The following is a 121,887-nucleotide window of genomic DNA, read 5'->3' as shown; positions in this document are numbered from 1 at the left end:
TGTGGAGGCAATCGCATTGCAAAAAAGGAAGGAGACCATTGGACAAAATGGCAGAGTGTACCAGTACAGTATTGGAAGACTCCGATTTGGAAGAGAATACTCTAGAACATGATTTGGAAGAGAACTCTCAAGAACAGCTGGATTGGGTTGATGATAGCTCATATGAAACTTGGTTCAATGGGATAGTTGTGTATGGTTGAAGTATGTTTTGTATGTGAATTGGTTTTAACTATAGTTGATGTTTTTTGCTTAAAAACTATGTTTTGTATGTGAATTGGTTTGATCAGTGCATATTTTGGTTGGAATTTATGCATCTTTTTATATGTTTTTTATTTTTTAATAAATATTTGTTATGAAAAAAATACTTGTGCTAATGATAAAAAGTTGATATAATTCTCTGTTTATTTTCTATGTATCAAACAAGAGAAATGATTCTCAGCTATATTTCTCTACTGAAATCTCTGTACTACCAAACAGAACAGTCAATTCTCATTCGCCAGACCAATTCCCTTTCTCTGCAATTCCATTTCTCTATTCCATTTCTCTACAATTCCATTCTCTGTACCAAACACCCCCTAAGGGGTGTTTAGATTCCTTATTCTTGCTTCCTTATAACTTATTAAAAAGTTAAAAATGTGTTAGAGATTGCTTAATGTGTGAGTAGAAAAGTTTCATAACTCACAAGGTTGTGACTTATGACTTATGAGTAAGTCAAAAGGAGATAAAAATAAAGAATCCCGAACACCCCCTAAATTGTTCTTATAATTTACACAAGTATTTGTGTTAGTCAAATTTAAACTTTTATATTAAAATAGTTTGTGTGGTCTCAGGGCGAGCATGCATTGAGTCCCTCAAAAGTAAAAGGACTCGATTGAGTCCTTATGGTTTTGAGCGAAGCAGTTTTAGCCTCTACATCTGCTAACGATATTAGTTTGAGGGGTAGTATCGACTTTTTTACCCATATATCGAACTTGTTTATCAGTTTGCATCCTTCATTCACCGCCCACCACCACTTTGCGTCCATAACTATAACAAACCATAAAATGTAAGTAAAGAAATAAGTGAAGGAAATTCCATCCCACATTGGTGGAGAAAAGAAATGGAGAAGGAACCACCATAGTATAAATAGGTTTGTAAACTCTTGTCTCACATCGCTAGATTAACAAACGGAGCTCTTTATAAGAAAGGAAATTTCTATGTTAATGTTCTTATAAGACATATCACACCCAGTGGACCTAGCGTAGAGTGCGAATCACCCGAACGCGCATGCGCACGCACACGGGCTCGGGCGAAGTGCGATGGGCGCAATGTGGCGCTTTTATGGCGCACTTTGCACTTCGCACGCTCGCATCGCCTTAGTATTTTTGTTGGGAATTAAGAAAAATAAAATAAAATAAAATCCTTCTATTGCGATACGTGACGGCTTTAGATTACCCATCGCGTACCGCGACGTGGGGGTTACGCAGACGAGACACGTGGTCCACCATTCTTCCATTTGAGTTTGACTGATAACATCATCAGAGAGCAGTGCATTATTTGGGTCCTGGGATGGCATATTCGGGTTGCTGGAGCTTCCTGCACCTATATCATTGAATATGGGTTGAAAGTTTCACATTCATCTAGGCATCTGCCTAGTCGCTCCTCCATTGGTATTGTTGACATGGGTGGTGGTAAAGTTGGTGGTGTTTCTATTGGTTGTGGTTGAGTTGGCTGTTCGGGTTGTGGTTGAGTTGGTTGTTCAAGTTGTGGTTGAGTTGTTTGTTTGATTGTGGTTTTTCCTTTCTTATTTCTTCTCAATCCTCGTTGCCAGTCTTTGAGCCTTCTTCTTCTTTTAGGCTTTGGTTTTTCTACAGGTAGGGCTTAAAAGATCATGGGTTCAGGTTGTTGTTGACTAGCTTCTCCTTCTTCTATATCTGTGGAGTTAACGGATATGTGTTCAAAAGCATCAACTAGCTCACTCATGTTGTTAATCAAAAATTACAAAACAACGAATTCCAAAAGAAAATAGTATTTATTTTCACGTGTGGTTAAAATCTTATTTTTATGGTTAACACATAGGTTAATGCATGTATTTCCTAACATTAATGTCTAAGATTAGGTATTATTAAAATACACATATTGCTTAAACTAGTGGCTCTGATACCACTTCAGATGTCATAGCCCCCGACCCCTATACCCCGGGAGGGGAGCCGTGAACACTGATTGGTGGTATCGGTGTTTATTAAATTATTTTGCAGCGGAAAATTTCATCAGAACCGTAGTTAGGAAAAATTATCAGAGTTATATAAACACCATGATTATTATTATGATAAACCGGGAATTTAAGCCCTTTTGATACAAACATAAGTTTTATAGGGTTAACCCCTAATTTACAAACACGTTTCTTTATTCTTGTGACAAGCCACTTATTTAAGCTGGAAGCCCGCAGGCATCATTCATTTGTCTCTAACAAATCACCTGAAACATGTTTAAAATATTTGATCAGCAAGAAGTACTGGTGAGTACATTCATTTGTAAATGACACATTTTACAGTTACAGCATTAAGATGTTTTTACATCTGCCTGCTTACAAATTACTGAAAGGTACTTGTCACTCGACCGTATCTATGATTGTGGTCATATTACTTATTGGCTAACACTTGTCCAATAAGTAACGTATAATAGCCCAGTAGGCAAGCCTTGTATACATAACCCCACGATACCAGTAGTAACCATCCCGTAAGTCTACAGATACTTAATCAATGTAATGTATTTAAAATACTTTAAAAATATATTTGAAAACATTTAGACCATCTGCCATGAGTTTATTAGGTTTTGAAATTATCATGACAGTGTCGGAAAAACAGTTGTCTCACGTAAATGTGAGTGGTACAAAAACTCGAATGTCTCACCTTGCAAGTTTACAATTAAAGAACACCTCCTGATATTAAGCACCTAGGATAAACACAATGTAGTATAACTAGATTAGTATAAAACCAATAATCATAACGATAATCACGAGATTAGAAACTTTACACGATGGCACAATGTCATACCTTAACAGGTAGAGCTTTTGGATTCGTGTATATTAGTTTCTTTCGATCGGATAGGATATCACTACGACAACTCGGTATTATACCCTTAATTAATATTAATATAGGCGTGTGAAAATAGAAAGAAAGAAAGATTTTGAGTGAAGAATGAAGTTTCGGACCCATCGCGGTACGCGATGGCCATAAATAGAAAGTCGTCACGTACCGCGAAGCATCTTGATTGGCAATATCAAACAATGATGAATAACCCATATGCACTATTCCAGGCGGAAACCGCAAACTACCCCACCATGACAACGGAAATGACGGCTGAGCTCCGCCATTACGGGGAAGAATTAATTGATACTGGGAATAGAATAAGAAATATGGGGGAGAACTTAACCTGGAAGTACTACGACCGAGAACCATACATATAACCTATATATATATAATATTTATATGTTAATTATCGTAATTTCTTTGGTGTAAAAAACAAAAAAAAGTGTATGTATGTAAGAAAGATGTGTAGTGACGCATATATATATATATAGTGTATAGATGTAAAATATAGTGATGCATATATATATATAAAGAGTAAACGTCGCAAAGATCAACGATTTTGACATATTGTCACACCCTCACTTAGGGCCTAGGCGTGTGATCAATAGTTGGTACCTGTTTTGAAAATATATCAAAGTTTTAGCGGAAGTCTTTAGTTTATAATAAAACTAGGTTATTTACCCGTGTAGCACACAGGTTGAAATAACTAAATTTATTTAAATAATAGCACAATGTCAAAACAAAAAAATTATGTTCAACAGATACAAAGAGATATTATACGGTAGAATGAATTATACATTACACAATATGAAATAAAATGTTGTTAAAAATTTATAAATATTTCTTTGTAGACAATATTTGTAGTTTTATTTGTAACTTTACTTTATATATCAAAACTTAATACTTTCACATTGTTTATGCTTTTAACTCTAGTTAATGGAACGCATAACTGGCCACGAGTTAAAATAAATTGTCCCTCAAAAAACAAACTATCTATAGTAACTGACTTTAGCTCTTATTAATCTTTATTGTAAAACAAAAATAAAGTGAAAATTTCATTCTTTGAAATTAATCATTTTATCTAAATGTGTACGATTTTTCTTTTTAAGAATAAAAATGTGAGTTTCAATATTACTTTCGGATATGATTTCCGCATCTATAACATGGTTATCTTATTGTATTTTAACATGTATTTAGTTTCATTGCATAACCATTCAAGCAACATCAGCTCAACGTCTTTCAGAACTAACATATTACTAGACAACTTTAGATTATGAGGCGATTTAAAACATCAGAAAACTAATATTTTCTTGTAATGAATCATTTTATGTCTGATAGATACCATATGAATAATGGTAATATTTTTCTTCTTCGGAACACATGGATAGCAAACGTTTGCTAATTTCTTAAACGACCTCATTTTTTGGTGCAAGTATAACTCGTTCACTAAAGAAATCTAAAATTTTGATATCTTTAATAATAGAAGGATATACAAAGTCAATTTATCATCCGATTAACAGTGTGTTAATGTCTAACATTTGTATTCCTTAGGTAAGAAGTTGTCTTATTTACCTGAAAAATCTAAACATGTAGTCTAGTGTTTACATCTTTGTGGATTTTTAAGATGATGAACTTAATATAAATGATGAGTTTACTAAATAGTCAACTAAAAAAATTGTAAATTTGTTTTTAAAACCAACCCGTGGACCGGAACTCATTCTAATTATAAACTGTTTTGACCTGAACCATGTTTGATACTTCAAATGATTAAAGAAACCCGCTCGTTTAAATTAACATAAACAGTAAGAATACATAAATAGTGATTTTGTATTTTAAGGGTTAGAAAGAAAAAAACTTGTAATTTAGTAAATATCATATATATTTTAATAAGTTAAAGTTTATTGAAATTTTAATTTTAAATTAATCTTTCCTCTTCATCCAATAATATCATTTCTTATAAAACCTCAATATCAATTAACTAATATAATATATTTAAAACCTTAATTTTTGGAATCATTATTCAAAATAAACGTGAAAATTGGTTACTTACAAAAAAAATATTAATAAATAATACAATATATTTATATAAAATGAAAAAAAAATATTTATGCCGGTATTAATTTTTTTAAATCGGAATAGAATTATTAAAAAGAGAAAATGAATGATTAAAAAGAAAAAAGTTAAAATACGAAATTATAATAAGAAAGATAAATATATTTAATATGAGAGAGAGGAGAGAAAATTTTGTAACAATCACCATGGTGATAACATGTGTGAATTAGAAAGCTTTGTATATTATATAGTATAGATACTAATTTATATTTTGAAACATTAGTTTATTTGTAAAATATAACAAAATTTTTGATTTAATATAAAGCTTCTCGAATAATAAATATTCAAGAGTTTGATTTTCAAACCTTTGTTTTATTTATAAAACTTTGTTTAAATATTGTTTGTAATATTTTAATAATTTAAAATATTGAGCCATCTCTACCTTGCGAGTATCTATCTCCATAAGTTGGCTATAATTCCATGCTACTTGTGCTAACTTTATTTCCTGTAATATTTGGGGGGGAAATACGTCAGTGATATGCTGGTGAATCGTTAACTCTAAAAACATTTTATAAATCTTTCTTTGACTGACAAGATAGTTTTCAAATAGACCCCAAGAATTTCTACAATTCTTATTTCTAGCTCATGTTTCATTTAATTCACGTAGCGTCGACTTGAATTTAGTCATCTTTTAGACTTTGTCTACATGGACCTTTCCTTTATTTTCTAGCTATTACTCTCTTACTTCCAGATGTACTTGGAAGAATTATCTTGAGAGTTTGTGCAATCTTTTCTTGACACAATTATTTAAAAGATACATTACAATTTTTGAGGAAATTTAAATATATCTCTTATTTATGTTTTTACAAGGTTGCACGACTTTTATTACAATTGCATTATTTACAACTACTAAGATTCTTATTTCTTCCATCGAATAATCAGCTTCTTGATCTTGTCGTTTTTCTTAACATTTTCTCCTTTCTTCTTTTCTTTTTATATTTCTTCAGCATCCTGTCACACCCTCACTTAGGGCCTAGGCGTGTGACCAATAGTTGGTACCTGCTTTGAAAATATATCAGAGTTTTAGAGGAAGTCTTTAGTTTATAATAAAATATTAATTTATATTTTGAAACATTAGTTTATTTGTAAAATATAAAAAAATTTTTGATTTAATATAAAGCTTCTCGAATAATAAATATTCAAGAGTTTGATTTTCAAACCTTTGTTTTATTTATAAAACTTTGTTTAAATATTGTTTGCAATATTTTAATAATTTAAAATATTGTTTGCAATATTTTAATAATTTAAAATATTGAGCCATCTCAACCTTGAGAGTATCTATCTCCATGAGTTGGCTATAATTCCATGCTACCTGTGCTGACTTTATTTCCTGTAATATTTGGGGGGGGGGGGGGGGAAATACGTCAGTGATATGCTGGTGAATCGTTGACTCTAAAAACATTTTATAAATCTTTCTTTGACTGACAAGTTAGTTTTCATGAAACAATCTCAGCAGAAACGTCTGTTATTTCTGGGATTGTGCCACTGCCATACACACACAATTACGGTTCTCCTGGAGTTGATACCCTTTGGAGAACTTTTATTATGACCTCTAGTCTGCGGCCACTTAGCCTTGACTGATAGACTAGATTGATTATGTTTGGATCCAGACACATGTGTACTCGGTCTGAGTTGTTTTTATTTTCTATCTTGTATTTTAATTGGGATCACGTAATCCCATAAATCTTTATTTGACTGTATTTGTTTAAGATAAACAACCCGTTTATCTTGACTGAAAAAGGTTTAACGTATTCACCTGTGACTGTCTGTTGTGAATGATGTGGTGATCTCGTTTGAAAACCTTTGTGAATGAATGAATGATTGACCTATAATAAAATAGGTTTATATAAATACCCGGATCGTCTCTTAATCCGGCTACAGACCTTTAGTCTGGTTTTGATAGCTTAAACCTTGATTGATCATTTGTTTGTATAAAATACTTTGGACATGAATCCTTTCTCTTTATTTGCTAATCATGTGCCATGTTTCTTCTTCAAGAAGAAATGCCTATGATATGTTTCTTTTTCAAGAAGAAACGTCATTTATCTAAAACCTCTGTATGTTAAGTCTTATGTTTATTAAAAATAAAGAAACACTATCTTAACTATAACCTTTGTTCATAAACTTTTACTTTTCATTAAACATTTTAACTATATCCTTCATATGTAAAAGCTTAAGTTTCTTAATCATAAAGAAACTATATTGTTAATATAATCTTTGTTGATACTATTTTGTATTTCTTATTTATAAAAAAAAATTATTTAATTGTTATACTTTGATCAAGGTCTAGGTTATACCCACGACTAGGGTTTAAGCCTTTATTATTTTATTAATATTTTATTCGGACAGAACTCTTACCTTGTTCGGTTTATTATTATCTAGATTCTCGGGCAGCACTTCGACGCTTGCACATATAATGAGAATCTTGATCAACAACTCCTCGACACACAAATCGAGGCAACGTTCGGGGGTCGTCGGGTCATGCACGTACTTCGAGGCGGGACGTCGGGTCGTCTCGGGTGGCACGGTTTACGAGGTCGTCTCTCGTTACGCGGTCGGCACACAAAACGAGGTGCGCCGGTCGTCGGGATTGTCAGTACGAACTTCGAGGTGACGACGGTATATGGTGCGGATTACGATTGTCGGGTCGGTGGCACGGAAATCGAGGTAGAGAGAGAAAGTATTTCTAGAGAGAGAGTGGGTGGTGTGAATGAAATGAGCCATGAAGGCTCCTATTTATAGCTGAAACCCGGTCCCATCGCGGTACGCGATGGAACCTTTCTTTTTGGTTATCGCGTACCGCGATGACACGCTTTACTCAGAGAGTGCCACATGTCGCCACGTGGCGGACACGTGTCATCGTCTTAAGCACCCTCTGCCACGTGTTGCCACGTGGCAGACACGTGTCATTTTCTAAGACATGTTCAGCCACGTGTTGACACGTGGTCTGCCACGTGTCGCGACGTCTGACATGTGTAACCTCCGGGTGACACGTGTTGATGAGTCATCAAGGACCATCGCGTATCGCGATGGCCTCTTTGGCTATGCCCATCGCGTATCGCGATGGGTCAATAAATCAGAAATTTATTTTTAAACCCCTTTAGTTTTACTAACATGTCATTTTTGGATTGAAATTTTTTTTGGGATGTTACACATAGTTTGTGCCTATGTGTTATTTATGCTTATGTGTTATTAATATCTTACTTACCTTATTATTTGATTACGATATTAATAATTTCTTTCTTAAATGTAATTCAGATGTCGAATGAGCACAATCGTGAAAATGAGCACAACCGCGAAAATGAGCGCAGTCACGTAAATGAGCACAATCCCGGAAACGAGCATAATCATGAAATTCGTAATCAAGAAAATTGTTTGAATATGAATGCTATTGAAAATATGATAGCTCTGAAAATCACTAAAGCAATTCCTTTAATTGCTGATGCTATTAGGCAACCCGTTTTCGTAATTAGGCATAAAACCGAGAGTAATAAACGCAAGTCTAACAATGAGGCTAGTCATAGCGTGAATGGAGGAAATAGCAACCCACAACCCAAAAAGCCAAAAGTTCACGGTTGTAGTTACAATGATTTCTTAACCTGTAAACCAACCGAATTTTCTGGAAATGAATGACCCATTTCAGCACTACGCTGGTTAGAAAAGACAGAAGCTATAATAAGAATCAGTAAATGTGCTGAAGAAGATAAAATAATATATGTTTTTTACCTCTTCATTAATGAAACAATGGAATGGTGGAACACGATTCTCCAATCAAAAGGAAGTCACATAGTCTATACTATGACATGGGAAGAATTTAAAGAGATAGTAGAAAGGAAATTTTGTCCTCCTCATGAAAGAGAAAAGATTGTTACTATGTTCTTAAACCACTAGATGGAGGGTGTGAAGTGTCGTGAGTATACGACAAAATTCTTCGAATATGTAAGAATGGTACTGGCTTTGGCTTCGTCAGATCAGTACTAATTTCTCGTTATATTTGGGGATTAGTAAGTGAAATCCGTGATATGGTAAAGTCAGCTAGACCTCAGACTATTGAAGAAACAGTCGAGCTAGCGAATACCATGACAGAAGGATTAGTCCGAACTCAGGAAGAAAATAAAAAGAAAGATTTAGCCCAAAAGATTTCCCAAGAATTTCGAAAGAAAGGAACAGGGCAATCTTATGCTCATCCTTTCTGTAGAACTTGCAGAAAAAGGCATTCAGGGAGATGCGCTTTTAAGAAAACCAAGTATTGCAATTATTGCAAAATGGCTGGACATACGGATGAAGAATGTAGAAGAAAGTAAAGTCGTGTTTTCTACAACTGCGGAGAACCTGGCCACATCCGTCCAGAATGTCCAAAGCTGACAAAGGTACCTGACAACAAAGCAAAGAACACAGATGAACCTAAGAAGAATGCACGAGCCTTTCAGCTTACTGCACAAGAAGCAGCAATGATTCCGGACGTCATTGTGGGTTCCTTATCAATAACGTTTACGCTAAAGTATTGTTTGATTCCAGAGCAAACCAAAGTTTTATAAACTCGAAGTTTTGCCAAGCCTTAAATCAACCATTAACCAAACTCCATCAAGTCTGCACAGTAAAAATGGCCGATGGAAATTCCATTCATATTCATGAAGTACTTCAAGAAGAAAATATAAACTTACTAGGCCACCAGTTTAAAGCAAATTTACTCCCAATGAATCTGGCTGGATTCGATGTTATATTAGGAATGAACTGGTTAGCAGCCAATCATGCTCGAATCCTCTGTAATACGAATTCTGTTGAAACTTGCTCACCAACAGGAGAAATTATTACAATCCAAGGAGATAAGATGCTCAAGCCTAGAAAGTTTATATCAATAATGAAAGCGGCAAACTATCTAAAGAAACAAGGCGTAGTATATATGATTTCTTTAATCATTAGCGCCAAAGGAAAAGAGCTAAAAGAAATTCAGGTAGTATCGGAATATCCTGATGTCTTTCCAGAAGATTTACCTGGACAACCACCTGATCGTGAAGTTGAATTTAGAATTCATATAATACCAAGAGTAGCGCCAGTTGCTAAAGCACCATATCGATTAGCGCCAACAGAAATGTTAGAATTAAAGAAGCAACTAGATGAATTGCTAGAAAAAGGTTTTATACGACCTAGCTCATCACCCTGGGGAGCACCTGTACTGTTTGTCAAAAAGAAAGATGGGTCGATGTTAAACATCTTCATACACTTTTGACACTATTGAGAAAAGAGAAGCTTTATGCTAAATTCTCAAAGTGTGAATTTTGGTTACAAGAAGTACAGTTTCTAGGACACTTGATTAACCATGAAGGTATTCACGTGGACCCTTCCAAAATAGAAGCTATTACTAATTGGGAAATTCCTAAAACTCCTACAGAAATTCGAAGTTTCTTGGGATTAGCAGGATATTATAAACGCTTCATTCAAATTTTTTCCCAAATAGCAGTTCCGTTAACCAAGTTAACGTGTAGGAATGTCAAGTTTGAATGGGGACCTAAGCAAGAAGAAGCTTTTATAACTTTGAAGCAAAAGTTAACAAATGCCCCAATACTTGCACTACCAGAAGGAACTAAAGATTTCACAGTTTGTTGTGATGCTTCTAAATCAGGACTGGGATGCGTACTAATGCAACGCAATAAAGTTATTGCTTACGCATCTAGACAATTAAAGAAGCATGAAGAGAATTACACAACACGTGACTTAGAATTGGGAGCAATAATTTTTGCCCTAAAGATCTGGAGACACTATCTATTTGGTAGTAAGTTTACTGTATTCACAGATCATAAAAGTTTAAAATATATCTTTGGGCAAAAGGAGCTTAACATGAGGCAAAGACGCTGGATGGAAATTCTTAGCGACTATGATTGTGAAATCTTATACCGTGAAGGTAAGACAAATATAGTAGCCGATGCATTAAGCAGAAAAGAGCATGAGAAACCTAAAAGAGTGCGAGTTCTAAGGTTAGAACTTTAAATCAATTTAATTGATGAAGTAAAGAATGCTCAGAAACAAGCAATAGAAGAAAATAATATTGCTGATGAGAAAATAAATGGTACCATTGATCTACTTGTCAAAGGAAATGATAAAATTCTCCGAATGGGGAACAGGATCTGGATACCAGTTATAGGAGGATTACGAGAAAAGATTCTCGAAGAATCCCATAAGTCCAAATACACAATGCATCCTGAAAGAGATAAAATGTATCAAGATTTGAAGAAAATCTATTGGTGGATAGGAATGAAAAAGGACATAACTAGTTATGTTTCAAAATGCATAACTTGTTCACAAGTTAAAGCAGAACATCAAAAGCCATCAGGATTACTTCAACAATTAGAAATGCCAGAATGGAAATGAGAATTAATAACAATGGATTTTGTTACCAAATTACTTACCACAAGAAGAGGTAATGACACAATCTGGGTGATTGTGGACAGATTAACAAAATCAGCTCATTTTATACCAATGAAGGAAACTTTCAAAATGGAACAATTAGCTAAGATGTATGTGGACAAAGTTGTCTCATTACATGGAGTTCCATTATCCATTGTATCGGATCGGGATAGCCGTTTTACTTCTCATTTTTGGAAAAGTTTCCAAATAGCTATGGGAACAAAATTAAACTTGAGCACAGCATACCATCCACAGACTGATGGTCAAAGTAAAAGGACCATACAAACATTGGAAGACATGCTAAGAGCATGTGTAATAGATTTTAGTGGAAATTGGGATGACCATTTATCACTAATGGAATTCTCCTATAATAACAGTTATCATAAAAGTATTAATGCTGCCACATTTGAAGCCCTTTATGGACGAAGGTGTAGAACACCAGTATGTTGGGCAGAAATAGGAGGAAAACAATTATCAGGTCCTGAAATCATACAAGAAAGTACTGATAAGATAAATCAAGTTAAGGAAAGATTAAAGACCGCGTGAGATCGTCAAAAAAGTTATGCGGATCATCGACGCAAACCATTGGAATTTCAAGTTGGAGACAAAGTGCTACTGAAAGTATCTCCATGGAAAGGAGTAATCCGATTCAGTAAGAGAGGAAAGTTAAGTCCAAGGTTTGTTGGACCATTTCAAATTCTCAAACGAATTGGACCAGTAGCCTATCAGCTAGAATTACCAGAGGAAATGTCAGGTATACATGATGTATTTCATGTAAGTAACTTAAGAAAATGTTTAGCTGATAAAACACTAGAAGTACCCCTTCAAGATATAAAGGTAAATGAAAAGTTGAAATTCAATGAGAAACCTTTGCAAATTGAAGATAGAAAGATCAAGAATCTCAAGCATAAAAAAATAGTTCTGGTCAAAGTGAAGTGGGATTCAAAATGTGGACCAGAATATACTTGGGAATTGGAATCCGAAATGAAACGGAAGTACCCACACTTATTCCAACTAAATCTCGAGGACTATAACAAACCATAAAATGTAAGTAAAGAAATAAGTGAAGGAAATTCCATCCCACATTGGTGGAGGAAAGAAATGAAGAAGGAACCACCATAGTATAAACAGGTTTGCAAACTCTTGTCCCACATCGCTAGATTAACAAACTAGTGAGCTCTTTATAAGAAAGAAAATTTCCATGTTAATGTTCTTATAAGACATATCACACCCAGTGGTCCTAGCGGAGGGTGCGAAGCACCCGAACGCGCACGGGCACGGGCTCGGGCTCGGGCGAAGTGTGATAGCCACGTGGCGTGCCACGTAGCAGGCCTAGGCCTGACTCAGCGAAGCTATAAGATGCTTTGCGGTACGCGACGGCTTTCTATTTATGGCCATCGTGTACCGCAATGGGGTCCGAAACTTACTATAAATAGAAAGGCAACAGGACTTCATTCTCCGCTCAAAATATTTCTTTCTCTCTATTTTCACACGCATATATTAATATTAATTAAGGGTATAATACCGAGTTGTCGTAGCGATATCCTATCCGATCGAAAGAAACTTATATACACGAATCCAAAAGCTCTACCTGTTAAGGTATGACATTGTGCCATCGTGTAAAGTTTCTAATCTCGTGATTATCGTTATGATTATTGGTTTTACACTAATCTAGTTATACTACATTGTGTTTATCCTAGGTGCTTAATATCAGGAGGTGTTCTTTAATTGTAAACTTGCAAGGTGAGACATTCGAGTTTTTGTACCACTCACATTTACGTGAGACAACTGTTTTTCCGACACTGTCATGATAATTTCAAAACCTAATAAACTCATGGCAGATGGTCTAAATGTTTTCAAATATATTTTTAAAGTATTTTAAATACATTACAGTGATTAAGTATCTGTAGACTTACGGGATGGTTACTACTGGTATTGTGGGGTTTTGTATACAAGGCTTGCCTACTGGGCTATTATACGTTACTTATTGGACAAATGTTAGCCAATAAGTAATATGACCACAATCATAGATACGGTCGAGTGACAAGTACCTTTCGGTAATTTGTAAGCAGGCAGATGTAAAAACATCTTAATGCTGTAACTGTAAAATGTGTCATTTACAAATGAATGTACTCACCAGTATTTCTTGCTGATCAAATATTTTAAACATGTTTCAGGTGACTTGTTAGAGACAAAGGAATGATGCCTGCGGGCTTCCAGCTTAAATAAGTGGCTTGTCACCAGAATAAAGAAACGTGTTTTGTAAATTAGGGTTTAACCCTATAAAACTTATGTTTGTATCAAAAGGGATTAAATTCCCGGTTTATCATAATAATAATCATGATGTTTATATAACTCTGATCATTTTCCTAACTACGGTTCTGATGAAATTTTCCGCTGCAAAATAATTTAATAAACACCGATACCACCAATTAATGTTCACGGCTCCCCTCCCGGGGTATATGGGTCGGGGGCTGTGACAATAACCTTTCTTCCTTATCACTCACTGCGCCGCCGCATTTTCGTCTTCTTTAACCTCCTCATTCGTTATCCGATTTAGACCAGCTCAAAACTATTCATCTATCTCATAATTAAGGCACCCTCAATTTCAATACTCCACTTTCCCTATATCATAATCATTTTTGGATTATTTTTAAATTAATGTATTATGTGAAAGTTCCATTGAGTTTTTGGGGTCTTCACCGGACAATATTAAGCTATCTTATGTTTAATTTTAGATGGTCATGATGATTGATGATAACTTTGGATGTCCAATTCCATTAGGTTTTTTTATAAACTCGACTCGAATTTGGGAACTTTTTGGGGTGAATTACTTGGAGGGAGTTTGAAAAATGTAACTTGTTAGAACACCTTTGTCTGGATGAGAATTTTGTCACTAGGATGTATTGTTTAGATTGCCGAATTTGCTATGGTTGTCTCTTCAAGATAATACGTTAATCTAAACCCACCTTTGCAATTCATTTGGGTGTGTAAAATCTTAAAAATTGAACTAAATTCATGACACCGTCGATCATATTTGTCTTCCTCGGGTTCAAAACACCGTCATTTCCCGCCATATTGTAAGGTAAAGTTTTTTCACACATACAAGTGTGGTTGTATGCGTGGTGATGGAGATGGAGATGGAATAGGCGGCGGTGATGGCGCTAGAGATGGAGGTGGAGGTGATAGAGAGGGGGAGACGTAGAATGTAATTCGTGAAAACCATAGGAACGCAACAAGAACGTGATAAAAGGGCATAATAAACATTTAAATTTTTTATTGGACGAACATGATGACGGAGAAACTCAAACCGCTCCGCCTGAAAACCAAATGGAGTCAATCTAATCATTTTACATTTAAGAAACTCAACGTACGCTCGTCCTGAAATCACATAGACACAAAGAAAAATTTCTCTAAACTTCTTTTTAAACGACCAACGAATCTCCCAAATGAAATACTGACTCAAAATACACTCGTCTTTCGATCTACAAAAAATCTTCACCTAAACCCAACGTCCGTAAACACTCGCTCGAAAACCAATTAAAACCGTTTATTTTTATTGACTTGAAAAACAAATCACTTGAAATCATTAATCTTGTAAAAACTTTCCATCCTTACCACCGACTACCACCACCGCTTCACCACCAAACATTACATTAAACCTCTCCAATCACCAAAACCCCTTCACAAAACCACCACCAGACCTAACGTAGGGTTTATCTTTATATCTTTATATTTATCCCCAATCTTCCAATTTCAATCCAATAACCTAACCTAGGGTTTCAATTCATTCCAATGTCCAAGCGTAAGTTCGGATTCGAAGGCTTCAACATCAACAAACAATCCACCTACACCTTCAACCAGCCTCAACAACCCCAACGCCTCTACGTCCCACCATCATCCTCCTCTCGCTCCCACGACCACTTCGAAGACACCGACCTCGACAACATCGAATACGACGATGTCGTAGATGCCGAAAACACCACCGCTGGAGCCGGAACAGACGATGGCGAAATCGACCCGCTGGACGCCTTCATGGAAGGCATTCATCAGGAGGTGAGGGCCCCACCGCCTCCGAAACCGAAGGCGGAGGAGAAGTATAGGGATGATGAGGAGGATGATCCCATGGAGAGTTATTTGAGGGCGAAGAAGGATGTTGCGTTGACGTTGGCGTCTGATGCGCTGCACGCTGGGTATAATTCGGATGAGGAGGTGTATGCGGCTGCTAAGGCGGTGGACGCTGGGTTGTTGGAGTATGATTCGGATGATAATCCGATTGTTGTTGATAAGAGGAAGATTGAGCCGATTGCCGCGTTGGATCATGGTTCGATTGATTACGAACCGTTTAATAAAGATTTTTATGAAGATAAGTCATCCATTTCAGGTATTAGATGCTTACAGTGATAATTATGAGAGTCAAGTAGTGTAATTATATATACAACCTAGTATATATACAGGCTGCAACATAGTATATATGCAGCATAGTGTAATTACATTATGTTAATTACACTACTTGATTCTCACACGTTAATGTAATTTGTATTTGATCCAAGCCCGATGTTTATAACTTTATATTAGGGGTGGCAGATGTGACCCATTGGGTTGAATGAGATGTATTAAAATGTATACAATGGGTCAGAAATCAGAATGGGTCAAACTGAAAAAAGAAAATGATTGAAACGGGTCAAAATGGGTTGACATTTCTCGAGTTTTTTTTATGGATCAAGAAAAATGGAGGAAACTTTTTAATAATTTTTGCTTTTTTAGTTTTTGATTTATATTTTGAGTTATGATTTTTTAATTATTTTTTTTGAATTTTTTTAATGAGGGGTTTTTGAAATCTCAACCCATTTCAAAAACCCCTCATTAAAAAATTCAAAAAAAATAATTAAAAAATCATAACTCGAAATATAACTAAAAAAGTAAAAATACTAAAAAGTTTTCTCCGTTTTTCTTGTTTCATAAAAAAAACTCGAGAAATGTCAACCCGTTTTGACCCGTTTCAATCATTTTCTTTTTTTAGGTTGACCCATTATATACATTTTAATACAACCCATCCAACCCATGGGTCACAAGTGCCACCCCTACTTTATATTGTTTATATTAGTTTCAATATAACCATTGTTTATTATTATGTTTTATACCAGGTATGAGTGAGCAAGAGGTTGCGGAGTATCGAAATAGTTTGGCGATTCGTGTTGCAGGCTTTGATGTTCCAAGGCCGATAAAGACATTTGCAGAAGCTGGATTCTCTGTAGAGTTAATGAAAGCGATTGTGAAACAAGCTTATGAAAAGCCTACTTCTATACAATGTCAGTCTTTGCCGATTGTGTTGTCTGGGAGGGATATTATTGGCATCGCGAAAACTGGTTCGGGTAAGACGGCTGCGTTTGTTCTTCCGATGGTAGTTCATATTATGGATCAACCGGAGTTGGCTAAAGAGGAGGGGCCGATAGGAGTAGTTTGTGCACCTACTAGAGAATTAGCGCACCAAATATATTTAGAGGCGAAGAAATTTGCAAAAGTGTATGGTATTCGTGTGTCTGCGGTTTATGGTGGGATGTCGAAACTTGAGCAGTTTAAAGAATTGAAGTCGGGGTGTGAGATTGTTATTGCTACACCTGGGAGGTTAATAGACATGTTGAAGATGAAGGCGTTGAATATGTTAAGAGCTACTTATTTGGTTCTTGATGAGGCTGATAGAATGTTTGATCTTGGATTTGAACCGCAGATAAGATCAATTGTAGGTCAAATTCGGCCCGATCGCCAAACATTGCTTTTTTCAGCGACGATGCCTAGAAAAATTGAGAAGCTTGCAAGGGAAATACTTACTGATCCCGTGAGAGTTACCGTTGGTGAGATTGGGATGGCTAATGAGGATATTTCTCAAGAAGTTCAAGTACTTGTTTCTGATTCCGAGAAGTTGAATTGGCTGCTTGAAAAGCTTCCAGAACTTATTGATAATGGCGATGTGTTGGTTTTCGGGTCAAAGAAGGCAACGGTTGATGAGATAGAAAGTCAGTTATTGCAAAAAGGGTTTAAAGTTGCTGCGCTTCATGGTGATAAAGATCAGGCGTCTCGTATGGAGACATTGCAGAAGTTTAAAAGTGGGATATACCATGTTCTTGTTGCAACTGATGTTGCTGCGCGTGGTCTTGACATTAAATCGATTAAGTCAGTGGTTAATTTTGATATTGCTAGAGATATGGACATGCATGTGCATAGAATTGGGAGAACAGGTCGGGCTGGTGATAAAGATGGGACTGCTTACACTCTTATCACACATAAAGAGGCCCGTTTTGCTGGAGAGTTGGTCAACAGTTTGATTGCAGCTGGTCAAAATGTGTCGATGGAACTTATGGACCTTGCTATGAAGGTATTTTTTTTTCTTGTTATTGATTTTGTTTTCTTAAGTATACTTGCTTATGTCATATGTGCTTAGGAGATCTATTATCCTTTAATGCAATTACCGCTTTTAGAAAATAAAAAGATGTTGACTGTCTAAACCTAGCAATTACCATCTTTTGAAACAAGGAGAAAATTTATAGATTTTTTTTCACAAATTGTAATCAGGCATTTTTTGTTTGTTCACATGCACATATTGTACAATGTATTATCATACAAAGAACTATTTATGTGTTTTTCCTTTATTCTTGAATATGATTTGGATATGTATTACATATCATAACAGTGACATTACTTGTTCATCCTGAAAATTCATATTCATCGCCGGTAATGTTTTTTACTTTAAATTTTCAGGATGGAAGGTTTAGATCCAAGAGAGACGCTAGAAAAGGAGGTATTTTTTCTTGATATTTTTTTATGCTCTGACTTTTTACCATATTCCCAGACTGTATTTGCGTGCATAACTGTATATATTTACTAAGTTATTTAAGCTTATTCTTGAAGTGAGCTTTTTGCTGTTTTGGTCATTCCCACCATTTTGATCTCTTTCATATTTGTGCAGGTGGGAAAAGGGCTAAAGGAAGGGGAGGTGGCAATCGAGGTGTGCGTGGTGTGGACTTTGGCTTGGGGATAGGATACAATTCAGAACCCAAAGCTGCCTCATCAAGTGGTCGTAGTTCAGCTGTTAATTCACTTAGATCGGGAGTTATGGCTCAGTTCAAAAGCAGCTTTGTTGCAGCTTCGTCAAATTCTCAAAATCAAGGTTTGCTCAACAGTAACAAGAAAATGGTTTTACCTGGTTTTGTTTCGGGTGGTTCCATAGGTGGAGATGTACGTCCTCCCTCTACGACCACCAGTTCTCCAAGTTTGACTCACATGCCAGCTGGCAATGCCTCTAGTCAGAACACAGGACATAGAAGCCATGGGAGTTCTGATAGGTGATTTTCTTGATTCTAACTATCAGTTTAGCTAATATTTTTGGGGTTGCATTAGATAGGTGGGTTGGGCAATGGGTCAAAATGGGTCGGGTCAAGTCCACGCTCCAGAATTTTTGGGCATACTTTATTTTTCTTACAATAAAAATACTGACCGATTATGAGTGAACGTGTCAAAATTGCTACTTGTGGAGTATATTTTACACTGAGGCTTATAGCTGTTCCATTAACCGCTTGCATTTTATGCAGATCAAAAGATCGTCCCAGAGAAAGGAGGCGGCCTTCTGGATGGGACCGATGAACCATGAGTGGCCTGAAAGGCTTTGTATGCTACGCAAAATCTTATTTGCTGACTCATGTTATTTTTTTGTTTACAAATGTTTGATTTCACATATGTAGTTACAACTTTAAGTTTATATTCATCTGACAGTGGAGTTTGCCATATTTATGACAGGATTAGTTATGAGTAACAGTTTGTTAGTTGTCAAAATACTTTAGAATAGTATGAATTCACTTTTTTTTAGTATCACCACATTGATTTTGACAGATAAAATTAATACTTTATCCATGTTTTCTAACTTTGAGTTTGTCATTTATCAAGTAGAACCATTTTAGATCTATACTGAAACCTGTTATCATATTTGTGTTGAATCTGTGTTTATGACGTCTTTGTATCCGAATGCGTTTAACAAAGTTGCCTGTTACAAATATCAATCTTTTATGCCTTTGGGCACTTCATTTCAAGTGTGTTGGTCGCTGCTGTTCTGCGACGGGTGGCATTGGGACATATCTCCAGACAAGGTTCCTTTAAAGTGCTATCCTCTTGTGGTGGAGAAACACCAAATTTGAACTGCATGTTGTCCCCTTTTTAGTATTAACCCCAAAACAAGTTAACGAGCTAACTGACACGCGCTAGAGTTCTTTACCTGACAGCTATAATCATTAAAATTCGGCTCCATAAGAAGAGGAACTCCCATGTGATCCATAAAGAACTCCTGCAAACCGAATCTAGTTATAGTAAAGTAACCAATATACCGAATATCAGTTTAATATAAATTGAATCTGAAAACTAAATACTGACCTGAGTAGGAAGTTTACATGTATTCACACATATCCCAACACATTTACTCTCCTCTAGATACTTGCATCTTTCAACAAACACCTAAATCAAGAACCACACGCAACCCAAAGGGGTCGATCAAGATGACATGTGCAAATAGTAGTCGTCGCTGATGGAATATCAAAAAGAGCAAATTATTACCCCGCTTGGTAACGATGATCCATCGGGAAGGTCAACGTTGTTGACTGTGCAAGTACCCATGAGCCATTGACAAGATAATGCAGTCACCCTTGCTTCCAGAGAACACAAGCTCACAAGATTAGTACGAAGGATCATTAAAAATACCAACAAAGAAACATCTATCATAACATAATGTTATCAATTTAACCAAAGCCTAAGCCTACAATAGTCCTGTCACTTTTATCCACAACCCAAGAAACTGTTAACCCGAACCCAAAAGTAGTCGTATCCATGAAACCCAACCCGAATTCACGCTACGCGAACTTGAACCATACTAATTCGGTTCGTTTACTGGTTAAACGTTTCTGGATTTTGGGTCAATCTGAAAACCCGTTCTGATAGCGATAAACCGAACTGGTAAAACACATGTTTAATAGATTAATCCGTTGCCATATACAGGTCGGTGGAATTAACGGGTCAATAAATATCGTAAGAGTCGTTGACGGTTCATTCTATTAGTTTTCTAGGTCAAATACGGGAAAGCTGATTAACCCAACCTGATAAAACGAAAGTTGTCATGTCCATGAAACCCAACCCGAATTCATGTCCGTACTAACTTGGTTCGGTTACTGGTTACACGTTTCTGGGTTTTGGGTCACCCAAAATCCCCGTTCCATGTCCAGCAATTAAATGCAGTGTATACCCTAAGAGTCATTGCCAGTTCATTCTATTAGTTTTCTAGGTCAAATACTCGAAAGCCAATTAACCCAACCCAATAAAACCTGAAAAACCCATGGAGATTAGGGTTGGGTTTCAGTTCTGGATATAAAATTCTCAAACCCGAGAAACCCGAAATATCAACCCGAAGAACTCCCTTAGCCTACAAGATATAGATCTAAGCCTTTAACCTCATGAGTCATGAAGGTCCCATTTTACACATCAAATCCTTGATAGGAAATAATCAGAGTCACGTCTTCAGTAGTAAAAAAGCTTAAATTGTCAAAGAGACAGTGACTGGGTATGCATTTGTTGTTTGAAGTTATGATACTTTATTGCTATTGGATATACATTGTTCATCAAGTTTTGGTCAGTAAAAGATTCACATTCAGTTTGACCTTCAAACTTGAAAACTTATAAATCAAATAATTAATAATCACTTTCAGTCTTTCAGAATTTAATCCCAAGCACCTCCTTTTATTCAATATATGTTTGTAAAGATGGAGAATAATAAAAATAATAATAAATACAATTATTAAGATGTAAGAGCTCACCTACCATCACAGCAGCAAGTTTTCCTCGAGCAACAGGAGCAATGAGGATCTTGTAGAGCTCTAACAACATCGGAGGAAACAACGATCTTAATATGCGAACCTAACATTGATGTAAACAGTGTTTATTGACGCGGATTAGATTAGTTATATGGCAGGATTATGAATTAAGTACAGATAAATAGAATATACCGCTGCGTCTTTGGTTTCAGAGTTGGTTCTGGCAAGCATAAGACGATTCGCTACATCTATCAATCCATCATAATCCGGCTTTTCCGAATCCCATCCCACTTCCTGCAATCCAATTCTGCAACACACAATCACATCATTTCGTCCCGTCATAATCAGGTATCCATGAATGTAATTTTAAACGACTTAGTTTTGCCATTCAAAAAAGGGCTAGCGACGCAGCTTGTTGCCAATGTACGAACATTAGTTATATTACCAAGCGAGTAGTGTTTACATCAAAATTAAAGACAAACTGACAACAAGCTGCGTCACTATGTAATATAACTAATGTTGTTACTTATTATGTAACTTTACCTGCGCCATCTTATTGCGAAATAACTTGAGGAAAACATGATCAAGCACGCCCGGGGTGTACTCGACACGCGAGACGGGGTCTATTGTCTTCTGTATCTGTAGAAGAGAACAGTTTGTTAGAATTCATAAGCTATAAACATAAACATAAACATAAAAATAAACATAAACAGTAAACCCTAATTGTAGTGTAAAGGTAAAAGACAGACTGTGTCTCGTGATTGAGCAGATAGTTGGAATAACAGGCGATGATTATTTGTGGTGTGGAGTTTTGATTTTTGAGAAATGGAATACAAGGGGAGTGGAAGCAGAGTAGCCATGCCTGGTAGTGGTTTCCGAGAGAATCTAGATATTTTGTTACAACAAACTCAGTATTTATATCACACTATTTATGAACTTGTAATTTTATAGCAAATGACTAAGGTTGTGTTTGTTTTTGATTAAAACATCTGCAGGAGGGGTGATGTCTGCAGGCGCGCAGACATCACCCATGAAGACTGTTTGTTTTTTTTGTAAGATAAGATCTGAAATCAGCTTCTTTTATCTTAAAAAAGAAGCTAAAAATTATTGCTTCACACATCTTCACCCTACCTGCTCTCCTGCTGCCTCCTCTCCAACCATCCAAAAACAACAATAAGCATCCCATAAACTCCGGCCAGATATGATTCACGTCCGTCATCGCCTCCGGCAACTTCATCGTCGCAAAAATCCTCATCACCCCACCGGAAAACTCAGCACTAGCCTCCGGCACTTCAAACGCAATCTTCCCTTCAACAATTGACGAGTAGGAGCTAATATTATACGTCTTCACCGTCATCGATCCGTTGGAACCCTTGAACGCGATAAACGATTGAGCCCCCGCCATTCCGGTCCCGATGGGATTAATCGCCCATGCCACCCATCCATTTCGAATCCGGTGTACAACGGTGAGGAAAACGGGAGAAAGAGTAGGGTCGCCGGAAATACGCCGTTTGAGACGCCGGACACGTCGCCGTCACGGTTGGAGACGGAGGAGACGTCTTCTGGCGACGACGAAGACGTTTGTGGCGGTGGTGATTCGAATAGTAACAATGGAGTTTCTTCTACATCGTCTTCTGGAACTCCTTGTACTTCCCTTTCTTGGTGATATTAATGAATTAATAAATAATTTATTAATTAATGTGTTTGTATTTTCAGTTTATGCAGACAGTGTTAACTTATAAAAACAAACAGTCTTATTTTTCAGCTTACAGAGCTTCAGACCACATCTTCAGCTGCAGACATAAAAACAGATGAAATCAGCTTACAGACAGTTTATGTCTGCAAAAACAAACAGCACCTAAGCCATGTATACACTACCAACAACTTTGTGTTAGTTGTAACTATTTATGTATCAATATAGATATATACTCATATAGTCATGTAAACTAATGAGAAATATATATAAACAAGAAAAACTTAATGTAAAAAAGTTTAATTTAGTGATACTAGACTATTAATATGTTTATAATTTGATTATAGTCATTTTTTTATAAGTTTCCCTAAACATCTTGATTTTTTTTATATTTTACATTATGTATATATCTAAATAATTGATAGTGTCATCCGGTTTTTAATCCGAGCCAATCGGTTCAACCGGTCCTACCAGTGAACCAGTAGCACGTCTGTAAGGCCCCGTTACCGGTAGCCCTACTTTCGTGTTGGATTTACTCATAAACGCAGTTCTAAATATCAGAGTTAATTAAAACATTCGCGGAATATAAAAGCTTTCATAAAACATTTCATAATAAAACACGTCTTGTCTTAAAACATCATTTTGTCTTTCAAAATAAACGAAACATTAAACTTAAACGTCTTGAGTCTTCCGATGCCAGCCTCTTATTCAGTGCCACGTGTCTCCTCAAGCGAGCTGCCTCATCCTACTCACCTGCGTGCATACTAAAAGTCAGCTACGCTGAGTGAGTTCTAGTTAATCATACACTATGCAATACACATAAACTTATATTCTTTCATTCATACTTTCATGTTTTCATACTTTCTTTTGTATTAACTTACTTTCATATCTTACGTTATAAAGAGCATTACGCCCTACATTCCTCGAGTATTATTAGGGCTCGGTACCCTCCTTCCTCGAGTATTATTAGGGCTCGGTACCCTCCTTCCTCGAGTATTATTAGGGCTCGGTACCCTCCTTCCTCGAGTATTATTAGGGCTCGGTACCCTCTTTCCTCGAGTATTATTAGGGCTCGGTTCCCTCTTTCCTCGAATATTAGTAGGGTTCGATTCCCTCTTCGTTACCGTTCATCCATCCTTTCCTGCTTTTATTAACTTTATCACATTCATACACATAAACATACATATCATACTTACCTTATACTTAGCGTTACAACCTGACAGTACGTGCAATATCCGAAGATCGTTCACGTACCGTCAAGCCATCATTCATACATTTCACATTATTCACATAAGGCATACACTTATCTCTTAGGATAAGCGTATTAACAAACATATTGAGTATGCACACAGCCCCGAAAACATGACACATAATTGGGGCTAGAAACTCACCTGAATCCTGTTACGCTCTCCGTAAATCGTTATTCCCTTCTTGAGCTGAGCTCGGCTGACTGTATAAGTTACACGTATCAATACTCGCCTGATTTAATCTGATGGCCTAGTATTAGCTTACTTTTACTTATCGTTTTTAATTTATTTTCTAATCGAACTTGACTTTAGGCGAAGTTAAACCTTAGGCGAACTTAGCTTTAGGCGAAGTTAAACCTTAGGCGAACTTAGCTTTGCAGGCGAAGTTGTCATCAGGCGAACTTAGCTTTGCAGGCGAAGTTCATCAGGCGAACTTAGCTTTGCAGGCGAAGTTGTCATCAGGCGAACTTAGCTTTGCAGGCGAAGTTCATCAGGCGAACTTAGCTTGCAGGCGAAGTTGTCCAGCTGCAGGTACTGTTCGTCCTTAAATCCCTTAATCATCTTCGTTTCTTAACCAAATAACTCGATTTAGGTATCCACGGAATCGTCTGACCAGCGCCTACAAACCCCAACCATCAAATCGACCTAACATCGATGTTTAAAGGGTGCGATTTAGGCATATAGGTTACGGGTTCTTTTATCAATCGATTAACCCATCAAATCATATCCATTTTCAGTAAGTTTAGCTTTGTTGGATTCGTTTTTACCATACAAACACAGATCTATCATTTCTATACTAATCCAAACCTAAACGAACAAGTTCTCGATATAAACGTACCGTAAATGAGTCGAACTACGAACACGAGCTGGTCTTGTTGCTTTGGTTCATCACAACGATCTAGCACCAACGAGCTCGGGTCCTCGCCGTTGGATCTTGGTTCGGGTTGTGTGTGTAGTGTGTAGAGATTAGGATGGATAAATGGATGGAATGGAAATGATTGGGGTTTAAGGGGGTATTTATACTCCCTTAAGCCCATGGACCGAAGACCCATATTTCCTTTTGGTCCATATCTAATCCCATCTAATTATCCTACTAAGTCTTCATATTTTGCTATTATTATTATCGTTCCACTAACTCGTTTATTTCACCCGACAAAATAATATAATAAATATTACTTTAGAAATTTCGGGATGTTACAACGTCCGATTCGATGTCCGATCCGGGTATGAAAACATTGATTTTTAGGGAGAAATTAATACCTTAGGGGTTTCTCTTTACCTTATTTTGGTCACACACCATTATCTTTCTCTCTTTTCATATATTCGTATATTGTTACCTATACATGTTTTAGTATTACTAGTTTTACTATGTGCCCTTTTATTTTCTCTCACACATATGCTCCTTTGAGTTGAGGGTCTCCCTGGAAGTCACCTCTCTATCCCATTGGATGGAGGTATGGTGTACCTACATCCCACCCTCCTCATACCCTACTTATAGCTATGCTATTGGTGAGATTCTATCGGGTATGATTGATTGATTAATTGATTGATATGAAAAAATGTATTACATCTATACTTGTATATATACTGTGTGTGTATATTTTATTTATATCACAAAATGATTTTTTTAAAATGAACTTAATTAAAAAATGCATGTGTAAAAACGTACCCGAGAACGCTTTTTTTATTGAAACTTTCATTGTAGATATCATATATGTATACTTGAAAGAATTCAGGAAGAATACTTCTCATACAATAGTCATACAATAGTAGTTCTGACCACTCAGTCTAAATACTAACGTTAAATTTATTGATGTATTTATTAATTTACAACCCATAAATGGAAAGGAGAACATTTAATTATAACGGCGGATAGGGCTGTAAACGAACCGAACGGACACGAACAAGGTCTTGTTCGTATTCGTTCGTTAAGGAAATAATGTGTTCACGAACGGTTCACGAACACTTACCGAACACGATCTTATGTTCGTGTTCGTTCATTAAGAAAATTAATGTGTTCACGAACACAAACGAACACAAATAAAATCAGCAGAGCCTGGAGATTAAGACCAATGTATTCATTAATATGAATAATGAAAGCATGTAAACGAACTGAATGAATATGAACAAGGGCATGTTCGTGCTTTTTCATTTAATTTTAAACGAACACGAACACTTAATCGAACCGAACCGGCACGAACAAGGTCTTGTTCGTGTTCGTTCGTTAAGAAAATAATGTGTTCACGAACACTTACCGAACGCGATCTTATGTTTGTGTTCGTTCATTAAGGAAATTAATGTGTTCACGAACGCAAACGAACACAAATAAAATCAGCAGAGCCTAGAGATTAAGACCAATGTATTCATTAATGTGAATAATGAAAACATGTAAACGAACTGAATGAATACGAACAAGGGCATGTTCGTGCCTTTTCATTTAACTTTAAATGAACACGAACACTTAATCGAACCGAACGGACACGAATAAGGTCTTGTTCATGTTCGTTCGTTAAGAAAATAATGTGTTCACGAACGGTTCACGAACACTTACCGAACGCGATCTTATGTTTGTGTTCGTTCATTAAGGAAATTAATGTGTTCACGAACACAAATGAACACAAATAAAATCAGCAGAGCCTAGAGATTAAGACCAATGTATTCATTAATGTGAATAATGAAAACATGTAAACGAATTGAATGAATACAAACAAGGGCATGTTCGTGCCTTTTAATTTAACTTTAAACGAACACGAACACGAACACTTAATCGAACAAATATTTATGTTCATGTTCGTTTATATAAAAAATGAACATTTGTGTTCGTTTGTTTAAAATATAAACGAATATAATTGAAAAGATAAATGAACATATATGAACACAAACAAACATAAATAGAAACATTTAAATGAACACAAATTAATAAATATAAAACTTTAAGTATATGACTCATCCAAATAATATTTAATTATTTTTATTAATACATAAACAAACATAAATAAACAGACAGAAACGAACATAAATAAATGAACATAAACGAACGTTCATGAACATAAATGAACAAACAGAATTTGTGTTCATGTTCGTTCGTTTAATTAAACGAACACGAAATTTTTGTTCATGTTCGTTGGTTTATTAAATAAAAGAACATAAACGAACTTCCCGCCGAACAATTCACGAACAATTCACTGAACGTTCGGCTCGTTTACAGGCCTAACGACGGATGTTCTTCAAGAACTATGTTTTTCTGAGCTAACCATGAAAAATATTTTGATATGTTTAACAACATAAAAAATAACATGTTAACCCATTAAATTTTGTGAATTTTTGTTTCATTTGAGCATAGTTTTGCATGACATGTTTTTCATACAACGTTTTGATCACCATTGAAAGAAAAGTTAATTATTCGAATTTGATACAAGTTATAAACATTGATAGGCATGGGGTGGCATGTCGTAAGTGTTCACTAGGGATGAGCTTTTTTTCCTAAATACTCGTACCTGTATCTGTTTAGTATCCGTACTTGTACCCGTACTCGTATATGTCTTTTGGGTACGGGTATGGGTACACAAATTTACTGATTATAGGTACGGGTACTTTCGGGTATAGGTACGGGTAATAGTACCCGTTTAGAATATGTAGGGGTTTTTATTTGGTTTCCAACACTTATGACTTAGCTTTCAAGCAGGATTTTCAAAATATAATATATATTAGTTGAATAAGTTCATTCTCAATTTATATGTGTATATTCATATATTGTGTATTGGTATATGTTTATTTCATTAAAACGTATACGTGTAATTGTGTATATAATTAAATAACATTTATTAACTTTCTTTCATGTTTTTCTATAGAAATTGAGGAAGCAATAAACTAAGAAAAGGAAAAGGGAATGGATTTTATATTATCGCTAATTTGTTTCATGTTTAGTTTTGGTATTATGTTTTGGTTGCGGTATTACGGTTTTGATATTGTAGATAATTGATTGTCGGTATCGTATCGTTACCGATACCTAGTTTAGTGAAGATTTTTTTTAAAAAAGAACAAAGAGGTACCAAAGCGAATACCGTACCCAAAGTACCTGTACCCGTACCATATAATTCGGGTACGGGTATGGGTACCAAGATTTACTGATTTTAGGTACAGGTACTTTCGGGTACAGGTACGGGTATAGGTACGGGTACAGTCCCGATCTCATCCCTACTGTTCACTATCTATTCTTAAATTTTAATAGTCGAGGGAAAAATAACCAATTTACCAAATCCCGAACCTTTTGATAATTTTGAAAAATGTCCTTGAAAATTAATTTGAAACCAAAATCATGTTTAAAATTATAACTTTCATATGTTTGACATTTCAAGTCAACACTTTGAACCCGTAACAAATTTGACGATAAATCTATTTGCATTTTCAGACTTTTAAAAATACATAGATTTCTCATTTTTAACCAAAAACAAATTTTGACTCAAATGTAGTTAACTTGTATCAAACAATTTATTTACCAATTTTTGTTTGTAAAAACCAAAATTTAAGTTCCACAAAATCCGAAACAATCATTGATAAAAAAATAAATAAATTAAGTATGATAAACTTTGTTATATATGAAAGTGATTGGTATATATTTACCAAATTAACCGAAAAAATAAATTGATAGATTTAAATCATATATTTATAATTTTTAAATTTATATGACAATGCACAATAATACTCCGTAATAGATAAATGGATTGATTTTTAAAAAATGAATCAACTTTTCAGCATAGATTTATGATTTAATAATTTAAAAAATTACCTTGTAAAATGAAAGCATGTTCGAGTTTTGTTTTTCTTTATAATCTTTAACAATATAAATAGTAAAATATGTTAATGATAACATCGTAAATTATATATTTTTTCAATGTTTAACAAACATAGTTTGTTATTAATTTTTGGATTTCACCAATTATTTTGGAATATATAGTAAAATAATATGTTAATATTTATTTTTATAAAATTATAAAAATGTATAAATATAATATAAATAAAATGTACAAAGAAAGTGAATATGAACATGTATTAAAGTCAATTAAGATCTTAGTTTTGGAGGGAAAAAAGTTGTGAAGTTTAACCATAAACTGACATGCATCACAATTATTTTACTTTATTAGAATAAGTAGATTAATAAAATTTATAATTGCATATAGGCATCATTGGTAAAACCTTACGCCTTATTCTTGAGTTTTTAACCAATGAAAGAAAAGGAATGAAAGGGAAGGATAAGAAAGGGAAGGGAATGAAATGAATTTTTTTTTAATTAGGTGTGTTCTTGAGTTGAAAGAAAATTAGAGGAAAGGAAATGATAACTATGTTAAAAAATAGTTATTCTGAATAATCATCCCATTTTTGGGAGGATAACTTATTGGGAAAATACATTAATTTAATCATTCATAACTCCTCCTACTCCTTTCCTTTTCATGCTAAAAAAAACTTAAGAACACCCATTTTTTAACTATTCTTACTTTTCATTTCCTTTCCCTCCTTAAAAAAAACTCAAGAACAGGGCGTCAGTGTCCAAAAAAAATATATTCATCAAATTAACATATAAAAAAATAAATTATTTAAAACGACGTTTGTTTGGTCGGTAAACTCGAGAGGTGATAAAATCCAAGCGTCGTTGATCCCGAGCATTGAGGCGGCAATTGGACACGAATTCGATTGGTATCGGCTACATTTGTTACGGTACCGAAGCTAAAAAAAAGGGAGAAATATAAAATTGAGTGGACTAGTGGGGTGCTGTTGGTTGGTAAGCTCTAATGTTGGTAAAATCGAGTGTTGTCGGTCACAGGCGTTGAGTCTATAAGAATTCGGCCGGTTTTCGTCACGTTTGTTATGATATCGGAGTTAAAACAAAAGAAAAAAAGAAACTATCATCCGATCAGCTTCCACTTTGTTACTTAATTAAGATACCAGAACGGAAAAATAATAAAAAAAATAAAATGTTATGGACAAGTAAGGCGTCGTAAAGTAACCTAATAACGATTTATCGACACTAAACAGTTAGATGTAATTTTATTAGATAAAGATAATTAGTTAACCAATAAAATAACGATGAAACTTTCACCTGCTAACTTGGTGACACTAAAAAATGACTTATGTAATTAATTAGATGTAATTTTCGTTAAAGTGGACGAATAGATGACCACGTGATTGTTTATTTTTACAATAATTCACCGAGTAAAATTTTTGTCGATAATTATGTAAAATAATAAACATTTTTGCTGGCGTCAACACATCTTGATACTAGAAGTCCACATTAACTTTTGTAAGTCAACAAATTTATTTAAATGGAAAGGCTAGAAAAATTGAATAATTATAATTAAATATAAAAGTGAAACTTTCATCATTAATAATTAATACTCTATCCGTCCCATTATAAGTGTCTTATTTTGATTTTTCAAATATTTCTTGTTTAACTTTGACCGACAATATTTTTGTTTGTGTTATATAATACTTGATGTAAAATATACGAATGGATTGAGTTTTAAATGTATTTTAAAATTGATATAATTTTAATCAAGTATTAAATAACACGAACAAAAATATTTACGGTCAAGGTTGCAAAAGATTGCTTTGAAAAATCAAACTTGGACACTTATAATGGGACGAATGAAGTAAAATATATGCATTCTGTTGACGTCAACCGTCTAAACACATAAAATTCACATTATCTTTTTACAAGGGTATGTGTATGAGGTGACAAAATGAACGACAAATTAGGTTTGGGGGGGAGACAACACCGACCTGGGGTGATAAGGGGGACGACAAATGGTGGGGCGATGAGAAGTTGTCGTCGGGTGTGGGTTTGATTTTAAAATTAATATATTAATATGTGTGTGATATATATACATATATATATATGTATATATATATATTGAGCTACAACACCATTACACCCGTAAAACAAAAACCCTACCTTTGCTGACTAGGCGTCACATGACACAAAACGTCCCCTTTTGTAGCCCATCCAAAGCTTACAAGGGTAGTTTCGTCATCGTAAAAGCATATACCTAAATGCGAAATTTTAGTGAATGTCAAAACGTTGAGGGTTTTTGATGACTGAGGGGCTGTTTGGTAGCCTCTTAAAACTATTAGACTAAAACCGTATATTTAAATAAACTACATAAACAAAAATCACAGTTTACTTATATAATTTAAAAATCATGATATAAAACAGCATTTTAATCAATCTAATAATTATAATAATAATAATAAAGTAATATTGTACATTCCAAAGCAACCAACTGAGATCGTAATGGTCCAAAGGCCACTCCAGATTAACTAAACCCTCACTATACACCCACACTCCATTCCTTACGGTGCGATGGTCTCCGACTCCAATAATTCAGCTGATGATGATTCCTCTAAATCCGGTGTTAGTCTTCTATCTTATCTAATCTATTCTAACCCTATCTGCTTCCTCAATATTACGGATTCTAATTCATCATTCGTAACTCCAACGCACACTTCAATTGACTCAACTTTACATTCCATGATTCCAATCATTTGTTCGTTTAATTTACGCCTATCCGCTATGTATGTTGATGATAGTTCAGCTGCTGCTGCAGATCGTTTACGAGTGTGATCAGTTTTCTCACGCGTTTTTAATAATATTATTATTTATTATGTGTTATTGTAGAATTAGGTATTTATATAGCTTTGTTCGTTCTGTTTGAAGCTTCTAATTGAATGCACCGGTGAATGTTAGGTTATTTTGAATTGTGACTATATTATAAGGTACTGTTTGAATTATAATTATTATTGCTTTGCTTTTTGTTTACAGCTTTATGTCCTTGTCCTGTGTGTTATATTATATTATCTATAAGAATGCGAACATGCAAGCTGTCGAGCTGATATAGCTGTTAGGTTAACCGATCACGAATCTTATGTGTTTAGATCTTGTGGTTTTGAAGCATAGTTTTAGCATCTTATATTTCTGTTTTTAAATAGATCTATATGACTGTTATTGCATCTGTGCTACCGTGATTGTTTTCTGCGTTATATTGGTTTTTAAGAAAAAAGTTAATTAGTTAGGTTTAGGTTTTGAAATTTGAGTTACGGAAGGGAGGGATTGTGACGCATTATGTGCTTGATACGGTATTCGTTACCGAAAAAAGGTTAACTACTATGGAAATATGGATCACTCGATGGAGTCTTGAAGGGAATAGATATTTTTGCATCACTTCATATGTGTTTAAATGCAAGGAGAAAGTTTCAACTCAATATATCATAATTTTGCACATTTTTATGGCTTTCTGTTTGAGTTATTGGAAACGGTAGATAATAACAAGTTGTTAATCCGGTGATACTTTTTGTTGTTGTGATTTCTTTTTGTTTAAAATGACAGAATTTAAAGAGAGAGCAGGCCTCTGGTGATTTAGAATTATTAACAACTAAGATAAATCAGCTGAAGAAGCAGATTCAAGAAGAAAGGGTTCCCTTGATTAAAGTGAGTCGATTCCTGTTACAATCTACTCTGTATTGTGTAGTTATTGTTTGTTTTTATCATCTTCATGGCTCCCATGAAGGTCTGTACTAACTATCTACTAACAATCAAGTGCGTCAACATTTTATTTAAGTAAAAACTTCACAGATGCTAGTTACATTTCTGTATATAATGCGTAATAAATAGTTATGACCGCAATAATCTCAGAATTTAGATGAACTTTTTTGTCATAGTTTGTTACATGTGTAAGTTTGAGTCAGCTGAAAGCTAAAGCCCGTGGCGAAGCTTGGATTGAGGCACCGGGGGGGGGGGGGGGGGGGAGCTCAAAGTGTATACAAAGTTTCACAAACGAGGGGGGGGGGGCTCAAATTTTCGGCCGAAAAAGGCTAAACTTACACTCCGTATAAATTTTTTTGGCCGAAAACGGGTAACTTTACACTACTACGCACAAAAACACCGGGGGGGGGGGGGGGGGCTCGGCCCTCAATGAAGCTTCGCCAATGGCTAAAGCTTGCTGTATTTTTATCTCAAAGTATTAACTAGTTATATTTTGACAGAATGCCTTTTTTGCTTTCATATTTGTTACATATAAGTATTTTTCACTTAACCGACTACAAAGGTACAAATGGTAACCGTTCAGTACATGGAAACTTTGCCTTTTGCACATTTTTTCCTTCTTGTTCTAGTATGTACAAACTTTCCCCTGGTGCTGGAACTGGGACTTGCATAAGTAATTGCTACAGACCAGAATTATTTTTTGGCATAACACCTGGTTGATGATTAAGACTTAAAACACTGGGAATATCAGTGATATATCGGTCAAATATCAGTCAACATCGCTGATATTATCGATACCGATATTCTGATTGGTATTTTACCAAGAGACCGATAACTGATATATCAATGATATATCAGCGATATCGACTGCATAGTAACAGTGAAGCATTTAATATAACTTAAATGAAAACAAGTGTGCACATTAGTGGTGATATAATAAACACATAAGGTAGGAATATACAGATGAAATAGATTACCAGTGTTCCCTTTAAAAATAATTAATTTGCTTTATATTGAAACAATCTAGGTTATATACTTGGAAATATCTCCAAATAACATGCAACACTACCAACGTACCCTTTACCATTAATTAATACATGACACTGGATTACACATATTTAAACCATTCTAACTGGATTTACTCTGGTTCTGGAGAGAATATCAGTTTTCTTATCTGTGGTTATTGGTCAAGTTACTTATAGTTTGCCAATTATGATTTACGTAAAAAGGAATGAATTGGTAATAATATGAGAATAACGTTAGTACTTCTGGCTCTCAAAATTATTTTCATTGTTACTTTGTACAGGAAAAAGTTGAAAGGAACAGTGAGAAACTAGAAAAAGATGTCTCTCAACTTCTGTCATTATCAATGCATAGAGTTAAAGATTCATCTAGTGGAAACAGTGGTATGGGTGAAATGCTGTCTTCCAGAATTAAAAATCCTCTCTGCATCCTTACTGGGCCGAACCAAATTTCAGGCGATGATAACAACAGCAGTCAAGAAGCAGCTATTTCAGTAAGCGCCAAGCTTCCAGCTGCTGATAAAATACCACCTTATACTACCTGGATCTTTTTAGCCAGGTTTGTTTTTAACCTGCACTTTCGTTTTATATATTACCCCTTTATTGTTCTGGAGAAGTCTGTTAGAGACTTAGGCATACCTTCTCCTTGGTATGCTATACAATATGATTAACAAGGAATTGATCCGCTCTCATAAAATCCCCAATCAAGCCAAAATTGAAGATACATTTTCAAAAATGTTGAACTGTAAGAAAAACTAGTTGCATCAAGTGTCTAGGAAGGTCCCTTTAGGCTGTGACAATTGTGTTTCTAAAATAATGGTAAGATGCTCTTAATCATAGCCAAAGATAGTTTTAGCAGAAATGTTAGATATCAGGTGAGGATACTCTGATTTTTGTTATCCCCGTATACAATACAATGAATGCATAGTCGGCTGAGATAAAGTTTGTAGCATGTGCTTGCCAATAACAAAACTGATAAACCATGAGTGTTAAGGGGGTGTTTGGGATTCCTTATTTTCATCAACTTATAACTTATAAACTTTTTAAAAAGTTAATAAGGGGTATAAGGTGTTTGGCAAACCATAAGGCCTTATGGATTTTAACTTTTGGACAAGGCAAAATAAAGGGGTTTTGAAAAGTTAGGAATGTGTAACTTATTAACTTAATGGATTTGAATTACCTATTACACCCCTCTAACCCTCAAAAACCATTACACTCCTTTTAAAAAAGGGTGACCTTTTTAGTCATTTTGGTTTCCCCCAACACATAAGCTAATCCAAACATTTTTTGAAAATTTCTTTTTAAAATTCATAAGTTTATAAGTTCTTTTAGCAAAAAGTCCTTTTTCACTTAAATAAGCAATCCCAAACACACCCTAAATCCGTAATAAGACAAAATGGGAATACCAACAATTAACTGGATGTCTAGGACTCTTTCAAGTGAGAACCTAAAAGGCCCGTGTAGCAGTATTCTCAATTATTAATGAGTTCACAGGTTCAACTATAAGTTGCATTATATGTGATTTTTTTTGTATGGACGACAGAAATCAGAGAATGGCTGATGATCAATCAATTGTTGGGAGGCGACGTATTTATTATGATCAAAATGGAAGTGAAGCTCTGATCTGTAGTGACAGTGAGGAAGAGCTTACTGAACCAGAAGAAGAAAAACATGAATTTTCTGAGACAGAAAAACGCATAATAAGGTTAGTTTAGATAATATACTACCCTTGGATGGTGGAGAAAAAAAGCAACCACGCTTACCTTTTATGATGAATTGGTTAAACCAAGAAAAAGAAAAAGAAAACCATCTTTGCTTTGGGAATTATGTCACTTCAGTTTGAAAATTGCTTTTTAAAAATGGGGAACTCCGCCAACTAATATGGGTCATAACGGAATGGGAAAGTCTGAAGTAAATCTGACTATCTTTTGTTGTTCACAGTACATTGAGCATTAAAATGTACATTTGCTACTGATCTGAAAATATATCATTACCTGTTAAATCTTGCAGGATGGTTTCTCAGGATTATGAGCCTAGTGACGAAGTAATTAAAATCTTGGCACAATATGTTGGGGGAAATACTTCAGAAATCTATGTACCTCAGTTGCTCTTATATCTTTCATTTAAGAACCATTTTTTTATATGAAGTCCTGCTTTATACTAGTTTTCTATTTACCTAATTTTTTTTTGTGTCTGTTGTTAATGTGACGCAGGATGCATATATCATGCTGAAAACAGAAAATGAAGAAAACATAAAACAAAATCTATCTGCTTCTGCAGATCCTGAGCATGACTGGACCATACCTCTGGACAAAAGCCTTAGTGCTTCATTAGATTCTCTTGATAATCTTTTTTGTCGACGGTGTTTGGTACATTTATTTACTTGTTTTCACATTTGATAACTTTTTGTAGAGGGTCATTTATATGTTTATTTCTTTATATTGTTTATCAGGTATTTGATTGCCGCCTTCATGGTTACTCTCAAACTGTTATTACTCCTGTAAGGATTTGTGCTTTTTGAACACTGCGATTTCTTATTCAAGTTACTTCACCCATATTAATGTACTTCTGTTTGCATCTTAAACAGACTGAAAGACAACAGTACCCTGTTGAGTCTCAAGAAAATGTGAAACCTTGCAATGATCATTGTTACCTTAAGGTATCACTTACTGGATCCTTTCTATAAATCTACAGCCATTGACAAAAATAGTTGATCGTTAACTGTTGACATTTAGAATGCAGAGATATATATAATTTTTAACTGCTCCGGTAGTAATTCTTGGTTTTTATGTAACACAAGTGGAAAAGTGGTGGATGTCATTCTGTTCGTAAATCATAAATTGATAGTTATTTATGCAAGTCACTTTTGTTTGTTTGCTTTCTATAAGAGAGATTTATTTTTTCAGTTTCAAACTGTGAAGAAGCATTTGGATCATCTAGCTGTCTCAAGTGAGACACACAATAGACCCTCAGATGAAATCCTGCATAAGATCCCGATTGGTGATGATTCAGGTGATTATTACACTAAAGCCCTACTCTACAAGTTTGATGCAAGTAGTTTTTCCTTTTATTCATTTATTTGTTTTTTGTCAAGTTAGTCTGTTTGTTCTGTATATATGAACTTGCATGTGTTCATGTGATGGTAAATCTGTCATGGCAATCCAGGAAAGCGCAAGGTATCCGAAGAAACAACCACAATGTTAGAGGAACCAAAACATGATGTTGATAGCCAACAAGAATCTTCTTTGAAAAAACAGAAAACATTGTCAATACCTGATACAATTTTCATGACAATTGAAGACACTCAAGTTTCAGATGACAGATTAAATGACCAAAAAATGGACCACCAAATGACCACCAATGACGAAGCAACTAGTTCTTCTCAATGTGTTTCACCAGATGTGAGTAAACACAGCGGTACAGGCGTAAATTTGTTAAAGCATGAATCAACTCCAGCAGCTACAGAAATTATCAGTCCTCCAGTAGATTGTAAATGGAAACCACTTGAGAAAGAACTATATGTTAAGGGATTAGAAATTTTTGGGAAAAACAGGTATGGGGTCCTTCTAATCAACACTATCTGTGTTTACTTTTTAAATTATTATAATTGTTATTATTATTATCATCATATGGTTGAAACCTTCGACATGAATAACCAAACTATTCTTTTTTATTTGGCTTACTGTATCATCTATGATTTGCAGCTGTCTCATAGCAAGAAACTTACTTTCTGGACTGAAAACTTGCATAGAAGTAGCCAATTATATGTGTGATAATGGACAAGCAACATCTCAGAGATCATATACTGCATGCTCTATGCCAGATGGAAATGATAGAGCTGATGCGGATCCTAAGGTTTGGTTAAATGATTTTCTATAGTGTGCTATTAGAGAATCCAAAACCGAGTATGTTTTACCAGTAGAGGTTTTCTATATGTTTGTTTTAAATAAATCTGAACTACAGTGGAAAGCTTTTGTGATTTTACAAATGATAGTGGGCACATCTGCATTTGGTTTAGTTCTAGACACCAGATACGCATATGGGCCTGGGCCAATAAGTCTTAGGGTTGACCAAGCCCAAAAAGTCTGGTTCTTTTAGGCCCACTTTGGCCTGAATTTTTGCAATCAGTCCTAATAAAGGTGGCAATTTCGACTCATTAATGATTCAATTAGGTTGTTTTCTTTTTTTTCTATCTCTAGTTGGTAAATGGGTCGAACAGGTTGAAAGTCGCCAAATATTTTATAGATACAACCTCCTAAGTCTATTTTTTAGAGATTCAGATTATGATTGTTATATAATGCTTTTGTAGTAACTAATGCATAAACTGTTTATTGAAAAATCGTCATAATTGTTCTGATGGTCAACTTGGCCCATCACGTTTTGAGCCATTACCCGAGACACCTATCTTGCCTCTATAAGACCTAACATTATTGAAAATCCCGGTTATGCCCATCGTCTAGATGTCCAGTCCCTTAAGCCCATCATACAGATAGTTTTCCATGTAACAGTATAATACACACACATATGTATGGTAAACCTTTGAGATGTTTGTTTGCTAGATAGTTATTATATTTAGATTTATTAATCGTTGTTGAGATTTTTTGCCATTTAGTTATTATAATAAGATTGTTTAATCCTTTTCTAGGAGCAAGACACTGCAACAAGGTCACGAGTGTTTCGAAGGAAGGGTAGAGCAAAAAAACATAGATATTCTTGGAAGTCTGCTGGTCACCCATCAATGTGGAGACGAATTGTTGATGAGAAAAACCAATCTTGCAAACAATATATTCCATGTACATGCAAATCTATGTGTGGAAAAGAATGCCCCTGTTTGGATAATGCTACTTGCTGCGAGAAATATTGTGGGTATGTTGTTAACTACTAAACTAACATTTAGCTAATATGTTGGAATAGATCTTAGTATACGCTTATGAATCAGCTTCATGTTGTTTCTTCGCATTTTGTAAATAACTTAATATAATGTTTTTTAGGTGCTCAAAAAGCTGTAAGAATAGGTTTAGGGGATGCCACTGTGCAAAGAGCCAATGCAGAAGCCGACAGTGCCCTTGTTTTGCTGCTGGGCGTGAATGTGATCCAGATGTTTGCAGGAATTGCTGGATGAGGTAATACAACTCTCATATTTCTTTGTTACCAGTTGCGTAATATTATTTTCTGCTATGAATATTGGAAAATTGTTTCTTGACTGTCGATACTATAGATGCGTTATTTTTTCTTTAGGGGCAATGTTGTCTTTACGCTTCTAGAAGTTCGAAATTTCTTATTCACCATTTCAAGTGTCATTATTTTCTTTTTCCTTTAGAAACATTAGAACACTCATATTTATTGATTTCATAGTATATTACTTATAACAACTTGTTTCTCTGTATAAACGAATAAAACATTACACTTGGTGATGATCAGCAAGTCAGCAACAGTAACATTGTTTTCCTGTTCGTTTACTCAGTAAAACAGGCTGTTATAACTTATAAAGATCTTATTTAACTGTATAGAATGGAATAACACCAAAAATTTAGTGTCTTGAGAGGGTAAATGTGATATTATGAAAGTTGGAAGTGTAGATCTGAAATCTGCTAATGGTTTATTCTTGAAATCCAAAATTATCATGCCATATGGGCTATAGACTGAAGTGTGCACATGTTGCAGTTGTGGTGATGGTTCATCAGGAGAGCCCCCAAGAAAAGGTGAAGGCCATTGTGGTAACATGAGGCTCCTTTTGAGGCAGCAGCAAAGGGTGAGCAGTATCAACTATCAACAACTGTGTGTGTTATATAATTTTCAAATATATATTATATATTTTTATATGGAAGAAATCTGATATATTCTTAACTTACGGTCTTCAGATTCTTCTGGCTAAATCTAATGTTGCTGGTTGGGGAGCATTTCTCAAGGTAGGTGTCAATCAAGTTGACCTTTTCTGTGGTTCTTTGATTGGTTCTTTCGGCATGACTGAAATTATTATGATTATTACTACTTTATATATTATTAATTTATTATTACTGTTGATATTAATTTGCTTGTTTGTTTGTTTATTTGTTTTTGTCATTAGAACTCTGTCAACAAAAATGATTATCTTGGAGAGTACACTGGTGAATTGATCTCACATCGAGAGGCAGATAAGCGAGGGAAAATATACGATCGTGCCAACTCATCTTTTCTTTTTGATTTGAATGATCAGGCAAGGAGTTTCATAGCTTATGAAATCTATAACTATTTGTTTTGTACACAATTCTTTGTTATTTCATTATCATATCTGCACTTGCAGTAAGAGTTTTACTATTAATCAAAATCCTGATGCTATTCTATACGGTAAGCATTTAGAATCTTAGAGTAGCTTCCTTGTTTGCAGTATGTGCTAGATGCTTACCGCAAAGGAGATAAACTGAAATTTGCCAACCACTCATCAAATCCCAACTGTTACGCAAAGGTATTCTCTTTCGGGCCAATTGCATAAAGAGTACAAGCTTTGGTTTAATTTATATTTTAGGAAAGTCGGGCGACACAGAATACTGGAATAGAATCAAACATTACATTATTTTCTTGATTTTAGCAATCGACTTACCTTTCATTACTGATTTTGACCACCGATTTGCTATGCAATACTGATTGTAGAATGACTGGCATGCTCAGCCGGTAGCATATCATTTTCTTTGCATATTTTCAAAATTTTTGACGTGGCATTTTATTTGTCATTTTAATGTATATTTATATGCCACGTGGCATCAGCTGCGGCATCTTATGTTATTGAATATGATTTCTTTTTAAAAAATCAAATTGTAAAACTGTAAGCACTTTTATATGTTTACACTAGCATTTTATGCATATGTGGCATATGATGTGACGGCTGGCAAGACATCAAACTTGATTGGCAGGAGGCTGGTTGCCAGAATCAGTAATAAGTTGCAAGTTTGTTTCTAATTTGCATCTACTTTTAAGTTGGTTGCAAAAACCGGGAAACGTGTAATGTTCTATAATATTTCATGCAGCCTTTTAGGTAACCAACTTCTTTACAGGTAATGATGGTGGCTGGTGATCACCGGGTTGGTATTTTCGCCAAAGAACGAATTGAGGCTGGTGAAGAACTCTTCTATGATTACCGTTATGGACCTGATCAAGCTCCTATATGGGCTAGGAAACCTGATGGGTCTAACCGAGACGACCTTATAGTCCCTCAAGGTCGAGCCAAGAAGCACTAAGTTATTTCCGGTTTGGCATATAAGCGCGTATGTGTTATATATGCATGTGCTGATAAGGACTATAAGTTATATATATAGAATATATGATATAGTTATAATATGTGAAGCATTCCTGGCCTCTCATTAGTATATAGTTACTAGAAATAAGAGATTTGGCACTGGCAATGCTGTTATGGTGAAGTGTGTGATGATGTATTTATTACCGTTTAGTCAAATAATGTTTAAGGTATGTTCTGATATTTTGACCCAAAAAAAAATGGGTAAAAGTATGCTGTTATACATCTTAATGGAAATTTATTAAGTATATTGCTAGTTATTGTAAATTTTAAGAGAACTACAAAAATAGTCTATTTTTTGTTTTATTGTTCTTGGCTTCTTGCTATATGGTTATGTACAACTTCACACATATAGTGGTGCTTTACTCGCATATCATTTAGTACGTGAAGAAGAATAGTCATTTTCAGGGATAGGTGGATTTAATAGCCAATACGCCATTCACGCATCTTTGAAGTTCTCATGTCAGAGATGAGAAGTTTTTTTTATGTGATTAAAACACATGGATATTTCGCTACACACGTAAGTTAAGCCTAGCGGTATGAAGGTGTGTGAAAATTTGTTCATCCCACCTAGTCAAGGGTTCTTTTCTCATGGCGCACAAAGATTTAACTTTCGTGGTATGTTTAGATGGTGTGCGAGTTAGCCGGTCTGTAAAAAGTTACTTCTTTAACCTTTGTGCATTTCATAATTTCATTGTATATGTTTGAAGTTCAAGATATAAACCAAAAAAACAATAAAAGCTTAAGAGGTATACACATATCATCACATATAAATGATACTGAATCCGATTCGTGTATTTTTGAAATAACCTTGTCTCCCTATATTAAGAAATACACGAGTAATACTTAGTATGCGAATCAAAGTAATGTAACTCAGACTGTTTTGTGATTTTCTCAACTTTAAAAGTGTTGTAGTTCTAGGTAAATAGCTCAACCTTCGACGTTCCGTGAATAATCGTAGATTATTATACAACATAAATTCGTATACAACTAAAACCCGAACGCAAGTGGATCTAAGAAAAGGCAGCCTCAACGAGAACATGTTTCTTCTTCGGGTAGCCCATACCGAGTGCATGGTTAATATACACCTTCCCATCTTTCACCAAGGCTGCAGTCGCAATCCTATGTGTAAGCACACCTGACCTTCCAACAACCGAAGCGGTTAACCAATCATCACTACTCTCAACCAACTTCACACCATTGGCTCCAGCCACCACTAGTTTAGTAGGTGATAATAGTTCCAAACCATCTGCAATCCTTAGTTTACCCTCAAGATTGACCAATGTGACTTTATTGCCATTGTTGATTTCGACTTTGAAGAGGTTTCCAGTTAACGTGTGGCACACGATCAAGTAGCCGTTTGGATGGTAGACGATCCCGTTGAGGGTAACTATGTCGTTGTACCATTCTTTAGCGTGAAATAGAGGACTCTTTATCACTGATAAAAGTTGACCGTCGAGTCCAACTTTCCATATTTGAGTACCTTTCGCGTCTGTTATGTATGCATTCCCTTCTGAGTCAACGGTTACGTCGTCTGCGAAGCTTTTTGCACCACCTGCAAATACATATACAATTACATTTGTCAAAAAGAAAACAGTAAAATAGACTCAAAATTTTCAAAAGTAAACAAGATTAGTTCATAAAAGGCTTTTTTTTTAGTTAGTTAATGAGATTGCTGAAAAGTCAAAATACAAATAAGTCAAAGTAAGCAGTCTTCTATGTCAACTGGCCTTGGAAGGAAAATAATTTTTTAGATTGGTAAGTGAGTAGGAAGACCTAACTGAAACAGAAAAAAAATAAAAAAATCATATTATTATATTTTTACATATTATTATTATTAATATTATTATTATTATTATTATTATTATTATTTCCTTTTTGTAAGCAACTACTTCTAACCTACTTTCAACATGTAAAGATGTCCACCAACTTATTTTGTTAAAACATAACAATTTAATGTAGCATTTATATATCACTATATCAGACCAGGCCTGCCTATATATTCTTTACAACTCTGTCAAGTAGCATTTAATGCAATTTTTTACTATATTAGAAAATAAGTCACCAATATTACACAAGTCACTGTATTCTCAAAATGGAGGTGTAACCTTATAATTACTATTTTAGCCCTGTCCAGAAATGGTATAAAATAACTAAAGACGTGTTCAATATAAAATCAACTTAAACCAGAAAACTACGAGAACCGTATAATATTGTTGCATATAATGTTTAATAGATGACAAATACAAACTTAAACTGTATAAAATTACTAATCCATCAATTTTTAGTTTCCTTGAGTAATAAAACAATATAAAATAACAAAAATGTATATGAATATCCTAACAAGTAATTTGTAACAAACTAACTGTATACCATACCTACTGGATACCTAACAATATATCCTTCCCTACCAGAAATTGTCTATTTGTGGTGGTTTGTTGAAGAGGGGTAGGTTTCAATCAACATCAGTTACCTCATTAGATATTCATGCTCACACAAGATAAGGGTGTTGCGGGTATATGAAGATTTATGGAGGTACAAAGAATGAAATTGTCACGTCATTATTAAGAAGTTTACGAAGATTTATAAAGATTTAACTAGGGTGAATGGAGATTATGGAGAATCAATTTTTTGTATTCAATGTAAAATATCAAATTTGGACCAATCACATCACACAAATTATTGCGTCGGAATTCGGTACCAATTTGGTACGCACTTTTGAGGTTTCGGAATCGGTACAGTACCAGTATTTTACTGATATTTTGCCTTTGTATACCATACCGAGCATTTTCGGCACAGATTCCCATTTCAGCGATTTTGGGATTTGTACTTCTGATACGGGTACAGTCTGATGCCTAGCTCATCCCTAACTACATGGTCTCACACTCTTTTAATCCCTTTAGATTCTTGAAACCGAAATGGTATGGAGAATTGATTTGATTTGAAAATTTGATAGGGGTGGTACAGGATTCGTTACCGAGGAACCCAAATTAACCACCCGAGAGTAGTGGGCAAAAGAACCGGTTAACTGAACCGATCCAAAAATCAAACCGAAACCGAACCGGTCTGAAATCGATTATGTAGAAACCAGTTTGAAACTGATTGAAACCATAGGTTCAGAACCGGTTTGTAATTTTATCCACCGAAACCGGTTAACCAGACCGAAACTAGCTAAAACCTGAATTGAAACTGGTCAAAACCTGAACCAAACCCGATCGTAACATGGTCAATAAACCGGTTTTAACCCGAACAAAACCCGATCATAAACTGGTTTTGACTTTTGTTGACCAAACATAACCAATTTCAACCCAAACCGATTATTCCAAAAATTAAGATAATCTTAATCTTCTCATAATCCATAATCATTACGTTATTACCAATAACTAATATAACTAATTAATGCAATTTCAAAAAAGGTAATCAAACCATCATTTAATATGCAACCATAAATAAATACTTCCTCCGTCCAATTATAAGTATCCATATTTAAAAAACACAAAGTTTAAAGTGGATCGAATAACTACTTTTTTTTTCTTACCAAATGACAATAATGCCCTTGGAAAATGGGCCCATCAATATTGTTTATAAATGTTAGTCATGTACTCGTGTGTGTTTACTGTTTAAGGGTAAACTTAGAAAATGACTAATAAATTTTGACAGCGGACACCGGGACAAATAAAAAAGAAAACGTTGACACTTATAATAGGAAGAAGGGAGTATATTATTAACCAAAAGCAAGATCAAACAACCAAACCTGATGAACTAAGCTGAGTAAAAAACAACCGTTTCCACGAACTCAAATCATAAGCCGCAACGGCACTAAACTTATTCCCGAACACATCCGCAATGGCAACAACAACCCGGTTCCTCGCACCATCAATATAAACACCACACGTCCCATTCCCAACAGCATCAGTGTTTTCAACAACACGTATCTCTTCAAGAACAGTGTTGTGTTTGTGATCATGAGGGACATGGACCACGCCTAGTCCGCCAGTGTCCGTGAAGGAGACTATGAACCTGTGGTTGATTTGGTCCCATTTGCTGGACTCTCTGAACCAGCCAGTGCTGTGGAAGTGGTAGTGGTGGGTGGTGGGTGTGGTTGATTCGAGAGAGATTATTATGGCTAGTGGGATTGCTGATATGAGGAGAATGAGTAAGAAGAATTTGGTGGAACAGAAAAATGAAGAAGAAGAAGCCATTGATGTAGGAATAATAATAATAATAATAATAATAATAATAAGATGTACAATGTTGTTATATATAAAAGGCTAAACGACTTTAGAGTGTTAGGTTTAGTAAAAAATTAATTATAATATTTTTATGGATATAAGTTCCAAGAAACTTTTTACTTCATGACAAAAGCGTTTTAAGTGTACTTTATGATGTAGTGATATGAGTCTGGGTTTTTAATAGAGATTCATATGCAATCCTCACCTACAATATTTTAGATGAGATTTTCGTTATGGCCGTCTTAGGGGGGGGGGGGGGGGTGTTAGGGGGAACATCGCCGGAGAGGAGGGGGGGTATTAGAATGGCCGACGGTAAAGGATGGTGTTTTGGTCGGGCCACCCTCCTTTACACCCTATTTAAGGGACAGTAAAAGGAGCTTTGAACTATGGGGAGGCAACATAGTTGAGGGGTTTTAAAGCCCGTGTGACGATGATGTGGCACTGTGTAAGAGCTTCAAAACCTCTTTCTAAGTGAACAGCCTTAGGAGGCACGAGTTGTTCAATGATGTAAAAATGGTTAGGGGGGAAGAAAATAGAAGAAGAAGCCATTGATTGTAGGAATGATAATAAGAGTGGTGTGATGTACAAAATGTTGTTCTATAAAAGGCTAGAGGGATTTGGAGATTTTTTTTTAACGACTAACAAACATAGTATTGTCTAGGTACTTTGTCCGGGATGATTCAATGGCAAAAGGTCCGGTCATACGAACCCCTTAAGCGGATCCAAATTATTTCTAGTCCGGAAAAAATCCAACTGCTCGAAAGCTCACCGGTGGTAAAACTCGGACACACTCAGGATTAAACTGGAGATCACAAAGATCACAGTTTTTATTTGTTAAGTCACTCATGCTTCTCCCAAAGTGTTGTCTGTGGGGATTAAATCTGGGTCTTAAATCCATGTTTGGAGAGTTGTTAGGTTTAATAAAGAATTAATTAGAATATTTTTCAAGAAAGTTTTAACCTCATGACAAAAGTGTTTTAAGGGTGTCACGTGAATGGTTAATCAAAGTCATTGGTCTAAGTGTTCTTGTACTTTGATGTCCAGATACATAGATAAATTTAATTTGTTTTTCAAGCATCATTTTTCTTTATCAAGTTGCTAGTCTAGCGTTAATGGTATGTCATATGTGACCTTGTGTTAAATATCACTTGTTTATTAATTGTTAAGTTAAAAAAATTTAAACATAATATTCACTCGTGCTTTTACAAAGGATACAAATTATAATTTGGATTATTAACACAAAGCATATTTATTTGTTGGATTAAATATACTTATTTTTAATGATAAAAGTTCTAATATTTCTGAAAACTCTTATATAATACATATCTTGCTTGGTTTAAGACTTAAGATTCCAGACCTTTTATTAAAAGATAAAACCTCTTAACAACTGAGCTACCATCACATGAACGGATTAAATATACATACATGTATACGATAATTCAAGACATATTTAATTTTGTTTAATACACAGAAATTAGAAACCAATTATATTATAGTCTTAACATAGAAAAAAAAGTATTCAGTCAAGTTCAATTTGGACGGCTAGACCGGAGCCTCATTGCTGACATGTATGATACTGATTCGATACATATTGGTCTCGAATTCAAAATATAAATAATTAAATATACCTTATGGAATAAAATAAAAAGTCAAAAAGAAAGGATTAAAGTTATGTTAAAAATCAACTCCACTAGAATATTTTATTGTTATAGTAAAAGTGCAATAAAAGTTTAGTTTTTTTATTTAAGAATTTTAAAGCTTTCACGTATAACTATTAAACTTAAGGAACCTTTTTGTTTTTAATTTAAAATAAAAAAGATACGAAACTATCTTAATTCTTTATGTTTAATTAAAACGAGCATAGGAAGTAACGAAAGATAGTCTAAAAAATAAAAATGATATTAAAATCAGTCTCTCAAAGATTGGGTTTAGCATACATAGGTTTTGTAGTTTTCTCAAAGATTATTATTTAATTTTGAAGATTTTGTTTTTGCAAACATTTATATTATTTTAGTTTCACATATACTTTTAAAACTTATAAATTAATACTATATGATTTTTAAGATTCATCCAATGGTTAAACTAGTAAGACCGCGTAGTGGGGCGACAAGTTTGTGGTTTTTGAGCAGCAACCCCCCACCGTAGGCGATATTGGGGCGATTTCAGGGGGAGGCGATATACTTTTGTTGATGGCTTATGTGATGAAGACTGCTGACGTGACGATAAAGTATTTGAGGTGGGGCGATTTATGGGCTACAACACCGCCCCTAGGGCTACATGTCAAAAACCTCCCAATTGTAACCCTCCACCACACACCATCTAAAATGGTTGAATGACTTGTTTACTGGCCAATACAGCTTTCAAAACATTGGTGTTTATAACTTTATATGTTAAATCAAAACAATCGGATTCCTAATTATAAATTAACGTAAAGTTTGATGTATGTGGAAAAGTAAAAATATTCTTTACATCAAAATATATTATATTAACAAAAAATTATTTCGTTAGTTTCTATGCAATTTGACGTGTTATAAACGGAAAAACCATTGTTACATCACTTTCAAGCAGTTACAGCCTTTTTTTCAGTTATAGCAAGTAAATGCATATTGTAACAAATTAAAAGTTTGTGAATTTAAACAGTCAAAAGCAATTGGAAAACAATTTATTCTTACATTTTGGTATATGGCAAAACAAAAAACCTTTATTGGTTGGACTTTATTGTTTGGACTTTAGAATCCAAAGAAATTTAAAATTCAAAGATTTGAAAACCCCAAAAGGTAACAAATTAGCTCTAATAATTTGCAGCCAACAATACAAAACTAAAATCAGCAAAATGAATTCCATTTTTTCTCCATAAGAATTTCACACATGACATATTGACAATTTCAATTATTGCACAGAATTTATATCTGATTGCCATATTGGTTTTGTATTTTATTTCAAGACTAAAATGTAGCCTTCCCTTCATCTTTAAATTGTACAGCATCAGCCAATCATGTTTTCACCCGAACTTCTGGCAACAAGTTTCTTCAAATAAAACTTGTTGCTCAAATAATAGATCTGAAATAACAATAATATTATAAAAGATAGTCAATAAAATATCGGGACTAAAACAAGACATACAACTATGCACATTTGTATATATAAAGGCGAAAAGTAACACAAGGAGGGTAACGAATAACTTTTAGCGAAAAACTACACGAGTTGGGTAACTAATAACTTTTAAAACGGTTAAAGTCAACAAATAGCAACATGACTTTAGTTTTGTCCCAGTATAGTCTTTGTACTTCTTTCATGTCAATTTTTATTATGCCCCTTGAAGATTTTATTTTGTGCCATTTTATTTATTAAAGTTACAATAAGTATTTCATTTTGGTCATTTTTAATACAAAATGACCTTAATACGCTTTATCTTTCCACCTTGGCCATTCTAAGCGTCATGATTTTATCAGTATTATGGTCGTGTTTTGAAATAAAAAGGGCTGATAAAAATGGAACACTTTTCATAAAAAAGTTGACACAATAGAGTACAATGACTAAAATAGAGCATGATTTAAAAAGTATAATTTTAAAATGTTAACCTAACATCTTTTGAGAATCCACTAGAAACATTGGTAACCATCTGAATACACTTGGGGCAACTTTTAACCCATTTATTTCACTTCTAGCTAAGTTTTATTTTTTATTGATTTGACCGGAAGGATGTGACATATGTCGCGAATCAACCCAACTTTAGGTCAACGGGTCAAAATTGCAACGTCTAGTAGGTCAACATATTGATCTTGAACACAATTGCACGATAGGTAAAATCAGAAAGTACCAAAGTGATGATCTTGTGTTAAAATGTAGACAGTCAAGTCCAATATCTTCCAGCTCAGCAACCGCACCACCACCAGAGGCAACAGCCTTATTCTCAGGGCCTTCAGTTCCTACACTTTCATCAGTTTTTGATGCAATATCTTCTGAAAGTTTTGAAACACAAAACTTCTGTAGCCACCTGTCAGTCTCCCAAAGTACATGCATTATGCTCTCTCGTGACTGATAGCCATGGCTCTCAAAAGGTAGGATGACTAGGCGAGTGAGGGCCCCATGCCCTTTTAAAGCATTGTAGAAACGATCCGACTGCATCAGCATCATAATAATAATAAGCCAGCCAATATCACATGTGCAACAAAGAAAACATAACTTCGTAGAAAAGATAATAAGCGTATTTTGGAATAAGGAGCCAAATCTCACCTGCATTGTTAATGTTCCAGAATTATTGTCTTCTTCTCCATGAATAAGCAAAATGGGCTTCTTAATCTTATTGGCAGACATAAAAGGACTCATTTTGATGTAAGTATCAGTAGCTTCCCACAGCGTTCTGTCTTCGTTCTAATGAAAAAAATAGATCCATAAATACATTATCCATATACAAGCATTAATACAACAAAAACAAAATGTTACCTGAAACCCGAAAGGTGTAAGTGTTCTATTATAAGCTCCTGATCGAGCAATTCCACAACAGAAAAGATGAGGGGCATGTGCCAGAAGATTTGCAGTCATGAACGCCCCATAAGAATGTCCCCCGATAGCAATTTTGTCTGGATGAGCCACCTTCAGTATTTGTAAAAAAATATCACCAATTAAATAGTGACAAGATTGGCAGGTCATTGGTAATGGGCCAAAATGGGTACCTTTTGTTTGGGACGAAATGGGTTGTCTAGTGGGTTAAAAATGATTTACGGAAACCATATTATGCCAGTCAGTAATAGTTAATTTTAAGACGATTTATCAGGTTGTATGCATCAAATATACACTTTCAACAACATTTGACCCGTTTAAACCAATCAGCCATTTCCTAACTAGTTACTTGAGCCAACCGCTCGTGAACTATTCAAGATCGAATCGCTATAAGTTTGAATCGAGTTGAGCTTATACAAGTACGAGCTTGAGCCCAAAATAAGCTTGTTTAATAAACGAGGCCTGGCCCAAGCTTCACTAACCGAGCTCAAGCTGGCTCGGGAGCCTAAACAAGCCCTGTTATTCTAAACTTTTATTCAATTTATTAAATATATATTCATTTAATAATATTATATAAAACTTTTGATAAAAATAACTAAATAATATGTATTATGTTATATATAAAATTTAGAATTTAAATATCTAGAAAATAATATAAATTAATAAAAAATAATAAACTAGCCGAGCAGGAGCCCAGCTCAAACTTAAAAACAACTCACGAGTCACGCTCGAGCTGTAGAAATAGAGCTCAAAACGAACTAGGCTCAAGCTCTCATAAATTAAACGAACAGTAGAGCCCGGGCTCTACCCAGCTCGTTACACGCCTACTTGTTTTATATTACCAGTTTAGATAAACCATAGCCCAAATCAAGCCACTCAAACCAAACGGGCAGGAAAAAAATAGAATAGAATTTACCCCACGGCGGACAACTTCCTCCACTGCAGCTTCTGCACTCCCAACAAGTTGCTCAACATAACTGTTCACCAATAAATTCAAAAAAAAGTTGGTCACTAAACTGCAAGAAACAGTCATAAAAACTACAAAAGGTTACCTGTCATTTGCTTCTTCCTTGCCCTCACCAATGATAGGAATTGTTGGCCCGGATAATATAGCAAATCTGCAAAAGTTACTGGAATCATTAAAAAGTACTCAAATAATAATGGAAAAGTAGAATACCAAGTAACAAAACTTAGGATATATCGTTTTAACAAAAATATAGACATACTTCCTTGCCAACCAAAGCAGTGGTGATGTGGAACCAATGCCAGGAAATTCATTAGGGGACCCACGAACTTGACCCGCTGCTTCTTTATTTTTAAACTCTCCAGGATAAGACCAGACCAAACATGGTAACGGGCCATCTCGTGACGGGTCATAGCCAGGTGGCAGGTACAAAGTTGCAGTTAATTGAACCCCATCTCGTCTTTGGTATCGTATCATTTCCTTCTGTAATGATGCCAATTGAGGGTAAGGGTGTGGGAAGTTTGTAATTTGACATGATTTCTTGTTGGGCCATTGTTGCAAATAATACTGGGTGTTTTCGGTCTTTGACTCTTTCGAAGTCAACACTCTTAACTCATTCACCTTCAAGTCTCCATCAGTTTGGTCAGACATTAAAGCGACTACGCTCTCATAATATTTCTCCTTGTCGCTGTGCCATATTCTTTCTTTATCTCCCGTGTCTCTGAAACAAATTGAGCCAAATAAAAAAAAAGAATATATAATTTTGGGTTTATTACGTCAAAATGTAACTAACTTACATGTCAAAGAGATCCAGAAAAGGTATGTTTCCTTCAGGGGTAGCACCTCTTCCATTAAGTAACAAATACGTTCCTTCTTTATCTTCCTTCTTGAATTTAGCAATAACATAAGTGCCAGCTGGTGTTCTCCTCAGCATGGGAGAACCAGGGTCAGAGTACACATCTTCAGATGATCTATCAAACAGTAAACGCGGGTCCTGGTGGGACCCAGGGGCAACCAACCACGTCCTAACACGTCGCGTTTTGTACCAAGATTCATATACTAGTGCAAGTGAATCATCACACCAGCTAATTCCTCTGCAAAAAGTTCAAAATGTTATACAGTTACTGTGTTTTTGTGTGTGATTTAATTAAATACCTACCCATAACGAAGATCAAGTTTAAAAAACACATTTGGCTTTTCATCTTCAGGGGCATCGGCGGCTTGTGTGTACACTATGTCACGAGGAGAAACTTCTACTTTAGCATCACCGCCGTCTTGCGTCTCCACCCTTTAATCAATATGCTCAGTTATAAAACAACCTTAATTAAACGATAATATTATTATTATTATTGTTATTATTATTTAAAAAAAAAGTATACATACCAGCAGAGATCTGAAGGCTTATCGGTCCTCCAGTTTAAAGACCGCATGCCTTTTCTAACACTATTAAATGCAATTGGAATATCCTCAGCAACAGGCAAATCACAAAGTGTCCTCAAAAACTTTCCATCAGCCGACCACAAATCAATTTTTTTAGGAAATCTGCCGCTTGGCACGTTAAAAGAAAACGGTCTATGAATTTGACTAAGTAAAATATATTTGTGATCAGGAGATGGATTTAGTGATGTGTATATAGATGGTTCTCCAAATAACTTCTCTGTCCCGTCTAAAGACACCAAAACAAGCTGTGATGTGGCATAATATTCAAATAAATCTTCATCATATTCATCTTTGAGCAAATCTTGGTAGGTACGGGCTTGAACAATGCTTTTCTGTTCGTTTGATTGAATTTTAGGACCCGAGGGGACTAATGGTTTCTTTGGTAGGCTTCCTCTAGATGCTGGGATTGTACAAACTAAGAGAGTTGAATCATTCACCCATACGTAACTGAAAGTCAAGAAAATTATTGTTAGCAAAAGTAGTTATTTGTTTCTAAATTGTTTAATTTCAAACATAAAAATTATAGGTGGCAAGTTCAACCCATTTATATACAAGTGGCTGATTTTTGTTATGTCCAATCTTCCGGCGTCAAAACTGTTTAAAATTTTACTGAAAAGAATATGGGTCATACAGGTTGAAAGTCATTTGAAGTGTATTCAAGTACATAAAAACTCTCAAACCATGAGATTAAGAGTCAGATAATTATTGTAATTACGATGCATTAGCAATTTAGTTATTTAATATTTCAAAGAACAATTAAAAAAAGGTGTGTGCGGGCCGGTCCATTACCCGACCCGCCAATTTTGCCACCTCTGCAAAAAAAATAGTCCATACTTGTCAAAAACTGCATTAAGAAACACATCTGGTGACTGAAACAAGGGCTTAGCTTGTCCTGTTTCCACATCAGCAACCCATACTCTAAGCTTACAATCATCCTCCTGTTTCACTCAATTCTTCAGATGGTTAGGATATATTAAGCAAATTTCGTTCAAAAAGTTGTAGATAAGTGGATGATAAATCATGACACTAGAACATCTTTTCTTTAATGTTTTCAAAATTAGTCATGTTTTGATCATTACCTGGTCTTGCCGAATGCTGAAGGCCAAATGCTTGCCATCTTTTGACCTTGTTAAGAATAAAGAAACTACATTAACTAGGAAAAAAAACAGATCTTAGATCCTAATAAAAAAGATGCTCAATTGATTCTTTACAAGTTTATGCAGTTTGCCCTAAAAGAAAAGATCAAAGATGATGGAATTACCAGGTAACAAAATTGATCTTAGAACCTTCTGGAAAGCCATGTACCAATTTTTCTGGGCCCAATGTACCATCATCCTTTAAATCATGGATTCCAATACCAGTATAAAATGACCTGTAATCAAACAAGAATTTTTATTCAACTGAATTCACATCAACCCACATTTAGAGAATCTAAGTATGGTTATACTTGTGACTCACATCCTACTACGAGTATTAGATTTGCCATCAATACGAATGCCTGCAAGCTTGTCCTCTGGTTTTGCCAATTCTGATATTGGAGGTAAGGATCTTCGTTTTAGGAACAGAATTCTATCCCTTTTAGGAGAAAATGATAACGATGGAAGTGGTGGTGCATCAACAATATCTCTAATTTCTGATGGAGGAAGACGATATCCACTGTTTAACTCTGATCACACCACGTTTAAAATAAGAAAGAGACTGTTAGTATATTAAAAACTCAAGCTTGTCTATTGTGAATATAATTCAAGCATATATAAACCAGCATATTCATGTAAAAATAAGCCGATGATGAACTCAACAATCAATTGCCAACGTAAAGTTCGGAATGCGTGCAATTTGGTCTAGAAACTACATCCAACAAGGCATGAAACTTTGACAGAATTAATTTTTGACTTTGGTTTGCAAGCTAATACAGATATATCCAAGTAAATATAATGTCAAAATCTCTCTGTTTAAGGGGTTTTTGGGATTGCTTATTAAAATTGTTTATTTGCTTATAGTTTTTAAACAGAAATAAGCAGCTTTGAGTGTTTGGATACAGGTAAACTGCTAATTTGAGAGTGAAATAACTCAATAAGCAGTTTTGAAGTTGCTTATTCAAACTGTTTATCTAGTTCTGAATGTTCAATAAGAGGAATTTTGACATGGTGTACAATTTGGCCTCTACTCTGAATATAGTTCAACAATCAGTTGCCAATGTAAAGTTCAGATTGTGTGGAATTTGGTCTAGAAACTATAACCAACTGCCTACACAAGGTGTGGAACTTTGAGAGAATCTACTTTTGTCTTTAGATGCAAGAGAATATTGATTTTATCCAGGTAAATTTGGGATTCCTTATTTAAACTGTTTATTTGCTTATGGTGTTTTGTAGTGGTTTGTACTTTGTAGGGTTGAGCAATAACCTAACTGAAAACCGACAAGACCAAACTGAAATTAACCGATAACCGAAAATCGGTTATCAGTTATTTTTTGTACTCTTAATTAACCGAAATTAACTGAATCGAACCAAACCATTCATATTTTCATATATTTCTAGCTTTTATGCCTCCATTTCATGTATTTCATGTTTTATACCACCATTTCATGTATATATATCTCCATTTCATGTATTTATACCTTCATTTCATGTATATATGCATCCATATTATGCATTTCTAAGACAAAATTTTAGCCAAAATTTGCTTTCGGTTATCAACAGAAATTAACCGAAAACCGATTGGTTAATTTGGTTGAGACTAATAACCGAACCGTGCATGCCTCTAGACTGTGTTGATACATAAATAAGCAGCTCTGAGTGTTTGGATAGAAGCAAGCTGCTTATTTCAGTCTCAAATAATCAGTTCAGAAGTTGCTTATTCAAACTGTGTATCTTTCAAAAAAACGATGAACAAATTGCATAATTGGTCAGTCAATAGTTAATTCAATTGTACAACAAGTACTGTTAATTAAAATCTTAACAGCAATCAATTCAATTCAATTCATATGAATACAGAAGCTAGTGCTACTGAGAGAAATGAAATAAATAAAAGTTACCGTCATCATCTTCATATGCAGCAGCAGCAGCAGCTAATGATCCATCAACAGCAGCTGCTGCGTCTTCACTGGCGACTGAAGCAACAGGTACGAGACTGTGTAACCGTGAGGTAGACATGGATTGAAGAAAACGGTTAGGGTTATGTGTTCTTAATGATGAAATACGACAGCGTTTTGAAAGAAGATAGGGGGAAGAATAATAAGATGGATGAAGAAGAAGAAGAAGAAAAGGAGGTGGAATGAGAGAGTGTATAGAGAATCTTCGGTGATACAAGACGACTTTGTGTAATGATCGCATCACGATAATATTATTATTGTTGTTATTATTACTGGCTTTGATGGATTTGATAAGTAAGGCGTTCAATCCGATGAAATGCAATGCGGGAGTTTTAAAAAAAGGATAAATAGAGTAACTAAGCATGTGCATAGCTCGTATGATGATGAAAGTATGAAACACAAATATCGTTTTTGTGAGTAAAACGGTTTTATATAGGGGTCATGTCGTCATGCAATTGGAGTACCAATTGGAGTATTGGTACGCCAACTCAATTGTTATATGACTCACGAGACGACGTATACGGCGTATCATATGAGTTTTATTGGAGGACGAAAAACGGTCATGCTAATCGTATTCACACGCGTAAATTTTTTACATGTAGTATAATTTGGCCATTATATGAATGCTTGTGTTTCTTGTTGTCATACAACGCATATAGCCATTTTCACCATGTCATACGATTCATATGGATAATATGACATGTATAGCATTAGATATGAGCTCAGGATAGTACCGCTGTAACGATCCCGAAAATTTGAAAGATTTGGTACATGTACCAGTACCGAAATGTTCGGTTCGGTACTGCACCGAACCATACTGATACCAAAAACACTCATCCCTACGTGGCACATCAGTAACAAGCATTAGCAAGGAACATAGGGTAGCATATTTTTCTTATTTTAGAGACAATCACCAATAGCAACATCATCCATCTTTTTATTTTTAGCCAATTTCACACATTCACTTACAAATATTAAAAATATCATATATATATATATATAAGTATAACCATACAAAACAAAAAATGTCATATATAACCTTACAAAGTTGTTAATATATCATATATACCCCCAATTCGTTAATAACAATTTAATAAATGACAATATTAACTGGTTCAATTAGATGCGATAAATGGTTTGTAGTGTAGACCGTTCGCTACGATAAACCTTCGAAGGATTTGCAATTTTTGAAGAAGTGACAATAGACAATTTGGTTGTCATCAAAAGATGAAAAACGTCGATCAAAACTAAAATAACATACACTATAAACACATTATATAATAGAAAGGGGTAGCATGATGCATTTGTTAAAATATGGGCATGTATAACAGTTAAAAGTTTAGAAAAATAAGGGTAAAATAATCATTTAAATTGTTATTAATATTTGAGATATATATGACATTTTAACTATTTTGTAAATACATGTATGATATTTTAAGTTTTACATAAATATATATAATATTTATAATGTTTGTAACGATGTATATATATGAAATTAGTTATTTTCTTTTCACTATCGACGTAAAATATTTGTTTCAGTGAAACAATTTTCTTTTGTTTGAAGGAAAAGCACTTTTCACCTTTTGCTTTTCTAGTTTAAGCACCACACAATCACACATGTGGTAATGCACTAATGCGTTGTAAATTTGTAATTGCATATAAAGATCTCAACTAAAAATTGTTATTTGTTTTCAAATTGACATAAGCAAAATCCATTTTATTACAAACACTATTTATTACAAACAATAAAACTCATCCATTTTATTACACGGAACCTCTTCAGCTTTTAGGTCCCAAAGCTTCGTTTTTAGTAGGATTGGCTTTGCTGTTCAAAAGGGGGTTGCGGCGCAGCTTGTTGCCCGTTTGCCTGCCACTTTATTGTAATCGTTTTATAGTAAATTATATAAAACTTCGATTTGATTTAAAAAAAAATTCAAAAACTAATAAAATTGATAGCCTTATGTCATTTTATCTATGATTTATATAAAAATTTAAATTGTTAATAATTAGTAATTTGAAAACTTATAAACAAATTTAAAAAAAAATACAACTTATCGAATCAAAAGCCAACTCGAGTTGTATTATTATTAACATCATTTTTATAGCATGTTTAAGAAAAGTTGATTAGATTCAAACTCACCATGAGGTTATACCTCACGGCTAAATTGTGTTTTTATGGGAAAAACATTTTCTAACAGCTAAAGAATCATTCAAATAGACTATTGGCTAACTTAATTACATTGTGATACACTCGTATTTCGATCCAGGGGAAACCGTCATTTAAGGTCAACGCCCGTAACATTTGTTAAAGGCACGACAATGCGGTGAGGTAAAACCCGTTTATTTCATGGATCCGACTAGTGAACGCAACATACTCGTCTAATCTTCTATCAATACTCATTGCCGCAAAACTAAATAGCGGGGGCATGAATCAAACACAGGTCACATGAACCATCAGGTTTTCTCTCTTATCATTCCACCATAGGCTGATCGGCGTAATTAAGCATTTGATTTGTAAATTTTGTAGACGCATAATTAAGCATGAAACATAACAAAAAAAAGTTGTATTAAGGGTGTGTCTGCAATTGCTTATTTAAGTGAAAAATGACTTTTTGTTAAAAGAACTTATAAACTTATGAATTTTTTAAAAGAAGTTTATAAAAAAATGTTTGGATTAGCTTATGTGTTTGGGAAAACTAAAATGACTAAAAAGACATTTTTTTAAATGAGTGTAATAGGTTTTGAGGGTTAGAGGGGTGTAATAGGTAAATCAAACCCATTAAGTTAATAAGTTACATATTCTTAACTTTTCAAAACATCTTTATTTTGTCTTCTCCATAAGTTAAAATCCATAAAGCCTTATGGTTTGTCAAACACCTTATTAATTTTTTAAAAAATTTATAAATTATAAGTTGATAAAAATAAAAAATCCCAAACACCCGTTAAATTCATCATTTACCGTCCACCTCTAAATTCTAGGACACTAGTAATAACTTCAATGGTCATATGGAAAGATGCTATTATTATTATTCATTTTTAATTTTTATGTAAAGATATTATTAACTTAAACCAAAATAATATCTCTAGGTTTGGTGTGGACGTGGAACAACACAATTGGTTACGAAACGATAAGAAACAAGTGTTCCAAAATCACAACATATTCCAACTATATATCTGCCCATACCCCATCACACCATCATTCACAACAATCCATTTCTTCAAAAACAATGGCATCAATAGCTGGTGTAAGTGCTAGCCTCTCAATTCCCAAAGTCTTTACAGACTCACCAAAACTCACCACCAGCCTAAAGCCATCATGGGTCAAGTTACCCACCACCATGACCTCTAGTAGGATGTACTTGGTAAAAGCAGCTCCTGATAGTTTGTCCGAAAAGATAGCCACTAGTATCGAGAATGCTAAGGAGACGTGTGCGGATGACCCGGTTAGTGGCGAATGCGTGGCGGCTTGGGATGAGGTGGAGGAGTTGAGTGCCGCGTCTAGCCATGCGCGTGACAAGGCTAGAGACGCGGACCCCTTGGAGACTTATTGTAAGGACAACCCTGAGACCGATGAGTGCCGGACGTATGAGGATTGATTTGTGTTTATGTTTGGTTAAGTGAATTGTTGTAACATTTGGTCTAGACTTGTTGTGTATGGTGAAAATTAATTACATGTTATGACGTTACATGTTTGAATGTTATACAAGAAAACATATTGTGTTCGATCGGCTATGTGTTTAATTTTGTTGATATCATTGGAATCATCGTATAATATTTCTATGGTTTTTTATATAAAGATCAAGGTGATAATTTCCAAGAAAATATCATGTATACTAGCAACAAAAATGAAAAATCACATAACTTCCTTGTCTATCACTAACAAGGAAATAAATAAGTGTCATTGTACTTAAAAATCCATTAATTAAGTGACCCGTTAATATCATCTTGATTTGGACTTTAATCAAATGTTGATTAACACCATTGGAAGGCAATCTGACAATCTCTCAAGTTCAATACTATTTAGTATGAATATAAAAACTCAAAAACTGAACTCATATAAACTCTATAGGTCAGAAAACATATATAGCATGTTGTATATCATAGCTTAGACCCAAATGCAATCCAAATTTGACGCACTCTTCTTAAAATGTCGACGTCCCTATTGGTTATCTCATGAATTGCCAAGAACACGCATTTACACACAAGTGGTAAGTTTGGTACATTAATATTTTTAAAGGAATAGGTTTATTATTTACGATATTATAGGGTAATCTCATTTGGCGAAAGCTAATGATACGTGTGATAATTTAAGGTAGGCGCCTTAGGTTGACCTTTGACGGTCAATCAAGCCGAGTGTCAAAAAGGGTTACAAACATACCATTGTATATATTGGTTATGTCAAACATGTGAGTGTAAACATAAGGCGTATATATTTAAATAAAAGTTTGATGTCTTATAAGTTTCACGTGTATGTGATACATTATTTTGAAAACATGGACTAGATTTCTCGAGCTTGACATTTTTTATAACTAAAAGGTTTACCGGCCACGATATTTCACCACCATAACTTTTTCATATAAACAAATTTATGATCTTGAAATATATATTCAACCAAAATATTTATAATTTACACATTACAATATTTCATCAAAAGTTTGGGATGGATATCTCTCTCACCCGCTATTACACATAATCTAAATGCGTGACATCGTGTTTTGACTCATCTTCCGACACCCACTTGGTTCAGGTAAATTTTCACTTGACTTTACCTAGACTAATAACTTTGTTTTTGTGACATTTGACCTCCCAATCCAACATGAAAACTTGCTATCGAGTGTAGTTTAATTTGTGATTCACCACATCTTCCCTATGATACAAATAAATTCACCTATCAAATACTTTTGTGAGCACAATACTTAACGTTAAGTCCTGTCAACCTCTGTTAATTCCAAGCACTATATCACATCCCTCCATAATCCTAAATGTACCAAAAGCCGAGGTCTTGATTGAATTCCCACACTTGTAAATTTTGTGTCATAATTTTAATAAAAAAAATTCTCGTTTTTAAATTCGATTAAGTTGACATATCTAACTTAAATCAATATATCTATCTAATATATCGGCATTAACAATTAACATTAACATTAATAATAACTAACATGATTGTTGTTAACAAAAAACAAGTAAAAGTAAAACAAATTAACAATATCAGTAAATTCCCTAACACTAAACAAATGCACAAAGTAGACGTGCACAAAAAAACCGGTTCCGGAACCTAACTGGTGGAACCGAACCGGAACCGGTTACAGTTCCAACCCGGTTGGAACAATACCCGGTTTGGGTATTTTTGTACCCGAAAATCGTACCCGGTTCTCCTATTTGTATGTCAGTACCAGTTCCAACCCGGTTCCTACCCGGTTCTTAATTGGAACCGGTTCGGTTCGTACCCGGAAAAACCGGTTCCGACGGGTTTTTTTTAAGGGTCAAACAAAAGTCAAACTAGCCGTTGGAACCGGTTCCAACGGTAATATAGCCGTTGGAACAGGTTTTTTAGACACCAATTAGCCGTTGGAACCGGTTCCAACGGTAATATAGCCGTTGGAACCGGTTTTTGAGACAATAGATCCGTTGGAACCGGTTCCAACGGTAATATAGCCGTTGGAACCGGTTTTTGATGCCCAAACCTATATATAACTTGTTTCCATTAAAAACTAACTATTACAAACCTATATATAACTTGTTTCCTATATTTAAAAACTAACTATTACAAACATTATTAAAACATAAACGATACTAAACATAACAAGTAAAACATAAAAAACAAAGTCCTTCGTTTTAATCCGGGAATACTTATTTTTGGGTTGTAGAGCCGGAGACTCTCCCACTTCCGTTTTTTTAGCTTCCAATCTTCTTTTCTCTCGACAATACTTATTCGTATGTTTTCGTAATGTCGAGTTGGACCCTGCTTTAAGAAACTTCGAGCAATATTTGCAACGTGCCAACTCATGTGAGTCGGTCATGAGACACAAATCGTAATGAACCCAAACATCGGGGCATCTTGTTGTTTCGATCACCATAACAACGTCATCATTGGTTGCCATTTGTTGTCGGTTTAAGGTTAATTGTGGTTTGGAGTGTGTTTTATAGTTTTGGAAGTGGTTTAACAAGTAAACAAACAAACCTTGCTATTTATAGTAAGAAAATAACCTATTTATAGTTAAAAAACCGGTTCCAACGGTCAAAAACGGCTATATAGCCGTTGGAACCGGTTCCTAACGGCTCTAATATTTAAATTTAAAAAAAAACCGGTGGAACCGGTTTTTACGTAAAAACCGGTTCCGGTTCATACCCTACCCGGTTCTTAAAAGTTCGCATATCTGGGCATCAGTTCGGGTCGGGAACCGAACCGGTTCTTGATTGGAACCGGTGCCATTTTACAACCCGGTGTGAAAAAACCGGTTTGAAACCGGTTCGGGTTTTCCATTTGAACCCGATTTGTGCACCTCTAGCACAAAGTGCAAACCGTGTCATGGTTGCCCAATGGGCCGGCCCTAGATAGCCACGAGCCGTACAATCCTCGAACCCTAAAACAACTAATATCATTTTTGCCTATATAACCACACATCATCTACCCTAACTTAACAACACAGTCCGTTCAACAATAAGCCGTAGCAGCTTATTTGCCCGTATCAGTTAATATCGATTTCTTCTAGTGTTTACTTGCCCGTAGCAGCTTATTTGCTTGGGCTTCAGATCTATTACGTTTGCTATTATTTATATTTTTATAGTAGAGTAGAGTGTCTTATATAATTATTTGGCAGTGATGATTAAATACACAGCTTTAAGCCAGTTCTGCTTCAGATAATTCATGATTGATAGAGCTGTTATTTACTCTGAGCTTTTCATTATTATTATTATTAGTATTATTTTTATTTTCCAAACTTATATCAATGATGAAATAATCCAATTTGTTTGAGATACAGTGGATCCAAGACCTTGTTTACAAGGAGAACCACTTGGCTGAAACTGTATTACATATGCTATTACCGGATTTAACTGAGATTTACATTAACTTTTTTTAAATAATATTTTATTTTTATTTAGTTTTTGTGTTGACTATGCTGATGATGAAATAATCCAAATATTAGAGGTACTATGGATCCGAGACCTTGTTTTACAGGGAGAACCACTTGGTTGAAGCTGTATTTCACATGATACTATTGGATTTAACTGAAGCTTTGTTTTCAATTTTTTATGATTGTTATGAGTTTAAACTATACTCTTTGCCGTAAATATATGTAATCGGTTTGGAGTTTGAAAAAACTCGGAGAATAATGTGTTGTCTATCAGCTTTGTCTCTAGTAATATTAACAAGAATGGAGTTAAATAACAGCACTACAATTTACCTATGTTTAATCTCAATACTTAGCTAAACTTATTAGCAAGTTGGTTTAGACGTTGATATTTTAACAATATGGTTTTACTAGTAACACGGTTAAACTTTTCAGTTAAGTAAGTTTGAAATGATCAAACTACCAACCCACACCTTCTTCTTTCATACCGAACTCACGTTTACGGTGTGTCAATACACAAATCTTTTATAGCGTCAATGTAACCTTGCTTTTTTAACAACTTATTTCGTTATCCTTGGCAACACAACTCTCAAATAAAATAGGCCGATTGTTTAATTGCTTGACCTAAACTACTTGTTAAGTTCAGGCCAACCTAGGTGTCTCTTAAGGCCTAGTTACACAATTTTATTCGGGTGTTGTGTGTTTAGGGTTAATGTTTGTTAATTTGAAGTAGTGTCGTGTTGGTGTGTATTAGTTGGTTTAAGTGTTGGCATGTTGATAAAGTGAGTGCAGTGGGGAAGAAGAACGGCGGGAGTTGTGTAATCGTCATTTAAGTGTTGACATATTTAATTTTATTTCTTGAGAACAATTAAAATCGAACAATGACATCATCGGGTTTCTTGACAGGATTTAATCAACTTTTCACAGGTTCAGTTCGGTTAACAGGTTTTTGTGAGCTCTATATCATGAAGAAATTTGCAATTTGAAATTTATATAGAAATCAACATTTTCAATTTCCAAACAAGAAATTTTCAAGAAGTATGAAATAACATTTTGGTATATTTTCTATAAAATTGTGTTCTTGACAACCAAGATTTAAATCTTGAAACAGACACAAGTATACTTGCTATTAAACCCCATTTTATCAGCAAACACACAACATTATAACATAACAAGATATAATTCCATATCATATATATAAAAGGGCTCTAAATTCCCCAACACCTTACATAAACCACATAAACCAACAAGCTTTTAACCACACCATATGCCACATAACAAACATGCCTAATCAACACACTTATTAACTAAACAAACATTCAAAAAACAAGCAACAAACTTAACATAACCATGATATCACAAGGCGAGATGCAAACTTGAGTCGAACGCTTGACATATGCTAGAACATATTCATATTAAACGATGTTGTAATCGGCTGCACAGAGCAAGGCAGCTTCCACGGTTCAAGCAACGTATCCGGAATCTCCGGAATCTCCATAGTCAAACCACTAACCTCCTCAGCAATATGCAAAACGGTGTTCAACGAATGCAACCTGTCCGTCAATTCAGTAAGCTGAGCTCTCAAAACATTGTTCTGAGACTCAGCCCCAACGAACACTTGCGTCGCCGCGTCAATCTTCTTCATTATAGTATTGTTCTCGTTCTGCAATTGGTTAATTTCACCGAGCAATTCATCCAATCGCTGTTGCTTCTTCGCACGGGACCTGCGAGCGGATTCCCGGTTCGATATCATTTTCTTCCGTTTCCGTTCATCGAGGTTTGCGTACCTTTGGTCTCCGTCGGACCCAAAGTCGCTAGCTGTTGTTGTTGCTTTGATGATGTCATTATTGATCAAAGTTTGAAGTTTTTAAACTTTAATAAGCTATTAACACAAGATCTAGGCTCTAAGGTGTTCAAAATTGATGAAATAGTTGTAAATTATAAAATAATTATATAATAAAGATGATATGAATTAAGGTGAATTCATGAAAGCTCGTGAAACCAGTAGAGGAAGACAACGGAGAACGAGTGGAGGATTCGGATACGACGCATCAATACAGCAAACGTCATGAACAAGAATTACTCATCCAAGTAATTGATGTGTTGTATGCTATTAAAACGTCAACGAAACAAAACCCTAGGTTTTAATATCGAGAGTGCAAAACAAGCTACAAAACGTAACCAGCAAGGAGACGAGATTCACAAGATCTGCAAGAATTCAGAACCACATAATTATGATTATGATAATATTGTAATAAACTATGCCTAATTATTATCACAAAAAGAAAAAAATAATAAAAAAATAAAAATGACGATGAAAACAAGAGAGAGAAAGTAGAAACATCCCTGGTAGGTGAACCAAAAGATTGGCAAAGGAAGGAAGGTTTGAAATGAATTGTGAAGGTGTATTTATAGATGGGGAATTGGTGGTTTCGTGGAAATTTCTTTCATATTTTAATACCGTGGGCGAGAAAACCGGATCTGGGATATTTTTTATAAACTGGTCCTTTTATAAGTGTTTAACTGCAATTGAGACCCTAGGATTGTTGGTAGTGTTTGTATTTAGTTGAATAAGTTGAGTAAGTTATGACTTTGTATAGTTAAGAGAAAAACTGGAATGGTTGAATGTATGTTTCTTTGATTTTTGGCAAGGATGTGTTATTAGATCTTTGTATCGGTTAGAAATAACATACATGAGTAAATTTTTATCTTTTTAAGAATAGAGTTGTCCGAATGATAAAGCGGTTGCTAAGCTACCTTACTTGCATTTATGCCTATCAGTTGGAGCAAATATGTGTTTAAGCAATAATTGGGACCCACTGATAGATAAATTTGATTTAAATTTCTAAATGGAAAGATAGGTTTTGTTCTTTAGGGATGTTATGTGCGTGCTTTGTGGTTCAAATCTAGAATCCTCAAGTCATCTTATTCTGCATTGTGGGGCTACAAAATGGATATAGACTGTTTTTTTGTTAATGGGTTAAGTTACCATTACAAACTCGATTTCGTTTTGTAAAGGAAACTTTTTTAGCGTCTCGGATGACATAAAAGCAACAAAGACGAGTGTCATGCGGTTCAAGTGGTGTTGGCGGTGATTTGGAATTGAAGAAACAACTTCATATTTAACAATAAACCGTTTTCGATGATCAGCGTAATCTATGATACAAAGATAATGTCATTCTTATGGGTGAATCAAAGGAGCAAAAGATCATCGCTGGAGTGGGAGAAGTGGTGCAAATTCAACTTCGTAAATTTCCCGTTGTAGGGTGCTAGTTTCCTTGTTTTGTTAGTTTGTTGTTTCGTCTCGTTTCTTTTGTACTTTTGGACTTCTTGCGGCTTGTGAGTTATTTCTTAATCATCAAGACACTCTCAAATAATATGCAAGAGTATGAGAAAACCATGCATTCAAGCATATCTCTATGTAAATAAAGTCTTCAAACATTTTGTCCATTAACACATGGTTCTAGATCATGATGTGTATTGGTAACTTGAAGGGGTGACATTGATATTGTTGAAAGTGATATGCTTTGTTTTGAAGAACAACACAAATACAGGGACCTAGAAGGCCAGAATGCTGGTATTCTAAAGAAAGAGGTGGGTGGCGTCGGTGTGTTTTATGACATCATGGGTTGGTGACAGCAAAGCCCATTGTTATTGATTGATTATCTCATGGATGATGGTGGCCGTCTATTTTCTGGATGGAATTGGTTCCATACGTGTTTAAATTTGATTGGGAGAAAATAAAGTGATGAACTTTTAAATTTTAAAGTGTTAGTACACTTTTTAAGTTGTATCTTCTAATATAATAATTTTAAGAAATGAGGAAATTCGGTAGCGGTATTGATTGGTATTGGAATCAGTATCGGTATTGATTTGGTATCGTCGGTATCAAATCGATACCAAAGTTTTGAATTTCGGTATTGGTATCGGTACCGGTATTTCTTGATTTTTCTACCTTCAATATCAGTACCGAACCAAATATTTCGGTACCGGTACCAAAAATTTGTGATTTTCGGGACAGGTCGGTACTAGTACGGTACCGATCTCATCCTTATATAATAGTGAGTTAATTTGTAACAACAATATGTGTACAAATACATTCAATAGATTAAATAAGTCTTAGTACATGTCAGCTTATATATGTCGGTGGAAGTAGTTTATATATTTGACAGTAGTCTTTAGGGCGATTGATGGTATTGTGATTTGCGAAGGTCCTTTCTTGGGGACTTTCAATGGGGTCTGGCATCCATCCAACATGTTTTACAGGTTTGGGTTTATGTTTAACTGAAGATGTATCTACATATGTTTTTGTGGCATCGAGGGCACAATCTTAGTGTGCAAGACCATTCTTCAGGGTTGTGGTATTGATGAGTTTGACTATAATTATGGATGTTTGATGGATCGCTTACGCATGTCCTTTCAAGATTTGATCTTGGTGGTTTTTTAACAAGGGCATCCCCCTCCCCTAAAGCCCGACATGCTTTGGCGAGTTCCCTTTTAGTGAAATCGTCCAAATATTGGGAGTAAGATCAGATCTATCTAAAACTTGAACAACATATGTCAACTTTGAAGTATCGGGCTAATACCTAAATTACATGATTCGAAACCTCTACTCCTTTAGGGTTTAAGTCCCATTTAGCATGTCTAACTATTTTAATGTCTTTATTTTGGTTCCCCTTTTCAACAAAGTTTATTTGTACTATTGTCTTATTGATTGATAAAGTCTTACTAGAGATTTTGTTTTATCCTTAAAAACCAACATAACCCAATCTTTATTATAAAATTAATTTCTCTCTCTCTTTTATATACCTAACCCAATTCAACCAAACTTTATACACTCATTAGCGCCTTAACTTTCACTAGTTTTTATTAAATAAATATAATTTATAATTGTTGTTCTTTTATATAAATATAAAAAATAATTTCTTTATCTAAAAATAAACAATTCATATTTGATTTTAAAAAATAAAAAAATCGGTAATGATTAATAAATATCTTATATTAAAAACATATATTTTTTACAAACTCCGTTTTTAATAAAATTTATACTTATTTGTAGAAAAACTAAACAAGACTGTGTTTTCAGATATTTTTAAAAATATTAAAAGTTATTTAAAAAAATTAATAGTATAGTTAAAACTAATTAGTGTGAAAGAAAGAAAATAAATTAAAAAGAAGACCATAGATTCTTGATACGTGTTAGTGAAGTATTTTGCAAATTGGTTGTGGTGTAGATTAGTTTGGTCTATTTGCATTGTTTTTTATTTTTATATTTTATCAAATAGTGAAACAAACCATAATGGTTTGCTAATGGGAGTGTTGTTTTAATTTAAAGTAATATGTCACTAGTTTATTTTAAAATCATCTTCAATAATTATATGGTTCGTCTCTCGTTTTCTAATGCTACCAAGAAACTATAGATGTGCATTTACATCAATGCTATTGAGTATGGTAGAGATAAATGTTGACTTTCTTATTCAAGTTTTGTTTAACTGTATGCAAATTAAAAAGTATGGCATAGGAGAGGAGTATGCTTTGCGGGCTGCTCTTTAAGCCAATAAAAATGCTTTGATTCAAGGTTGTATAAAAGTTTTGTCGGCATAAATAAGTTATCTATTAAATAATCTTTTTTTCTTCAGTTTCTTATTTATTTCTTTTTTCTACCTGATAGATCATTTATAAAATTTATTTTAGGATACCCATTGTCTTCTTGATGAAGACTTGGGATTAATATTAAAGTTAAGAGACATGATTATTAGTTGGATACAAGAAGGGTTTCAAAACTTCTTTAGACAATTTAAAGATCAACTGCTTTTGTTTTTCGAAAAAAATGTCCTGATACGGTTTCTTCTAGGCTTGGACTTGTGATAACCGAACTATTTGTGTTCATAGAGTAGGCCTGTTCATGAGCCGAGCCCGAGCCAGGGCCAGCTAGAGATCGATAACTATTCGAGCTGGCTCGGCTCGAGCTCGAATCTTAATCGAGCTAAAAATGTGAGCTCAAGCTCGGCTCGGTTTTGAATCGAGCCGGCTAGGCTCGGCTCGATTTGGCTCGAATTTGGTCCTTCTGGTATAGCCGTAGCAGCTTGTCTTCAAGAAAATAATATCCCATCTCTTGTTCTTGAAAGAAGTGACTGCATTGGTTCTTTATGGCAACACAGAACTTATGACAGGTTAAAACTTCATCTCCCTAAACAGTTTTGTGAGCTTCCATTATATGGGTACCCAAAGAATTTCCCAAAATACCCTTCAAAAAACAGTTTATTTCCTACATGGAAGCTTATGCTGACCACTTTAACATCAAGCCAAAGTTCAACCAAACAGTGGAAAGTGGAAAGTGCTGAGTATGATGGTGTTTGGAAAGTGGTTACACAAATTGTGTGTATGAGTCAAGGTGGTTGGTGGTGGCTACCGGAGAGAATGCCGAGGCGGTGGTGCCGGAGATACAGGGGATTGAGAGGTTTGAAGGGGTGGTTAAGCACACAAGTGAGTATAAAAGTGGTTGTGAGTTTGAAGGGATGGCGACGGGACGAGATGGCCAGAGAAGATGGTCGGCGACGGGACGAGATGGCCAGACGGGATCTTGTTTTAGTGACAGAGAGCGGCGCAGATTATAGTGTGAGAGAGAGAGAGAGAGAGAGGTGCGATGTATATTGTGTATATGACAAGATATTAGGGTTTGTGTTATATATAAATATATAATAAATTAAAATAAAATAGTTTGAGCCAATCGAGCGAGCTTGAGTCGAGCCGGGGCTAGCTCAAGCTCGGCTCGTTTAGAAATCGAGTCGAGCTAGGCTCGGTTCGTTTAGAAGCGAGCCGATTTCGAGCGAGCTTTCTCCGAGCTTTTTTCGAGCAAGCTTCGAGCCGTGAGCTTTTTGAACAGCCCTATCATAGAGCGATACCCCGTTCCAGAACTTATCAAGGCAAGAACCAATTAATTTTTAAAAAAGTTACCTTTTGCCTTTGAAGTTATTTTCCAACTATTGTTACATTTTGTTTGCTACTTTTCTAAAAACCGGCTCTTTATTGTTACGTGGTAGTTATAAGGTCATGGGGTATACTCTAAATTTTACATATGTTAAAGTGACATGGTACTTTAAATATGGATTAAACCACTCCCCACTTATGTTAAGTAAAGGTGCACAAATCGGGTTTTATCTAATACCCGGGTTCGGGTATGAACCGATTTCGGGTATGATCGGGTATTGAGATAAATCGGGTAAAGTTCGGGTAGGGTATTGAGGAGAAAAACTCAACCCTATGTACCCGGGTAGGGTATGATCGGGTTCGGATATCGGAACCGGGTACGACCGGGTATTAATACCGGTTTTGAATTTATAATTTTTTTATACATTTTTTAATTTGTTTAAAATTTAAATTTGCTTTGTAATGTATAAAAATAATGAAACTATATTACAAAAACCATAAATTCACTTAATTATAAATTATTTATCTAGTAATATGCATTTTACAAAAACTTAAACATAAAAGTTGTGAAGCAAACATTAAAATATACTATAAAAACCATGTATTATTTTGGGTATTAGAAAATTGATATCGGGTATAACCGGGTATCGGGTATGACCGGGTCCGGGTATTTACGGGTATAAATCGGGTACGGTTCCGGGTACGGGTATTGACCTCAAAATGCATACCCTATCCATACCTTACGGGTAGGTTCGGTTCCGGTTTCGGGTATAGAATACCTGGGTATAAGAAAACCGGTCCCGGGTATTTTTTTCGAGTTCGGTTCCGAGTACGGGTTTTTGTGCACCTCTAGTGTTAAGTGTGTTAAAAAGGTCAATGGGTTATGCTTTTAACGGGTTAAAAGGAACAATATGCATTAATTACTAATTGATTTGTTATATTAATTATGTGTTAAATGGGTTAAACCATTTCCTTATGATGATGTGGAGCTTATATGGAATTAAAATGGGTTAAAGTATACCCCATAGCCTAAGTATTCTCAATACTGAAACATGTAACTTTGTGTTATAAAGACTAAACAAGCTAAAACCGAAAACTTAAATCTTAAAGCCATTAATTACAATTTAGTTTCATTTAATTTTAATTTTACTGATTTGATTTTGATTTACAACTGTAAAAAGTAATAAATAATTTTTGGGGTGTATTTTGCATACAAACTGGTTCCATCATACGGTTCAACAAAGGTGAGTCATCTACCTGCCCGGACCCTGCCCGTACTCTCTCCCCAACACCACTTCACACCTTCAACCTCCGTGCCAGCTCATCATCTCCGATCACCGAATAATAACAATTCAACAATTCAATCACCTCACACACATTACGAGTTCAACGGCCTAAAAATGACGTCAGATGACGTTTCAGTGGACGATAAGGTGAAGCGAACGCGAGATCTGCTATCCAGTTTCTATTCACAGGACGCTTCTCAGATTTCTCCACCGGCCAACACTACTTCACGATTCGCTACACTTGATACGATCAATACGACGTCGTTCGATGCCGATCAGTACATGAATTTACTGGTAGTTATATGTTATATCAGATCCCTAATTATTTTATTATTTCGTTGATTATTATTCAGTTATTCTATTAATTATCTGTTCATTGATGTTGCATCACAATTTGTGTTTAGTTAATGTGTTAGGTCATTACATTTGTGTTACAGAGCCACAGTTTGTTATTTGAATTAAGGCATTTGTTAATTATTATTCCGCATCATCAATTGATAATCGAGGTTTTATAATTAGTTAGTTAATTAGTGTGTTAGGTCATGCCATATGTGTTACAGAGCCACAATTTGTTATTAGAATTAAGAGTTAAGACCTAGTTACTAATAATGTGAAATTAAATGGTTAATGTGTTAAATTAAGTCACAATGTTTTATAATTAATGAATTAGTTAGGTATGAGATGTATACAGATCATTAAGCTACTGAAGACATGCTTAGGAATGTGCTAGGTGTGGAGGCTGTTAGCTCTCTTAACAGACCTGGACTGGTAAAGTTGTTAATAGGATTCTACGGTTTATTGCTGAGGGCTGTGCGGTTTAATATAAGAGTTTTAAAGTGAAGTTAGCTATAGTAGCTCTTTTAGCAAGTATTAATGCAGCCTACATTATAAGTTTTAAGAGTTGGGGATAATTGTCTTTGAAACTCTAAAATTTATCTTGTCAAATCACTGTAGTGTTAATCATGTAGTTAAGTTGAGTGTGCTCGTTGACATGTATATGGTTGGGTGGGAACACTCGTAACTCATAAGTGCGAACTTTAGAAGAGAATCATGTACATATGTTAACGACTGAGATGAGTGTGTGAACTTTAGAAGAGTTGCGGAACCATGTGATTATTCATTTATAGAATCATTTAGAGAACCATGCTTATACAACATCCAAAATATACCCAACAATGATGGTTTATATAGTGGGATTTGTAAAATGCCACGAGAAGATAGTGCTTATAATGAGGGTTATTTGTCTCATAGCTACAACTTGTCACAAATTAAATTATTTAACCTTGAAATAAAGACAATTCCCTACAATAGTTCATAGATGTGTTCATGCACAATTGTACACACACATAAACAAGAGAATGCCTTTACTTCAAAGTATACATGGAAACTGTGAAAACGTAGCTCTTCATCTCTGCCTAGTAACAGGGCAGTAGTATCCATGGTAATCCATGATAGATTTGAATATCAAAGTTTCACTTTAATATAAAATTTGACCTTTCTTTTTTTGGCCTAAAGCCTTACCTGATTGTGATTTTAAAAAGTGCTTTTGGTTTCTTGTGGTGTTATCCATTCTATTTATTTTATGAATTTATTCTCTAAGATATTGATTATATTTTGATTTATAATTTATTTAGATAACTTAAGCCTATGTATATAAATCATGAAAACAGGTGCTATCATTGTTTATGTTGATTAAAAGATGAATATAAGTCATCAGAAATGCTCATTACCAATCTCGTATGTTTCGAAAGTACTAAATCCTTTATATTCAATAAAGTTCTGAAGAATTTTGTTCTTTTTAAATAAATCTGGGGTTGCCTGCTATGCTGGAATGGAGGAAGAATGCTGTGTTAAACACATAATCATTCTTATGTGGCATACACTTGATCTTCTGATGCAAGTTTGACGATGTTTCTTCCCCCTAATGTATCAGGTACGTAAATCAAGTCTAGAGGGCCTCCTTCAGAGACATGTTGAAATGGCTGCTGAGATCAAGAATCTCGACACTGACTTGCAAATGCTAGTATATGAAAACTATAACAAGTTTATCAGTGCTACAGATACTATCAAAAGGTGGGACACTGTTTTGGTAATTCTTTTTGGAAGTTTCTCTTGACAACATTTCATGGAACTATTGTCATGTACGACATGTGTTGTAACTTTATATATATATTTTGTGCCAGAATGAAGAATAATATTGTTGGTATGGAAGTAAATATGGAGCAACTTCTTGATAAGGTATTCTGGCAGCAGTTTCTTTTAATCTTTTATTCATGTTGACTTTGTTATCAAGGGAAATATAAATTTGAATGGAGTTTCGAAATTTACCTTTCCCCATTATTACTTTTGTCAGATAATGTCAGTACAGTCAAGAAGCGACGGGGTTAACAGTTTGCTCTTTGAAAAGAGAGAACATATAGAGAAATTACATCGCACTCGTAATCTATTGCGTAAAGTTCAGGTATCAAAATAAATAAATAAAAATTCATTTACCAAATTATAATCATTTCATTTTTCGTGTCACCTATACGGCTTTGTTTTTATGTAAAATCCTATAAATTATGCAAATTATGATTTTTGACCTTGTCGACTTACATATATATTTTTTTTGTTAACAGTTTATATATGATCTTCCTACCACACTCCAAAAGTGTATAAAATCTGAAGCATATGAAGACGCAGTGAGGTTCTACACTGGAGCAATGCCGATATTTAAGGTGAATTTACTGGTTGCTTAATTATTATAATAACTTATTGTGTTCTGTTTGTTACGCATGAAACCTCACTTCCGCTCTACCAATATTCATTTATTTTATTTTGCCTTTTATCTTGAATTTAATCAGGCATACGGGGACTCCTCATTCAAGGACTGTAAGAAAGCATCTGAAGAACTAATGACAGTTATTATAAACAAACTCGAGGTACATTCTTTGATAAATAGTATCGTTATAGCAGTGCAAACTGATGAAAACTATTCAAATGTAATATATCCATTAAGGGGACACACAAAGATTTCACTTTGTGAAAATTTTCTTTCAGGATAAGGTTTCTTCCGACTCTGAATCAATACAAGCAAGAGCAGAGGCTGTAATGCTTCTTAAGCAGTTAGATTTTCCGGTTTGTGACTCTGATTTTAACAGCATATTTAATATTGAATTTGTCTTGCAATATTTATTAGCGTTTATTGTGTGGACTTGGTTTTATGATGAATCTAATTTGTACATCATGATGTGCTTAAGTGCATTTAATCATAAGCTGAAACATGCAATGCATGTTAAGGAAAGATGGAAAGTAAGACAGCTAGAATTTTGCCTTCATTTGCCCTCTTGTATATACTTGAACTAGTTTCATAGCCAGATGCTATATATTCCTATTAATTTATTATTTTCCATAAAACAGTCATTGTTTATAAAATGGTTTGATATTTTCACTTTGTTCTTCTTTATACTTCTAGTGCATATACCCCGGGTTGCTATGGTAATACATGCTGGGTATCTATTGATAAAAATGAAAAAAAAACAAAGAAGAAATAGATATACGATTTCACAGGATACATGTTATGATTATTTGTATATTTAATATATCATTGTCAGGAAAGGAAAGAATATTTTTCAAATAATTATAAATCACTTTTTAGGATGATTTCAAACATATTTTGAAGTTCTACAAACATGAACTTTGTTAAATATTTAATAACTTATGCCTGTTTGCTTTCGGGTTTGCACTGTTGCGGGAGCAACTAATCCACAATTTTTATTTTAAAAAAATATACTGAGAAATGATTTTTATATTCACTACGTATGTGGCTATGTTGCTTTATTTTGGTAGGTTGAAAACTTGAAATCAAAGCTGCTTGAAAAGTTAGAACAGTTTCTTGAGGAACTTGATCTCTCTAAAGACATAAATGCGGCTTCAGAAAATCCTCGTGAATCCATCAACGAAGAAATAGAATCTGATTCCATCCCTCCTCTTCCTGAGGTAATTTCAAATATGATAATCTCTCATGGCTTCTAATTATGTTTCTGGTTTAAACACACATAGGTATATGTGTTTTCTTTCATCACATATATTATGTTGTTCCTTTGATTGTTATTGTTTTTAGTTGTCACTTGATCATTTGCTATCTAAAATCTTGACTAGGTTCCTACTCGTGAATTTGTGGAAGCTGTTCATGCTTATCATGTAATTTTCCCTGATTCAGAGCAGCATCTGGTCAAACTTATGCATGATTTGACCACAAGGTATGCATGTGCATCTTGATATATGAATGTATCGCTTAGTTCCAGTAGCTACTTCTGACCAGATTTTGCTGTTAAAATCTAACATACATTTCCAATTTTAGGCACTTTGAAGCTGCCAAACAACAAATACAAGAACAGATCTCTTCAGCAAAGCTTTCGAACCGACTTCGTAAGTAATATCTCAACCAACAATATCCACTTTATAAAAAACCAAGCTATATACCTTTTTGGTCATACGCTGTCGCTCAAATTCCAAACCCTAAAACAGTTAAGAAACAAACGAAAATGTCAAAAATAATCTTTGTACATTCTAAGCGACAGGCTGTTCCTGTTCTTAGATTGTGGGGAATGTTAAATCAGTTATATAGTTATCATATCTGCACGATATCCCAAGTGTACGATTGTTCTCTATTTATAGAGGCCCTATGTAACACCATAATACAGTCAATATACAATTACTCTTCCTGGTTTGAGTTCCATTTATCATGTCTGACTAATTTAATGTCTTCATTTTGGTCCCCCTTTTTACAGGGTTTATATGGACTGATGTCTTATTGATTGATGAAGTCTTACCAGAGGCTGGTCTACAAGATTTTGCTTTAGAGGTTTATCATTCTCTTCACTAATAATTGTCTTTAGCATGCATATACCAACTTATGTCTTATCTAACCTTTTTTGTTACTTACTTATCGTGATTAAATGTTCATGGTTTCAGGCTGCTCGTGTTGTTGTGAAGCAATATGTCACTAGTTTATTTTCAAATCTTCTTCAAGAAATATCTGGTTCGTCTCTCCTTTTCCAATGCAAACAACAAAACTATAGATGTGCATTTACATAAATGCTATATAGTAAGTAGGGTAGAGATAAATGTTGATTTTCTGATTCAAATTTTGTTTGTCAGATACTCTTCTGCAAATTCATAAGGATGGCACAGGAGAGGAGTATCCTCTGCGGGCTGCCCTTGAAGCCAGTAAAAATGCGTTGATTCAAGGCAGTATAAAAGTCTTATCGGTATAAATAAGTTATCTGTTAAATATTATTGTTATTTTTTTAGTTTCTTATTGGTTTATTTTTTCTACTTGAGCTCATTTATAATGCTTGTTTTATAGGATACCCGTTATCTTCTTGATGAAGACTTGGGATTAATATTGAAGTCAAGAGACATAATTATCAATTGGGTACAAGAAGGGTTTCAAACCTTCTTTAATCAACTTAATGATCAGCTACTTTTACTTACTGGAAAAAATGTCCCAACTGATAAGGTTTCTTCTGGGCTTGTGCTTGTGATAACCGAGCTATCTGTGTTCATTGAACGAGATGCCAGTACAAGAATTGTTGAGGCAAGAACCGATTTCTTAAAGAACTTTTTGTCCTTGCATTTGTTTTCCAACTTTTGTTAAAATTTTGTTATGTTTCAGGAAATCGGCTCTTCATTGTTGGGTGGTAGTTATGAGTATGGTGGTTCTGCTTTTGTTCCTGCTGAAATCCGTCACACCTTTAGATCAGCTGGGGAAAAGTTCTTGCAGCGTGTATGTGTCTTGACTCTTGTGTTCATTATTTCATATATTGTATGTTATCCTGTTTTATATATTAAGTGGAGTTTTTTTTACAGTATGTTAGTATGAGAACCCAAAGAATATCTGTTCTTCTGAGGAAGAGGCTAACAACACCAAATTGGATCAAGGTTTGCATTGTTTCTCTGATAGGAATCATACTCTAGTTTTAGTCATAATTGTCATTAGTCTATTTTGGGAGGGGGTTAAGTGTAATTATGTAACACCCCAACCTGGAACGGGCTGACGTGTCACTATTACAGATATCAAATCAACCTAAGTCACATTATTAAACCAAAATGAATTAACTTTTAAAAGCTTGAACTTCATTATTCTCTCATCACTAATATCCCCGAGTCCCGGATTACCTGAAAACAAAATAAGAAAAGCAAAACAAGAAAAATATGGTTGAGCCAAAAATTGCCCAGTAACGGAAAGAACAATAGTATAGGTAAGGACGGACGAAAGAAAAGCAATTCTAATAACTTTGATTCGAACTCGAAACCAAACTTTTTACTAAAACATATACGAGTAAAATTCAGAGGTATGATCTGGTCAGAACATAATCAAACGCATACGGAAACATATCAGAAACATATAAGAACACATACACACATCAAACCACGTGACTACACATATAAAAAAAAAATTCAAAGTCACGTGAAACGAAAGCACCCACGAGCCTAACAGAACAGACTGGTACACAGCTAGCTAGTCCATGCACCTATGAGACGGTGAGCGTGGCGTACACCCATTTTTCCATCTCCACACAACAAACGCAAACTCAGAGCTAAGATCGATCTATCCGCCTCTAGGGGCCCAAGTGCTAAGAAAGCACAAGCTAGAGACGCTGTGAACTTTTATTACGCACTGTCACGATAAGTGCATGCCGTTGACGCCCATACGACATTTCAGACATGCTCGGGTGACAGAGTACAAAAGCTAATTTCATATAACGAAACATATTTAAAACCGGAACATGCAATAAAGAGTACAAAATAAATAATGTATTGCATGCTACGTAAACATATTATATAAATAACTAAACTCAAAATATAACTGACGCGTAACGAAAATCTGTACTACAAAGTAACGGAATATAATTAAATACTACGAGTGAAAGAAACCAGAAACCGTACAACAAAGTAACGGACTATAATTAATACTAAGAGTAACAAAAACAGAAACCGTACCTTAGTTGTCAATAAGTAAGCACACAAAGTCGAACCACGTTAAGTTGTACTAACACCTACATTTTATTTATAGCTTGAATTAAATTTACAATACTTAGTTTAGTTGTTTTATTCGTTGGTACCTTCTGCTCCGGCGACGGAAGCGTTTAAAATATTTACTTTGCCATGATGGTGATTGTGTGCATGATGATTGTGTCTAGGTGCGTGTTTACTTGCGTGTTTTGGGTTTTTACCCATATGATCAAATTAAATAGTGATAAAATAGTTTATTTTATCAAGTACTGTGATTATGATTTTAAGAATTTAATAAGTTTGTTTCACATCTTTTGAACAAAACCATGCACACAGTATGCACATGCATTTACACATGCTAACACACGTACACTTGTCACCACACACACACCATACACAAGCACGACAAACGCATGCATCACACACTGCACCCATCCAACACACACATGTTCTTCGTTGAACCAAAACTAAACGAAACCGCGGTCGCCGAAACTAATCAAAACGATACCAAAATTTATATCTTTAAGTTTAAATGATCAGACGGAGGTTTCTATTTGGTACCTTAATAGTCGAACCAACAATCAGAGTATGAGACGAGCGATGGTGCACGAATGCGGGATGGTGGCTAGTTCAGAATGATGGCCAAGGCGGAGAAGTGCATCGGTGGTGGTTAACTATGATCGCGACAACAAGCAGCGAGGAGGGTGGCGGCGTCAAAAGGTGGTGCAGCGGCGGATTACCAGACGTGGAGAGCGTGACCTTACTTCTCCTTTGTAAAACAAAGCTTCATATTAGTGAGTATTAGTCGCCGGACGGAACCAAACAAAGTGGTGTACGTATATAACATAAACACACAAAACAAATTATTAAAACTCACTTCAATGGTTTAGCGAAACGAATCAGAAGACTGAGACGGCAGCGACGTAACTCAAGAACGCGTGCAGGCTGATGATAGTCGTCTCCGACAGCAATCGATAGCGGTGGCGGTAGCTTCCGACACGTTGCGGGACGATGGTGGGGTTAAACTCAGTCGCGAACGGAGGCTGGCGGTGCAACGGAGCCGAAGAAGAATAGCGGCAGTTTATTAACGGGGCGGCGGTGTCAAAAGGTGGCGTTGGGTCCTTAAAACAAAGACAGAAGCGGCAGCGGTGGCTGTCTCCGGTGATAACAGATTACGGTGATTATGGTGGGTCACGGCGGGTCGTCAGGGAGTATGAAATTCGTGATGGGTTTAGAATTGATTTACGTGGCTTAAGGGTTATATAAGTCGAGTGATAGGGTTCCCGTCGTGATGCTCATACTTCGGATATTTAGTTTGTAGCAGATAAGAGATAAATGAGGTTCTTGGTCAAAATATCAACACATGATGGAAGGGAAAATAATTTTACGTAGGCTTGTTTTACAAGGATTCAAATCATTAAATAGGTTTCTTTTAGTTTATCTAGTTATGTATATAATTCCCTTTTAGCCAAATCTATTTTCAATATTTATTATCATATAAACATTAATATATCATATTTTATAAAACTTAAATTTACGGGCATTACAATTTATATTTCTATAAATAGATATCAATAGCTAATAGAGAAAGGAGAGTATGTTTATGTTGAATATGGCATTGCCATGGCTCCTGCTTATGCAGTGAGATAGGGCTAGGCCCGGAACTTGTAATCGTTACGTTTTCGTTAATACAATCGTTCTTTCTTTTTATCCTTGTTATCTTCTCTATATTCAATCTATGATATATCAAACTCATTCTCCCAAGTCATTGTCTTCCACATGAACTGAGTTACTTTGGTTCTGATTTGATATTTATTGTATTTATTACTAACAAATATCTTTTATTTTTTAGCATAAAGAACCGAGAGAAGTTCACATGTTCGTTGATTTGTTTCTTCAAGAGGTATGCATGGAACCATGGATCTTCACTTGGTCATTAATATCTTTTACACAGTGAACATCTGAATTCTATTAGTATGTCCATATTAAAAGAAAGTATTAACACTTGAATTATTTATGTTGTGGCAGTTGGGAGCAGTAGGAAATGAAGTGAAACAAATATTACCTCAAGGGCTTACCCGTAGACATTCTCGCACTGAGAGCAATGGAAGTACAAGCTCTTCACGCAGCACTACATTAAGAGACAATCGTTCAAACACCAACAGGGCCCGCAGCCAGCTTCTAGAAACCCATTTGGCAAAACTGTTTAAACAAAAAATGGAAATCTTCACAAAAGTTGAACATACACAGGTGTCAGATTCTTTTCTTTTCTTTTTCTATTCTATTCTAAATAGTTTACAAATAGTAATCACAGGTGTTATATGACTATATCATATATGTGTATATTATTAAGAGCGCTTTCGGTTGCAGGAATCTGTTGTGATGACCATTGTAAAAGGCTGTCTCAAAAGTATGCAAGAGTTTGTTAGGTTGCATACGTTTAATCGGAGTGGATTTCAGCAAATTCAGTTGGATATGCAGTACCTGAGAGTCACACTCAAAGACAGTACCGATGATGAGGCTGCTGTTGAATTCCTGCTTGATGAGGTAATCGGATAATCTTTACGGGTCGGGTGGGTTGGGTATGGGTAGAAACGTGCTGGGTTGACACTCAAACACTTCTTATCTATTCTTTTAATGCCCACATAAATAAGTAATGCCAATTATGATAAAAACGATATTGCTACAATAATAACCATTGCATACAATGATTTTAAAAAGGTTGTATAATTTAAAAATATACTTCGAGCGACTTTTACCCGTTCCTCTGTTCACTCTTCCAAATATAAAGGTATATTTATGGGTTCCTTTAAACAATATATGAAAGTTAATGGCAATGTTCTACTCATTGAACAGGTGATAGTTGCTGCCGCTGAACGTTGTGTTGATCCTAGTCCTCTAGAACCAGCAATCCTAGACCGACTTGTACAAGCTAAATTGGCTAAGACCGTGGACCAAGGACCAGTCGCTTCTTAGTAAACAAGGTTGAACCACCGTCCATTTAGCAGTCGCATAAATGGGTCAGGTTATCTCACATCATGATCATAGTATGATCCGAGTTTTTAGAAAAGAAGTGCATGATTCGCTGTTTGCATATTTGTTGTATTATTGTGCCGCGTATAAATTTTCTTTAACTAAGGAAGGAGACCCCTAGAGAAATTTGTGAATTCTTATTCTATAGACGTTAAAAACTAAAGAGAATCTACATGGATAAAAGATGTTGAATAAAGTGCTACAACTTCATTTGTTTTACCCCTGATCCCACAATCCGTTAAAAGTCTTTAACATAGTAAAATCAGATATACACATCGATTACTCGATTACTAAACAATCACAAATTCACCTAATAGTAACAAAGTTCTGTGTTAGTGTTTCGTTTAGTCACCATTAATTTTTTTTAAAACAAAAAAACCAAAGTTTCAATGTTGTTTCATCTTGTGATTTTTTTTAAATGAAAGTTATATGGAACTTGATTCCTAGTCAACTTCAAAAAAATAAATAAGGTCTATTGGTTTTAAATACTTTCAACTTTGACTCATTGGTAGATATTATTTCTAACATATTTTGTTCTAGCACTCCCGGGGTAATGAGATACTAACTTCGTTAGTGTTTGGGGGTAAAAAATGCTATTTCAAAGTTCAAGGATTAAAAACAAAATTTTGTTAATTATATATTACTACACCCCTCTCCTCCCAACCTCCACCTCTCCTTCCTGCCGACAACCACCACCGCCACAAACAGCTACCAACCACCACCGCCTTTGACATATACCTCGGAGAAGACGACGACGACTCATTATCCGACACCGAAGAACCCCAAAATCGTTAGTCGCTAGTCGGGCGTTGGGGTGGGGACTAGTGATTAATCGGGATGAATCGAGATTTATCGAGATTAATTACATCAGGCTTTAATGTATAATTTTCAGTTTTACATATACATACACATTTTTATATGTAATTTTCAGTTTTTTAGATACACAAACACATTTTGGCTATAAATCACTGATTTTTGCTGGAATCTCGCCGAAAACCTCTTATTTTTGTCCAAATCTCACTTGAAACCGCTGATTTTGGCCATAACCTCCCCTGAAAAAGCCGATCATGCTCGATTAATCATGATTTTGGCCGGATTTGACCATTTATCGATTAATTGACCGACTAACCCAAATTAATTAGTAAAGTGGGGACTAGCGATTAATCGGTGAGATTAATCGACGCCTAGTCAGGTTTTTGCAATACTGCAGTGATACCAAACCCGCCACAGCCCCCCACTTAGTGCATCCTTAGTCGATCCGAATAATTACATAATAAACAACTCAATAAGTTTTTATAACCGGTAACATAAAGTTACCATTTCATATTTACATCGCTTCATTCTTCGAGTAAACAATTAAATACGACTATAGAGGAGAGCCGTCTTTGCCCGGGTTTATTATTATAGTAGGAAATGTTATGTTATGGTAACCGCCGATTCGCCGCTCGAGAACACTTCCCGCCAAACTCCTCCTTCACTAATTCCCGCCTTTTAATCATCTTATTATTATTATTATTATTATTATTATTATTATTTTACACTCCAAACCCACACTCAACACCACACAGCGCACACTCACTGTATTCATTTCTCAAAACCCGTTAATTAATAATAATCAACAATGGCGTTACGTCGTCCAAGCAACGGCCGGTCACCACTCGTAAATCCACAGCGTCAAATCACCTCCTTCTTCTCCAAATCACCAACATCCTCTCAATCTCCTTCACAGTCAAACCCTAACCCTAACATTAAACCAAAACCTAGCACCACAACTCCTTCACCTATACAAACCAATAGCAGTAAGAAGAATCCGAAGCTTAATCCGAAGCCGAATTTGGTTATAGGTAAATCACCTTCAACTTCAGCCGTTACGTATGGAGATGAAGTAGTGAACCGTAGGATTAGGGTTTACTGGCCGCTGGATAAGTCATGGTACGAAGGATGTGTGAAATTGTATGATGAGAGTACTGGTAAGCATTTGGTGCAGTATGATGATTTGGAAGAGGAGTTGTTGGATTTGAGTAATGAGAAGGTTGAGTTGTTGAAGGATGAGGTTAAGAAGTTAAGGCGGTTGCGCCGATTCTCGGTCGAAGAAGAAGATAATAATAATAACAATAATAATAATAATAATGGTGATGGGAATATGGATGTGGAAAGTGGAGGAGACGATGATTCGGAGGATGAGGATTGGGGAAAGAGTGTTGAGAAGGAAGTGGTGGATGATGAAATGGAGGATTTAGAGTTGGTGGATGAGGAAGAAGAGGTTAAGGAAGTGAAGGCGGATGTTAAAAGGCGAAAGCGGGCTGAGGTGAGATCGGAGTCGGTTAAGAAGATAAAGACCGAATCGCTGAAGAGTTTAATTCCTAAAAACAATACTAATTGTAAGTGTGAGTAATTGTTAATGTTGATGAGGAATATTGTTGTTAATGTTGATGAAAAGCTTAATAAGGAAATTAATTCATTCATTTGCTCTGTTTATGTCATATATCATATATGATACATGTCATGTTCAAGTTCAAGTTCTAAGTGTTAATATGTATGTTTTAGGTTCTTTAAACAGTGTATTAGAATGATCATATTTTATAAAAATAGTAAGAGGTTCACGGTTTAGTTGCAGGTGAGAAGGCATCTGTTATAGTTGACAATGCTCTAGTCGATGATAGAGTTGATAGATTTGCGGCTCGAGAAGAAGAGAAATTCAGATTTCTTGGAAAGTAAGCACTTTGAGCACTCTTTAAGTTCTAACTTCTCCATGATTAAATTTGTTAAAACAGTTGCCATATACAACTTGGCTTGTCATGAAAAACCTTATATAGAGACTAAAGTGACATCATATTAGGAGTGTAAAAGGCAACAAATTCAGCTTCATGTTTTTGTTATATTGTTACATGTATACTTCACTGAATTTTATTCTTGAGCAGGAACCGTAAGGATGCCAATAGGAGATCCCCTGGAGATGAAAAGTATGATCCAAGGACTCTGTACCTGCCTCCAGACTTCTTGAGGAGTTTAACAGGTGGCCAGGTATGTTCTGTCTTGGTCTTTTGATTTATAACAAACAAGGGACTACATTGTATTGAATTTTGCAAATAATTAAAGTGTTATGCTTTTCGTTAAATGTAGAGGCAATGGTGGGAGTTCAAGGCAAAACATATGGATAAGGTTTTATTCTTTAAGGTAATTGATCTAACATGAATGCCAGCAACTGCATGTTAAAGATTCATGCTTGCTAACTTTTGTGACTAATTAGATGGGAAAATTCTATGAGCTACTTGAAATGGATGCACATGTTGGGGCAAAAGAACTCGATTTGCAGTATATGAAGGTAAACCCCCTGTTTGTAGTGTGACTTAGTGTTTTTAATTTCTTATTTCTTTCTTTTTTGGTAATGGAATTGGAAACTTGGTTCTATGCTTAGTGAAATAATTTTCATCATTTTCTGTTTTTTCACATACATTATTGTTTTTCAGGGAGACCAACCACATTGTGGATTCCCAAAAAAGAACTTTGAAGTGCATGCTGAGAAGTTGGCCTGCAAGGTTAATTTCTTTAAGTTCTTGATTTCCTACAGTGAACCCCTTTAATTTTTTTTGAAATTGTGATTTTATTTTAGTAATTATTAATTTGAACTATGATGAATCAGGGTTATCGTGTTTTAGTTGTTGAGCAGACAGAAACACCTGACCAGCTTGACAAACGTCGCAAACAGGAAGGTTCTAAAGACAAGGTTACAAAACACTTGTACCTGTTCTTACTAAGATGTCACAAGCATCATAATTTCATGTTCATGACATTTTTTACCTGTCTTTTTAGGTTGTTAAACGTGAAATATGTGCAGTAATCACCAAAGGGACATTGACTGATGGAGAAATGTTGTCAGCCAATCCTGATGCTTCTTACCTGTTTGCAGTTTCTGAATGCTATGATGAAAACCAACAAGATGAGAGAATATATGGTGTTTGTGTAGTTGATGTTGCTACAAGCAAGATTATCATTGGACAGGTGCTAACTAAATGAAAATTGGAGAAGAGGTGGCAAAATGGGTGGGTGAACAGGTTGGGTAACGTGTCAAAATGGGTCATTTTCGGGTACTGGTAGATCAGGCTGGGTTGCTGGGTTGACACAGTCACACAGAACTCTTTTTGTCCATAAATTTTCTCCTAGCTATAAATAATTAGCGTGCCAAAAATGATATATCGAAATTCTACTATTTTAATAATGTAATGTTGTTTTATTTATTAGGAGATTTTATGCATTTAAAATAACCTTTTGGTGACTTTCAATCCATTCGATATATCTCTTTTGGCAATTATTTGACCTGTTGGATTCATAAAAGATTGAAGAAGTATTCATTCTTTTATAAGTAAATGGGTTGAAACTGCCACCTCTGATTGTGTGGAACTGTGTTGACACTTTTGTATCTGTTTATATTTATGGTGATATTATGCAATCAATAAAATTTTTTAAATCAAATGTAGTACATAAAAACTGATGCTTTAATTTTACAGTTTACAGACGATTCAGAATGCAGTACGTTGAGCTGTCTATTGTCTCAATTAAGACCAGTGGAAATTATTAAACCCAAAAAATTGCTCAGCCCTGAAACCGAAAAAGTACTTTCGAGACAAACAAGAAATCCTGTCATAAATGAATTAATACCAGTCGAAGAGTTTTGGGCTTCTGAAAAAACTCTCCAAGAAATCAAAAAGATTAATCGACGGATCAGTAATGAATCAGTTTCGTCGTCTTTAAATGAACCCATGTCATCTGATGGCAAAGATTACCTGCCAGAAGCTCTCTCTGAGCTAATGACTGAGAAAAAAGTTGGTAGTTTTGCTCTCTCAGCCCTTGGTGGGACTTTATTTTACTTGAAAAAGGCCTTTTTGGATGAGTCATTGCTTCGGTTTGCAACGTTTGAGCTACTTCCGTGTTCTGGTTTTGCTGATGTCACAACAAAACCCTATATGGTTCTTGATGCCACTGCTCTAGAGAATCTTGAAGTTTTTGAGAACAATGTAAATGGGGACTCTAAAGGGTAAGCTACATCATCTTGTTCACTTAGAGGTGGCAGTTTTGATCCATTACTTGTAAATGAGTCGATATGGGTGAATGGATGAAATGGGTTGGAAATAACTAAAGTCTATTTTTTAAATCTCATAAATCATTCTATTTGAAATTGGGGTTACATCCATAAAGAAAACGGGCGAAAAGTGTGTGGGTAACCGTAGCTTTTATGCTCACATTTACCAGTTGGACAATCTTTCTAATTTGCTGCATTAATGTATATAGGACACTGTATGACCAGCTAAACCGTTGTGTGACACCATTTGGGAAGAGATTGCTTAAAGCATGGCTTGCTAGACCTTTATATGACATAGACTTGATCAGAGAACGCCAAGAAGCTGTAGCTGGTGTAAAGGTTCTCTGAATCTTTACATTGCATCACCTTTTATTTATTTTTTATTTTTAGTTGTTCTAATATAGTTTATTTCAGGGAGCTATTCTGCCTCTTGCTCTTGAATTTCGTAAAGAGTTGTCAGTATTACCAGACATGGAACGATTGCTTGCACGCATCTTTTCTTGCAGGTACATACCAGGATGATGTTTAACTCAATTTCTAGGCATATTTTAATTCTGTTATTAATATGTTAATATTCACTGATTTAAAATGTAACAGTGAAGCTAATGGTAGGAATTCAAATAAAGTTATTCTCTATGAGGATGCATCAAGGAAACAACTTCAAGAGTTTATTACAGTTCTCTGTGGCTGTGATGTAATTATAAATGCATGTTCTTCACTGGGTGCCATTCTTGAAGATACCGACTCTAAGTTGCTGCATCGCCTACTAAAACCTGGTACAGCCGTGATCATTTACTTTATCATTCTCAGTTTCTCACACTCTGTTATATGTAACTTGATTATTTATTAAATTTATGCAGGTTTAGGTCATCAAGATGTTAGTGCAGCTCTTAAGCATTTCAAGAACGCTTTTGATTGGATGGAAGCAAAAAGTACAGGGCGTATAATCCCTCGGGATGGGGTTGATGATGAGTATGACACAGCATGCAGAGCCGTTACTGATATTGAGTTTAGTCTGAAAAAGCACTTAAAGGAACAAAGACAACTAATTGGAGATTCATCTGTGAGATCACTTGCTTAAAAGGACACTTAAATACATAGTTTTTTCTTCATATTAACATACTATAATAGATTTTTCCCCCAAAATTAACATACTAATTATGTTTTGATGATGTTGTGTAGTTCAATTATGTTACTGTTGGAAAAGATTCATATCTTCTTGAGATACCTGAAAGCTTGTCTGGGAGTCTGCCTTCTGATTATGAACGACAATCATCTAAAAAGGTATATATATTGTAAGTAAAAGGGTTGAAATCGCCACCTCTACCAATTACCATTCCTCACAATCTCACATTGGTTGCAGTGCATCGGTTCTTGAACATCTTGTCAACAAGGTCCAGTGTAGGGGGTTATTTTCTACTCACTATCACCACTTAGCTTTGGACTATCAGCAAGTTCCCAAGGTATATGAAGTGTATATTCTTTATTTGGTTTGAGTCTGTATAATCAGAATTTGTATTGATACGTGTTTGGCTATTATGATTTTAGTGAACCAACAATCTTGTAACAATATATGTTAATTCCCTTTGTGTAATAGGTTTCATTGTGTCACATGGCATGCAAAGTTGGAAATGAGTTGGGAGGTCTAGAGGAGGTTACATTTCTGTACAAATTGACGAGTGTTGCATGCCCTAAAAGCTATGGTGTCAATGTTGCACGACTAGCAGGTAAGCTCCTTTCTCCTTTTGATTTGTGTACATGTAAATAAGCTATGTTAGTAGTGTGATGAAATGGGCGGTTGGGTAACGGGTCTAGAGAGGTTGTCGGAGACTTAGATCAGATCCGACCTGTACACTTTTTTCAATTTTATAAAATTTTAGGTGTAGTAAAAGCATGCCTTATTATAAGGGAAAGATGAGAGAATGTCTAAAGCCTTACATACAGGTTTTTAGGCGAATAATCGTTATGTTTATGCATTTAGATTCATTTCAGAAGCTTTGTTTTACATGTTTTTTTTCTTTTAGTTGATATATATCTAACTTCATTCTCATTTTTGAAGTTTTTAGCTAATTAGTATGTAAAATATGGTAGTTACAAAACTACTATATTACATTGGCAGTCTACTTTTTAAATAAAACAAATTAGAAGGTTTTATGCATTTGCAGTTTTGCATGCATAATCAAGATCCTTTCAACTCATTCGACTCGTTTAATCTTTTAGCTTCTACGTATTTGATCTTAATTGTATATAAATGGGTCAAGATTGACATACATAACACGGTTTTAACTGTGGGTTCAGGGGGACTTCCTGATGATGTGCTTAAAAAGGCTGCAATCAAGTCAGAAGAATTTGAGACAACGTATGGTAACAAAAGAAACCGACTCAATCCCACCATGGTCTTCTTTCAAACTTTAAGAAATTGTCTTAGGGATTCTTCATCCGAACACATGTATGAGCTACAGCATAGGGCAAAGACGCTTTTGGAGCAAAAGTAAAACTACCTGTGTAGTCCATGTGTTAATTATTTTAAGTTAACTAATTGAAATGTCTGAATCCCAAATTTTGTATCATAGTAATGAGTGTTGGGAATTTTTCAGAATGATGAAAATGTGTATTTTTTGTGTTACATAGAATTGGTTCACAACACTTTGGGTGGTTCAAAGACACACACGGGTAGGCAATGCTAGTTGTGCTACTAAGCGATGCAAATGACAAGGTTATAGTTGTGTCTACTAAGCGTTGCAAATGACAAAAGGTTATAGTTCGAAAGGCGACCTCTCATGGTTGTTACCAATTTAAATTAATATAGCAACAAGAAACTCATTTTAACACTGGAACTCTCTTTAAATGGACCAACTTCAACTGGTTGTTATTATTATTAGTTACTTTAAAAAATCAGTTAAAATGGACCAACTTTGATTTGTTATTATTGGTTGAAATAATTTAAAATAAACCAACTTCAATTGGTTATTATCACCTGTAAAATATTGAAATGACTAATTGATACTTTGTTTCATCTTAAGAAACTATCCATTTCAAACTCAATAGCTCAGCTGAACAGTAAAGATGAATGTTTTAGGTTGTTTACATTGTTGGATTTTGGTTTGCTCTAGCCATAATTTAAAACCTAAAACTAACAGTGAAAGCCAGTTAACTAATAAAAAAATTTATTCTCTCTTCTTTTAAAAAATATTCACTGATTCTCATCTTCCACAAAGAAAGGGGAAGATAATTAATATACAGTTATCAACTAAGTACAAATAGAAGTGCAAACATCTTTTTCTTTTTTACTTGAGCCTGTAGAATAACAAAAAAAAAAAAAAAAAACTCTTGAATAATCAATCAATCTAGACACTTGTTGGTCATGTATGTCAACTATATGTTGCCACGTTCAGAATCCTGCATACAAACAATACAAGATCTTAATTCAAGTTACAAACTTACAACGCCTCAAGCTATAAGTATTCGTTTTGCAACGAATTTTCACAATAAGAACGCCATTAAGAATATGGGGCAAACCTGATATGGACGTGTGATGCTATGATGAACCATGTCGATCATCCGCATTATTATGTACATTGGAAGCAATATCCCACAAGCCTTTATTAGTAGTAGCTGAAAACAAATGACATTAGATCGCAAGTTCAAAGGTATAAGAAATTAACTGTATAACGATAAATGGTACTTACAGTTAAAAGGGTAAACGGGTAATCTCCTGTTTCGCCAATTAGCACCTCGACAAAATGTCTGGCTAGTAGAAGTACCGTGAACTGCACGTTTGGTTATGCAAGTCAATGTTTATAACAAATAAGAAAATAATTGAAACTTTATTGAGCATGTACATCTAATCAAATGTCACATTATAACTTTGCCTCATTTAGGAATACTTAACAAACCTCCCAGCCCGGGTATACACAGTCTTTAGTTTAGTTGGGTTGTTACCAATTTATTAGTATTCAATACAACAAATATAATGTTTCATTTTGCCCCCGTCGAGTTTCAAATATCTCACGAAAAACTAGAGACGGCAGTTGTTGACACAACCCAAACCCGACACGAAAAAAGAAAACAGATTTTGGGTTGACTAACACAGCATCATGACCCGTTTAAAAAATAGGTCTGGTTTGGACTTTGGGTTGGTCCGTATAAAAAAGGGTTCATCTGCTAACCTAGGGATGAGCAAAAGCGGTACTGGTAACGGTACCGATTTCGTACCGTCAGTACCGAATCGGTACCAAAGCTTTGAGTTTCGGTACCGTATGGTACAGGACCGGTATTTCCCGAATTTTTGCCTTCAATACCGCTACCGTCCCGGTCCCGTACCGGTACCGAACCGAATATTTCAGTACTGGGACCGGTACCAAGAATTCGCGATTTTCAGGACCGGGACCGGTCTGTACCTATACGGTCCCGATCGCATCCCTACGCTAACCTGTTAGAGTATTTAGAAAAAACTTTTATATCATATTTCATTTTTGTTTTATTTGTTTTCCAATTTTCTAAAGATATACTTGCAATTTCCAATTCATTTTCAAGATTTTTAATAATTTTAAAAAATATTCATATTACTACTCATTTACACCACCGACTCTAAATTATAGCAATTTTGTTATTTAAGTTTTAGTTCGATAAATATAAAACGGGTCGTGTTTGGGTTGACACGAATTTATATGTGTGCGCATTTCAACCTTTTAACCTGCTAGATGTTAACCCGACACAATTGACATCTACAAAAAACGCCATAAATTATTTTTGTGTTCAAAATAGAAATGTGGTCACATCAAGGTGTGAGAATCTACAGTTGTTTAGCATTAGTGTTTTGTAGTTAACATTATGGATAAAAGTTGGCTAATTTGATACCGCGTGAACATTTATTCATTTAAGGGCCTCTTCTAGACTTTTCAACAAATTAAGGACTAAAACCTCAAGTGACTCAACGTGCATGTTACCGCGTGAACATTTATTATTTTATTTTTATTTATTTATTTATTAAAATGAAAATAAAAAACTTAAAAAATGATATTTTGCTCAATAACATATAAGTAGAGTATGAGACGTGTAATTAATTATAGTGAAATATCCAATCTTAAATATAGTGTCTGGATAACTACAAACCTAGTCCAATAAAAATTAGTTAAGAGTATAATATTAGTTTTATAAGCACGAAGTAGAACTTTTGTATCTAATTATCTATATATAATAACTAGAAAAAATTTATATGGGCCAAATTTTTAATCAAAACTGTGAGAATAATATATACATTTGTACTTATGGTACTTATTGCTTTAAGTGTCATATAAGACGATAGTGTAAATTGTAAATGCTTACCCCTTAATACAAGATCAACACTACCTATAAGTTAATTAAACGGTTTTCACATGTCTCTACTTAAAAAGGTCATGTATCGGACGCAAACTAGTATTTTTCTATATATGAGTGTGTTTCAAGGTAACTTAAAGCCGTTAGTTATTTCTCAAAAATAATTCAAGTTGTTAGAGCCAATATAAGTGAAAACTTACAATGAGAGCCAGAGTTCTACACATAGAAGCAGTAGCATCGGCAGTCGATGAACACTCCGCATACTCTCTTTCAACCAAGCTTTCTTCTTCATCAGCAATGGCAACTATTACCAGATTTTCATCTCTTCTTGAAGCTTCTAAACTATCCCTATTAAAAATAAACTATTCAATTAACCAATAATCAAGTAAAATTAATACTATCTTGTCCATAGCCTAGATAATGTTGCTTCCTAGAAGGGGGCTGCACCTTGAATAATAATGTTTTTTTTATCAGCTTTTTTGGGTCTAAATTAAAAAAAGAAAAAGGCAAACATGTCTGGTTGATTGCAATTAAGGAATATTTGCGGTGAATTTAAAAAAACTTATATTCTATTTGGAGATGGATTCATAAAGATAGCATAGACTTGTTCTCACACGTCGTTTAAGGTATCCAACTCATAATTTGCCAAATGTATAAACAAGTTTTAGACTTTTTTTTAAGACTGAAACGAAATTATGAGCTGTCAATTAAAATGTAAACAGCTAGTGTGAATTCCAATTTTTGTCACACGTAATAATATTACTTGCTTCTAGTCGAAACTCTTAATAAAGTTTATTCTATTATATTATCATGAGAAAATATTAGAGAAAATCACATTTCATAAATAGATAACTTGCTTAAACGATAATTGATTGTATTTGCGTATAAGACATTTTCCCATCAATATATCTACTTGAACTTATGTGATACGTAAAACCCTATTGGATATAGATTGCATATATATTTCTATTCGTGTATTTAACCAAAAAAAATTAGTGATTGATTAGGGATGAAATCAGTATCATACCAGTACCAAAGATACCAATACTCATTTTGGAAAAAATGTGTACCAAATGGCGTAATGAATTTATCTATACGATATTGGTACTTATCACAAAATGTTAATCTCTAAATGGTATTGGTACCAATACAATATCAGTACTGAAGTTCTAGAAAAGTGGGTAATAAATACGGTACTGATAAATTTGGTACGGTACCGGTACTCAGTACCAAATGCTCGTATGCAGGTTTAATAGAGTAAAAGTAACGAGACCGAGTAATTACCGGATAGTAACATGGGTGTCTTGTGAGGGCTTTTTGGGTGGCGGGGCTGAATATCCCGGTTCAAAATTCTGCAACGTTAAACAAGTACATGTCCTTTTCAGTTGGTATGGGCTTTTTTCTTTTTCATTTTTCTGGTACACGTTTGTCATTTCCAAAACAAAATTGTTTTCAAAGCAGCAACATTTTATTACAAATAATAATTCATTGTACTTTTGATTTTAAGCATATAACATGATTTTTGGTAGCAACAGTTTAATTTAATTTCACATATGAAAACAAATATCACATTTCACATTTTATATCAGTTTACATGCATTACATGATCGTTTAACATAAGGATGAGATCGGTACTGGTTCAAGTGTCGAAAACACCGATAATGAATTTCTGAAAAATGGGTACCGAATGCCATCCCGAGTCTATCGGGACATTACCGGTACTCGTTACCAAATACTCATCTCTATATACTGGTATTTGTACCAAAAATACCGATAATGCATTTTCGAAAATGTGGATACTGAATCTATAACTGGTATTCAATACCAAACGCTCATCCCTACATACATTATGGTGTACAATACAATCAGATTATTAGATTGGAAAGGAAGAAAAGAATAGAAGATAGAGTAGTTTTACATGGCTTAAATAGTTGACAAAGAATATGAAAATGCACATTTGATTTCTTGATCTAAAAGGCCACATAAACTAAAGTACCTTTTATGTTTCAAAGCAATTATTATCCTCATTATTTTAATCAAAAAATTATAACACTTTTAATCTCCTAATAAAAAAAGTTATCATATCACAAACACATTAAAAACCCATTTAAAAACATAAATTTTAATTTTCCGTGCACACAATGTTTTAAATTAAAAAAATTCTGAATTTGATAACCAAAACTGACTCCGGAACGACCACGTGTACAGACACAATTCAATGTCCGTCCATAATAATAGACTTCTTTTTTTCTTGAATAATTCAGAAGGTTATAACTTATAACAAATACTAGCATTGGTTCATATTTCATCCAGTACGGCAGCAAACAGGACAAATTAAACACCAATTGGTGACGATTAATACAACAGATGTCAGACACATATATTAACCTAAACGACAACAAACCGTGTTCAAATTCAAATACTAATGATCATTTAACAAATGCTAAAAAAAAATACTAGCAACGCAGTTTGTTATCCGTTTACCGTAAAAAACAGCATAAACTAAGTAATTGGTGACGATTAATACAACAGATATTAACTAAACGACAACAAACCATGTTCAAATTCAAATATTAATGATCAATTAACAGATGCTAAAAGAAAAAATAAATTATTAGCGACGCAGTTTGTTGCCAGTTTAAAAAAAAACAACATAAACTAATTAATTAAAATTAACCGAACGAACCTGAAGACATATTTCGCAAACAGTGTTTCCTTTCTCGTCACACCATCTCTGAACGCAATCGCGGTGTGCAAACTGATGATTAATTAAAAAAATTTAAAAAAACATGTTCGATTAATAAAAGAATAAGAATAATAAATTGATGATCATAAATTTATTAAACATACTTTGACGGTTCCTGAACATGAACATGGAGCTTCTAATGATTTAGAACTTTCGAACTCGGCTTCGTGACATATTCTGCAACATATGATCTCAGATGCCGAATATAAATATTGATCATCGATGTTTAATCTGACTTCTGCAACATATTCTGTTGTTGTCATGGTGTTGTGTTTACACAATATTATTTTGTTGTGTTTTTTTTTGCTTTGTGTGTCTCTGTTTTGTTGTGAGTTTTGGGGATTTAAGGAAGGAAAGTTGGTTAAAATTCCAATTATACCCTTCTAGTTACATTACTAATTGCTCCGTCTGAAACTAATTAATATTCGGTGTTTTGTTATATATTTTAGTGAAATTCCAAGTATGCCCTTCTAGATACATTATCAGTTTTGGTTATGTGAGTAGTCGTTATAATCAGTTTAGGTGTTCTGGTAACAATAATAATGATTAATACTTAATTATAACAATAATAATGATTAATATTAGTTGTATAGAAAAAAAAACTTGATAAACAATTTAATGTGCGATGATGAATAAACCCGAAACTTAAAAGTAGACAAATATTCGGTAAGAATTACTTGTAAAAAAGTTTGTGAATGTGAGATGGTGTTGACACGCATGATACTCGTTTATTATCCGTACACTTTTACCCATACGGAATCGAATAAATTAATATAATATATTATTTTATAAAAGGTGAGCAAATGCCCCCCCCCCCCTCCCCCCTCGCGCGTCCCGTATGTGTAAAATGCACCTTATCATGCGTAAAAGTAGAGAAATGATGTGACTGATTATATACATAATAGTATGTTGAAGTTGTTAGAAAATTAAATTGATTAAAATTGCATGATTGTTCGGAGTGTGGCTAAATATTTGATGCTTGAAATCAATTTTTAAGCGAGTTAAGATCGGATATCAGGGAAAGCAAATGAATAATGTTTAATCATATAAAAGCATAAAAGGTATATCGATACTTATGAACAAGTAATGGATACTTGACGAGTAATATATGTGTCCAATATGTATGAGACCAAATATGAGACATTACTTTATAATCGAGATTGAAATTGAAATGAACAAAACTCATCTTCCATCCTCCCAATTATACTATTTCCGAATTCTAGTATGTTAAAATCAATCTGATCCTAAAAATTGTACGGATTTTACGGTAAGTATAATTATGTAACGAAAAATAGTAAAAAAAATATTTTAAAAAATTAGTGACCAATCAAGTGGCAACCGACGGTATGGTTTGCTCAGTGTCGCTTGAGCCAAACTTTGAAGCCAACATAAGCCCAATTAAGACAACATAGTTTGAACAAAGTAAGTCAACGATGCTCTCTAATTTGAAAAATGTGGTTCAAAAAAAACCAAAAAATTTTTGTACCTACTTGTATTTAGTGTATTATAAATTATGTAAGTGTACTATTGATATTGATGTGTGTAGAGATAGTAGAGATATAGCTCATCAGTCCTAATCTCACCAATATACATGCAAAACATACACTAAGAAACAAAATACATTCAGTTAAACTATCAATTAAGAACATATTATAAACACAAAAGTTTACGTAGATATAACATATTTGTCTGTCCCAAAAAAATATAAAGTATTTGTAAAACATGACATAAGGTTATTACTATTTTATTTGAATATGCAATTAAAAAACTTAAAGTTAATATAAAAGTCAAAAACGTAGAACTATAAAAGTGATACCTCGTATACTTTGGTTCGATATTCATATCTCACGTCGCTTCATGCAATAGAGCAAGAGAAAGAATTATAAACTAATACCATATGGCGATTTAATTTAATTCTAAGAACTAATTACAAACTTATCATAAATATGAATTAACCTAGTTTAACGGTAAAACTATTTATCTCTAAACTAGAAAATAAAACAAACCCGAATATATTTTTCATAAATACTTTATCTTGTTTGTCATGTCGTCCACTCTAAACATCATCGGTCAGATAATATTGATATCTTGTTGAAAGTTTGTCATTTCTCAGATAACCCGAGTTGCAGGGCCGGCCCAAGGGTGAGGCAGGGTAGTCGACGACCATAGGTCCGACACCCTGTTAGGCCCAAATTTTTTATTATTTTTTATTTTATGTATTTTTATGAAAAAAAGTACGTATAATCAATGTTTCTACACAATTACACAAACACTAGTTTGGTCTAGTGGCAAAGAAGTATGACATCTAACCAAAAAGTTGTGGGTTCAAGTCTTATTTGAGACATTTTTAATCTTATTTTTATTGAAAAGTTTTTTACACAACTCAAATCATAACCAAGTAAGGCCACTTAAAATTAAATTGTTTAAATTCAACAACATGTTTCTTTTACTTAAGGTCCAAAAAAAATTTCGCCTTTGGCCCAAAAAAAAATTCATCTTCTCAGACCCGGCCCTGCTGAGTTATAATTTTTTTATTATTATTATTATTATTATTATTATTATTTTCTACTACAAAAAGATGAAAATCACCGTCAGTATTTATCAAGCAGTATAAGCTTTCAATATAATAGTTTTACCCTCAAATAGATATTTTAGTTTTAGAAAGAAAAGATATAGACAGGTATTAGTTGGTGAAGTGACTCAACAAGGGATTGACACCCAATTTAGATAAGATCAATATAACGTATTCAATAGACTCTCTTGTTATTAATATACATTAACTCATTATTGATAAAGTGATTAACTATTTATACTTCTTTTGCACATATAATTTTGTACTCCCATTGTCACTAAAGAATGGTGCTAAATATATCTTACCTAACAATAAAATCAAAAGTTAAATAAAACTTATGGAATAAACAAATGAGGGTGTGCATGAATTTAAAATGGAACATGGAACTATTTAAAAATAATATTTAAGATTTAGTAATATTTAATAGTTAATAATAATATTGTTAAATTAAGGAATGGTGTCCACTTGGAGTTAAGGTGTAATGGTCTGTGGTGAGTTGACAAAGTCTACGCGCTTCGAATTTGCCAGCAACGCATACGTTACTGCCACGTCTACACACCCAAAATCATATTCAAACCCTTTGTGTACACACATGGCAATTTCTTAGCTTCTTATATCAATATTAAGCATGTTACCGTTAGTTTCTTTCTCAAGGAAAAACATATGGATATATGGATATTTTTTAAATTAGTTGAAAGAGATTTAAAATGTAGTTTGAGTGTTTCATTTGATATCTTACCTTGTTTCGTCTTATCTTGATTTAAGTTAGGAGCAATATATTATGTTGATATTAGATATTAATTTCATCAAGTAAGAAACAATATATATAGTTGTACTATAAATAGATTATTATAAAATGCAAACACATATTTGAATGAATATTTATTATATGTTTTAAAACAGATTTTGCGTCTTTACTCAAGTGAACGTTTGTGTTTGAATGGTGCAAGTCGAAGTAGGAGTGAGTACAAGGAGATGAGCCAACGAGTCGAGGTAGCATTGAGTTTTTATTTGTTTGATCATGTTATGGAATAGATGAGAATAGATGATATAGTCATATAGCGTAAGTTTATGGTAACAAACATGAGACCTTAAGTCTCTTGGTTTTGTGAAATGTAAAATAAATGTCGAGGGTTCTCTTTTAACGTTTTTTGAAATGTATTTCGAGTTATTCACATTATTTTATTGCATAAATGAATAATAATTTTAATTTCCACTGCAAAAAAACAAATACTTAATGATTTTTATCAATTAAACTAATTAATAGCGGTAAAAAAACTCCTTTGATTATCATTAAGTACACAATATTCGCAACAACTCGGCATTGATTTTACAACCCCTTTTGTGCGTATAAGTTAAAAGGTAAAAGTGTAAAATGTAAGCGTGAGTCAACTTAACAAACAAATTGACTTCTTAAACTATTAATTTTCTCTCTAATATATACAAACTAATAAACATAACGGTGTATTCAAAATTATATATTTTCAACATTACTATTGGGTCTCAATGGTGCCATATGCCTAATCGTTGAGAAAAAGTACATGTAAAATATAAATTAAATAAAACTAGTCAAATTTAAGGTAAATTTCCATTAAAAAAAATTAGTCAACTTTAAGGTAATTTAAAACAAAGTGACCATTTGGTTTGCGAAGGCTAATCCGTTTTTAAACAATTGGATGAACAACGAACACAGTTGTTAAACACTTGTGACTTGGATGATGTTCAAATATCGAACACCCCTAAATTAATGTGTATATACCTGGCCAGCATTAGTCAAATATCATTAGAGCCCATTAAATTTGGACGGCAATGCCATATTTATCATCTATGATATTTGAACTATTATAATTTTTTTAAGGCTAAATTCCTTAAACTTAAATAAAAAGAGGTAATTTACAAGCCGCAAGTAGTCCATAGAGTACAACTAAACAAACAAAACAAAACACGAAACAACCAGACTACAAAGAAAAATTAAAAATTGACGAATTTAAACATGCACCAAGCTTCTCAATCCAAATACAATTCTTGTCTTCTATAATACATGCAATGGTTTTTTCTTCAATTTGATTGATCAACACTGTAAAAAAGTAAAAAATATCAAACCAATAAACAAACCCCAAGAATTAAAAAAATACTAAAAAAATTAGTAATTTAGTTAATTTCAAGAAATAGAAATGGAAATTGGGTAGGATCACCGTTAAACAGAAGTTGCGGGATCAATATCATGAATTGGTACATAAATAAAGTCAAGTAAAAGTTATTCAATTATCTTTTTGTATTTATTTAAAAGATTTGAAAATATCATAAACATATACATTATACCTAATCAAAGGTTTTGTTGTTATGGGTAAATTTTCCAAACACCCATGTAGTTGGATGTAGGTTTGCTAACGAATCAAACAAAGCTTGTTCGTGTTTGTTCATTTGACATTAACCGAACAAGGACAACTAAACGAACATGGTTTGTTTGTTTATGTTCGCCCGTTAAGAAAATCAACATGTTTGTGTTTATTTATATTTGTTTATTAATTGTATAAACAAATGGTTTACGAACGTAACGAACGAACATAACTGAATATAGATGAATTTACATGACATAGCTAAAATTAATTAAAAGTAAGAGTTAAGTGCTATTTTAGTACCTGTAGTTTGTTCAACTACGCAACTTTAATACCTATTTTTTATTTTGTGCAAATGCCTACCTCAGTTTTAAAAATCTTGCATTTTTAGTACCTTTGTTAACCCCCGTTAACTTTCATCCGTTAAGTTCGGGGTATTAGTGTAATTTTATTATTTAGACAGAATTACAAATTTTGTCCTTTAAAATAAGACGAATTACGGTTCGTGTCATTTTCTAAGTTTCCTTGCAGGCGGTGTACCTTAAACTTTTTTTTCCTACAAGTTTTGTCCTTTACGCTAACTGGGTTAGAAAAGTCAGTTAAATCCCCTCACGTGAGGCGCATGTGAGGGCATTTTGGTCTTTTTGCCTACCCTGCAACAACTTCTTCTTCATTTTGCAGATCTTAAGCTTCTGTTTCTGTACAAAACCCTAATTCACTAATTACTTCACTCGTCACTCTCAAACCCTAATTCCCAATTTTCTCTCAGTTTCCTTAAAAAAAATGAGAGAAAATTCAGAAAATTCAAAAAATAGTCAATCCTGTTGCCGCTGGCGGAGCTGGCGGTGGCAGGAAAGATCCCGACAACGACAAAATCTCAAACCTCCCGTGTAATGTGACAACCGCCCCCGGGGAAGCCGGTTGTCGGAGAGTAACATTCGTGACAGTACCTGTCCCACTGACGATACAAACACCGCGTTGGCGGCGGCGTGCGAACGTGCTAATGCTGTCCATCACATCACATCCATCGGAAACCTCCATAGGGCGTTTGCGCTGTCTCTAGTGATTATTATCGGCGGCTTCGGTTTGTTTTTGGAGCCCGCTGGACGGCCTCGGGGCCGTCTTCCCATATCTCCCTCTTTACCGTCGCTGCTACCACCGCCGCCGCTGTTGTTCAACATGTCCTCTTCGTTATTGTTTTCAGCTTCTCGCTCTCTTTTGTGGCCGCCGAGACCATTATTTCGGCTTTGTTCGTCTTCTGAATTTTTGTGGAACTGGTGCGAATTGAAGTTCCTTGTGTGGAAAGTGAGAGAAAATTGGGAATTAGGGTTTGAGAGTGATGAGTGAAGTAATTAGTGAATTAGGGTTTTGTACAGAAACAGAAGCTTAAGATCTGCAAAATGAAGAAGAAGTTGTTGCAGGGTAGGCAAAAAGACCAAAATGCCCTCACATGCGCCTCACGTGAGGGGATTTAACTGACTTTTTCTAACCCAGTTAGCGTAAAGGACAAAACTTGTAGGAAAAAAAAGTTTAAGGTACACCGCCTGCAAGGAAACTTAGAAAATGACACGAACCGTAATTCGTCTTATTTTAAAGGACAAAATTTGTAATTCTGTCTATTATTTAAATGAGGGGTATTTAGGTACTTTTAGTATTATATTATTCTTTTTTCTTTTTCATTTTCTTTTCTTCTTTTCTCTCTCCCTGTTTATAAACCATCTCCCCCAAATAATTATCATATGAACCCTAATTCCCAAAAATCCCAGCAAACTTTAATTCCTTAAAATCGATAATCATCCCATCCAACATTCAACCCAGAAACAGAATAAGCATCGCCGCGAAGGTGCTGCAGGTGAGCGGTAAAAACGAGTAAAACAACGGTTTGAGGGCGAGAAAGAACTTGACGGGTCTACTGTAGAAGCCGTGGAAGGTGCTGCAGGTGATTGTGGCCATGGCACCGAGGAAGAATACGTAGATGAAGAGAGCGTAGAGGATAAGGAGTGTTGGTATGTGTTGCGGAAACGACGTCGGGTGGTGGGTTATGAGGAACTGGTTTGAAACAACGTCGGATTGGGTGAGAGAGAGGTGGAGGAGGAAGACCACGGATAACGCCATGAAGTGGGGGAGTGCGCGTTCACTATGCGTTTGGATTCCGGGCGCCGGAAAGGTTTAGTGTGTGTGTGTTGACATGGTGGTGGAGGTGGTATGACGGTGGTGAGAAAAAAATAGTGAAATTACCAAAGTGCCCCTGATTTAACGAACAAAATAAACGGTGTTAAAAAAAGTACTAAAAATGCAAGATTTTTGAAACTGAGGTAGCCATTTGCACAAAATAAAGAATAGGTACTAAAGTTGCGTAGTTGGACAAACCACAGGTACTAAAATGACACTTAACTCTAAAAGTAATGTAAAAAAAACAATGTGTTGAGCTTAAAAAGTTAAATGAATATACTAATGAACGTAAATTAACAAACTTAAACAAAATTAACGAACATAAATGAACGTAAACGGACGAACAAAAACAAATTTAAATGAACAAACGATATTGTGTTCATTTATGTTCGTTTATTAAATAAACGAACATAAATAAACTTCTAGTCAAATGTTCATAAACTATTCATTAAACATTCTGTTCATTTACTAGCCTAAATGGATGGTAATCTTTCTTCCAAAGTCATAAAAGTTCAACTTTCTAAGTTAAAACTTTTCATCGGTACATGCAACGATATAAACAACTTATAACGGAATTTACCGTGCACGATTACATTAGCCAAAAGAACGTTTTGTGGTTGTTTTTAATAGGAAATGTTTATAAATGAGTTTTGCAAATAACTTTCAAGGTCGCTTTATGTGACTTGTGTCAATAGGTCTACACCTATTTACGTTGCTAGACTGTCACCAAATTGTTGTTATTGATCATTTTCCTTCTTTAACCTACATCTAGAAAAAGGGTGACTTTTATCTATTGAAGGTTGATTTATCTTACCCCTTACTACTAAATTAATTTTTGCGCCCCTGTAAATATATATTAAAAAAATAGAATGTTTATGTGAAGAAGTGAAATTCCCTGGCGTGATATAACGGGAAATTGGTTGATATCGGTTTGCCTTGTTAGTTGTTATGGTACCACCATTTGTTATAGCAACCTAAAGTGAAAGTTAAAATGTAAAAGCGTTATATGATTAAAAAGACATAGATATGTGTTTTTTCATCGATTGAAATCCATAAAATCAAGTATCGGTTTCATTCCAATAATACCGCGGTATAGATGTTGTTCGGTTGGAATCAGTTCGGTACATTATGGTACCGACACTCATATAGCTTAGGTTATCCGTAGTGGGCGACAAAATGGACAAATTTGGGGTGATTTTTTGGTACCCCCCCCCCCCCCCCGGCGACAAAGGGGCGAAATGTGGGGTGGGCGATGAACTCTTGTCGCCCATTTTGCCTTTTGCTTTAATATTATTTTAATGGCATGTGTGTGTGATATATATATTTTTCTCGACACGGTTTACGCCGACCTTTCCTTATAAGAGATATGTTAATTCTGTATAATGTGTAAAGGTTATTTTAAGTAATTTTAGTCTATATACATTTGATTATGAAGACATGTCTCATGGAGTCATATTCGTTTCAATACATGTTTGGTGCATGCTACTCATTACGTTTCAGGTTCAGAAGTCTCTCTACATGAACAAGCTATTGACGTCTACAATGTTATGTAGTTAAATCTACCTATTGGGATTCCTGTTACCTAAAACTCAATCTTAAAGTCACCGACAAAGCTGGCCTAAAATATCAAATGCTTAGCTACACTTCTATTTATTTATTCATCAAGTTTCTAACAATTTCAACACATTATTTATTATATCTTTTAATGACAAAACGAATTATTGGTGGATAACCTTAAGTGCATACCATTCCAATTTCCTAGGCTGCTAATATGAGGGTCAAAAGGATAGATAGAACTGGGCCCATCATCACAAAGGCGGCTTGGAAAAGTTAAGGTCAACTAGTGTCCACATTTGGAACAATTGGACCTCTACATGGCCTATGAAGGAGGGTTGCTTTAAACTGACTACTAAGGTTTTTAATTTGGGACATTAGTCTTACTTTGTCTTCACATTTTGTCTATTTTGTAATGAAATGATTGAAAACTTGATCCTGATCCTCACAACATGTGATTTATTATTATTCGTCTGATGTGTGCTACATGTTGTATTGGGTGGCATGCCAATCCTCATCCTTAATTGCGTTGGGCTTTTTTAGCATTAATGTCAACGGATTCTTTATTCCGTCTCTATTGAACTCAATGTATTAAACTCGTTCCTATAATCCGAGGAAAAACTTTTAATTTAGTTTTTACATTTAGAATTAGAAACTCGGTATTTAATTCGTTTTGGTGTCATACAAACTCTATATTTTGTCAGTGAAAGATAGATAGGCAATACAAAATTACAAATAATAAGAACTCTCTTCTTAAGAGAATAAAGATGGATACACCGAATGAGACGTAAAATGTTAAAGATGACAAAATTTAGTGATAAAGCTATATTTTGGTTTAATTATAAAGATGAGAATAAAAATAATTCTATATAAATGCTCAACTTAAGCTAAAAGCTAAAATTATCGCTAAATTCTATTAAAAACATTTTAAATCTGATATATTCCTTAAACATATTATCTATATTCAATTAAATAAATGATGTGTATATTATTCTCTTTCTTTTACTTACGAGTTACGATAATGAATGCTTAAATTTGAGTTGTATATTGAAGGACTATGCTTAAATTCGAGTCGTATATTGAAGGACTAGGTGAAGTAAAATATAGATCAAATTATGAGATGGGTTAAAACTTTTTTTAAACACCAAACTCTAGCAACTACAAAATTACGCCTTTATTATTTACCACGATCATTGAGTGAGTTGAACCCACATATCTTAGAAAACGAAAGCGTTATCCAACTTATTGATACCACTATGACAAAGTGGCTTATGCTAATACTAGAAATGAAATGAGTATGCTTTGGTGGTTGTTTGAAAAGAGAGTTAAAACTAAGCTTTAAAACGTTCAAAAAATTCTAAACACCCTCTTGAGAGGTGTTTGGGATTGCTTATTTTCACCAACTTATAACTTATAAACTTTTTGAAAAGTAATAAGGTGTTTGGGATTGCTTATATTGTGAGAGAAAAAGTTCCATAAGTTACACTTTTGTAACTTATTAACTTAATGAAAAGTTATAAGGAGGTAAAATAAGAAATCCCAAACACCCCCTTAGTTCAGGCTAAACTTGATACGCCAAACTTGATCCATTAAAGTACAAAGGACATCATAATAAAGCCATTCCACCTCAGAGCCTAACAAACAACCAAACAAACAACGTTCGTTTTTCACTTGCTTTTGTACCCGATATGGCGGGACTACAAACTCGCACCCAGCCTTCAGAACAAAAAACCAAAACAACCAAAACAAGCCTTTTAACCATGATCCTAAAACCAAGACGATCAACAATAAGTTTCCGAGAAATCAGCCATACAAAACTCATAAGTTCAGATATTGCTGTTCTCATACTCATCAACATAGTTCTCATCATCTACAAAAACAGCATACGCATCAAAACGAGTCAAACAGACTAGCATATCGGTCTACAACTTAAAACTTTTACACGTCAACAAATAGAAACTACTTTCTTCCACAAACATAAAATCTCGCTTACAAAATGAATCCAAAATCAAAATGAAAAAAACAGCATGCATGTTCTTCCTTACCTTTTTTATTTCCCTGATAAGATCATCGGACGGGACTATTTGATGTATTGAGAGACCCATTTGAAGCCATCACCGTAACCCATTTTGCGTACAATGCTGCACATAAATACCTCTAAAGGACGGACACTTGAATCTTGAAGATTAACCTTCCCTTTGCCAGTGGTGACGCCTGTCAATCCAAGGTGGTAACGCAGTTCGTCTTCTGAGGCTGCATAAGGTATGTCAATCTTGTTTCCTAAAATCAGAAAGGGAACTGCAGACAGATTCTCATCAGAAAGAAGTGCGTCTAGTTCCTTCTTTGATTCTGCGAACCGTTCTTTGTCATACGCATCCACTAGATACACCACAGCATCCACCTGGAATACATGCATCTCAAGTCATTATCATAAACAAATTAACTATAAACATGCACATTGTCTAAAGTTTAATCAATTTTATTTAACTTCAAGCACATCCACGTATTATGTCTTATTTACTTGAGCAAAACTAAACACAGGTGCTCAATAACAATAAACTGTCTTCTAAGACCCTTTCAAATGCTAATGTTCATCAAACCGCCACCCAATATCACCAAATCGACAATGTGAACTACATTAATCTATGAACCTTTTTGGGATAAAACGTCGACCACCACCACCGTTTTCGAAAATCAATATTCATAAACCAAATTTCAATACTTAAATCAGGCGTAAGAAGATAATAATAAACCCTATGTGGCTAAATCAGATCTAAAACACAAAGACAGACTTAAACCCTAAACCATACGTTAAGCACTCGGTCTAATAAACGCAAAAGGAGATCTAAAAACACAGAAAATTAGCCTTTCGTTAGAGAGGGTTTAGACCTTGAAAAATACATTGACCTAAACAGCATCTGTAACCGTTTTAGTGACCAATTTAACAGTTTAACATGGCACGGTAAGCTAAGCACAGTTACCAAACTGAACACTTTAGAAACATATACCAACCAAAATGAACAAAGAAAAGTACAATTACCAAACTGAACATTTTAGAAACGTATACTAACCAAAATGTATCTTTAAAAAAAATTAAACAACCTGCAGTCATCAACCCTCATTTTATTGGTGTGGTTTTAGAATGACGATTGTATAAAATACATTACACCTAATCAAAGGATTTGCAACGGGTAAATTTTCCAAAGACCCATAGAGGGGACGGGGTGGTGCGTGGTGCCCTGCTATCTAGCGTGATAGCCTCAAGCACACCGCCGCCGGTGCCCCCATCTAGCGTGATGGGGGGTTTGTACATGATGGCCATCACACAGTGAGGGGGGGTAAGTTCGAGAAAACGGACCGTTGGAGGGAGGGTGTTTTAAATAAAAAAAATCCTATCACCACACCACCACCCCTACGAAATTCCATCAGATGTGATGGAATTTGGTGGGATGACATGGCACACCACCATTGGGTGTGGTGGGTGATGAAAGTGGAACCACCCCCTCTCCCCTAACTGGATGTAGGGGTGTAAATGAAATGAACAAAGCATGTTCAACTAACCATAAAAAAATTAACCATAAACATGCATATTGTATAAAGTTTAATTAATTTTACATAAATTCAAGCACATCCATGTATTATGTCTTATTTACTTAGTAAAAACTAAACCCAGGTGCTCAATAACAATAAACTGTCTTCTAAGTCCCTTTCAAATGGTTATGTTCATCAAGTCTTTAATCTTTATTAAAGTTTTAATGTTCATTGAACTTTTTTCATCACGAACACCAAACCACCACCCAATATCGGCAAAGCCAATGTGAACTGCATAATTCTAAAAAAGTGCAAATGTGAACTACACATAAAAATCTGTGAACCTTTTTTTGGATAGGAAGTCAACCACCACCAACATCAAACAAAACCATATTTCACGAATCAAGATTTTTAAACCTAGTTTCCATACCTAAATCAGACATAAGAAAACAATAATAAACCCTAAATGGCTAATCAGATGTAAAACACAAACACAGACTTAAACCCTAAACCATACCTTAAGAACTCGGTCTAATAAACACAAAAGGAGATCTAAATTCTAAAAACACAGAATTAGTGACCATTTTAACAGTTTACAGAAGTAGGCCAGTAGGGTAACCTAAATTAACAAAGAAATATACAATAACAGAAGAAGGGTAACCTAAATTAGCAAAGAAACACATACTAACCAAAATGAACAATTTAGAAAACTATAATAACCACAATAAGAATTTTAGAAAGGTAAAATAACCAAAAAAATGTATAATTAAAGAGAAAGTTCAACAACCTGCAGTTCATCGACCCACTTTTTATTGGTATGCACTTATCCATGAATATATTCATAAGTTGCAGGAAGATGTGGAAATTTTGATTTCACATTTAGTCATGTGAGGCATTGTAGAACATGCACACATGATTTAGTTTACCTATACTTCAACCGGTTATCTATTGTGATAGTTATGTGGTTATATTCTACATTAGCAAGTTGCTCAACACACACACACAGCCATATAAATACGCAAATAAATCAAAATCAATCAAACATCAACACACAAATAATAATAATAAAGAAATATACCTTAGCGTAATAATCCTTCCAGACTCTACGAGCGATCTGATGACCTCCTAAATCAAACGCTTTGAACTTAATCTTGCCTATACTCAATTCCTCTGACGTCGGATGCTGCGTCGGCTGATGCTGAACTAATCTCTATATACAAATCAATCAATAATAATATTATTATTCAGATCCAATCACACATAATTAGGTCAAAATCAAACTCAATCGTTAAGATGAAACACAATAACAGACCTCGTCTTTAAGCATGTGAAGCAAGGTAGTTTTACCGGCGTTATCGAGGCCAAGGAATAAGATCTTGGCTTCCTTCTGCCATAATCCGAGTGACGCAAGGATGCCGTAGAACCAATCGAACAGAAACATATTTTGATTGTGTTTAGATCTGGAGGTGTGTGGATCTGTTTGTCTGACCTAATTATTTGTGACCCTAGAACACTTGGGATGATGATGAGTTGGATTGATTTGGCTGATGGGACAAATTTCGATTGGTTCACGTCACGTGCTTCGCCTTTTTTCCCGGTTCAAAACTACAAACTTAATGGGTTTGGCCCATTTGTTATCAAAAGTTAGAACCATAGTTGTTGTTGGAGTTTGCACAAATCGATTTTTCAAATACCCGGTTCGAGTTTAATCGGGTATTAAAAAATCAATTATTGGTAATATGGTTGGGTCTGAGTTCAGGTATTGCTTTTAGAAAACTGTACCCTTGTATCAGGTCGGTCGAGTATAGAACATGTATTCTGATTTCGGGTTTTGAAAAAAAAATCCTATTCTCGGGTTTTTCCAAGTATTTTTTTTAGTATATATTGGATTCTTTAAGGGGTTGTACTTTTTAGGGGTATTTGCGGGTATTTTTTTGGTAATCTCGGGTATAGATAAGGTATTTTTGAAAATCCGTTTTTGGGTATTAGAAAAACCCGGTTCCGGTTTTCGGGTATTACCGGGTACAAATCGGGTCCGGTTCGGGTACGAGTTTTGGTACTTGTAATGCATACCTTATCTGTACCCTACAGGTAGGGTTCGGTATTGGTTCGGGTATTAAAAACTCGGGTATAAACAAACCGGTTCTGGGATTTTTCGGGTCCGATTCGGGTACGAGTTTTGGTACTTGTAATTCATACTCTATTCGTACCCTACAGGTAGGGTCGGGTAAGGGTATTAAAAACCCAAGTATAAAAAAACCGGTTTCAGGTTTTTTTTTCGGGTTCGGATTTTTTGTGCACCTCTAGTTGCTAACAAGAAAAACAAAAAAGAATATATGATTATAAAAGTTTGTTTTTTAATAATTGAACGGGTTAATATGTTATCTTGAACTCAACCTCTTTTTAAAACGGGTTGACTTGAACCTGAGCCGTTTTTTAAATTGTTCGTATTAGTCGACTCAAAACCTAATTTGTTTCGTGTCACATTCGGGTCAAGTTTTGGCCTTTCGGGTTGTGTTAACTGTCGTCATCCCTAGTTATTGTATTTATAGATACTTAATTAAAGGTGATTAACCGTTTTAGGTCCAGTTTTATAAAACAACTAGTTTTTATCCCCCGTATTACGAGGGTTGTTTTATATTATTTGTTTAAAATATATATTTATTTTTGAATATTTTTTTTATTGTATGTAAGTTAATAATATACTTATGATTTGATGATAAATTGTTTCACAAATAAATAAGATGCTATAATTCGGTTTAAAAGCTATATGATTTGATGAGACCCAAGACCCGTTTATTTTTTTTACTATAAAATTGGTTTTTTAATTATAAATTATATATATCTTTTTTTAAATAAATCATATATTAATTTTTAGTATATCCCTACTTTATAGTATTTTTATATCAAATATTTGTTGAGATTGGTTTTTAATTAAATGAGATGTTATAACCGTTTAAGAAATTTGATGCGACCCATACCCGTGAATTCGGGTCAAATGAATGAGAAGCCACCATTTAAAAATCAAACAAATTTGGTGACTCCATAAAAGTAGGGAGCAACCACATCGCGACACCTAAGATTTTTAGGTTTTCGTTTATATATATTATAGATAGATGTATATTATTATTGGGTCATTAGTAGGGCCCAATGGATTTCATGTCAATGAATATGGACCGTATGGGGTATGGCTTACTTTATATGGGCTGGATTGCTGGAAGCTGGATGAGTGGATGGTGATTTCCATCAGGTCCAAGTCCGACATGTTAACAGGCAGTGGGTCGGTTTTGGTTTTTAGTTTGTTGGTGAATCATGAATGGACCGGTGGTTTTAACTTTTAGTACGTATAACTAATAATGGAGTTTGAAATGAAATAACTTAACCAACTGAGAAACCGATGATGTTTCGGGTAGAGGTGCCAAACCGGTTCAGTTAGGTTAACAAAGGTTAAAATTGGTTTATGATCGGTTTCGGTTCGGGTTGAAACCGGTTTATTGATCAGGTTACGATTGGTTTCAGTTCGCGTTTTGGCCGGTTTTGGGTTGGTTAACCGGTTTGAAACTAGTTTTGGTGGAGAAAATTACAAATCGGTTCCGAATATACGGTTTCAATCGGTTTTAAACCGGTTTCTACATAATCGGCTTCAAACCAGTTCGGTTTCAGTTCAAATTTTGGGTCGGTTCGGTTTTTTTAAATTGGTGTATGTGCCCACCTCTAATTTCGGGTATGATTTTTCTCTATAACTGAGCCTTACGGCTTGGTTATGGTTATTAAACCCGAAACGGGTCATAATAAGTTAATAACCAATCTACTTAAATTGTTATTTTTGTTAGAAGTGACATATTATGTAAGATAAAAGTTTTTTAACAACTTTTTATGAACAAGTATGTCGCCTTGAAAATTATTGAAAACTTGAATCCAAATTATTAACCGAGTAAGATTACATCAAAAATTGATTGATTACTCTATTGGGTATGTGGAGGCTCGTTCTCATGTTTAGGCTTCGTTTATTGAAGACAAGATATTGATTATTGGACTTAATGGAGATTGAAGACAACTGAGGCTTGTGGGCAGGCGATTATTATCTTTTATTTGAGCACGTTTTATTATTGTTGTTCTCTAAATTAGAAATTGTATATCTATCTCTATATATTCTATCATTGTAGTTGTAATTCATCATCAAAGCAGATAAATCTTTGGTGAATATAAGTGATAAGTCGTCTTGACCGTTCATTTCTCTTGTTTATTTCTTGCAACCAATTGTGTTTGATAATCGAATCCCTAACGGCTAACACTCTCTAACTAAAATAATCAGAGCGTTGTAAGCCGTAACAAAACCGATCTTTAATAAAATGTGAAAATTGAAGCATAGTGATATGTGAAAGATCCTTGTCATCCCATGTTCACCATGTAACTTATTAATTTCTTATTAGTTTTATTACTTGTTTGTTTATTTTATGTTAGTGGGAAGTTATCTTACTCTAGTAGTCTAGTTCATGGTCATATTACCTTTTATTTCAGTCAAATATTTAAAAGTGTAAGCCTATAAAAGGCATTGCAAGTTTAAGAATGAATTAAGAAGAAAATCAATGATCTATTCTTCTTTAATGTTTCTTGGAGTCTAACCTGTTCAAAGGGTCTTATTTTAGGAGACCACCGATCTAGAATATGGTTAGTATCACATAGGTTATGACTTATGAGTTTACTGGGTCATTAATATGGCCCAAAAAATTTAATGTCAATGAATATGGACTGTATGGGGTCTGGTTTACCTTAGCTGGGCTGGAAGTTGGATGGTGATTTCCATCAAGTCCAAGTCCGACATGTCAAAAGATAGTGGGTCATTTGTGGCTTTTAACTTATTAGCGATGGTTTTAACTTTTAACTTGTAGAGTTGTGAATGTGATCGTAGTAGTGTCACTAAAAACTCTAGATCGGTTGAAACTTTGTATCTTAGGACTTAGATATGAATATGGGATCTTGAACCGAAATTGCTAAAACATGTGAAAAACCGAGTGTTTACGTATGATTTTTTTGTTATAATTGAGTTTATGGTTCGGTTATAGTTAACATTGAACGGTAACTAAAACAAATTTTTAATTTTTTTATATATTTTATTAACTAAAGAGAATTGTTGTAGTAATCGCCAGTCTCTAGTCGGGCGATGCAGTGGAGACTAACGATTAATCGATTTTAATCACAATTGACGCATAGTCGGGATTTTAACAACCATGCTAAAGAGTAGTGTTTACATTGAAACACAAGGCAGGCTCGCAACAAGTTGTGCTAAGCTGCTACTAACTATTTTTGGATAGCAATACTAAGTCGTTTAGAAATAACATTCATATACATTATTATTCATGACTTGTATTAAATAGCTGCACAGTCAGAAAAACCAAAAGAATCAAACACAAATGCTAGAAAACCACACTTTTACATCAAACAAGCTTTTTCATGATTTCTAATAAAATCTTAACGTATTTGTTTACCGATGCAAGATTAAACTGACCCACGCCAAAAACCATCGATGAACTGAATTAACCGAACTCATTTTCCAATAACTAATAACCCGAACCTTTTATAACTAAAACGGCCGTTTAAGAAAAATCTAAAACTTGAAACATGGATATTAACTTATTTTGTCTCTTAAACTCATAAGTTCATAACTGATCTGAATCTAGTGAGACAAATTACATACTCTAGTTAACATATTGAGTTTATATGTATAAAATATGCAACCTGGGTTGATATTAATCATTTGAACAGATATCGAAAACCACATACAACCCAAAACCAAAGTGATGGGTTTGCTACATAATAAGAGATGGGAAAACAACGAGAAAATAATAAGCCACATGGACAGCAGTGTCGAGGCACGTGAAGGCCTCATCCACAAAGCACGTGCCTGGCCTTTGGATTTAGTATACCAAAGTCATCTTCATATCCATTTATCAACAACTCACGTCACATGCCCACATTATCAAATTCACAACCTTTTTTTAATCTACAATATTATTACTTACTGCTTTTATTTTGTTTTTTATTATATTTTGAAACTGTTTTGCAGGAATGATACATAGAATGTAGATGAATAGCCCTAACAACACTCAACAAATAAAGTTCACGATCTTATAAACTTAATGAAATTAATAATTAAATAATAACTTACATTTAACTAATATTTTATTTTCATCGAAAGTCACACATATATGCTTTTAGTTATAGAAATCATAACACTTGAATAATATTAAATTTGATTGGTTTTTGTATTAAACAAAAGTGTGAGTGACTTAGTGACTTCACTATTAGGGGGGGTTCATTTCTCATCACACAGCACCACCAATCAAATTATGTCACGTTACCAACCCCAAATCCATCACATTTTGATGTAATTTGGTAGGGGTGGTGTGGTGTGATAGGTTTTGGTATATATACATACATATATATATATATACATATAGGTTCTTTTGTGAGTGAGAGGAGTGTATTTGGGGTGTATATATATGTATATAGAGAGGGAGAGTTCCATCACTCAAACCCATCACTTGCGTGATGGCCATCACGCAAATCTCATCACTCAAGCTTGATGGAGCACTGACGGCGGTGTGCAAAAGCCCATCACGCGTGATGGAGCACCCATCACGCACCGCCCCGTCCCCCCTTAGTAACAAATTCCCTATTAACACCATCAATTGATTTACCTATTGGGTGATGGGTTTGAGGCGGTTTAACAAGCTTACGGATTTGTTTTCGCTGTTCAAGTGATAACTTCTAGATCCGTCATGGTTGTCTTCACTCAAACACGCGCAAGTATGGAGTTATATAACTAGGGCCCTTTTCATAAAAAAAGTTGTTTTCAATCCCGTGACAACAATGTCATCTATGCTGGTGTATAATTATAGACCACAAACTCTATCGACAAAACAATCTCCAAATCAAAATTATCCACATATGATTTATTACTTTTAGAATTTGCGGTTCGTAGAGAAGTGGAGGCTTAAATTCATTGCTTTATTTCACTCCTCTTTAACTACCATTACATCCGTGACACATTGGTAATATTTAAGACTAGACACTCACACTTTTTATACCCAAAATCTTTCATGTGAACAGAACCACCCAATGTATGATTTGACTAAGGTGTCACGTTAAGTTTTCCCAATTAGAAATCACAAATTTAAATGATCATTATTACTAGCTGGTTTTGACTTCTACTAAACAATATATTTTTATTCTATTTAATGATCAATAAACTCTCTTAATACTTATAACAAATCTGTTGTTTTAGATAATGGTTAAAGGGTGATCATTTTATTGCAAGTGTTGGTTGTGGAGAAGAGAAGCTTATCTACATAGAGGCAGAAGAGCAGTGACAGAGGGTTTGTTTTTAGATAACAGAATCTACAGAGAACCCAATGCTCCCTTCCCTACCATCATATCCCCTGCTTATTGGGAATATTTTTTTAATTTATCATCACAAATCAAATACAATATATTTTTCAACTCTCTAAATATTCCTATTATCAATCTTATAGTGCTTTTAAAGAAAGTTATATATGAAATATCACTTAGTACCTTCATGAATTTAATCTCAAAACTAATTACATAAGCAAAATATTGCATGAAATATCTTTTGAAATATGATTTTGTCCATGTATTAGAAGGATTTTGTTATAGGATTACATACATGACTGTTTTCAAATTTCAAAATTAGTCCCTAATTACATATTTAGCGTAACGGGTCCATTCCTTAAGTAGATCATTTGTGAGATCCGATATTTTCTGAGTCCTTATCTAAGGATTTACAGAAAAAAAAAAAAAATCTTTCAACAAATATGTGAATTGGGAGGGATTGGTCGACGAAATATAAATCGGAGACTAAACCTTGATATACCCGAGATATATTGGCAGCCGCGGATCGTTTAATTCGAATTAAATTTGGAACGGGTACACTTGACGACATGAATCACTTGCAAAATAAATATATTCGTTCTGTAGCGGATCTTTTACAAGAGCAATTTGGGTTGGCCGTTTGCCTTAAGTTTTTTTTAACGGTGAATAAAATACTATTAAAGAAAAACTACAAAGCCTCTGGATCAAAATCATAAAGGACTGGAATATTAGAAAGTGAACGTACACTAGAAATTTTAGTACAGAAATCGTAAATTTCCCTCTATTTATGCTTATAGGAAAAAAAATTTTTGCCTCAATATACTAAACATATGATCCCGGTGTAGTTTTGTTGTAAATATTATCATTTGGTGTTTTCCAAATGAGCCAAACGTTGCCATGAATATCGCTTGTACAACTCTTTTGTGAAACTTGGAATAGATCAATTTAATTGCAAAATCTAATGATTCTACACCAAGATATTATTTGTACCCATGTCGAGTTAGCCTATAAGCAACTTTACATGTTTTGTACGTGAAGGAATCTTGGTTATATTATTAACTTTTACGAGTTTATTTTATCTGGTAGAAGTCTAAACGATGAAAATGTTGCCTACAATATCAAAGACGAAGGAAAATGCCTACAATATTACAAATCAAGTGAGGTTACTTGATAGTAAAGCAGCGAGGTTGTTTTTTTCAACAACCAACAAACAGAGAATTGCCTAGGTATTTTGTACGGGGTGGCCCAATGACAAAAGGCCACTACTAGCTAGGTAAACTCAGTCGTACGGAGCCCTTAAGCGCCTTAAAGTTATCTCCAGTTTCGAGGAAAACCCACTCGCTCGAATGTCCATTGGTGGTAAAGTCGGACGCTCTCATGATCGAACTGGAGATCACAAAGATCTCATTTTGCCTTCATTGAGCCACATATGCCCCTCCCAAAATGTTATCTTTGGAGATTGAACTTGGGTCTCCACTAAATAACTCAGTCTCTCTACCGGTACACCACATTATAAATGACAAAGCAGTGAGGTTGTTAAAGCGGATCAATCATAAAGTCGTTTTTAATAGCTTTCGGCTTACTTGAAGCACAGTTAGGTAATTGTTCCTGCTAAACATATAAATTTTAATGCATATAATAACATTATAATTGTTTAACATCTTTAGTAAGTATTGCTATTTTTATTGAATCATTATTATTGATTGAAATGATGATCTGAATGTTCCGATGTTTTTAAAGTCCTAACAAGATCATGTTATAAAGCCTAATCACATGCCCACTTCTTTTTCCTACTTTTTTGAATTCTTTCTATGAATATCATGTAACCGCTTATTCCACACCTTTTCTAACTTCTACTATATATGTCAAGCATCGGGTACTACTGTATTATCGGGTTCTCAATGTTCTCTACTTAAAATAACGAGCATTAATCGTGTTAGGTTGGTGGATTAGCATTTTGAGTTTGTGAACTCAAATATGACCATATATATTCATGTCAAAGATATTAATCGTAACCTGAACACTTTTGAAATCATTACGTGGTCATATTGTGTTTTGGGCTAAGTATATTGCAATGTGTTGGTGCATACTTGGTTGTCTTTCATAATATTCTAATGTAAGAACGCGTGACATGAATGTTACTAGCAAACAATTATATGTGTATAATCTATCTTTGTGATGTCATAAGCCAAAATACATACAAAAACTACTAAAGATGAAAAGGTACACACATAAAACTTGCCCTGTGACATAAATGTTACAAACAAAATTATATGTTTACAATCTATATTCGTGAAATACACAAAATAATTGTGTGCTTGTGCTGAATGAGTTCAAAGAATCAAGAAAAATAGTATAGCACGTAGCCACATGGTGGAAATGAAGATCGATGAATATGAGGTTGATCTCACGACCGTACCATACACAGCCATTGTTTGATAAATATGAGGTTGAAGCAAAGCAATAACCCCATTATTGATGTCATGGTTCGAACGTAGAATGACCAGACATTCATTTTTTACTTTGTTAAACAATGGATCGATTCTTATATATATGCTAGACCGATCAAGCCAAGATCACGAAAAACACACACACATATATATATATATGTCAAAATTTATGATGAAATACCACTTGAGAAACTCTATAAATAAATACTTACATAACAATTTTATTTTACATAAAAGTTATAAACAATCAATAACATATTAAGTTATGTATAAAAAATACAAAAAAATAATAATTATTATAAATGATAGGATGAAAACAATAAAATAAATAATAAATCAACCAACTTCTAGCTTGAAAAGCATACTATACATAAAAGTTGAGCAGTAGAGTTTGAAACAAGTTGACCTCAAGTTTTATAAATATAACTTGAATGGGTAAAGCCCGAGCTCCATTAAGTTTAAATGAGCTCGGCTCGGCTCGTTATATCCTATCGGAAGAGATCTTCTTTAAGAACAAAAGGTTTAAATAATGTTTATCCAATTAAATCAATCCCTTCTCTCTTAATTATAACCATAATAATGCTATCGAACCTTAACTAACATTTTAAATATTTTGAGTTTGCATCCGATTCCATTACATGATAATGGATGCTTACAATATTTTGATATTTTGTTTGGCTAGCTTCTAACTCAAGCTACAACTACGGTATTAATAAAAAAATATATAAACTACTAATTCCACCCGAAAAGAACTTACACTTTACACGTACCCGAAAAAAATATACACAATTTTGTAAAAACTCACATTTCCTTTTGCTATCTTAAATATAATACATGAATAAAAAATATCACTTTGTAGTTTCTACTATTTTCTTCTCAAGATTTAAGTTGATAAAGTTGATAAAGTTTAGGTGGCTGGTCCTAGGGGTGTTCTTCGGGTTATTTATTCGGGTTTCGGGTTATTCGGGTCGGGTTGTTCGGGTTTGAGCTCAAAACAATTAACCCAAGAACCGACCCAAATAAGTTCGGTTTGTTCAGGTTAAACGGGTCGTGTAAATTCGGGTCGGATTTCGGGTTTAACAAATTAACAAAATTTATCCACTTTTAACAATATCATAAATTAAAAAAAATCATATTCCAAACCGTTAATAAACCATAATGTATAACTATATTGAACAATAACATATATTATTTAGCAAACATGAAATTTATCATACAAGCATGCATTACACGGGATGAAGTGTTGTAGCTTTTGGATCAATACTTGTGTAAATTGAAGAAATATGCTCAATACATATTTGTTTAAATACTATACTATTTAAGTTTTTGAATTGAAGATACATTCTTAACATATTTTATGGTTATTATTACATGGGGATCCAATATGATAGATCAAATATTAATTGGAGTCCAGAGAACAATCGAACAAAAATACATAAGGTCACTATGTTACTTCACCACTAAACAACCCTATAAAAATTATGGATACATGCATCGATGTATAATACTTCGGGTTATTCGGATCAACCCAAATTTGGGTATTTCAAACCAAATACCGACCTGAATATTTTATCTCGGGTTCGCGTTAGGAGTTTAATCGATTTAGGTGAATACGAATCGGATTATTCGGGTACGGTTAAAAAACATATCCCTAGCTGACCTGTCTTATAAATAGGCAAACATGGATTGTTTTGCTCCGTTTTTACTACTTTATTTCAAGTGAAGTCAACTGGTTCATTTGTGTCCGGTCTATTTAACTCGTAACCAAACTAATATTGTGATGGTTGCTGATTTATCTTATCCGGTTTTGAAAACATTGTTTTTGACATGAGAATACCTTGAACTCAATATTAATTATTTTAAAATTTGAAATATCTTCAACTTCTCATGAATGTAGACTAAAAGAATCAAAGGTCCCTATAATAAACTCTCATTTTAGTTATTTTTGGTCCTATATTTGATCCAACTCATTCTAAACAAGTCATGTTTTAGAATACCTTTTTTGGTGATGTGAGGATCAACCGAAACGTGTCTAGAAGTAGAAACAACATAATTTTGTCCAATTTTTATATTTATAATATAAATTTTGCGTGTCCCATCTTACTCTATTATTACAAAATAATAATAATAATAATAATAATAATAATAATAATAATAATAATAATAAAAGATCCACAAATAAATACAAATAAAACTGGTTGTATGAGGGGGCCTCTAATAATGATAAAACTAATTTCATAATGAAGGGCAACTAACATATTTAGAGTTAACTCCATGGAATCCTATGATGCTAGAATAGATTATTAATTGTTAACTCAACTTATTTAAACATCATTAAATGGTATTTATGTGTGTTAATGATGGTTATATACCCCATAAAGAATTCATCCATCCACAATGCATTTTGCACTTAATTAAGCCATTAAGGTGCTGTTTGTTTTTCCTCAGAAGGACTTCTCCACCTCTTTTGTCTGCACTGAGAAGAGGGCGCGCAGACGTTGGGCTCTGCAGTGTGTTTGTTTTTTCGAAGACGTTTCATTAAAAAACGTCTGCGCGCCCTCTTCTCCCAGAAGTGTTGGTATTATTACTTCTTTAACCTCTTCTACACATTTTATCGAGACCGATCATCATCCTCCTCCTAACCCTAACTCCACTCCTCCTCCTCTCCACTGCCGCCGGCCGCTCCACTCACCAAGCCGGCTACCTCCACACCGCCGGCCGCAACCCGCCGGCTACCTCCACACCGCCGACGCTCCACTCACACGCCGCCGCCGCTCCATTCACCACGCTGCCGCCGCTGCTCCGGCATCTTCTTGAAGGTAATGATTCATTTTAGGGTTATGCTTTCTTTCTATTCTTTTCATTTTAGGGCTTCTATATACGTGTTGTGAATTTGGTTGTTGAGTTGATATTGGATTGATTGTTGGTTGTTGAGTTGATTTTAGGGTTTCTTAGGTAAAATTTGGTTATTGAATTTGGTTGTTGAGTTGATATTGGATTGATTGTTGGTTATTGAATTTGGTTGTTGAGTTTCTATATACCTCTTCTGTCACAAACAATTCAACATGAATGAGATACTATAAACACAATTAAACAGTTTATTGATTAATTAAAGTAAATGAAATACTATAAACAGAGTGGAGGATGAAGGATTGATTAATTAAACAGAGAGGATGAAGGATTGGTTAAATACAATTCAACTGCATTTTCTCAAATAATATGTTTTTGTTTTGTTGATCTGATTCATTTGACAATTTGCTCGGTGAAGTTCTGTTATTTGCTTTGAATTCATAGGTTTTGTTGATTTTCGTTTGATATTGTGATTTTCCTTATAGTGTTGCCTACTTTCCATTGAGTACTTGAGTTTCTATTGGCTGAATTGGTAACATTTGAAAACTATCAAGATTTTAGTTATTGGTTATTTTTATGCAGATTCATTACCAGTGGATGGTTACTTGTGGTGGTTACGTTTATTCTGTGTGGCGTTTTTGTTATCATCAATAAGTAAGTTAATTTTATTGATTTCAAGCTTAATTTTAAAATATAATTTATTATAAATCTTTTTACCTGTTAGGGTGTTATAATATTATGGCTAAAGTAGTATTGTTGATTTGAATGCATAATGTATGTTAGATATTTTACAAATAGTTGAAATAGATTTTATAAACTTTTAGATTTCATGGGATGGAGGGAGTACAGATTATGAAACAGGAAAATTCCCAAACTAACCATTTTGTCCAATAAGTTTGACAAAATAGTTACGACTCTTTTATTTTACAAAAGGATCAGTTGACTTTTGTGTTTTTAGTTAAGAAGTGTTTCAGCCAACTAGAAACTTTCACATGGCACACCTTGTTGTGTCAGCGCAGCGCAACAGATTTGACCTGGTGCAACAGGTTTTCATTTGGCGCAGGAGAATGGATCCACCGTGCCAGATGGAAATCTGTTGTGCCAAGGAACATTTGTCAAGCACCGGTTGAACAGGGATTTTTTTAAAGTCAAGGTTATTTTGTCAAACTCGTTGGTTAAGTTGCGGTTTACCTGGTCCCACTGGTTGGTTAGCAAGGTATTGGTTAGCGTTTAAATGGTCTCCATTGAACTTCCCCATAGGGTATAATCATAAATGAGAATTGATAAATATCTGGTTTTTATTCATTAGTTGGGAATGCTAGTTTGTTAGGATCATTGATTGTTTACATGGCCATCCTTGTTTTCACAATACTGTTTCCTATACGTATGAAATTTGTCAATCATATTTAAACTTTAAAGGACAACTAACGGTTCTTTTATTAGACACAAACTATTTTAGCTTTGAACTTTTGGTCTAACAGGAATATAATTAACATAGTAACTGTTTTGGTGCTAAAATTTTCTAATCATTGTAAAGAAGTAGAGATGGTAGCTTTTTTTAAACCATCTAGCAGAACAAGTGAAGATGATTGAAAAGGATAAGAGAAGTGTAAGCTAGAGAAAAAATAGAAACAGTTATTAATATTTTTAGCTATGCAGTTAAATCGGTCAATATATCGGTGATATATCACCGATATATCGGTTATCAGTCATAGGTTAACATATCAGTCCATAATATCATGTTAACATGAGAATTGTTGTTTCTTGTTAGTTGATCATAAAAATGGTAGAGAAACAACATTGGTCGAATGAGCAAATAAAATGTTTATTAGAAACATGCATTGAAGAGAAAAACGCTGTGGGTAAAAAAGGGTTGAGTTTGCACAAAGAATCGTGGGCTAAGGTAATACGGGTTCTTAAGGAAAAGTTTGGATTGGATTTGAGTCAAAAACAAGTCAAAAACGCCTATGATAATCTTAAAGCCAAATACATAGGATGGTTGTATTTGAAAAACAAAACCGGCAACATCTACAACCCTCAAACAAATACCTTTACCTTAACGAACGAAGAATGGGAAGACTTTAAGAAGGTATGTTCATATATTTTTATTTTTTAACATCTACCTCTACCTTAAAGTCCACCCCTAGTTTATTTTTTAACATCTACCATTATTTTTTTAGGGGCATTCGAAAGCGGCATCCTTAAAAACAACTCCATTAGCATTTCCTGAACTTCATGCACAACTGTTTGATGAGAACATTGCCACGGGGAATCGCAAGTGGACCTCAACCCAAACATCAGTGGTTGGATCATCCTCTTGTCATCGGCTCCAATCGGTCCAACAACTGATGATTATAGACAACACAGAAGATGATGCCTGCACTAGTCCTACTACCGGGCCTACTACCGAGCCTACTTTTGAGCCTGCTTTTGAGCCTACTCCTGAGCCTACTCCCGAGCCTACCCCCAAAAGGGCTAAAACCTCAAAACCATCATCATCCGTCACTTTTGAGGATTTAGCACTTCACATGAAAAATGCTTTGTTATATTTGACTAGGGAAAAACCTGAAAAAAAACGCCCGGTAGTTACAACAGTTGTTAAGTGTTCTGAGAAGTTAAGTTTGGTTGGGTTAGAGCCGACGGACCCTCTATATTTGGTTGCTTTTCATATTTTTGGAATGTCCACGGACATGAGAGAGGCGTGGATGGCATTGCCAAATGTTCCCGTCGTGTTAAAAGGGTGGATCGAGATGACGGCTAAAAATTTAGGACTTTTGAAGTAGTTTTTGTTTTGTTCAAAACATTATTTGTTTTTGGTGTATGTTTTTTTAGTTATGTTGAAAACATTCTATGCTTTTTGGTTAAGTTTAACACATTGTATGTTATTTTATGGCTATGTGACATGGTTGTTTATGCTTTATGATAATGGTTGTTTATGCTTTATGACATGGTTGTTTATGTTTTATTAACAGGTTCATAATGAATAATGATGAGAAAATACTTCTGGTAGTTGTTATGTACTTGTATATCCGCTTTTTTTGGAAGAGGGGTTTGAAACGTAAACGAGACAATGATTCGTCAATGACGGGACATAAATTCACGTTAGAGTTATTGCAAGGAAATCCCA

General features: G+C 34.5%; 10 protein-coding genes, 4 non-coding genes and 2 pseudogenes across 19 annotated transcripts; 9 read left to right on the top strand and 7 right to left on the bottom strand.

Annotated features, from left to right (window-relative positions):
• Positions 1-15,327: 15,327 nt before the first annotated feature.
• LOC143561237 (DEAD-box ATP-dependent RNA helicase 24-like) lies at positions 15,328-19,466 on the top strand. Of its 2 annotated transcripts, XM_077049364.1 has the most exons (5): positions 15,328-15,972; positions 16,736-17,964; positions 18,348-18,387; positions 18,556-18,931; positions 19,178-19,466. In XM_077049364.1, exons 1-5 carry the CDS (start codon positions 15,384-15,386, stop codon positions 19,227-19,229), a joined length of 2,286 nt encoding a protein of 761 aa, XP_076905479.1. In that variant the 5' UTR covers positions 15,328-15,383; the 3' UTR covers positions 19,230-19,466. The 2 variants fall into 2 exon arrangements, with proteins under 2 accessions (XP_076905479.1, XP_076905480.1); XM_077049365.1 differs by lacking the exons at positions 18,348-18,387; positions 19,178-19,466 and having other exon boundaries at positions 18,556-18,793.
• A 178-nt stretch (positions 19,467-19,644) lies between these two features.
• LOC143561221 (beta-carotene isomerase D27, chloroplastic-like) lies at positions 19,645-22,303 on the bottom strand. Of its 2 annotated transcripts, none has more exons than XM_077049347.1 (8): positions 22,186-22,303; positions 21,980-22,075; positions 21,629-21,730; positions 21,440-21,539; positions 20,190-20,281; positions 20,010-20,090; positions 19,855-19,923; positions 19,645-19,778 (listed from the first exon to the last, which is right to left on the bottom strand). In XM_077049347.1, the coding sequence occupies exons 1-8, from the start codon at positions 22,294-22,296 to the stop codon at positions 19,647-19,649; spliced, it is 783 nt and encodes a 260-aa protein (XP_076905462.1). In that variant the 5' UTR covers positions 22,297-22,303; the 3' UTR covers positions 19,645-19,646. The 2 variants fall into 2 exon arrangements, with proteins under 2 accessions (XP_076905462.1, XP_076905463.1); XM_077049348.1 differs by having other exon boundaries at positions 21,980-22,066.
• Positions 22,304-32,648: 10,345 nt separating this feature from the next.
• On the top strand, positions 32,649-41,153 carry LOC143561235 (histone-lysine N-methyltransferase EZA1-like). 2 transcript variants are annotated; one of them, XM_077049362.1, is made up of 16 exons: positions 32,650-32,858; positions 34,219-34,493; positions 35,478-35,639; positions 35,945-36,029; positions 36,148-36,303; positions 36,387-36,434; positions 36,522-36,593; positions 36,841-36,946; positions 37,100-37,487; positions 37,639-37,789; positions 38,580-38,800; positions 38,926-39,057; positions 39,599-39,686; positions 39,796-39,843; positions 40,002-40,379; positions 40,966-41,153. In XM_077049362.1, exons 2-15 carry the CDS (start codon positions 34,282-34,284, stop codon positions 40,218-40,220), a joined length of 2,088 nt encoding a protein of 695 aa, XP_076905477.1. In that variant the 5' UTR covers positions 32,650-32,858; positions 34,219-34,281; the 3' UTR covers positions 40,221-40,379; positions 40,966-41,153. The 2 variants fall into 2 exon arrangements, with proteins under 2 accessions (XP_076905478.1, XP_076905477.1); XM_077049363.1 differs by lacking the exon at positions 40,966-41,153 and having other exon boundaries at positions 32,649-32,858; positions 39,599-39,712; positions 40,002-40,163.
• A 950-nt stretch (positions 41,154-42,103) lies between these two features.
• LOC143561220 (uncharacterized) lies at positions 42,104-45,457 on the bottom strand. The gene is made up of 2 exons (XM_077049346.1): positions 44,959-45,457; positions 42,104-42,759 (listed from the first exon to the last, which is right to left on the bottom strand). Exons 1-2 carry the CDS (start codon positions 45,404-45,406, stop codon positions 42,218-42,220), a joined length of 990 nt encoding a protein of 329 aa, XP_076905461.1. The 5' UTR covers positions 45,407-45,457; the 3' UTR covers positions 42,104-42,217.
• Positions 45,458-48,256: 2,799 nt separating this feature from the next.
• On the bottom strand, positions 48,257-55,675 carry LOC143561234 (putative glutamyl endopeptidase, chloroplastic). 2 transcript variants are annotated; one of them, XM_077049361.1, is made up of 15 exons: positions 55,378-55,675; positions 53,802-54,009; positions 53,605-53,715; positions 53,423-53,468; positions 53,178-53,281; positions 52,287-52,790; positions 52,063-52,191; positions 51,701-51,997; positions 51,166-51,624; positions 50,992-51,057; positions 50,856-50,916; positions 49,883-50,032; positions 49,673-49,810; positions 49,257-49,558; positions 48,257-48,496 (listed from the first exon to the last, which is right to left on the bottom strand). In XM_077049361.1, coding segments are annotated over exons 1-15 (2,874 nt in total). In that variant the 3' UTR covers positions 48,257-48,495. The 2 variants fall into 2 exon arrangements, with proteins under 2 accessions (XP_076905476.1, XP_076905475.1); XM_077049360.1 differs by lacking the exon at positions 48,257-48,496 and having other exon boundaries at positions 48,559-49,558.
• Positions 55,676-58,634: 2,959 nt separating this feature from the next.
• On the top strand, positions 58,635-59,157 carry LOC143561219 (calvin cycle protein CP12-1, chloroplastic pseudogene; annotated as a pseudogene).
• Positions 59,158-62,246: 3,089 nt separating this feature from the next.
• Positions 62,247-62,338, top strand: LOC143561246 (small nucleolar RNA Z223). Its single transcript, XR_013140271.1, has one exon. It is a non-coding gene; the product is annotated as a small nucleolar RNA Z223 (small nucleolar RNA).
• Positions 62,339-62,380: 42 nt separating this feature from the next.
• Positions 62,381-62,497, top strand: LOC143561248 (small nucleolar RNA Z278). Its single transcript, XR_013140273.1, has one exon. It is a non-coding gene; the product is annotated as a small nucleolar RNA Z278 (small nucleolar RNA).
• A 57-nt stretch (positions 62,498-62,554) lies between these two features.
• On the top strand, positions 62,555-62,671 carry LOC143561247 (small nucleolar RNA Z278). Its single transcript, XR_013140272.1, has one exon. It is a non-coding gene; the product is annotated as a small nucleolar RNA Z278 (small nucleolar RNA).
• Positions 62,672-62,727: 56 nt separating this feature from the next.
• On the top strand, positions 62,728-62,837 carry LOC143561249 (small nucleolar RNA snoR97). Its single transcript, XR_013140274.1, has one exon. It is a non-coding gene; the product is annotated as a small nucleolar RNA snoR97 (small nucleolar RNA).
• Positions 62,838-63,906: 1,069 nt separating this feature from the next.
• On the bottom strand, positions 63,907-64,260 carry LOC143561226 (bZIP transcription factor 53-like). The gene has a single exon (XM_077049353.1). It carries the CDS (start codon positions 64,258-64,260, stop codon positions 63,907-63,909), a length of 354 nt encoding a protein of 117 aa, XP_076905468.1.
• A 6,476-nt stretch (positions 64,261-70,736) lies between these two features.
• On the top strand, positions 70,737-80,948 carry LOC143561233 (vacuolar protein sorting-associated protein 51 homolog). The gene is made up of 20 exons (XM_077049359.1): positions 70,737-71,017; positions 72,657-72,796; positions 72,907-72,961; positions 73,077-73,184; positions 73,342-73,440; positions 73,567-73,644; positions 73,763-73,840; positions 74,552-74,701; positions 74,864-74,964; positions 75,066-75,133; positions 75,496-75,569; positions 75,680-75,746; positions 75,866-75,975; positions 76,074-76,304; positions 76,383-76,493; positions 76,577-76,648; positions 79,575-79,625; positions 79,751-79,972; positions 80,093-80,269; positions 80,579-80,948. The coding sequence occupies exons 1-20, from the start codon at positions 70,838-70,840 to the stop codon at positions 80,696-80,698; spliced, it is 2,292 nt and encodes a 763-aa protein (XP_076905474.1). The 5' UTR covers positions 70,737-70,837; the 3' UTR covers positions 80,699-80,948.
• Positions 80,949-82,324: 1,376 nt separating this feature from the next.
• On the top strand, positions 82,325-87,134 carry LOC143561225 (DNA mismatch repair protein MSH6-like). Its single transcript, XM_077049352.1, has 14 exons — positions 82,325-83,136; positions 83,373-83,469; positions 83,677-83,779; positions 83,879-83,932; positions 84,006-84,080; positions 84,226-84,294; positions 84,399-84,482; positions 84,569-84,757; positions 85,264-85,790; positions 86,045-86,174; positions 86,250-86,341; positions 86,433-86,611; positions 86,696-86,898; positions 87,018-87,134. Exons 1-14 carry the CDS (start codon positions 82,377-82,379, stop codon positions 87,132-87,134), a joined length of 2,679 nt encoding a protein of 892 aa, XP_076905467.1. The 5' UTR covers positions 82,325-82,376.
• Positions 87,135-88,990: 1,856 nt separating this feature from the next.
• LOC143561239 (uncharacterized) lies at positions 88,991-94,346 on the bottom strand. Of its 2 annotated transcripts, XM_077049370.1 has the most exons (7): positions 94,005-94,325; positions 93,841-93,912; positions 92,439-92,506; positions 91,355-91,502; positions 89,525-89,605; positions 89,355-89,450; positions 88,991-89,234 (listed from the first exon to the last, which is right to left on the bottom strand). In XM_077049370.1, the coding sequence occupies exons 1-7, from the start codon at positions 94,161-94,163 to the stop codon at positions 89,211-89,213; spliced, it is 648 nt and encodes a 215-aa protein (XP_076905485.1). In that variant the 5' UTR covers positions 94,164-94,325; the 3' UTR covers positions 88,991-89,210. The 2 variants fall into 2 exon arrangements, with proteins under 2 accessions (XP_076905485.1, XP_076905484.1); XM_077049369.1 differs by lacking the exon at positions 88,991-89,234 and having other exon boundaries at positions 89,285-89,450; positions 94,005-94,346.
• A 5,269-nt stretch (positions 94,347-99,615) lies between these two features.
• LOC143561218 (AT-hook motif nuclear-localized protein 24 pseudogene) lies at positions 99,616-100,109 on the bottom strand (annotated as a pseudogene).
• Positions 100,110-104,276: 4,167 nt separating this feature from the next.
• Positions 104,277-107,563, bottom strand: LOC143561232 (small COPII coat GTPase SAR1A-like). The gene is made up of 3 exons (XM_077049358.1): positions 107,381-107,563; positions 107,147-107,278; positions 104,277-104,938 (listed from the first exon to the last, which is right to left on the bottom strand). Exons 1-3 carry the CDS (start codon positions 107,507-107,509, stop codon positions 104,618-104,620), a joined length of 582 nt encoding a protein of 193 aa, XP_076905473.1. The 5' UTR covers positions 107,510-107,563; the 3' UTR covers positions 104,277-104,617.
• Positions 107,564-121,887: the final 14,324 nt, after the last annotated feature.

This window comes from Bidens hawaiensis, unplaced genomic scaffold, assembly GCF_021521415.1.
Source record: "Bidens hawaiensis isolate Kalapana, Puna unplaced genomic scaffold, B.hawaiensis_p1.1 tig00020643_1, whole genome shotgun sequence".
Classification (NCBI taxonomy): domain Eukaryota; kingdom Viridiplantae; phylum Streptophyta; class Magnoliopsida; order Asterales; family Asteraceae; genus Bidens; species Bidens hawaiensis.
This window is presented reverse-complemented; position numbering and strand designations above follow the sequence as displayed.

What these genes read in the sequence shown, in the direction of transcription:
- LOC143561237 (XM_077049364.1), top strand. Translation starts at nt 15,384, where the DNA reads ATGTCCAAGCGTAAGTTCGGATTCGAAGGCTTCAACATCAACAAACAA. An exon ending in AGATAAGTCATCCATTTCAG is followed by an intron (nt 15,973 to 16,735) that starts GTATTAGATGCT and finishes GTTTTATACCAG; the next exon opens with GTATGAGTGAGCAAGAGGTT. An exon ending in GAGAGACGCTAGAAAAGGAG is followed by an intron (nt 18,388 to 18,555) that starts GTATTTTTTCTT and finishes ATATTTGTGCAG; the next exon opens with GTGGGAAAAGGGCTAAAGGA.
- LOC143561221 (XM_077049347.1), bottom strand. Translation starts at nt 22,296, where the DNA reads ATGGCTACTCTGCTTCCACTCCCCTTGTATTCCATTTCTCAAAAATCA. An exon ending in ACTTGCTGCTGTGATGGTAG is followed by an intron (nt 20,282 to 21,439) that starts GTGAGCTCTTAC and finishes GTTCTCTGGAAG; the next exon opens with CAAGGGTGACTGCATTATCT. An exon ending in GATCATCGTTACCAAGCGGG is followed by an intron (nt 20,091 to 20,189) that starts GTAATAATTTGC and finishes TTCTTGATTTAG; the next exon opens with GTGTTTGTTGAAAGATGCAA.
- LOC143561235 (XM_077049362.1), top strand. Translation starts at nt 34,282, where the DNA reads ATGCATAGAGTTAAAGATTCATCTAGTGGAAACAGTGGTATGGGTGAA. An exon ending in GAAATTTTTGGGAAAAACAG is followed by an intron (nt 37,488 to 37,638) that starts GTATGGGGTCCT and finishes TATGATTTGCAG; the next exon opens with CTGTCTCATAGCAAGAAACT. An exon ending in TGCTGCGAGAAATATTGTGG is followed by an intron (nt 38,801 to 38,925) that starts GTATGTTGTTAA and finishes AATGTTTTTTAG; the next exon opens with GTGCTCAAAAAGCTGTAAGA.
- LOC143561220 (XM_077049346.1), bottom strand. Translation starts at nt 45,406, where the DNA reads ATGGCTTCTTCTTCTTCATTTTTCTGTTCCACCAAATTCTTCTTACTC. An exon ending in TACTCAGCTTAGTTCATCAG is followed by an intron (nt 42,760 to 44,958) that starts GTTTGGTTGTTT and finishes ATGTATTTGCAG; the next exon opens with GTGGTGCAAAAAGCTTCGCA.
- LOC143561234 (XM_077049360.1), bottom strand. Translation starts at nt 55,675, where the DNA reads ATGCGATCATTACACAAAGTCGTCTTGTATCACCGAAGATTCTCTATA. An exon ending in CTTAATGCAGTTTTTGACAA is followed by an intron (nt 52,791 to 53,177) that starts GTATGGACTATT and finishes CTTGACTTTCAG; the next exon opens with TTACGTATGGGTGAATGATT. An exon ending in AAACTTGATCTTCGTTATGG is followed by an intron (nt 51,998 to 52,062) that starts GTAGGTATTTAA and finishes AACTTTTTGCAG; the next exon opens with AGGAATTAGCTGGTGTGATG.
- LOC143561226 (XM_077049353.1), bottom strand. Translation starts at nt 64,260, where the DNA reads ATGATATCGAACCGGGAATCCGCTCGCAGGTCCCGTGCGAAGAAGCAA.
- LOC143561233 (XM_077049359.1), top strand. Translation starts at nt 70,838, where the DNA reads ATGACGTCAGATGACGTTTCAGTGGACGATAAGGTGAAGCGAACGCGA. An exon ending in GAGCAATGCCGATATTTAAG is followed by an intron (nt 73,441 to 73,566) that starts GTGAATTTACTG and finishes GAATTTAATCAG; the next exon opens with GCATACGGGGACTCCTCATT. An exon ending in TTAAGCAGTTAGATTTTCCG is followed by an intron (nt 73,841 to 74,551) that starts GTTTGTGACTCT and finishes TTATTTTGGTAG; the next exon opens with GTTGAAAACTTGAAATCAAA.
- LOC143561225 (XM_077049352.1), top strand. Translation starts at nt 82,377, where the DNA reads ATGGCGTTACGTCGTCCAAGCAACGGCCGGTCACCACTCGTAAATCCA. An exon ending in TCCTAAAAACAATACTAATT is followed by an intron (nt 83,137 to 83,372) that starts GTAAGTGTGAGT and finishes GTTTAGTTGCAG; the next exon opens with GTGAGAAGGCATCTGTTATA. An exon ending in CTGAGAAGTTGGCCTGCAAG is followed by an intron (nt 84,295 to 84,398) that starts GTTAATTTCTTT and finishes ATGATGAATCAG; the next exon opens with GGTTATCGTGTTTTAGTTGT.
- LOC143561239 (XM_077049369.1), bottom strand. Translation starts at nt 94,163, where the DNA reads ATGACAACAACAGAATATGTTGCAGAAGTCAGATTAAACATCGATGAT. An exon ending in CATGTTCAGGAACCGTCAAA is followed by an intron (nt 93,913 to 94,004) that starts GTATGTTTAATA and finishes ATTAATCATCAG; the next exon opens with TTTGCACACCGCGATTGCGT. An exon ending in TTTGCGAAATATGTCTTCAG is followed by an intron (nt 92,507 to 93,840) that starts GTTCGTTCGGTT and finishes TTAACGTTGCAG; the next exon opens with AATTTTGAACCGGGATATTC.
- LOC143561232 (XM_077049358.1), bottom strand. Translation starts at nt 107,509, where the DNA reads ATGTTTCTGTTCGATTGGTTCTACGGCATCCTTGCGTCACTCGGATTA. An exon ending in TTCACATGCTTAAAGACGAG is followed by an intron (nt 107,279 to 107,380) that starts GTCTGTTATTGT and finishes ATTTGTATATAG; the next exon opens with AGATTAGTTCAGCATCAGCC. An exon ending in GGAAGGATTATTACGCTAAG is followed by an intron (nt 104,939 to 107,146) that starts GTATATTTCTTT and finishes CATGTATTCCAG; the next exon opens with GTGGATGCTGTGGTGTATCT.